Source organism: Medicago truncatula, chromosome 4, assembly GCF_003473485.1.
Source record: "Medicago truncatula cultivar Jemalong A17 chromosome 4, MtrunA17r5.0-ANR, whole genome shotgun sequence".
Lineage (NCBI taxonomy): Eukaryota > Viridiplantae > Streptophyta > Magnoliopsida > Fabales > Fabaceae > Medicago > Medicago truncatula.
The window spans coordinates 41,305,872-41,446,844 of record NC_053045.1 but is presented as its reverse complement, the minus strand read 5'-3'; the positions used below and the strand labels follow the sequence as shown (position 1 = coordinate 41,446,844).

General features: G+C 32.8%; 15 protein-coding genes, 1 long non-coding RNA gene and 1 pseudogene across 20 annotated transcripts; 10 read left to right on the top strand and 7 right to left on the bottom strand.

The window, feature by feature from the left end:
- Positions 1-1,600: 1,600 nt before the first annotated feature.
- Positions 1,601-3,374, bottom strand: LOC11445144 (transcription factor bHLH95). The gene is made up of 3 exons (XM_003607886.2): positions 2,990-3,374; positions 2,057-2,527; positions 1,601-1,788 (listed from the first exon to the last, which is right to left on the bottom strand). The coding sequence occupies exons 1-3, from the start codon at positions 3,347-3,349 to the stop codon at positions 1,705-1,707; spliced, it is 915 nt and encodes a 304-aa protein (XP_003607934.1). The 5' UTR covers positions 3,350-3,374; the 3' UTR covers positions 1,601-1,704.
- Positions 3,375-10,328: 6,954 nt separating this feature from the next.
- LOC11446940 (E3 ubiquitin-protein ligase MBR2) lies at positions 10,329-15,577 on the bottom strand. The gene is made up of 6 exons (XM_003607884.3): positions 15,386-15,577; positions 12,030-13,722; positions 11,636-11,686; positions 11,066-11,164; positions 10,844-10,987; positions 10,329-10,746 (listed from the first exon to the last, which is right to left on the bottom strand). Exons 2-6 carry the CDS (start codon positions 13,701-13,703, stop codon positions 10,615-10,617), a joined length of 2,100 nt encoding a protein of 699 aa, XP_003607932.2. The 5' UTR covers positions 13,704-13,722; positions 15,386-15,577; the 3' UTR covers positions 10,329-10,614.
- A 14,138-nt stretch (positions 15,578-29,715) lies between these two features.
- LOC112421347 (uncharacterized) lies at positions 29,716-30,895 on the bottom strand. Its single transcript, XR_005645901.1, has 2 exons — positions 30,800-30,895; positions 29,716-30,328 (listed from the first exon to the last, which is right to left on the bottom strand). It is a non-coding gene; the product is annotated as an uncharacterized lncRNA (long non-coding RNA).
- Positions 30,896-33,308: 2,413 nt separating this feature from the next.
- On the top strand, positions 33,309-34,844 carry LOC11446939 (caffeoyl-CoA O-methyltransferase). The gene is made up of 5 exons (XM_003607879.3): positions 33,309-33,505; positions 33,602-33,681; positions 33,821-33,965; positions 34,101-34,232; positions 34,351-34,844. The coding sequence occupies exons 1-5, from the start codon at positions 33,413-33,415 to the stop codon at positions 34,642-34,644; spliced, it is 744 nt and encodes a 247-aa protein (XP_003607927.1). The 5' UTR covers positions 33,309-33,412; the 3' UTR covers positions 34,645-34,844.
- A 4,046-nt stretch (positions 34,845-38,890) lies between these two features.
- LOC11445143 (40S ribosomal protein S16-1) lies at positions 38,891-39,650 on the top strand. Its single transcript, XM_003607878.4, has one exon. It carries the CDS (start codon positions 39,011-39,013, stop codon positions 39,440-39,442), a length of 432 nt encoding a protein of 143 aa, XP_003607926.1. The 5' UTR covers positions 38,891-39,010; the 3' UTR covers positions 39,443-39,650.
- Positions 39,651-42,112: 2,462 nt separating this feature from the next.
- LOC11439878 (filament-like plant protein 4) lies at positions 42,113-46,879 on the bottom strand. The gene is made up of 5 exons (XM_003607877.4): positions 46,633-46,879; positions 45,818-45,927; positions 43,241-45,615; positions 43,069-43,129; positions 42,113-42,900 (listed from the first exon to the last, which is right to left on the bottom strand). The coding sequence occupies exons 2-5, from the start codon at positions 45,914-45,916 to the stop codon at positions 42,439-42,441; spliced, it is 2,997 nt and encodes a 998-aa protein (XP_003607925.1). The 5' UTR covers positions 45,917-45,927; positions 46,633-46,879; the 3' UTR covers positions 42,113-42,438.
- Positions 46,880-55,363: 8,484 nt separating this feature from the next.
- Positions 55,364-62,402, top strand: LOC11441397 (probable E3 ubiquitin ligase SUD1). 5 transcript variants are annotated; one of them, XM_024782389.2, is made up of 10 exons: positions 55,364-55,830; positions 56,285-56,977; positions 57,709-58,476; positions 58,565-58,776; positions 58,872-59,222; positions 59,479-59,639; positions 59,722-59,885; positions 59,997-60,143; positions 60,945-61,464; positions 62,122-62,402. In XM_024782389.2, the coding sequence occupies exons 1-9, from the start codon at positions 55,492-55,494 to the stop codon at positions 61,446-61,448; spliced, it is 3,339 nt and encodes a 1,112-aa protein (XP_024638157.2). In that variant the 5' UTR covers positions 55,364-55,491; the 3' UTR covers positions 61,449-61,464; positions 62,122-62,402. The 5 variants fall into 5 exon arrangements, with proteins under 5 accessions (XP_024638157.2, XP_024638156.2, XP_024638155.2 ...); XM_024782388.2 differs by having other exon boundaries at positions 62,066-62,402; XM_024782387.2 differs by having other exon boundaries at positions 62,019-62,402.
- Positions 62,403-65,035: 2,633 nt separating this feature from the next.
- On the bottom strand, positions 65,036-70,335 carry LOC11445084 (polyadenylate-binding protein 8). Its single transcript, XM_003607874.4, has 9 exons — positions 70,074-70,335; positions 68,304-68,422; positions 67,520-68,176; positions 67,360-67,437; positions 67,182-67,271; positions 66,245-66,382; positions 65,940-66,113; positions 65,650-65,853; positions 65,036-65,529 (listed from the first exon to the last, which is right to left on the bottom strand). The coding sequence occupies exons 1-9, from the start codon at positions 70,333-70,335 to the stop codon at positions 65,287-65,289; spliced, it is 1,965 nt and encodes a 654-aa protein (XP_003607922.1). The 3' UTR covers positions 65,036-65,286.
- A 10,287-nt stretch (positions 70,336-80,622) lies between these two features.
- On the top strand, positions 80,623-84,229 carry LOC25494455 (CBS domain-containing protein CBSX1, chloroplastic). The gene is made up of 8 exons (XM_024781452.2): positions 80,623-81,172; positions 81,269-81,356; positions 81,489-81,553; positions 81,698-81,746; positions 82,058-82,104; positions 82,743-82,858; positions 83,624-83,681; positions 83,764-84,229. The coding sequence occupies exons 1-8, from the start codon at positions 81,005-81,007 to the stop codon at positions 83,836-83,838; spliced, it is 666 nt and encodes a 221-aa protein (XP_024637220.1). The 5' UTR covers positions 80,623-81,004; the 3' UTR covers positions 83,839-84,229.
- Positions 84,230-84,840: 611 nt separating this feature from the next.
- Positions 84,841-86,693, top strand: LOC112421126 (abscisate beta-glucosyltransferase). Its single transcript, XM_024781451.2, has one exon. The coding sequence runs from the start codon at positions 85,006-85,008 to the stop codon at positions 86,419-86,421; it is 1,416 nt and encodes a 471-aa protein (XP_024637219.1). The 5' UTR covers positions 84,841-85,005; the 3' UTR covers positions 86,422-86,693.
- A 3,240-nt stretch (positions 86,694-89,933) lies between these two features.
- LOC25494454 (scopoletin glucosyltransferase) lies at positions 89,934-91,815 on the top strand. The gene has a single exon (XM_013601417.3). It carries the CDS (start codon positions 90,020-90,022, stop codon positions 91,454-91,456), a length of 1,437 nt encoding a protein of 478 aa, XP_013456871.1. The 5' UTR covers positions 89,934-90,019; the 3' UTR covers positions 91,457-91,815.
- Positions 91,816-95,836: 4,021 nt separating this feature from the next.
- Positions 95,837-97,300, top strand: LOC25494453 (scopoletin glucosyltransferase). The gene has a single exon (XM_013601416.2). It carries the CDS (start codon positions 95,837-95,839, stop codon positions 97,298-97,300), a length of 1,464 nt encoding a protein of 487 aa, XP_013456870.2.
- A 911-nt stretch (positions 97,301-98,211) lies between these two features.
- LOC25494452 (probable pre-mRNA-splicing factor ATP-dependent RNA helicase DEAH2) lies at positions 98,212-100,467 on the top strand (annotated as a pseudogene).
- A 3,742-nt stretch (positions 100,468-104,209) lies between these two features.
- On the bottom strand, positions 104,210-105,956 carry LOC25494451 (scopoletin glucosyltransferase-like). Its single transcript, XM_024781838.2, is given in 3 exon segments — positions 104,210-104,602; positions 104,604-105,389; positions 105,391-105,956. Coding segments are annotated over 3 exon segments (1,488 nt in total). The 5' UTR covers positions 105,922-105,956; the 3' UTR covers positions 104,210-104,431.
- Positions 105,957-115,265: 9,309 nt separating this feature from the next.
- Positions 115,266-116,499, top strand: LOC25494450 (protein IRX15-LIKE). The gene has a single exon (XM_013601413.3). It carries the CDS (start codon positions 115,354-115,356, stop codon positions 116,284-116,286), a length of 933 nt encoding a protein of 310 aa, XP_013456867.1. The 5' UTR covers positions 115,266-115,353; the 3' UTR covers positions 116,287-116,499.
- A 2,930-nt stretch (positions 116,500-119,429) lies between these two features.
- Positions 119,430-120,648, top strand: LOC25494449 (protein IRX15-LIKE). Its single transcript, XM_013601412.3, has one exon. The coding sequence runs from the start codon at positions 119,665-119,667 to the stop codon at positions 120,574-120,576; it is 912 nt and encodes a 303-aa protein (XP_013456866.2). The 5' UTR covers positions 119,430-119,664; the 3' UTR covers positions 120,577-120,648.
- Positions 120,649-130,035: 9,387 nt separating this feature from the next.
- On the bottom strand, positions 130,036-131,697 carry LOC25494448 (uncharacterized protein At4g06744). Its single transcript, XM_013601411.3, has one exon. It carries the CDS (start codon positions 131,562-131,564, stop codon positions 130,299-130,301), a length of 1,266 nt encoding a protein of 421 aa, XP_013456865.2. The 5' UTR covers positions 131,565-131,697; the 3' UTR covers positions 130,036-130,298.
- Between the last annotated feature and the right edge of the window lie 9,276 nt (positions 131,698-140,973).

The following is a 140,973-nucleotide window of genomic DNA, read 5'->3' as shown; positions in this document are numbered from 1 at the left end:
GTTTGGATTAACTTTGACTAATATAGTTGAGGTTAACCATCAAACCGTGGACAACGATTATTTGATTGGTTTGTTGTTTTCATAGAGTTATCTACGTATCTTCCTAATTTGCTTATTTTCCTTATGCTTCCCTTTGTTATTGTTCCTTTTTTGTTATGATTACCTCTTTCTTTTCTTAATCGTTTTTGTTGTTTAGATGGCATTGGCTTAATGACTGTAATATCGGAGGTAAGGGAGTATATTAAGGATGGGAAGATCACCAAGATGATTTTGCTTCAGCTAACTGATCACATGTTGATATCTTATTTTATGAGGCATGTTAAGATTTATCTTCGTTTTGTTTATAGAAGGGAAGATCGTTTAAACTTCTGTTTGGTTTTTGTCACAAGTGGAAAATGTGAGATTGCTCTGTTTGGAGATTATGTGGATCACTTGAAACAACTCATGGCCAAAGTTGATGAAGGTTTGCATGTGCTGGATATGCAGTTCACAAAAGTGAAGATTTTCAGTGGTGTGTTTTTGGTCTATTTCTTCTAAACATTTTGAAAATTTAATGTATGAATATTCTTATAAGTTTTGTCATTGGTTGAATTTTTGTAGAGAATGGATCCCCGCAAAAAGTAGTGAATACTACCCGAATTATGATCAATCCGGATATATCAGAGGCTGCTGAATTTAAGAAAGGGTTAGTTATTTTATTTGGATTGTCGTGGTTTTTAATATATTTAATCAGATTCTGATACACATTAATTAAATATGTATGTGTTTCGTTTGTTTATGCCTCAATGTCTGCATATTGTATCAGTTTGGATGTTAATTCAATCGGAAGTAGCCCACTGTGCCGCTTATTGGTCTGAGGGGTAAACCATCGATAGATGAAGATTTCTTGCATCTCCATCCAAAGAAGTCTATTGCAGAACTAAAGGAAGTTAGGGTGAGTGATATGTTTATATTTTGTGGTACATGTTGATGGTATAGTTGAGGAATAGGAATGGTGGTACCCTTCTTTGATTGAAAAAAATTATCATTGTCATGGTGGTAAAATTACTATTTTAAACTTTAGTCCTTTGGCCGTCTGATACTAATCAATTTTTTTTTCTGAATAAATGTTTGACTTACATATTCATAGAGCTTCCAGAGGAGTTGAGTTAGGAAGTTTATACAGAGATAAATTGCACTAATAATATTGTAAGAAAGTTCAGGTTAATTATACAAAAAACATTACCAACAATTATATCTAATCAAATCTCAACTTATATAGGTGATAAGTGAAACTGTTTAGAAAGAAACTCGATGAAGTTCAAATTTATTTCTATGCCCTTTACCTGCATTGGTTCCAATTAGTTTCAACTTAATTATGATCATGTTTTTCTGGTTTCATGAACAAAGTATATCCTCTTTTCATGAATCAAGACTTGGTAGAGCTTTCATAAATATTTTGGTAAATATTTCTTTTGGAATAATTTTTTTACAAGATACGTTATTCGCACGGGTTTGTAACTAGTTTTACGATATAAATCATGACATACTTCAAACGATAAAAATGGATATTCCGTTTGTTAATTTTAAAAGTAAATTTTATGAATTCAAATAAACCTTATGCAGTTTACACCGGAAAAGCAAACACAAAAAGCATATAATTAAAACTAGTTTAAACACCATAAAAATTGCTCTTAGGACCATCAAAGTTTTATGATCAAAATTCTAAGCGATCCACATCATAATTTCTCCAGCCGCATGCTTGTATGTTTCCTTCATTGAATTTGCGTCATGTGAAGCTTGTTTTGCCTGCAAAATTAAGACAATTCAATTGAGCTATTCACACTCGTACTACTCAAGAAAATGCATTACATAATTTATTTTTTAATTTTCTTTCTTTTGGTTTGCTGAATATTCAATTCTTTTTAATGAATTAATAAGATGTTATAACATATTTGTTGTAGAATAGGCCAAATACTATTAATTTTGAAAGATAAGCAATTTATTCATCACTGAATAGTTCAAAAATGTGTTGATATAAAAATATGATAAAGAGGAGAGAAGGTTTGAAACTTACATGGGCCATAATCATGTAGAAGTTTCCATTTGCATTGCACATAATGTTGGCAGAAATAACATCAATCTTATGTTTCTCCAACACCAAAGCAATTGTGGTCAAGAGACCAGGCTTCTTAGTTGAACAAATGCAAAATTGTGCTTCACCACCACATATGTTCAACACAACATTTTGAGAAGACCATGTTTGAAAACCTACTTGTTGTGGTGGAGATATTGAAAATGCATTTGAAGGATTTGAAGTTACAATTGCATTAGACAAGTTATTATTATAACTTGAGGATCCTTGATCAGCTAAGAATGCTTCCCTTGATTCATAGGGATGCCACTGTGAGTTGATCACAGATGACTCACTCCCAAGTGGGGATACAGATTTGAGCATTTCTTGCTTCTTCTTTTCAAGCTTTTCCTTAATTTCTTCTAGATTTTTAATGTGCTTCATTGCTGCATCTACAATGGTTGATTTATCAGCCTGTAAAATATCAAATCAAATTAAACATCTTCATTAGTCTTGAGGTGGAAATAAGTTATACTTACCTCAAGTGCAAAAATACAAAAATAATATTTAATTATCAAGTGATTAATGAGTTCCACAAATGACGAATTGTTTGGGAAAACCCGATTTTCATTCCTGGGTGGAACAATTTTTGGCTAAGTTATACTTACCTCACGGCCAAACCTCGAAGGTTAACACAAGAAGAAAATTGAGTTTTAGATTAATTAGTTCAACAATCAAAGAGACTAATCATTGTAAATGATCCAAGTTTGACATTGTATTCGGGCCTGGTCCCTAACTACGGTAACAAGAAGGATCCAAGTTTAAGAACCCTAGGGGATCTAGTGCATGAAAAACTTGAGTTTTTTTTTTTTTTTTTTAAGAAACATGACATGCAAGTATTATCTTCGAACTGATTGAAGATGAAAATGAATTTACCTTAGAAGGAAGTTCAGGAAGCAAGGCATGAAGGCTATCAAACATGTTCCTCATTTTCTTTCTCCTTTCTCTTTCAGTCAAAATGTGCATTTCATGATCAAAATCACGATACTTTCTATCTTCTCCTTCATCAGTTGTAATGTTATTCTCACTTCTAATTACAACCCCACCCCGACTTCTCTTCTTCCTCACCGGAGCATCTCCTTCGTTGATTCCTTCTTTCTGGTTCAGTGGTTTTGTGTCTATTCTTTTTTTGCTACTCTCACCTAAGTTATCAGAAATTGGAAGAACACCCCATGGATGATTTTCCCAAATGAAACCTGTCTGAACACCTTGATCATGATCTACACTCATGGCCATGTTTGTTTGTGAGAAAGAAAGAGAATATAAGACACTCAGAAGAACATAGAAAGAAAAGGAGAAGAATGATGTATTTATATACAAAAGTATAGTAGATTTTAGTTGAAGTTTCTTCGAAAAATATTAAAATATGAATATTAATATTGAAATGATTAGTTTGGTTCATAAACTTCCAAAATATAATCATAATGCAGCTGTTTTTACGATAAATCTTCACAAATACGAGAAACTAATTATATTAGTATTTATTATTAAACAAATACTCATCAGATCTTAGAATTGTGTATAACATATGAAAAATGCTGGCTGTACACCCTATAGTATACACCTTGAGAGAAAGAGAAAATGAGAATGATTTGATAGATATAAGAGTAATGATATTTGTACAACCATTTTGTGATAATTTTTGGACAACTTTCTCTCTCACATGCACGTGACATTCTTAATTCCTCTCTCTTCTTTTTTCTCTCTCCATTGTTTTTGATCAATAAGAAGAGAGAAAAGTAAGGTTGTCACCAAAGTTGTCATCAATTGGATGTACAAATATCATTACTCTACATGTAATAGATAGATGATGTGATAAGAAGGAAAATAGATAAAAGTAAAATAAAATAAATGTAGATTGGTGTTGGGAAACATGAGATGTACATGTATCATTGTTGATAACAAAAAAAATGATTAATTTGATTTAGAAACTTCCAAATTATAATCATAATACAGCTGTTTTTATGATAAATTTTAACAAATACATATAAACTAATTATATTAGTATTTATCATTAAAAAAATACATATAAAAACTATGAATTGTGTATAACAAATGCAAACAATTTGGCGTATATTCTATATGGGTGTGTATACACCTTGAGAGAAAGAAAAAAAAGAGTTATGTGATAGATGTAATAGGTTATAGATGTGACAGCAAGAGAAAGATAAAGATAAAATGAGATGTTGAATAAGTGCTGAAAAATAAGATATTTAAATGTTTAATTGTTGATAATGAATACAACCGATATCTCACCAATTAGAGAACCACCACATCTATACCACTTACACTACTTCCTTATGCTTAGTACAACTTATTTAAAATTTACAAAATTAATAATTAAAATATTCAAAAGTTAAAATTAATTAATTTTATAAATATGAACTGAATTTTTAAAGAATTTGATGACATGACATCAAACTCCTACCACTAAGTTGACATTTCATGAACAAAATAGTTTGTTTACCAAAAACTTTATATAATTTATGATTAATTAAAAGAATATTTTACTTAAAAAATTTAGTTTCAAATGCTTTTTCGATTTCCATTATGGAATTTGTTTTTTTTTTCTTTTTAATCACATCAAGTCTACCTTTAACATATTTTCCTATAAAATTAATATATACTAGTACAAAGATACATAATACCCTCTCTCTAAACAAATACAAAATTGAGTCAAAAAACAAATACAAAATAAAACTTATTTAATTGTTTTCTTTACAGTTAGTTTGTAATGTATACAACAATTATTTTACAGCTGTTTTACATGAGTTATTTTGGAATATTTAAATTTTAGAAAATATAAATTCAAATTGATTTATTAGTTTATTTTTAAAATAAATTGATTAATTTACTTTTTGAAAGTAAATTAATTTTATTTTTTGAGGGAGAAATTAAATTAATTTTATAAAAAAGTGTTTATTCTGCATTACATTTCCAAGCGGTGAAATGATATATCCCATAACCATTTTTGTTTTTTTCTTCTAGTTTAAATGATGAAGGATTTTTGTTCTTTTCTACAATATACGCAAAGAGTACACTCTTAACTGTATTGTTAACAAAGGAGAAAGAATAATGCTAATGTTGTGAGTATATGAAATGATGATTTAGATGCATGTTGTCAGCATTAGTACACTACATTATATTCACCTTTATATTGATAATGATATCATCTGTTCACCGTCCATTTTTTGATTAAAATGATACAAAACTATTATCAAAAAAATATTGAACTAGAAGAATATGAATTCTACTTGCAAACTATGTTGCTTGGGTGAGAAATGTGCCACGATAAAAAGTACTCCTACATAGGACAAAAACTTTTAGAATTAAATTTCTTCATAAATACATAAAGCTATTACTGAAATGATACATTAATTGATAGTATACGCACTTAAAAGATGGAGTATGTTCCTTTTCTCTAGAAAAGAAAAAGATATTTTTATATACACCTTTCATTCAAATCATCAATGAGAGAATGGATCATAATCCTTCAAAAAGAAAAGGAGAAAAAGGTTGAAATAAAATACAAACAATACAAAATATGCATGTGAGATAAAAAAGATATATATGTACATTGAAGGTAGCTAGGCTTGCGAATATTCTATTTAATCATAAATAATATCTACTATAATAAACATGATTTGTATCAAAGTGACACAAAAAAAAAAAATTGTTTACTTAAGAGTGGCATAAAAATATATATATTTTTGTCTACTAGGATTAACTTAACACTTTTATTTGAATTCGATATTTCGCAGTTGTTTGTGTGAATTTGAGTTGATGTTTATTAGTTGTATATATAGAGAGATTCAAAAAGTAATTACTTTTTCTTTAAGGAGAAAAGTAATTACTAACAATTAGGTGATACAACTGTATACACGATAATCTACATGCTTTTTAAGATTCTATGAAACGGAAAAATTGGCGCTGCAAGCGAAGGCAAAGTGGTTTTGGTGATAGGTGGTGTATGCTACGCCCTTTGTTTTGTAGTAGTATACAACTTGAGCACACTAGAAAGAAGAAAACTACTCATTAATCGAAACGTAAATCGTAAAACGAGTCTTTTCATACTTACCCTCTAATGATTAGATTTGTTCTAATGATTAGATTTGAGTTGATGTTTATTAGTTGTATATATATATAGAGAGAGATTCAAAAAGTAATTACTTTTTTTTTGAAGGAGAAAAGTAATTACTAACAATTAGGTGATACAACTGTATACACGACAATCTACATGGTTTTTAAGATTCTATGAAACGGAAAAATTGACGCTGCAAGCGAAGGCAAAGTGGTTTTGGTGATAGGTGGTGTATGCTACGCCCTTTGTTTTGTAGTAGTATACAGCTTGAGCACACTAGAAAGAAGAAAACTACTCATTAATCGAAATGTAAATCGTAAAGCGAGTCTTTTCATACTTACCCTCTAATGATTAGATTTGTTCTAACTTACTAATCATTACTCATTAGCTGGCATTGTGTTGATTAACCAAGAAAACGTAACATGCAAATCTCCATTTTGAAACGTTTATATTAGACAAACTTACAAAATTTACAGATATTAAGAAGGAAAAAAATTTGTTTTGCAAGTATTAAGCAAACTAATTACAACATTCAATTTACTAAATGTGTTAATTTTTAAATTGATTTATTTCATGTAAGAACGAATAAAACAGTCAAATATTTACATTTTATAAATATATTTAATAACACATGTCAAATTTAAATAAAAGCTTAAGGAAAAAATATCAAAATTGTGTCTTATAAGAAAAGCGGAAAGAGTGGTTTTTCTTGCATTTGCAATGCTTTCACAAACTTTTTTAACATTTAGTTGTAGAGCAAATGATTGCTATTTTAAAGAGATGATTACCTTAAAAAGTGAACTCAATAATCATGAACATTTTGAGTACCAATTATCTACACGTCACTGTACCTAATAATGAATGTCATATTTTAAAAAAAAATATATTGTTCTAAAATGAATGTTATTTTTAATGTAATAATGGTTATTTATGCCACTCTTAAATCAACATATTTAACTTTGTTTTTGTGTCAATGGTGAACACACAAATACTTTCATTTAACAAAGTTACACAAATATTTTAATTAATTAAAATTATTATTATTATGATAATTCTTTCTTTATATTATTTTTCTAAGCTATGTCATAAGCAAATGTGTCATTCTTTGCGAGTCAAAGAAAGTCTAAAAGTAAAATATTCTTTTATACTTTTTTTTAAAGAAAGATGTTTATAGCATTTCATTAATAATAATAGATTCAATACAACGTGAGATTTCATAATAAATAATGGGACTATAAAAGAATGTGGCTTCTCTTGCTAGGGCATGAGCCACCGCATTCGTTTTTCTCCTAACAAACTCGACCATGGAGTTTGTGAAAAAGGTGGAGAATAGCTCTCAGCACGCGTCAATAATATTTCCAAACTCTGTAACATCGATCGTGCGGGAATGGAAAGCATCTCGCGTTATTTTGTATCATGCTCAAAGTCTATATTATCAAATTGCATGTCTTGCATCCACTGAAGAGCATGATATAGACCCAAAGCCACACCAACAACTATTGGATAAACTTGATCAAACTGCAGCACTTTAGCTAAAACAAAGGTCCTGAAATCATCACGAATACAGACACCAATACATGTCCTCTAATATTGTCCTGAAATGGCCGCGTCTACATTGTACTTGAATCTCCCATTGCTCGGTGGCAACCATTGATGACGAATAGAACCTGCTAGACTGTTTTGGTGCTGCACGTTGAGCTGCATGGAGCTAGTAGGTTGCAGTTGTTATGCGTCCTCTAGCAGAGACATTGTTGGTTTCGGCAGATTGGCTTCTTGCCAATCTTCAAGCATGTGTCGAGCCCTGTCAACAACCTGACACTAATCTCAGTTACATTCTCCCAAATTTTGAGGTTCTGATGCTTCCACAAACTCCAACAAATTATAGCAACACGTTGTTGAATGGTCGTAGGCATTAGGCAGATTCTGTAACATATAGAAAATAGAATTGACAGCCGAATCCGTATGCATGGCTGCATGTTGAATATCATACCAAATTCCAGCGGAATTTCAAACTTGGATGGCAAACGAACATTCAAAGAGTAGATGATTCAGGTCCTCATGATCAGAACCGCAACTTTCACAATTTTTCGGACACGAGACCCCTTTGTTGGTAAACATCCCCTACACATTTGCCATAGCAAATTTTTAACCTTCGGCGGAACCTCCAAACACCAAAAATTCTTCCAATTACCTGGACGACGAAGATGAGAAACATCAATTAACTCTTCCACACATAATTTGTATGCACTCCGTACCGTATAACAACCATTTCCTTCCGCTTTCCAAATGATACGATCATGGGTGACTTGATCATACAGGGTTGTATGCAAAATTGCATCAGCTATGTCATTACTAAAAATCTGTCGAACAAGAGGCTCGTTCCAACTCTTACCATGCTCATGTAACAAGCTTTGGACATTAAAATCGCAAACATAGAAGCCTCCAATGATGTGACCATCAATAGACTCACCATTAGACAGTCATGGTGCATCAAGAATAGGGATAGTCGCACCATTAGACAACGATGTGACTTAAGCCACACTGGATTTAACACCTACGTAAGTTAAGTCACACATGGGTATTTTGAGAAGTTTGGTTGGGAGTGAACAAATCTTGATGGGAGAGAGAAATTTTCATAGATTTTTCCTCTTAAATTTGAATATATCACTAAAATCGTCCAAATTAATCATTCACTAATTTGACCTAAATAAGTCTCTCGATCGTCTATTCTTTCTATTCTACATATTGATCCTTTGTTGTTGGGTTGCTTAAAATGAAGAAATAATTTAATTAATCGAGAGGAAAGATGAACAAGAGGTGAACTAATTTACCAAAGACTTATCTCATCCAAATTAGTCAGAATAATTTTGATCTTTTTAGTTGATAAAATTGAATTAAAAAATAAAAAATAAAAAAGATGCTTTTAAATCCATCAAAAAGGAAACACTACTCTTGAAAAACACATGCCTTCAACCTTCTATTTGAAAAGTACTGCTTGTAAATTAGGTTAACTTTTATAGTACATTATTAAGGTTTAAAGTAAAAAGTTTTTTTATAAGAAACTAAACGATGTTTGGAAAAATAGCTTTGATTGATGGATCTCACGCACTGTTGAATTGTGTTTGAACAATGGCAAGAGTGAACAGTGTATTATGTAGTTTCAGCTTTAGGATTGTTCGGAAAAAAAAATTGAAATAGAGGGCATGACTCAATCTGAAATGATTCAACTATAGAGGGCATGACATAAGTCAAACCTCACATTATCCATCCCTAACACTCGGTTTCAAAATTTGCAATTCAAACGATTGCCCTCAGAATCTCTTTTCAAATCCGACTGAACCAATAATCTGATTCAAACCAAATTTTTCAGTTTGACGCATTATCCATCACTAATAATATAGCTTACCAAGTTTGATGAAATAGGAGAGGGCTGCATGCAATAAAGCATCAACACCTTGAAGGATAGAAGAGACAAGAATCAGAAAGGTGTTTCCATTTTGGTGCAACAGTACTTTAATCTTAGCATTTGGATTTGTATTTTGTGTGTGTAAAGTTTACCTCCATGGCAAGGTCCCTTATGCAATAAGTGTGGGAAGAAAAGAATCATTCAACCAATTACAAAGCAGTCAAAGAATGAAAATATGATAACATAAAATTCAGAAGCAAAATAATTCAAGTGTGCTCAGCTACTGCAAAAAAAAGGACCTTGGAAAATGATAAGGTCCCTTTTTGAAGACTATCTTAGGCAGAAAAAAGCTGCTGCTTCAGGCAGAAGAAAAGAAAAAACAGTTGTGGGAAGGAAAAAGCAGTTCCGACAGAATACCGGTTCTAAACCGGACTGAACCGAATTGACAAAAAACCTGTTTTCAAAGGTGGCTTTATGAACCGAATCATACCATAAATTTGGTTCAATTCGATTTTGTTCATGAACCATGCACACCCCTAGCTCCTAGGATTCTTGTAGTGTCGTGCAAACTGGCATGAACTGAGACCAATAAATCAAACAGAGAAATAGACCGCCAATTCCTGCCAAGTGGGGTCGGCTACATTAAAGACATGTAATTTATACCCAAAAAATAAATAAAGACTATCTATATCACATATAACAAGCAACCAATGTACTATACTCGGCACTTCAGCGGTCAACAGTCTTAAACTTATAATGAAAATCAATAATATAATTCAAGTGCTTTTAGATATCATAAAGGACATGTAATTGTCCATTATCACAGTATAAATGTAATTCTACTATAGAGCTTAACCACCAATATTTCTTTATGTCTATTTTTTTATGTGTGTTTTCGTTCCCAATCTAAGATGAGAGGAAGTTCATTGAATAAAACAAAGTAATAGATAGAACCAACAAAAGATAAAAACTGATAAATGGAAATGATATGTGAAGAGGGAGAGATTCTCCTCGTCACGAGGCCAAGGCCGTTGTTTTGCAAATTGGGCACAGATTCTTCTGCATTAGCCACTGTGTGATGCAGTTACTGTGGAACTCGTGCCCACAATCTAGCAAACCGAGATTTTGTCCATCAACATATTCCTCCTACGATCATGGAAGAACAAGTAAAACTAAGCATCAGCAAGAGAAGAATCCAAACATATCATTGTATCATACTGGCCGAATCAGCCATTACTCATACCTGACAGATACAGCAAGGTTCGAGATCAGAAGAAGACTCTGTCATGAGAGACATGTAAAATCGCTGTTTCATCAACTTATTAATTATATCTTCACTCAGTCCAGTGCTTACGTCTCCTATACGCTCCTCCAATGCCAACAATTCCTGTAATCCAAGTTGAAGTCAGAACTATCGTAGAGCAGCATTGCTGATGGATCAGAGTACCATATATCATCTTTTTACCTCATAAGACATATTATCAACGTCAAGGCGCATTTCTCTGTGTCTGTCGTGCATTTCAGCCATGCCATGATATAGGAAAGGGTCAAAGAGCATATAATCCTGACAATGCAAACGTAGGTCAAAGGAAAATGTTGTGAAGTTAGCATTCTCAATAGTCTACAGGCCTGTGTTTGCTTCAAAGCAAATATATCTTATGTATCTTAACCAAAAGCATAAACAAGCATGCCAACATGAAAAGAATTGTGAACTAATATACGGTGAAATTTCATCTAAAAACATGCAAAGAAACAAAAGATTAACCAGAATTATTGATTACATTTTTCCTTTCGCATTCATTTTATGGGGTCTAATTGTTATAATTGCTGCATACTGGTATTAGCCTGATTCTACTGTAAGCATTTTGTAACTGTTGCATCCGAAGATGAGTATCTCCCTCAGATAAAAGAGAAATAGGGTCGTTGGAAATTCATCAAGTGTGATAAAATAATGGCAATAATACCTCGAACTGATTTCACGACACAACATATGGATGTAATTTTTCGAGATATAATTATACACTAAAGTTCGAACCTCAGCTCGTAAGTTCTCACCCCTCCGCATTGCTAGCAGGACTTGGCGAATCTGGAACATAGAATAACTACATAGTTAGTTCATGTAGGCACCATATTTAGCTAAAAATAAGCAATTTTGCTCAGAGAGAAACTGACAAATTATAAAAAAGATGAGACAGCACAAAGAAATTAGATGAATATCAAGACCGTAGGTATTACCAAGCTATACTGTTTATGGTATGAATCAGTGAAATCGCACTATTTATTCACTAATAAATATTTCCTGTTGTCTGAATTCTAAATCCAGGCTATACTGATATATTTAGTATAGAAATATCATCATACCAACACGGCATATCCTTCAAGCAGAAGTACAACATATCTTAAGAAAGTAAACCAAGTAAAAAGAATACCTCAGATATGAGCCGGCGTCTCCCCTCATTGTCAAAGGGTAATGTTCGCAATGAATGAGGAGCAGAGAGAACATCACCACCCCTTCTTTCCGTCATAAATGATGGTCTTGGATGTGGTTGATTACTACTAGAACCCTGAGAAAATGAAGGAGGGCCGGAAGTAGAGGAGGAATGACCATTATGAGTACCAGATGCTGAGCTGATTGAAGGAAAAAGGGACCAGGGACTGAACTCTGAAACTCTCTGTAGATTTTCTGTTGGGACTTCATGGTTAAATGTCCAGCTAGGATTAGGTAACGAGTGGACGTTTGAACTAGATCCAATCCAGGATGGAGGAGGTATGCCTCCAGCATTGTTCAAATTACTAGAAGATGAATACCAACCTGCAGGTTCATGTCCTGAAGATGCAGGCATGTTCATGGGATGCTCGGTACTATCTCTTGGGAAGATTCTTAAATTAAAATCATCACGTACTGCTCTTTCTCCTGAGCTATAAGAACTTGAAGATCTGGCCACTCTAGGATTAGCAGCTCTATTCCACGGAAAAGGATGCATGTGCAGGGATGGTGACTGGTTTTGCGGCACAGCAGAATTAGCAGCTGTTACTCCAGCTGCTAACCTTAAATCCAAGGATTCGTTAAATGAGAGAGAGCCGGGTATTTGATGCGGAGAAGGATAATTATGATGTCTAGCACTCCCTGTTGATGTTAAATTGAGAGGTACAGATTCCGGATGATGTAGATGGGTCATTCTCCTATCAAAGTTTCGTAGAGGCCTTTCCACATTTTCCGCAATACTTACCATTGAAGGAAACGCATTGGAAGCTTCTTGTCTCACTTCATTTCTTGTATTCTGCTGAAATGGAGGGCTAGTAACACGGAAATCCTCTAAAGGTGACAAATCACCTAAGCTTCCAGGAACATTAAGATCAACAGAATCAGTAAGCCAGTAACCATTTTCAGATTGTACAAGGGAACTCGAGCTTCCTCCAGTACACAGTTGCATAGAACTATCTTCAAGGGCCTTTCTTTTGCAGGAAGGACCCCAATTAGCTAAAGAAGAACTTGAACTGCCACTATCTCCCCATGCCATGTACCCAGAGCTTGCTGATGAAGCACCTGTTTGGTTGAATGAAGAACTGCCAATTGATGTCTTCTCTCTATCTAATCCAAAAGGATCGTTGTTATTAACACCGCTACCAGTTTCTTTACCTTTCCCGCGATCAGATGAGTTAGCAATGTGCTCCATACCAAAATTAATACCTTGGGCTGTATGATTGGAGCTGGAACCTTGCAAAAAGGAAGGATGAATTCTGGATTGGTTCCCAAGTAATTGCCTTTCCTCGGGTCTTAGACCATCCTCAGCAATAGCACTGCATGACGAAGACAACCTTTGTTCAGATTTTAGACCATCATCGTTGACTTGGTTGACCAGATTCAGTCCAGAACTGGGTTCACCGGTATTCCAGCCATTAAAGCTCACATTAGGACCAGTACCACGTAAACATGCAGTCTCACCAGAAGACCCCCTATAATCTGACAGCCGGAAATCTACTGCATTTTGCGCATGATTCAAGGAAGACTGATGATTCATATCAGTGCCGTTAGAACTAGGCCCTTGCATCATGTTAACAATTGTTGGGAAGGACCCAATAGTCCTCCTTTGACCTTGCATCAAAATCAAGTTATCCCACCTAAATTAATGAGCAGAAAACACGTGTTAGATTCTCAATCTCAAGCTATGTATAAGAGGCACAAAAGAGTCATGGATATACAAGCAAATGTGACTTGAACAATTTGCAGTGAAGCAAAAAACTGCTCCAGTAAGTAGTAACACATGAATAAGAACAAATATGCATATTATTTTCTTGGACCAATAATTTCTGATTCCGTGGTAAGGAGCTCATGCATCCTCAATCGGAGATCTAGACCGGAGAAATGAGAAGAAAGAAAACTAAAATTTTATGAGTAGATTGTCACCAGGAAAACTCACAGATTTAATATTATGTTAGTTACTGAATATTTTGATGACAATTTTACACCTCACATACCAAGCATGACAATGACATTTGTAACAAATTACAAACCCCCACTTTTGCGTGTCTAGTTTTCCACCAAGATTAGAGGAAACTAACTTCAAAAAACAAATCTCCAACTTTAAATTCATTTGCCAGCTATTGGATTATCAATACACTAAGTTAAATACGATGTGGTGCTAGTAGCCACAAAGCTATGAGATTCACGGCCAAAGCAAAAGAAGAATGTAATTTATTTAGGAGGTTGTATAGAAGGCCCAAGCACTATAAAAGGGGAAAAGGTTGCATCATGAGGGATTGAACCTCCGAAAATAAACATTACACCTAGTCTTAAAATCCCTAGGCCAAGTGAGCTACAAGTTGGGTGGTAAACAGCAATGGTTTGGACAACACATAATCTTACTGCAAGGAAATTAGTAGGAGCTCAGAAGGGTACGCAACAAATGTAGAGCGACCAAACGGAGAGAAAGAAAGAAAAAAATATATATACTTATCAAGTATCAATAAAACCAACTAGTTCATAAAACTCAACCAATTATTTTGTGCTGAAATTGGTTAACAGGCATTAACACAATGCCAAGAAGCTAGATGACTAATAATCAAAATCTCTACTCTTTTTTATTGGTCTGTAGACGAAGTGGCAAGCACCACCTAAAACTCGCACACACAAACTGCAAGGTCTCGGGTGAAGATGTCCAGCCTAGCAATATCGGCATTTCCAGTTGAGCTAGGCCTTGCAAACATCAAAATCTCTATTCGGTAAAAGTATAAGATGAGCAAGATGTCTCAATTGAAATATTTTCCTCTCCCCTTATTTCTCATCACTAAGGCACAATAATCAGGTTAAAATCAATAAACAATTAAACATCTCTAAGATCATCAAAAAAATAAAGCTTTACAATACCCAATAAACCATTCCTAACATTCCTTGAAAGTATAATAAACCAAATCCAAACAAAAATAAAAATTAAATTGAACTTAAAAATTAGAAGAAAAAGAATCAAAGACACAGCTTCAAATCAATTATATATAATTCAAACAAAAGGGTGGGGATTAAAAAATTATAAGAAAAAATAAAAAGGCAAAATTGTGCATGAAACATAATGGGTTTTCACGATCCTCCAAAAAAACACCGATAAAAATGATGCAAGAACTTTCTTACACAAAAAGAAAAACGAATTTTTCAAACATCTTTGTAACCACCTCCTAAAAAACTGAACTTTTGTAAAAAAAAAAAAAACATCATAGTAAAACACAAAAGAAGAACATAAACATGAAAGAATTGAAACTGATGTTAGAATAAAGATGAAAAAATCATTACCAGAGGAAAAGAGATCCTGAATTGAAATGGGTGGGTGAGAGTTCTGAGGATGATGATGATGAATGATGATTCTTCTCTTACAACAATTACTGTTTTTTTCTTTCTTTGTGTTCTTTTTAAAATATTAAATAATAATAAATAAATAATTGATGATTATTATTACCGAGTGAGAAAAAAAGGCAATAAGAAAAAGAAAGAGAGTAATTAAAGGAAGGATAGAGAGAGAGAGAGAGAGAGAGAGAGAGAGAGAGTATAATCTACAATATCCTAATTTAAGATTTTTTAGAGAGAGAAAGAAAAGATATGCTTATGCTTTGGTTCGTGTATCAAACCGGTGTTACTCGTGGATTGCATCATCGTGTCATAATTATTACATGTCATCCTCAGAATATTCGTCTTCTAATGCTTCTATTCTTTTTTTACCATAATCCCTTTTTTATATATATACAATCGATCAAATTAGACCTTAATATTATTTTGCTATATTAACAAATATTTATTTAATGAGATATGATATGATGCTTTATTTTTTTCTTATAAAGCTAGAAAAATGCAATAAAAGAATAAAGGAAAAAGTATAAAATTGGGGGACTAAGCCAATACTCAATTAGACAATAGAGACAGTAAAGCAGAGACACTTCCTAAGTAGCCTTAAATCACTTCTAAGGTGGGATAAGATGGAAAACACACCCTGCTATTGAGGATAGTAACAAGTTACATTAAAATAACACAAACACAGAGCAACAAACTAAAGCCTAAACCAAGGCATACACATCATGATTTATAAGCTTTAGATATGTCACTCTTAGCACGGGTTTGAATGCACTCATTTTCCGATCCTCCATTTTTGTCTGTTGGACTCTTTTGCTTCTTGGGTCTGCCTTTTTTTGTTTGCTTTACCACATCATAAGGTGAGATCAGGTACTTAGTAGCATCTGGAAACTTGACTTTATTCACTTCAGAATCAGTTTCTAGGTCAATTATGATGTCAGTAGCATCAGTGTCTTCATCTCCCCAGAACCTGCTCAAGGCTTTACCATCTTTCATACAGGCAACTGATTTATTTATAGGGCCATCAGTAATTTGCACCTTTCTCTTGTCTTGAATCTTTATGGAATAGTTATAGTCTTATAGATGATTCAAATGTAATAAATAAAAGTATGTTAGTGAAAATGAACAATAAATATTGTATTAATATTATAAAAAGACAAAAAAAATTAAGAAAAATAAAATTAAAAAGTACATCTAAATTAAAACGGATAAGTAGTATGAATCTACTCGCTAATATTTTTACCCAGCACAATGCTTATATAGCAATCTAGATCTTAAGGCTTTAATTGCGAGTTTTGAGGGGATGGGAAGGAAAAACTTATGAAGGGATGTGAAAAAAGAGGAGGGAGAAAGGATGGAAAGCATTTCCCATTGATTAAATGACATTTAAGTAATTTCCTTTTATATTATTAAAAAGAAAATTATCAAGTAGTCTAGTGCTATAAATTCACCTTTTTAAGGTGAAGAAGCGGGTGTTTAAAAGATCGAACCTCAGCTCTTGCATATATTATGTAATGTTTATATCAATTAAGCTAAGTTCACATGAATTCCTTAAATATTATTTACATTAATTAAATACAATTTTCTTTTAGGAAGGACAACCCATTTCATTTCTCGAAAAGATAGTTGAGGAAGAACAATTCCAAGGATATTAAAAAGAAGAAAAAAGAACTAGGGTTAGATTGTAATATAGACGCTCTATAGCAAGATTATGAACGACTTTATTAGCTTGCCACCAAATAAAAGCTAGACTTCAGCTAGCGCAAGAGAGTAATTAGGACCTACTACTAGACAGTAAAATGCTCAGCTCATTCTCGTACAAACAATCATTAGTCATTACATTCATATTTGTTTGACAATCACTTTCAAAAACAACCTGTTTGAACAACAATTCAAAGCAATTTGGAGAGCATGTTGTAGAACAATAGCTTCTCACACTACCACTAAGCTAACATAATAGGGGAAAACCATCGTATGAACACTTGGATAAAATGGCTCGAGTTGTCCCAAAAACATATGACAATGTCGAACCTCCCTTAAATAGAGAAAATAGCACACTCAACGTTGCCTTTTAGTCGAATGGTCTAGATATGACGCCAATCGCTATCTGTTTGAGAATTTAATTCATGAACAGTGAGGTTCATACACACCCTATATGCCATTTTGATTGTATGGGAACCATTAGAAGATGCCTTCAATATTAGTTTGTTATGAATGGCTAGAGGATGAAGAGGAATTTAACAAATATCTATTGTGTGTTGTGGCTTCATGATTGTAGCAATATGATCGTGATTCCAAGTGTAGTTAGTCAGATTGAAGAAATGAGAAACCTTCAGGTCCGAGAGGTTGCTCGAAGTAAGTATTATATGTTGCATATTATGTCTTGTAAGGATCCATGTATCAGATCAAACATTGATGTTACTTTCATCACCAACTTTTCACATATAACCAAGAGATAAGATAAGAAAAGTGCTCAAAATGCTCCCCCGTGTGTAACTTGGATTGTGTCTGATATTGGCATCCAAAAATCCACTTCTAAGAAAATATTTAACTTTGAGAACTTTATTGAGAAGAGTGAGAGTAAGAGTTTGTGAAAAGCTTATATCATTGCTTACCTAGCATGGAAAGATTAAATCCTCTAAGGTCCCAGATATTAAGACCTCCACGATCCTTGTAAATTGTCATCTTGTCCCATCTTAACTGATCGATACGTCGACCACCATTTGTCTTCGAGCCCCGATAAAAAGAATTCATCATGAGCTCAATTTCCTCTTTATAAGTAGTGGGGAGAATAAAGCTCCTATACAATATGAAGTGATAGCTTGGGCCACCGATTGGATTAGCACTTCTTTGCCGAGGGATCTAGAATTCTTATTTTGGATATTCTTTAATATGCGCTCCTTGATTAAAAAAATTGAAGATTAATTTTGTATCCCTGCCAATCATAGATGGAAGTCCATGTTATTTATCTTTCCTCGTATATTCAGCAACCCCCAAAATATTGGTGACAATATTACAACAAAACAAGTAGTGCCAGTGTTGCAACCAAAAGCTATGGAAGATTTTTGGTAGTTAATAGCTTATGATGAATCATCATATGATGTTTTTAGTTACATTTTGGAGTCTTTTTCTATGCATTTGAAGACAATATAGAGGTTTTAGTGTGAGTTGCTCATGGTTTGGGGAATGTTTTGTAACGTTTTAATTTAGTCATTGTAATTCTATTTCTTTTTTTACCAAACAAACTCCATAGGTGTTTTGAGTCTATTATGGTTTAAATCATGTAATTCAGCCAAACAAGACAACTAAATGGAAGTTGTTGTTTTTTGGATTTCCAAACTGTTGTATTTGGATTTTCAAATTCTATTATCTACTGAAGTTGTTACTAGGTTGAGTCACGACTAGGTCGTTCTCTTTAAGACGTTTTGTGGCACTGCCCAAAGTTGTGCAAGGCAGACTGTCAACCACGCCACCTCCATGATAAAACAAGCTCAGCTACAATTGTTCGATTAACTACTGCACTGTTGAATAAGGTTTGAGAATTACACCTCCAATATGGTACCAAGACCATTCTTTTAATACTGAAACCACTTTAATATGGTACTATTACAACTCTATTATGATGTTGAGACCACTCAAATTTGGTGTTACCATCATTCTAATTATTAACTTCTCCAACTATGATACTATGATCATTCAAATATGGTTTTACACCATTCTAACGTCCAACTTCTTCAAGAATCGAAGAAGAATATATTTAAGATCATTCATAATTTTGAAAGACATTATACCGAAAAGGGACTATGATCTTAAAGACATAAAAATATCGAAGGGATTATGAACTTAAGACCATTCTTAATTCTAAAGGGACATTAAACCGAAAAGGGACTATGGTCTTTAAGAACACTCTTAATTCCGAAGGAACGGAAAAAGGAGATGAAGAGAAGAAAGACTCGTCAACACAAGTCAAGAAAGGGAGAAGAGAGAAAGAGTTCCCGACAACTCAATGAAACTCTTTGGTGCGTTTTTTTGAACTGAGTGGAGTCCTCTATTTATATAAAGATTCTGTAACTGTTTTAGCAAAAATTACGACTGCAGTTACTCTAATGGATAAGACTAAAATGAAGTTTATCCATTAACCAGTTCAACAACACTTGTGGATATGATCAAAAGAAACAAATCCACAAAAGTGGAGGAAACAAACTATTGAATTTGAATGAAGGAAATATAAGAAATTCAATTAAATTCTTATTCTTATCATAACCACCATAAGCTAAATTTATGGGAAGTGATATTCTAAAAATAATAATTACTATTATTTTTATCATTATCAAGTATTTAAAATTAAATACTACAATTTAAACACTACTAATGTGTGTGTTCTATTTTATGTGGGAACCTACACTCTATTTTTTCAATTTACACAACATTAGATCAAAGTATAATTACTTGGTGTTTAATCTTTCAATTTTTCTTCCAACATCACACTAATGTTCCAACAATCCCCCACTTGAATTTAAAAAATGGTTTCAATAATAACGTTTGCATAGCGAATAATATTCCGATTTACAAGAGTTGCTTACAGCATTGAACTCTATCTCAGACATAGAACCCACACACAAATCTTTTCCTAAGGTGTATTCTAAAAGCCCGTGTGTTTATGGCCCTGCGCGTCTATCCTAGTTTTAACGAACGCTCTAGGTATTTTACCCCGAATACCATAAGAACCGGCCTTAATTTCACATTCGTATAGGTGAGTCTATCAAGAGTACTCCTGTAGCTATGTGCTCCACTCAACATAGAGTATAGATCTCATTAAGAGTTTCTATTATCTCATCCTTCTATCACTGCAGGAATCATGCTTTCTTACTTTTGTCATAGCATGTTCTATCAGTTGCGATTTGTTATTACCCATTGAACCTATTTCTTGGGATCTCCAGTCATGTAGGTCGGGTTACCTTCACTTGTGACCTTTGGGCATTAATCTCATCCTATTGGATGTGTTTAGGACTTTCTTTCTAGTAATTCCTTTCGTCAAAGGATCAACTAATTCTTCATCAGTACGTGCATGTTATACTTTAACCGTTCCTTTTAGAGCTCTCTGGTTATTCTGTGTTTGTGCCTTAATTATCGTCTCTCACCATTGTGGTAACGATTCTCAATTTTGTAATAGCTGCAGACTATCACAATAAATTAACACTTCGGACAACGTTTTCGCCCATTAAGGGTTCTAAGCTATCAAGCATCTTATCAACTTGCTTCTTCACTAGTTTTCTTTAGTGTTCTCATCCCAGATATATTCCATAGTGGACTGAGTCAATGTCATTTGTTACAACAAACTACAATGATGCTCAATGTGCAGTCACTGGTCGCTTTCATACTCATCTGAAGGATGTTCTATTTTGTATCTTGTACCATTCAAGTACCATAGGTTACTCCTCATAATTTAATCTTAGAGTCATAGTCTTCTTAAGGCACCTCATGACTATTTCAATAACATGACAATGCTTCTCATTCGTCTACTAGTAAACTTGCATAAGAGTTTCACGACATCAGTAATGTCGAGTCTAATACATTCAATGGCTTACCTAAGGACTGCCAATGATGCTCACATATTCTATTTGTTTAACTCCATCTAAAGTGTTCTTACACTTGGATCATAATATATGCTTGCAAGTTTACGCTCAAATAATAACATTTCCTTAAGATCTTCTCAACTTTGTGAGTTTCATAAAAAAGGTTGTCTTTTTTTTTTATCTAGTAATCTTGAAACCAAGAATTACTTCATCCTTGTATAGGTTTTTCTTATCAATGTTGTTGATAAACAATGATTTCACATAATTCATAACATGAATCTTTAAACCAAATATGAGCAAGTCGTCTTCATAGAGACATATGATCGTGCAAATATTATTTGTCACTTTCATTCACTTTATACTCATTCGATAGCATTATAATGTCAAATTTTGCATGTCATTTCTTAAGAGAGTTTATTTTAGACCTCACAAAGAATTCTCTAACTTACATACCTGGTTTTCTTGTCCATGAATCGCAACAAAATTCAGGTTGTTCCATATAGATTTCTTCTTCTAGTTCACCATAAAAAAAGGCAACTTCCACATCCATTTGGAGTACTATCGAGTTATGAACGGCGGCTAAAGGGACTAGTACTCTTATGGATATGATTCTAGTGATTGGTGAATGAGTATCGAAGAAGTCTATATTTTTCTCTTTTTTTAAAAAAACCTTTGACTACAAGGAGAACCTTGTATTCATCAACCGTACCATCAGGTTTTAGTTCCTTTTCCCAAAATCCAAATACAACCGATTGGTTTTGCAACTATAAGGCAAGTCAATCAAGTGTCATGTTTTGTTAGACTCTAGAAAATCCATTTCATCGTTTATTGCTTCTTGCCATAATTCAGCATCCATTAAGGATATAGCTTTTTTAAAGCTTAATGGATATTCTTCCAATGTATAAACCAAGTTCATACTCTTTAACAATTCTTGCTTTCTTACCTCTTCGAATTTCTATAACATCTCGTACGATGTTTTCATAACTATTTCTGATTATTGGAATGTGATCAGATATAGTGCCCCCACTATTTCATAATTTTTAAAAAGGAATTTATTTTTCCCCCACTAATGTCGTGCTCCCATTAGAGCCCCGACTAGTGCCCCCACTATTCTTTAGGTAAAGGGGTAAATGTTTACATAGATATCGATATCTTTTAATTCTATGATCACTTTAGCATTTAGGTCATAAAACCTATATGTTTCGCTATTTATAGCATACCCAATGAATACATATTCATAGGCTCTACTAGTGAGTTCAACTCTTTTGGGATCCAAAGTTAAAATATAGTCCAGGCAATCTCAAGTTCAAAAATAAGACAAGTTGGGTTGTCTTTTCTTCAAAAAAAAAATCTTAATTAAAACTTTTGTTCTTAGACTTGGGTACTCTATACAACATAAATTTCAATTTTCGTTAAAGAAATTGAACATATCAAGCATATCAATTTTATTTTCCAAAATTCAGAGTCATCAATAAATATGATAAAAATATTATTTTATCATTTCTAATTTATGTGCCATCAAATTTACACATATCATAATTTATTATGTTTAGAGATTCATATTCTCTAAATTCTGATTTATATGAACTTTTGGTTCATATATGTTGACTGCAATAAATAAAATTGTCTAATCATATAACTTTGGAGTTAAGTCCAAGTTACTCAAGTTTAAAATTAAACGCTTGTTCACATGATAAATTTTGATATGTCAAATATTAAAATCACACAACTTTTAAAAATATAAGGAGAAATTAATTTTGAACATAACATCAAAGACGCAGTCTTTTCCCCCAAAAATGTATGATACACAAGTCTCTTTTAAGTCTGAGTCAACTCAATCTTATTCAATAGAAATCTGAAACTCAAATTCTTTCTTATTTTTATATGAAACATTTGGAACACGTTTCTCATATAAATTCTAGGTCATCAAAAAACCTTTTCAATTTGGTCCATTCTTTGATTTTTCAATGTTCATATTTTGTACATATAAACATGGACTGTTTAGATGGTAAATTGTCCTTTTGTTCCTCGGTACATTACATCCATTAACTTTGGTTATAACTGGACCAGTAGCTACTCCAAGAGGCGACAGAAGCAAACTGCTTTATTCCCACCAAGTTAACAATCGATTGCATAATAAACAGAGAATGACGTTTAATTAATCATTCTATTAAATAAAGAGCATTATGTTATACCATACTAAGTGGAAGGGCCGAGAGACAATTTTTCTATCTACAATAACTTCACGTTTCACGATTAAAAGTGGGTGGAGTTTAGCATGGGAAAGGAAACTTGTTTCCTATGATAGGAAATTTTTTTTTTAACCATTAGATTAAAAAGGTGCACACATTTTATGATGGTTTCTCCACACCATATATTTCACACTCTCTTCTCCATGGTGGCTCACTTGTCTCGGATCCAGTTTTCTCACTCTTGTGCGACCTGATCTCAAACCCATTAATTTTTGAAAACCCATTGCTTCCTTATGTTGTTTAATGTCTTTTAAAGTTGCTTAACTCACTAGGTTTTCTCTCATCAAATTCTCATCCGTTTAATAACCATGTGTGCCAAGTGGAAGAAGAAGCATATGAGGAGGTTGAAGAGGAAGCAACGAAAGATGAGACATCGATCCAAGTAGTGTGTTTGTTCTCCAACAACATCAAGTGATATTAGTTTTGTTTTTCATTTTTCGTTTTGGTTCTGTATTAGCTCAAAGATATTGTTCTTTATGGAATCACTAGTTCTAATATTTGAATCTCGTTTTGTTGTGGTTAATTAAAAAAATGTAGCTTAATCATGCAAAGTGGAACAAATCTAAAACTACTGCATTAATGTTGAACAAATTCTTAAATTATTAAATTTTTGATGGCTTTTAGCATGATTTTCTTCTTATTCAAGAGAGGATCGAATTGAAATTTAAATAGAGGTTAAATTTAAACAAAGACCAAGATCTGAAAATTAAAGATGAATAGATTGTGATGGTGCAATTGTTTTATTTTCGTTCAAATGGAAGATGAATCAATTGTGAAGTTGCTGGTTGTTGTTGGTGAGAGAGAGATGCAAGAGAGAGAATTGTTTGGAAAGATAGTGTGAAAATAATTCAGTGTTGTGAGAACATGATAATAGTGTGCTCTTTATTTAATCAAATGGCCAAAATCAATTTTCCCATCATGGAAAACAAATTCCCTTTCCCATTCTAAACCCCACCTTAAAAGTGATATGTGAATTTCTTAGTGTTGTTTGTTATAACAACAAACACTTCATTTTTTTCAGTCAAAAATGTATTTCTAAAGCTTGATTTATCCTTGTTTTATTATGGAACAACGAAAGTTCAATAAGTAATCTCTTTGGTAGATATAACAATAGGAAACGTCTTAAAATTGTTGTTTTTTTATTTCCAAATTCTATTATCTATCGAAGTTGTTACTAGGTTGAGTCACGACCAGGTCGCTCTCTTTAAGACGTTTCGTGGCACTGTCCAAAGTTGTGCAAGGCAGATTGTCAACCCCGCCGCCTCCAGGATAAAACAAGCACAACTACAACTGTTCGATTAACTACTGCATTGTAGAAAACCGTTCGAGAATTACACCTTCAATATGGTACCAAAACCATTCTTTTAATACTGAAACCACTTTAATATTGTACTATTACAACTCTATTATGGTGTTGAGACCACTCAAATATGGTGTTACCACCATTCTAATTATTAACTTCTCCAACTATGATACTATGATCATTCAAATATGGTTTTACACCATTCAAACGTCCAACTTCTTCAAGAATCAAAGAAGAATACTATATTTTAAGATCATTCATAATTTTGAAGGGACATTATACTGAAAAGGGACTATGATCTTAAATTATTATTTATTTCGAAGGACATAAAAATATCGAAGGGATTATGAACTTAAGACTATTCTTAATTCTGAAGGGACATTAAACCGAAAAGGGACTATGGTCTTAAGAACACTCTTAATTCCGAAGGAACAGAAAAATGAGATAAAGAGAAGAAAGACTCGTCAACACAAGTCAAGAAAGGGAGAAGAGAGAAAGAGTTCTCGACAACTCAATGAAACTCTTTGGTGTGTTTTTTTGAACTGAGTGGAGTGGAGTCCTTTATTTATATAAAGATTCTATAATTGTTTTAGCAAAAATTGCGACAACAATTACTCTAATGGATAAGACTAAAATGAAGTTTATCCATTAATCAGTTCAACAACACTTGTGGATAGGATCAAAAGAAACAAATCCACAAAAGTAAAGGAAGGAAACAAATTATTGGATTTGAATGAAGGAAATATAAAAAATTCAATTAAATTATTATTCTTATCACAACCACCGTAAGCTAAATTTATGGGAAGTGATATTCTAAAAATAATAATTACTATTATTTTTATCATTATCAAGTATTTAAAATTAAACACTGCAATTTAAACACTACTAATGTGTGTCTTATTTTATTGGGACCTCCACACTCTATTTTTTCAATTCACACAACATTAGATCAAATATAATTATTTGGTGTTTAATTATTCAATTTTTCTTCGAACATTACACTAATGTTCCAACAAAAGTTATCCAAGATGAAAAACACTTCAAAAATGAAGGAAAAAAAAAAGAATCTAAATTATGCGCCCTGCGCATTTCTATGCTCATAGACAGTCGCTAAAGTGTCTGTCTATCTGCGTTCCTCCTCCTATTTGCACCCGAATTAACATATTAATGATTGTTGAGTTGTCTTTAGTATGGAAGGTCAGTTGAGATTATTTTGGCGAGGGAAACATGCTTTCCATGAGTATTGACCTTCTACTATCGTACTGGTTCTGAGGCATTGTATTCCTTCCACTCTTGAAGGAAGTCTATCATTTTCAACTTCAATGTAAAAAGTAAAAGCCTACTCCTTTCACCGTGGTGTCATACAATTTTTCTGCTACACAATGTCAACAAGAACCCTTGCAAAATGACCGAAGCAATTAGGATCTTAGTGTTGGAATATTTTATTATTTATTATATTCCAATATCTTTATGTGGGCAATTATCGTAACAATAATTATATTAGCTATTTATCAATTGTGAGCCTTAGTTGATATATGGACTTGGATGTCCGGATGACTCATTAACGGGATAATGGGAAACCCTGATGATCATCCAATATAAAAGAGGCTATGGTCCCCAATATACCGTACACGGTAAACTCTCTCTTCTCCCCATCTGAAAAGAACTTGAGGCATAAAGGTACCGGTTGAGGAAGAATCAAATCAGCCGCCGCTAACTCTATTGTGTGTTTCAGATCATCTCATCTCTTTGATTATCGTTGTTGATGAGAGGGCTGCTGCAAAAGCTTTATCCAGATATTCCTAATACCCTAATTCTTAATATCTTGATAAATCAAACATGTCGTAAATCCGACCATAATCATGTTCAATGTTTTGTTTGCTTCCACTATTGATTTACGATTGTTGAACATATAAAATATGTTTTTAATTAAGATTTAAATTTCTAACAATGGTATCAGAGCGGTCTTTGTTTTATTGAGATTATTTGTATGATGATTCATGCTTAAGTTTGTAATGGTAATTTAGTTCTTTGAATTATAAACGAACCCTTTTATTTTTGTTTCGTCGTAGTACATCAGTAAAATTGGTATTACACATGTTTGTGCTTTAACCATCGCTAATTTTTTGTTTTCTTTTTCTTGTGATCTGATAATAAGTTTTTGGGTTAATTTTGTTGTGATGCAATTGCAGTTTTATTACGTTAAATTGAATATTTTTATACGAGCATACGTTTAGCATCAATTCGATTTTTTTTTCCTGGGTTAAAATACGTATCATGTGTAACCAAAAAAAAATAAAAAAAAATACGTATCATGTGTCCATTATGATTTCTTTTATTAACATGTTAGTATTGAATTGATTAAAGCATTTGAGACTTTTTTTGTTGTTGTCTTGTTTTGTTGCATCTAGAAACGAATCATTATGTGTACCAAAAAAAAAAAAAAAAAGAAACGAATCATTATTCTCTTATTTGGGACTATTTTTGGTTTCAACAAATTGTTTTTTATTTTTACCTTGTCACCGTTAGTTATGGGACACAAAGGGAAATTCGATTCTATATTTCTTTTCATCTAGATTGATTTTGAGTTTGTAGAGCATTTATTTTCGGATCATATTTTGGATGATAACTTTTCTTTGATCTGAAAGTATATGTATAAAGTTTATTTTTTTTTTAAATTGGTAAATGCAGTTCGTTACCATTTGACAAAGATTTGAATTTCATTTTGATTTTGGTGATTTGATTCTATATTAGATCTTTTGGAAGAAAAAAAAAATTCTTTAAATATTGTTATCATGTTTTGCAACTTAATTTCTATTTAAAATTAATTTTAATTCACATAGATGTTGTACATAAAGTTTATTTTGAGATATTAGGCATATAAAGTTATATATATATATATATATATATATATATTTGGTCATCATATATCATGTGGGGAGACTTGTTTATTTTTTATTAGTGTTTAATAACACATCTCAAAGTAATTTTGAAACAATTGGATAGTACATCATAACTTATTTTAGAATGAAGATTTGATTCTTTAATTTTTTGGAAATTTGAACTCTAAAAGTGTTTATTTATTTATAAACATGTAAGTTTGTTATCTTCTTTAAGAAACAATTGAGTCTAGAGTTATTTATTATTTTATTAAAGAATTATTTGGCATATGTGAATCAATTGCGGCATGAATATTTTGATTTATATGAGATTCAATTTTCTTTTGGTTTGAAATTGAATATTTTTTTTATAGCATGATTATGATGTTATAGTTTATTGTTATTAAGTTTTCTTTAATAATATTTTGTCTTATCATGCATTTTGAATATATTTCATGCTACGTTTGTTGTTGCTTTTATGCGATATATGTAAATGTATTTTCATACACACATTGATGTAATTTGTGACTTGCATATTTTTTCAAATTCGTGAGTTTTTCTTCACACTTAAGTATTGTCATACACACACTGGTGTGATTTGTGACTTTCATCTTCTTTCAAATTCGTGAATTTGTCTTCACACTTAAGGGTTGTTGAGTGACCTTATGGTTACTTAGCAACATAATGAACTAATTCAACCTACATTATGTCGGTAGTGTCTTGTAAATTCAAGACATTTCCCATTTGCTTGTGAATTTAACACCACTCCCATTTAAAATTCATTATTGAATTGTCTAGTAATTTTGGTTGAAACAACAAGTTGCAAAAGTAACCTCTCTTGCGTAGATTTGATTCAATTGAAATTACAAAAGATGTAGTATGGAATTGTTCATGCGAGTTGTTTTAGTCGGCCAAAAGGAAGGCACAACTTGGCCGGATAATTACATACATGCGATGGTAAATATGAGGTAATTATTAAGTTTTTCATGTGGATAATGAGGATGTCAAAAGGCACCCATTATCTGACAGGAATTCTTAAGTTTTATCCATGTGGATAATGAGGATGTCAAAAGGCACCCATTTTCTGACAGGACTTATTACCGTATTTGATCATTGTATTGAGATTACCGTTGGCAATTAATTCTTAGCAGTCAAAAGATTGTGTTTTAATGGTGCTTTGGTATCTTGTTTTTGGGTTTGTTAATTTACAACTTGTGATGTTAAATATGTGGTAATTCTTATTTTTTTAATGTGGATAATGAGGATGTCAAAAGACACCCATTATCTTACAAGACTTCTTAAGTTTTTCCATGCGGGTAATGAGGATGTCAAAAGACACTAATTACCTCACATGACTTATTACCAATATTTGATCATTGCATTGAGAGTACCGCTTGCAATTAATTCTTAGCAATCAAAAGATTGTGTTTTAATGGTGTACTTGGTATCTTGTTTTTTGTCTTTTAATTTACAAATAAAGAACAATTGTGCATGTCTTATAATTAATTAATTTTGACATATTGACTAATGTTGTGTGAGTGTAAACACATTTAAGTATTTAAGAGTTTAAATCGGCACTTGTGATGGTAAACATTTGACATATTGACTAATGTTGTGTGAGTGTAAACACATTTAAGTATTTAAGAGTTTACATCCGCATCATAACATTCCTTAGTGTTGGAATATTTTATTATTTATTATATTCCAATATCCTTATGTGGGCAATTATCGTAACAATAATTATATTAACTATTTATCAATTGTGAGCCTTAGTTGATATATGGACTTGGATGTCTGGATGGCCCATTAACGAAATAATGCGAAACCCTAACGGTCATCCAATATAAAAGAGGCTATGGTCCCCAATATACCGTACACGACAAACTTTCTCTTCTCCCCATCTGAAGAGAACTTGAGGCATAAAGGTATCGGTTGAGAAAGAACCAAATCAGCCGCCGCTAACTCTATTGTGTGTTTCAGATCATCTCATCTCTTTGGTTATCGTTGTTGATGAGAGGGCTGCTAAGAAAGCTTTATCCAGGTATTCCTAATACCCTAATTCTTAATATCCTTGATAAATCAAACATGTCGTAGATCCGATCATAATCATGTTCAATATTTTGTTTGCTTCCGCTATTGATTTACGATTGTTGAACATATATTATGAAATCTGTTTTTAATTAAGACCTAAATTTCCAACACTGATGGTACCTGCAGTGCAAATAGCAGTCTAGGTTCCCAATATTTAAGAGGGAGCTCAATTAACTGATTCTAACATTGAACTTTTTTGCCTTTATTTGCTCGGATCCTCTTGGGAAGCAAAACAAAATTCATAAAAACCTTTCCCTAGTGCTAGTATCTTTCAAGAGCATAATAATTTATAAAATTTGCCTATATTGAAGATCACTCGGTTTTAGGTATATACACATCTTCTGCAGCATTGCTCTACTATGTAATTTGTTTTAGCATTTTTCCAACCTTTGATGCAAGGTTCTGGGACCAAGCTAAGAGGCACATCAACCACAATGTTTAAAGGATCAACATTCAACATTAATGACAAGATGGAGAACCCGAGGAGATGAATAAACCAGAGAGCTCCACAGTAAATTTGACGTCACAATGATGAAGGCGCGACAAGGTAGAATGCTGCGACAAGAATCAGAGACCACAACAGTGCAGAAGATGCACAAAAACAGTTGTCTCTCTAATATTTTCATCATGCGTTGATCTCATCTGTTCATCCAACAACCAATGTCATTGATCATACATAAATTTTCCCATAAATTATGAATTTCAAGAGTATAGAGTAAACCAGCACTGCTGCTCCCACTGCAATGCTTTCCCATAAATGCAATGCTTGCTATCATGTAAACCGAAAATACCTGCAGAGCCATACATAAATTTTGAACAAATAGCTTCAGAACTCTTTAGATGGCTATGAATTAATGCTATATAAATTGTGTACAGTAGAATTAATATACTGCAAACTCACATGATGAAAATAATATCATAATGCTACAATTGATAAAGGTAAAACCCAAAAATGCAAAACAAAAGCAGAAAAGTAATCTAATCAATTCTTTCTATGGAACGAAATTAGTTAAGAGATTGAAATAATGTAAAATGTAAAATAGAACTCCATATACTAACTAGACTATAATGTAAAATGTAGGTTACATAAAAAAAAACTAAAAAATGTAAAATAGGAAAGACAGAGTTGCAATTACAGAAAATTTGTACAGTATTAGTTGCAGGTTATTAATCAAATCCATTCATTGAACTAACACTAAAAACATTTATGCAGCGAATAGTCAAACCCTATATCATATAACAAGAGAAGCATATATATGAACCTTGGTAATAATAAAGTAGTGGTAGCCATTTAACAAGAGAAGCAAATTTGAAACTTGTTTTGCAGTGTATGTTTTGTCCTTTTGTTCCACAACAACTCTCCCTTCTCTTTCCCACAACAACTCCTTTTCTAATTTCACCCACTTATGTCCCTATCACTTTGACTCAACTGGACTTTTCCCTTCCATTAGTCTACACTTAACAAATAAGGAAAATAATTAGGATCTAATTATATTATAGTATTTTTGTTAACACCATTACAAAATTATTAGATTGAAGCTTGTACTGCTCTTTAATCTTAGTCTTTGGTTTTTCTTCGATATTTTAGGTGGAAATCTTGTTTAACCGATTCTCATAGTGAGTGTAGTAATTCTAGTATTGACATGGGCATATACTAATTACTAATGAAAAGAAAACATTACTTTACCAAAAGAAGACTACTAAGTCTTGCATGCATCAACATTCCATCTAAGTCAACAAAGTTCAACTCAACCACATTTCAATATTTTACTGGGCTGTTTAATTCTGCGTGTGTTCCGTTGTGTAGTGGGGAAAATTAATTTTAATAGAATTGATTCTCAAGAATTGATTTTGGTTAAAAGTAATTTTGACCAAAAGTTATTTATGTTTGAATACTTTTGTGTAAAAGTGAATTGAACTATAGATTTATGTGAAAATCAATTATAGAATCAAAAGCTACAAATCATAGTTTTAAATAGAATAAATTCTAGAGACGGAATCAATTCTAGTCGACACCAACAAAATATGTCATAATCAATTCTACACATTCAAAATCAATTATAGTCCCTCTAGAAGTGGAACCAAACATACACTCTATGATGACAAAATTTGATCTTAAATGTAATATTTATTATCGAGTGTCCCCGAGGCACTCTTTAAGCATTCTAATGCAAGAAATTATCAACTAAAAAAGTCAAATTATTTCAATTTCTAACGCATTAAAAACAATAATTCTCATAAAAAATTTACTGTTTAAATGTCTTAAAACATTTCCCATAAAATAATTATGTTTTTTTTGTCAAATTGTCTAATAGTTAGAGCTCACACATTTTAAATACAAAGAAGTGAGATGTTTCTGGGGTTCGAAACGCAACCCTTACATTTATTATGCATTTCTTCTATACAAAAAATGGGTTAAATATTTCAAGGATAAAAATTAAATGTGAAACATCTTCGAAAATCTTCGGAAACATAACTCAATTGGTAAAGATATTGCACAATATATATAAGAGTCGGAATTCAAACTCAAAACTTGTCACTTATTCATCTTAAAAAAGTGAAATTATAGCTAAAAAAAAATTGTAAAGACAAAAACTTGAAACTTTAATTTAAAGTTAAAATGAATTCTAGTCAAAATAAATTATACAATAAAGCATCAAAAACATGTCAAAACTAGCAATTCACTCTAAAATCAAAGATATGTTGTAACAAAATCTTTAATTTTCCTTTTCACAAATTTGGTAAACTGAAATCCCAAACATTAGAAGATGACCAACTCTCACATGTCTAGACACAAAGTACCCTCACTCACCTCACCAACCCCAAACCAACTTCATTTGCCATGTGTAATTTTCAACCACACCCGTGGGACCACGCCATTCAACCAACCCTTTTGTAGATCACCCACATCCAACCGTCCATCTTCGTTTGTGGATCGTGCATGTATTATGTTTACACAAATATAAAAGCAAGAAATTATTTTGAAAATAAAAAGTATCAGTTTGTGGACCTTCTATTAATGATTTAATCAACCTTTTTAAAATACGAAGGTGACCTTATTTTGCAAGTAATCTCTATGCATGAAAATGCATCATCCTTTTGAAAATGGGATTATCTGAATTCTTTAGTTACTTCAAAAATTAAATACATTTCATTTTAGAATCAATTTATTATTAAAATTCGATAAGTTTATAAGTCCTAGATTAACGGGTAAAATGTCTAAATAAATAAATTAGATGTCGTGATTGGAGTTTATATATCCCCAAACCTTTCATTTATGTGTGAATTTCAGTTATTATTTATCATTTATAAATATTTTAATAAATAAAAAATGTGAGTGTTCTTTATAAACTATCATCGACTTCGATTCTTAAACAATGTGTAATTTTTTCTTTTTCATAACATGCATACAAACTTTAGACATTGATTCTGTTTTTCTTTTGTTTTAACTTAAAAAAAAGAAGGTTATTCTTTTCAATGTGAGATTGTAAGAATTCATTAAGATGGTGTCACTCCTTCAAAAGAAAAAAATAGGTGATGTCATTTTCATAACACATTTTCTATAAATAGAGAAAATCCATAAAATGAAAAACCTCAGTCAAAAAAATAAAAGAAAAACATCAATAGTCGACTGGCCCCACACTCATTGCTTTTCTTTGCTTTAGTATAATAATATAAGAAAGCAGAAGACCTCACCAACCACGAACCGGACGCCAACCGGTTCAACCAAACATCACACCAATTTTCCTTAACCATACCGGTTTTTCCCTCCCTTATATAACCCTCTTCCTACCTCTTCTCTAACCAAGCTCCATTCAACTCTTCAACACATAGCAGAAACAGAAAAAGAAGCAAAACATTCCAAGAATTTAACAATGGCAACCAACGAAGATCAAAATCAAACTGAATCTGGAAGACACCAAGAAGTTGGTCACAAGAGTCTTCTACAAAGTGATGCTCTTTACCAGGTACACTCAATTTCATTTTTTCCCCATAATTTAATTTTTTTTTTTTTTTTTGCATGAATTTTTTTGGTTCTTAACAAATATTTTTTTTATGTACAGTATATTCTAGAGACCAGTGTCTTCCCAAGAGAACATGAAGCCATGAAAGAGTTGAGAGAGGTCACAGCAAAACACCCATGGTAATAATTCTCAATTTCATGTTAATTTAAATAATTATAATACTCGATCTACCTTATTAATTAGGTTCCATTGAACTTATAAATTGGACAAAAAAAATTCTGTTTGTGTTTGCTGATTAATTGAACAAAACAACAACAGGAACATCATGACAACCTCTGCAGATGAAGGACAATTTTTGAGCATGCTCCTTAAACTTATCAATGCTAAGAACACCATGGAAATTGGTGTCTACACTGGCTACTCCCTCCTTGCCACTGCCCTAGCCATTCCTGAAGATGGAAAGGTATTTTTTATTTTCTTTTTTGTAACTTTTTGTTAGAACTTTTTCATTCTTTTGTGTTTGGTAAAATATGTATTATTTTAATTATAAAGTAAAAACAAGGGTCTAATACTTAATTTCTGGTTGTAATTGTCACAGATTTTGGCTATGGATATTAACAAAGAAAATTACGAATTGGGTCTACCAGTAATTAAAAAAGCTGGTGTTGATCACAAAATTGATTTCAGAGAAGGTCCAGCTCTTCCAGTTCTTGATGAGATGATCAAAGACGTAAGCTTTACCATCTTTTTCTATGATGTCCCACTTGAAGAGAAAAAGATACATTTATGAGAATAATCAATGAACAATGACTAATTTGATTTTTTGTGTGCGATATTAATTTTTTTAGGAAAAGAATCATGGTAGCTACGATTTCATTTTTGTGGATGCTGACAAAGACAATTACCTCAACTACCATAAGAGGTTAATTGATCTTGTTAAAGTGGGAGGTGTGATCGGCTACGACAACACCTTATGGAATGGATCTGTGGTTGCACCCCCTGATGCTCCATTGAGGAAGTATGTTAGGTACTATAGAGATTTTGTTTTGGAGCTTAACAAGGCTTTGGCTGTGGACCCTAGGATTGAAATCTGTATGCTTCCTGTTGGTGATGGAATCACTATCTGCCGTCGGATCAAGTAATTGATTTGCATGTACTGCACTGCTCCACATTATTGATCATTATTGTGTGGGAGCTACAAATTAAGCATTTAAAAGTCTTCAAGCCTTCTTGTCTTTTCTTATTTTTCTTCAACATATTTGTGGTTGTAATTTTCTCTTGTCATTGATATTGAAACTTCGAATAATTGAAAGTTATATATATAAATCGACTTTTATTTTCACTTGATTCATTTCCATAAACATGTTTTATTTTGAAGCCAATTGCATTGGTTAGTTATGAGGATGAACTATTTTGGATCAAAAAATGAATGTTACTAAACATGGTTTTAAATTGTGGTTACATAATATGAGAAAATTTTCTCTTAAATGTTAATATTGTGGCTGCAACAAATTTACATCATTTTTGCTCATATATCCATATTCTTTTGGTAAAAAAATGGAATAGGACTGTGTACAGTCACACGTATCTCAATCATCCGATCATGTCTAAACGATTCAGATTTTAAACTCTTCTTTTATATTTAAAAGAAATCAAAATCGAAATAAATTTGGACCCTCAAGACGAGTGCAGTCACAATGCATCTAATCCAATTCCACAAAAATGAAGTGCGAACAAACGTCTACCCACTTCTCTTCTTCTCTCAATGTTGATTTGCCTCAACTTGATCCCACCCACCAAACCACACAATTTGATCCTTACAGACATCTATCTCTCAACTTCTCCTACATCACACCTGTTTTTTTTTTTTAATGAAATGTTGGATCCGAAAAATCTCAGTAAGAGAGAGGAGCTCTGTTAAGCATGGTAGCAGCATACAAGACAAACGCTTGTACTAATTTTATAGGACTTGTTTGAAACGATTCAAAAACTAAAATGACTTGTTTGGAATTTTTGAAACTTAAAGAACCACTTTGAGAAAAACGAAAAACTTTAAGGACCTTTAGATGCATTTGGCCTTTTTTTTTGTGCAAATGTAGAGACATGATAGATGTATGTTGCATGGCTATTATTATGCGCTCATGCGCAAATAAGCGGATATGTCTATAAAAAAAGCAATTTCAACATAGTTTTAACGGTGGAAAAATGTGAATCTTTGGAATCCAAAAGAGTGGACTCTTAAAAAATGGCCGCACCTTTTAGGAAGAGGGATTCATGAGGTGAAAACACATGGGAAACACATGAGAAGTGAGATTGAGGCAAATTAGAGTTTATTAAAATAAGAGATCCTTAAGAAATCAAAGGTCAGAAATTGGTTCCTTTTGCGGATAAAAACTAGGGATGTGAAACAATTTCAAACACTTGGATAGAGAAATCAAAGTGTCTTTTGGCCCCATTAGTGGGAAAATTTATGTTATCATATGTTATCATTATTTTATCTTATCGTTTGTTTGATGGTTCCTTCAACAGTGTCATGATAAAATATATATTATATTATAAATGACAAAATCATCATGTAAACAAATACATAATTTTTTTTAAAAAAAATTGAAGCAATCAAAGAAATTAGGAAAAAGTTGTAAAAAAAAAAAAAAAAAAAAAAGCAAAAGGAACAAAAACCAAGGGAAGCAAAATTAGGAAAATCGAAATAGGAAAACTAGAGAAAGAATAGAAAGAAAGAAAAAAGAAACAATAAATCAAAGAAATGTTAAAAAAAATAAAAATTGATCGTTTGAAAAATTGAAGCAACAGAATAAATGCAGAAAAAATAAATAGTATGTGGAACAAATTGTTCCAAAAATAATAGCATTTATAATAGTTTCAAAAAGTGCTGAGATGGATGGGAGTCGAAGCGCTTCCTTTAAGAATAGAAAACAAGCACTTGTGATAGTTTATCTTATCATGTTGTTAACCCATCAAAAACTAAGGATTATAATTACAAAGGATGAATAGGATAGAAGTAGTAATAGGTTTATTTTATCATATCATATTGGTGCACCAAACAACGAATTTAAGTAGGATACGATAGTTTTATCATATCATGCGCACCAAACGTGACATAGAGTATGAGTGCTCGATTAAGCACCATCTCTCTTTCACAGATCTCACATCAATTTAATATTAAAGTATTGAAATATAATGATATAGAATTATTGATATATGATATAAAGTCATTTGTAAGATCCATTTATAATTTTTTTTAGAAGTGTTGGGTTGGTACGAGTGAGTGTTTATTATATATTATCATTAAAAAATTATAATAAGAGATGTGTATAAGTACCTAAAAATGGATATCTCTATTGTGATGCTCTTTCACTTTTGTTAAAAAGATAATAATTATTTTTTTGTCGAAAAATAATAATTGTGATTTTTTAAAAATTAAATCCCAAACTTTCAAGAATTTGGATTGGGAATTCGCTCTTCTCACTTCTAACTTCGCTTTTTAATAACTCATAAACAACAAAATACCCCTAACGACTCTTAAATTGTCGTTCTACTAAACAGTTAACTGTGTTATGGTTTGCAGCGGAGTATCTACAACACCTCCCACACTACTCCAAAACACAAACCAACATCATTCCATTTGGTTAACATGTTATTTTCTCAAGACAAAAGAAACAAATGCATGCATGTAAAATAATAGAAAATCAAAGATGATAATATATAGTTTTATTCCATCTTGGTTCAAATCAAAAAATTATAGTACATAAGCATAATCAAGGAAGCCTTGCATGACATCCTCATTAAGGATGTTGTATTATTATGATGTAAACTTTTATTTAATTCATGTAAGTTTATGAAAATGTTGTCATTGAAGTGTCTTATATTGAGTGTAATGATTTGTTAGTCTCTTCGAAAACTAAAAAGAATTCAGAGAATATGTTGTCTATTCTACCTAATTAGTTGTATAGATTCTCGCATGAAACTTTTTCATATCATATTAGGTTTTCTTGTATTGTCGTAAAATGCAACTAACTTGGTGTTCATATCTATCGGATAAGTGGTCACGTTTTTTGGAGTTTGTCTAGATCTATCTAATAAGATATATATACAACATAAGAAATGAAAAACAATCAATGAAAAACTCATTCAAACATTTCAAAGTCGAAGGGGGGTGTATTGGATTGAGATTTCAATGGATTTTAAAAGACTTTTTCGTTTTAAAAAAGTCGTGTAGTATTCAATTAGGATTTTCAAGATTTTTTAATGAGTCCAATAAAATTCGGTGGTATTCAATTGAGATTTTGCACAACTTAAAAATTGTCTATTGGTATTCAAAATTCTACGGATTTTAATGGATTATTGTGAGTAATGGATTTTGTGAGACATTTTAGTGTAAAATGTATCTACTAACAATCTCACACATAGCCTCAACACTTTTCTGTCTCCCTTGAGATTTAAAAAAAATAAAATACATATCCACTTTTTTTTTGTCTGATTTGTTGTTATTTTTTAGTCCGATTCTTTCTATACCATGTTTTTTACATTCCAATTTCTCGTTTTTTTTTCCTTTCGTCCAATTTTGTTTTATTTTTACAACAATTCATTGTCATTATTTTATTTTATTTTATGATTTGTTGTTACTTTTTCTTTCCACAATTGTTTCACTGATATTATTTGGTTATATTGATTAATCATTTTCATTTTATTGATATTGTGTTGTTATTATTATTATTATTATTATTAAATAATAAGTGAGTGTTATTTTTATTATTAGGTAGTTTTTCTCTTTATTTTTATTGAATATATATTATTTGGTATATAGTCATCATACTTTTGACAATTAGGAAACAACAATTGTTTTAGTAAAAATATCTAGTTCGTTCTTTATACATATTAGTGATCAAATGAACAAGAAAACAATCGAGAGAAGGATAAAGACAAAGATAGTTATGTAGCTTGGACCATGGATGAAACTATTAGATTGTTGCACCTCCTTATGGATGCTATAAATAGGGGATTGTGTGATGCCAATAAGTCGTTAGCAAATAAAATGTAGAGATAATTTTTAAGCAATAATCACTTTTTTTATTAGGGAAAAACATGGTTTTTCTTTATTCAAATTAAAAAAAAAAAAAAAAATCTTAAAATTAGTGTTATGAATCCATTAAAATGTGTGTTATGAATCCATTAAAGTCTTTTAAATTCTCACAGAATTAAGACAATCTTATAAAAAATTTTAAAATCTCAAAGACTTCTTTTACAAAAATAACCTTTTAAAATCTTAATCCAATACATGCCCGAAAATATACATTCTCAACTCATTGTGTTATTCCATTTTTTTTTTTTAAGGTGGTTATTACTTATTACAAGTTTTAACCAACCATATTCAACTTGAACTTAGTCTAAAACCCTACCATCATATAAAATCCAATCTCTTCTCTTTCGCTTCTCTGCGCTGCGGAATTAGGGTTTTGACTGAAGCCGAATTCACAGAGCGAAGAAGAAATGGAAAAACTTGAGCAAGTGCAATGTTTCGGTAGGAAGAAGAACGCTGTGGCCGTCACCTACTGCAAACGTGGCCGTGGATTGATCAAGATCAATGGAGCCCCGATCGAGTTGGTTGAACCAGAGATCCTCCGCTTCAAAGCCTTTGAACCAATCCTCTTGTTAGGAAAGCACCGTTTTGCTGGAGTCGACATGCGCATCCGTGTGAACGGCGGAGGTCACACCGCTCAGATTTACGCCATCAGGCAGAGTATTGCAAAGGCTTTGGTTGCTTATTACCAGAAGTATGTTGATGAACAGAGCAAGAAGGAGATCAAGGATATTCTGGTGAGGTATGATAGGACTTTGCTTGTTGCTGATCCTAGGCGTTGTGAGCCTAAGAAGTTTGGTGGACGTGGTGCTCGTGCTAGGTTCCAGAAATCTTACCGTTGAAGGTGTTTGTTGGGGAGAGGAATGGAGAAAGAGGTGTCTTTTATTTTTGCTTGTTTGTTTAAGATTTTGGTTCATGTTTTATGCTGTGGAAACTTTTTATGTTGTTTCGTAGTACTGTCGTTGAGATTATGATTTGAATTGTTTTTTAGGTTTGTATGGGATTTTTGAAGTATCACATATATCTATGAATCTATATTTTTGTTTTGAATTTCTGCTTGTTTTTCTGTGTATGTTGAAATCGGCAGTGGAATTGAAATATCCTTTTAGTGAAGGTAAAATGATATTATTCTATGGGCCTGTTTGGATTTGCACATTTTTTAGCTTATGCAAAAAGCTAAGTTTTTACGTTAATTCACAAGTTTTTGGTTACGAAAATTGTTGTGTTTTTTCAATAACTACCTAGGCAGCTTATGGATGATACATACAAGTTTATTTGCATAAGCTGTTTTATGTAAGAACAAAAATAAGCCAATCCAAACGGTCCTATGTAGCACAAACACTTCTGATCAAAGGCATGTCTTGTCATCTGATAGGCGTCTGTGTCTACATGGGATTACATTGAATTTTGATGTCATTTTGTGTCGTGTTTCATAGATATTATATGAAGCTTAAAATGGGATATTTCTAGAGCTGTGAATTATAATAATTGTTGCAGGGCCATGTTCTTGCTTGCATACATTTCACAATTAAGTTCTAGGTTGTGTATGTTTAGTTACCTTTATCTGTTTTCAATCTCTCTTCCACTGTTACTGGGTAATGATATAGTTGTGGTCTGTGGATAACAATTTATGTTGGTGTAATACCAAGGATGTTAAAATGATTCTATAATGATAAGAATTTTGAAATCAAATGCTTCAAATTTTCCAGAATCATGGCTATGAGTTTGGAATTGTTGTTTATAAGATGTGGAGTTTTCATAAGTTAGAAACTAAATCAAATATGTGTTTTGGAATACCTGTCCATGGATCAAAGTAAAGTGGGTTTCTTTGAGAATGAGAGAGAGTATGTTGTTGTACCTCTATGGAGTATGTTTGTGGTATGAATTATTTTAAGCCAACATTGACAGTTTATTCAGGATGTCATCTCATGTTTGAATCCAATAAGATTTGATTATGCTGATCATCTCACCATTGTAACTCATTTGAGTTCTATAACTTCAAAAATATATAAGCGGGGCAATGAATTTTAAATATGAGCCAAATCCGTTTATTAACTTCGTTACACTGGTTCCCATCCTTTAAACGGCCAGTCAATTTCCTTGCCTGTCATGCAAGGTGTCTTTATCTGCTATAGGTACCTATGCAGAAATAATAAGAGGCTATGATTTTCAAAAAATGAAGTCTTAGATATATTACTTACATGGTATTAGACATGATGTAATTGCAATGGGATGTGGTTCATGAATGGGAGATTCTCAGAAATAACGATACTATTGTTGAAACCTGGGAGTGAAAGGGATGATTGGTAAAGTGGGTGGAAGACGTAGGTGCACGAGTCTTAATTTTTTTTTATTTTGCAGACAAGTTTTGGATTTAATTGTTTTTTATTTTAAAAGATCCATAGATTTTCCGCAATTATTGCTGAATCTGTATCTGTTTGGATTTTGAGTATTCATGGTGATTGGTGGCTCTGTACGTTAGAGTGAGAAGCTACTCTTTGGAGTTATTTGTTGAACCACATGTTCATTTCCAAGTAACAATGAGTTCAACGTTTTTCCATTTTATGAACCGCTTAATGATGTGATGAATAAGTTGAGGGAAATGTTTACTTGTGCTCTTAATGTACAAGTTAAAAACCTAAAGATAGAAGTATTTTTTGGAACATGTATGTGAATGAATTTGAGGCACAACATCGCAGTGCTTATTTGTTTTCAATTATATAAAACATCATAATGTCGATAATTTTCAATCAAGCATTGGCTAATAACTAGGCTCCTCTACTCCTCCCTTTCTATCTTAAACAACTTCCTCAAAAAATTGAATTTTACATGTTACAATTGACGGACATCCTGCTGCGTCGCTTCTACCATTTTGCTCGAAAGTCATTCTTGTTAACCATGACATGAGGAGTTTGCAAAGCACTGTTTTTTATGCTTTTGCTTTATTTTTGTCAAACACATGCACTCCTCTTGATCATCATCCTCAGCTAGCGTGTGGTTGCATAGCGAGGACTTAAATCTATATTTTTGTTTGGAATTTCTCTCCTCATGCTTGATGTTTAGTGTATGCTTGTTTTCTGAAGATGTTGGAATCCGTAATGGAATAGAAATATCCCTACAAGAGTAATGGCAAACTGATATTATTTGATGCTCAAGCAGGGTTGCTTCTAGTGTTTGTAGAAAAGGAAGTATGCTTATGAGTTGGGAATTGTTGTGTTAGCTGAGTAGTTTTCATAAGTTAAAAACTAAATCAAACTGTCCTTTGCCTTCTCTTTTTTTGATCAAAAAACCGTCCTTTATCTAAATCTTCGCTTTTATTGCTGTTGGAAAATATAAGGTGTATCGCAAGTTAGATGGAGAAGCTACTGCTTTGATATATATGGTGTGTCAGATGATCAAATTCCAAATAACCGCGAATCCAAACATGTTATTAATTTTATTTTATTTTGTGAACTGCTTATTAATCATGATGGAATAAGTAAAATTATGTAAAACTACACAGTGTAAGGGGGTGGTAATGAGACTAATTTTCTTTTGTTAGTTTTTCTTGTTATTTGTTTAGCATTACACAAAACAACTATTGCAAACCAAACTCATTACATATATCAGCGCGTTTAATCTGAAATACCAGTAAAGCAATGTCGATATATGTACACCAGCAATTTCTACAACAGAAAACCTCTCACAGGATGGCCTCAGCTCCGAACTGCAGTAATCAAAAAAGCCATTGCCACCCAAAAAACACCAAAATCTGTCGAGCACTAAAATTCAAACATGATAGAAAGAATATTAGCTGCTGAGCTTAACTTTATTTCCATTCTCAATCATGTTTTTGTTACTATCTTGTTCCTCTACTCCTCCCTTTCTTTCTTCTTAAAAACAGCTTCCTCAGAAAATCAAAGGCTCCTTGTTTTCTCCTCGGTACAATTGCTAGATGTCCTTTGGCATTGCTCCTATCATTTTGCTTTGAAGTCATATCTGTTTGCAAAACACTTCCATTTTCTGATTGAATAAGGGGTGGCTGTTGTGCATCTTCAGCAATTTTGCTTTCTTCTTTTGCGACAGATTTATGCATCCCTTCTTTAACATCATCCTCGGCTTGCATATGGTTGAGTAGTGAGGATCGTTTGATCAAGTTCTTCTTCTGAGATGGAATGGCCATAGAACTAGTCGTGGATACAACCTTTTCTAAAAGTGCTGCTTCATTAGATGAAGCAAGTGCTTTGAGTTGTTTCCCAAGGTTGGCAATACTCTCTTGGCACTCTGCTAACTTTGATGAAGCTGTTGTGATCTCCCAGCCCTGATTTTTTTTTCATTGAGATTTGTTGATTAAGTGTTTGAATCAAATGAAAATAGAAATGTAATTGATAATACAAACAATTGATATGCCATAGCAACATACAAAAAAATATAATTGATAATAGTTTGCGACATATATCTTGAGTTAAATAAGACCTAAACTTCTTACAGTTCGATATATCTTTTCGACTTCACATCTTCCATTTGTTGGAGATTCCTTCTTTGCAATGCTGTAAGCATGATTACAAAATCAGATTTATTAACCAGAAAAGCAAAAGAAAATTCAAAAAGGCTAGAAACCGAAAAGGGAGAAGGGTGAAAAAAGAATTTTTTTTGTTTACCTTTCTAGCTGAAGTTGAAGCTCAAGACATGTTGCTTCTAATTCCTCGCACGAGTTCTTTTTATCCTCTAATTCAAATTCTAACGACGAAATTTTTTGAAAGATGGCATTTAACTTTGCCTGGGCTATTGTAAGCTGTGTGTCAAGATCTTCATTTATCATCATTTGTTTTTCAATCTGCTCTTCAATAATGGCTTTGGATTCTTTCAATGTCTCTATTTCCGATTCTAAACTTCTGATGCTATTTTGTGCTTCATGACACTGTTTTTTCAAATTCTCACTCTCATTAGTTACTGACAGAAGCTTTTCTTCCAAGTCTTCCTTAGCAGATTTTGTATTCCTCAGATCATCTTTTAATTTTCCAATTTCTTCAAGGAAGTCATGCTGATTACTCTCATCAGACTTATCATCTGGATGTGCATCTGAAGGTGTGCGGAAAGATTGTTTGTCGTCAACATCTATTTGATTTTCATTTTCATTTACCGACAGAAAACTGTTAAAATGCTTCTTTATCTTATCCCTTGCAATTGACGCATTTGTGGAGTTAGCGCAGTTATTAATGCTCCAGTCCAAAGCAAATGCAACTTCCTCAGCAAAATTTTCAAAATCAGCTCTTCCTGTTAGTAAATTTTTGCAGGTGTGAACAAGTTGATGCAGAAGTGGATTCAAGTCTGAAACCTTCCATTGGAAAACATGAACAAAGTAATCTTTGGATTTAGGTGATGGAGATAAGTCTGAAACTGAATGCTGGTTCTCCTCCAAGCAATCTGGACCATTGTTGCAGATAAATGACTTCGGAGCAATTCCTTCAATGAGCTTGATAATTCTATGGACTGCTTCGGTAAAACCACTGAAACTTTTAACATGAAAAGAATCAGATTCTCCATGATCCACTGACTTTTGAGTTATCTCAGATTTGCAAGGAGCATTTGAGCGATTTATACACCCGAATGCGATTTTTATGTCATCAAATAGTTCATCGAGACTTCGTTTCGATATGCGTTTTTCCTTCAACATGGCATTCAAAACAATCTGAAGCCAATCAAATTGGTTTTGATTTGTTGTATGTTTGAATTGGATCTCCTTATTTGTCTCACCGAGGTCAAAATCTTGTTCAACTGGCACTAGCTCCCTCCCACTTACATCGGACAAGTATCCTTCTTTCGGTGTATTAACAGAAACTATAGCCCTTTTCTCCATCTCAACAAAATCATCCATGGAGTACATGTCCTGAGCTTCTATGGCTTTATTGTTCTCCTGAATTTTAGCCTCCGAAACTCGTAAATATTCAAGTTCCGAAATAAGAGCATTTGCCCAGGATCCAGAAGAGATAGCCTCATCATCACTAGAAATGTCAAAATTTGACATTGAAGGAAGTTCATTTGATGTAGGATAACACCTTGCTAGTTCCATGGACTTGTAATTTTCAGAAAATTTTCTAAGAAGAATCTCAGCCTGTGACAACCTGGATGCTGTTTCACCATACATAAATCTTGAAGAATCTAGTTCAGAGTTTTTCTCGTTTAAAATTCTTTTGAGAGCCTTGTTTTCTTCATCCATATCCTGTATATGTTTGATCATCAAGCCGATACTCTTTTGGGATACTCGTGTAGAGTTTCCAACATCATTATTTTTGTAAAGCATGTCCCTATTAGGATTTAACTTCTTTCTTACCATACCTGTCTCTTTTCTCATTGTTCCGATTTCATTCTTCCTATTCACCGAACCAGCAAGACCGGGAGATCTTTTTTGAATCACGAGGCGGAGTCTCTGACACTCGGCTTCTAACTTTGAGGCTTTCTGAGAACTCTCAAGATATTGTTTGTGTGATGCATCTGCATACTGACGGCTATAGTCCATCTCCTCCTTCCGTATCTCAAGTTCCTTCTCCAACGTGTTAAACTCATATCTTAGTAATGCATTCTCCTTTTCTGTGGAATCTAACCTTGTCATCAGAGTCTTAAACTCTTCATCTGCTTCTTGTTTACATCTTAATAGGTCCCCAATCAATTCCTCTTTGGAGAGTAAAGCATTAGATAGACAAGTATTCTTAGCAGTTAACTCATCTATCTTTTTATTTGCTTCTGTAAGTTTCTCTTCTAATTCTTTCTGAATCTTCTCATGCTCTTTTGATATATTTGGAATGACGACACACGGTGTTTGCTCTTGTTCTTCTTCAACACAACTTAAAGGCTGCAAAGGTTCCTGCAGTGTTTCATCTGAAGGAGCAACAATTTCAGCATGCACTTTTTTGTCTAAATCTTCGTCAGATTTTACTCCAACAGGAGAATCAACGAGGACTTTTGCCAACTTTTCGTTTAGACTTCTCGATGATCTTTTTGATCCACTTTCCTTATCTGTTGAAAGATCGTGTGCCTGATAAATGTAGTATTGTTAGTGTATTAATCAAATCAAACATTTCTCTAATGAATTCAGTTCTAAAAAGAGAATTATAATTGATTAACAGATTGTCAAAACTTAACCAAGAATAATGGCTCAATAAGTTTCTGGTTTCCATAAAACAAGAGTAATAAGAAAATGTGTAATTTAAAAATGTGTGAAATAAAGCACTAAGTACCTCTTTTTCAATAATTTGAGAAGGACTGACAACTTTGTCAGCTGCAAAGATTGTCTTCTCCATAGATTTTTTCCTCCAATGCCATGGCTTATGATTCATGATTTCAGATTCTATTGAAAAAAAGAGAAAACTTCATGCTATTGTACAGTAACTATTTGTGAGGATAATTTCTATTTCCTTCATTAGTTTTCTATATTTTTGGCAGTAAAAAAATTGCATTGAGCAACCAAAAAGTTAAACCAAAGAAATATGGGTTCATACTAGACAACTGTGAATTTCAAAGTCAGGTCAACTCATTTGTGGTGTCATATTCATTCTTTATAGTATTGTTACAAGTGATTTAAGAGCTCCCCTTGACCCCAACACTACCTAACATGAATAAGAGCCAAGTACAATTGTATATAACTACAGCTAACACTTAACTATATATTCACATTTGTACCATCTGGATTTTATAGAGACTACATACTATACACATGTTTCCATGCAAATTTTTAGAAGTTAATTACTATCCATCCTTTAAAAATTAGTGGGACTAACATATACATGCTTTCATATATATGCTTCTTCAATTAAGTTATGGTAATATTTGTTAGTATATTGCACACTTTCAACATAGAAACGTTGTTTTCAGTTAAAACTGCTTAGTGCTTACAGAACTCATAATCTGTCTTGATGAAAAGAAGAAGAAAAACTGTTTCAAACTGGCAAAAATGCTATGCACTGAAAATCTATAACAGCATGAATTAGAGAAAAATATAGAAGAAAATGTGCACTAAGAGGAGTAAAAGAGAGCATAATGCTGCAACTTGTACCTTGCAAAACGTAGCATGAAGAAGACTTTAACAAGTTTTGGTGTGAAAATGTAGTTGGAAGGTGAAAGTGAAAGAAATGAGAAAATGAGAATGGCTGGTAAGTTGCTAGAAAAAGTACTTTGAACGGATATTTGTCATAGGATGCTTAACATCTCCACCGACAGCTCATAATATATATAAAGTTCCAAACCTATTATTAATTATTTAGCTTAGATGTTACCATAAAGTTAAAACAAAAATAAATAACCACATTCACATTATTATTATAAACATGTGATGGAGTGAAAGAGAAGCTAGCAACAGTGTAGATAATTGGTGATATATGGTATGGTAGAGGAAAGTCATAAGGACACATTTGTAGTGGTAGTATTATATAGGTGAGACCCACCTACATTGATTTTTTTTGTCATGAAATATGGTAAAGGCTATCACTGCCACATTTTTTTGGTATCGCGCAAGACAGATAGTTATATTCGAGACACGATCAGATACTAAATATCAACACACATTTTTTAGCTAGGGTTTTAACATTAATTTTTCATGTAGTAGAAAACTAGCTCTTTTCACTAAATTCAATTATACATATGTATATATGTTATTGGTGAAATGTGATAAAATTGGACAATGCTGTTGAAAGTTTGAAACACTTTCCGTGAAACGCGGGGTCAGAATAATTGGCAATTTATCAGAGCATTATAGCCAATTAAAAATGATGATGTCTGGTATGTTTGTCTATGTAGGTTGAGCTGATTGTTGGGGGAGAAGTGTTTCACCTGATTTACAAGTTGATAATGTTTATAAGTGGTTGAAAACTTTCAATGACCACCAACATCATCAACTTTAAGTAGAAGTTCAGAGTTCTTCATTGTCTTCATACTCGTGACAGTCACAAAATCAGGTGTTATATTTTTTTTTTTTTTACAATAAATCAGGTGTTATTTGGAAAGAGAAAAAACAAAGAAAATGAATATAAATTGAGTTTTTGAGACGCAATGTAATATTTGTTAAACAGATATTGATTGAGTCATAATCATTTCGGAACAAATAATACCATAAATTTGTACTTACATGAAATGAAATTGATGGTTGTTTGAGTTTTAAACGATTTTCAAATATTAATCCAGTGTAAAGTGTATACCACATGAAACATTTTTCCATACTAAATCATTGTAGTAGTTCAAAGACTATTATAATGTTTGGAAACTGAATTTTTTCTTAAATATTTTTTTGGGTTAAATATGTTTTTGGTCCCTATAAATATGTCAATTTTTCGTTTTAGTCCCTCTAAAATTTTCCTTCAACTTTTAGTCCCTATAAAATTTTCAATCACTACTTTTAGTCCCTATTTTTAATTTAATTTTTTTATTTTTTTAATGAAATTGTGCAGAAATGTGTCAAATATTCTAAAAACAATTCCTAAAAAAAATTAGATTTTTTTAACAAAACACAAATTAAATATGAATTTTTAACCATAAACAATATAAAAATTCATATTAAATTCATGTTTTGTTAAAAAATTCTTAATTTTTTTTGGAGTCATTCTTATAATATTTTGAATTTATCTGGAAAATTTTATTAAATAATATGAATTCTACATATGAGTTTACTTTAAAAGAGGGACCAAAAGTGAAGATTGAAAACTTTATAGGGACTAAAAGTTGAAGGAAAATTTTAAAGGGACTAAAACGAAAAATTGACATATTTATAGGGACCAAAAACATATTTAACTCTTTTTTTTTTAGAATGTTCAATGTATTCCACTTCTACAATTAAATATCAAAATACTTACTTTTACTCTCTAAGATTACTTTGACATGCTTTAAAATTTGAGGGCTGTAGCTGATGAGAATAATATAATCGAAACACAGCTATCAAGATAAAATCTTTAATCATGAAAGATCTATTGATGATATACATGAATGCTTTTTCTTTTTCTTTAATTTATGGATGAGGTCCATGACTACTTGCAAGCAGCAGGGTCACTTTCACATAGCTTGAACAATAAGAAAAAATAATTAAAATAAGTAAAAAAGGAACCATCTCCAATTAGACTTTATTTGAGTTGACAATGGAACCAACCATTTCATGTTTCTTAGTTGTGCATCTATAAATTAGTTACAATAAAACACTTTATAAGATTGGTTTTTTGATTAGTCATATATATTTAAATATTTGGAGAATTCTTTGATTTATTTGGAAAATGCCCCCACATCACCTTCCACTAATAAGCTTTAACAAAAGTGGAGAGGATAATGCAAATACTTTTGACTTTGAAAACCATCAAATGCATACTTTATTTTAAAGGGGTAAGTTTTTGTTTTCATTTTGCAAAGTGGGGAAATAAAGGAAATAATTATGATACAGGAATTGTGTCTGTGTTTCCCAAACAACATGATGGGCAATACCTCATGTCATGTTGCATTGAAATTCTTCAATTAGTTAGCATAATCACTGGAATTGTCACCTTTTGTCTTCAAGACCTAATTTAATTGTTAATGTATTGTTAGGCTGAACATTTTATGTGAATTTCTGGTTCAAATCCGAAATCTTCATAATAAAAAAATGTTTTGTCCTTGCACAATTTATTAATTTCCTTTTTAGTCTATAAAAAAACTCTTGGAAATTTAGTCCTTAATATTTTATGAATCGCTTTTGTCCCTATTGTTAACTATATGCACATGTAAGTAATTAAATTTATGAATTTATGAATACCACTTGGGTTGGTCTAGTGGTATTGGCTTGGAACCTGGAAGTATGTTTCTCCTCAAAATTTCAGATTCAATTATCTCTAGTGTCAATTTGAAAGGGTTAGTTTCCCTTCTTCAAAAAAAAGTAATTAAATTTTACGTGACAAGGGTAACATAAATTACCTTATTTTACTAAGGACGGATCCATAGCTTGATAACAATGCTTGTCTCATCCTTTCAACAAAAAACAAACCAGTGATTGTCTCATGCCATGTGTATTGTGTTGAATCCATTTAAGCGGGGATATGTGCGAGGAAGAACTATGACCAAAGGCGGGATATATATTTTGAGCAATGATATTTAAACAACCATTTGGTACAACTTTTTTGATAACCTTCATTTTCTCTCTTTTTATTGGTCAAAAACAATAGAGAGAGAAAAATAAAGAGAGAGAGTAAGAATATAATGTGAGTATGAGAGAGAAAATTATCTAAAAATTGTCACAAATTGGTTTTACAAATATCATTTCTCATATACTTTATACATACTATTGGGGCCGTCCATTGTATAAACTAACTAGACATCTCTTATATTTATTTATTTTTAAGGATAGACATCTATCTATCCATAGCTAGAAAATTGCTCTTTTGACATCAAAAAATTCATAATAACACATGGAAGTTACGAATTTATCCTCAGCGGTAGTTAACTACTACTGGCTTCAGCAGCAGTTAACTGCATCTGCCTTTGCTACACTTAAGTGCAGTTTCAGTTGTGATTTTACGCGTTTCGGTCGAAAAATCAAAATAAATTGAAACTTTTTAAAATTCTACGAAACTTTATAGACACCTGTATAAAAATACATATAGATGATGTGCTAAGTTTCGTAATACATGGAAGTTACGAATTTATCCCCAGCGGTAGTTAACTACTCCTGGCTCCAGTAGCAGTTAACTGCATCTGGCTTTGCTGCACTTAAGTGCAGTTTCAGTTGTGATTTTACGCGTTTCGGTCGAAAAATCAAAATAAATTGAAACTTATTCAAAATTCTACGAAACTTTATAGACACCTGTATAAAAATACATATAGATGATGTGCTAAGTTTCGTAACATTCCGAATATGTCTCGATTTTTTTTATTTTTTCGACCGAAACACGCAAAATCGCAATTGAAAAAATAAAATAAAAATCGATACTTATTCGGAATGTTACGAAACTTTCCATATCATATATATGTATTTTTATAGAGGTGTCTATAAAGTTTCGTAGCATTTCGACTAAGTCTCAATTTATTTTGATTTTTCGACCGAACCATGCAAAATCACAATTTTTTTTTTCCAAGTGCAAGTCCGAAAAAGTGTCCTAGAGGTTGAAATTTTTCACGATTTTTTGCACTCATATTTAGAACAAAAAAATAAAATCTCCCACAAAAAATTGAATTTTTCGACAGGGGACGGATTAAATATGAATTTTTAACGCGCCTAAAATTTAAGACACGAAAACATCAACCTAAAAATTGAATTTTGAGCTTTTTTTTTTTTTTTTTTACAGACACCTCTATAAAAATACATATAGAGGATCTGCAAATTTTTGTAGTATTTTGATTAATCCTCGATTTATTTTGAATTTTTTACTAAAACGCGTAAAATTGCAATATTTTTCCAACTGGGCATCCGAAAAAGTTATATAGAGGTTGGATTTTTTCACACATATTAAGAACATAAAAAAAACATTTCCCGCAAAAAATTAAAATTTTTCGACAAAGGACGGATTAAATATGAATTTTTAACACGCCTAAAACTTAAGACACGAAAACATCAATCTAAAAATTGAATTTTGAGTTTTTTTTTTTTTTTTGCAGACACCTCTATAAAAAATACATATAGAGGATCTGCAAATTTTTGTAGTATTTCGACTAACCCTCAATTTATTTTGAATTTTTTACTGAAACGCGTAAAATCGCAATATTTTTCCAACTGAGTGTCCGAAAAGGTTATATAGAGGTTGAATTTTTTTCATTATTTTTTGCACACATATTAAGAACATAAAAAAAAAACATTTCCCGCAAAATTTAGAATTTTTCAACAACGGATGGATTAAATTTGAATTTTTAATGCGCCAATAACTCAAGAAACCAAAACATCAAAACGTCGACCTAGAAATCAAATTTTGAGCTGTTTTAATGCGCATATATATATGGAAAGTCTGTATAGTTTCGTAGAATTATTAATAAGTTTTGATTTATTTTGATTTTTCGACCGAAACGCGTAAAATCATAACTGGAACTGCATTTAAGTGCAGCAAAGCTAGAGGCAATTAACTGCTGCCGGATATGCTAGCGGTAGTTAACTACCGCTGGGGTAAATCCGTAACTTTCATATGTTATTATGAACTTTTTGATGTCAAAACAACAATTTTCCTATATGTATCAAACTCATAGATAGTTGGATCCATTAATTGATGATTAAGTTGCATTGCATTCTACGTGTTAATTGTATTGGTAGAGTCATTAGACCATGTGATCTATGCGATATCTTGGATATGTTTTTTTTAAGAGGTTAAAATGAATTATATTACCACATCAAAATGTCTTCCCTAGTATAAGGTATGCCAGGGAAAGACACCATAGTCACAAACCAAACATTTACAAAGGAAACAAAAACAACGACTAAAGAAAGCAAATAACTATTAACCTATGCCCAACAAGGTGAAAGGGTTGTACATGTGTGTCTATGCGCGTGCTATAATCATTACAAGAGCACCAGTTAGAAACACTTTATGTTTATATTTGACCCTTCTTTCTCATTGCTTAAAGTGTTTCTCAATGGTTCATTATTTGTTGGTGATTATGACTGATGCATTTTGTAACTAAGAATGAGAGCCTATATTAGTAGACTTTTTTTATGGGAAACGACACAATCCACCTCGACTAGTTTTTAATTACAACCTAATAATAAATATTATTTTATTTAAAATTTAGTGCAATATTATAAAAAGAATTTGATAGTTAATATAATAATTTATTATTTTAATTGTTGATTAAGGTTAATTCATAAATTCAACAATAAAGACATAAAAAACAATTAAATTTTGTAGATGTTGAGTATATTCAATTTTTTTAGGTATATAATGGTATAAATTTGTAATCTCCAATTTTTTTCTTAATAGTAATAATCTATTATTGTCTTCGTGAGCTTAACTCAGTTGGTTGTGGTATTGTATAATATATGTAGAGTTGAAATTTGAATCCAAACACCTCATCTATTCATCTTAAAATGTAGATTTCTAACCTCATCATTTTATTGCTCATATAATAATACTTTTTTCTACATAAGTGTGCATCCACTAATTAAAATTTATGAACGAAAATTACTCTTCCCATTTTACAAATTTGCTCAAAAACATATTCCAACAATAGTTAACTATCATTCAACTTCTCAACATGAGTTAATTGTTATTGGACCAACGGTTAAAATAACAATTTAAAAAGTGAAAAGATCAACCGTCTTCCCGAATTATATATATGATTTAGTTGCAAGGCCGGGGATTCTCTCAGTTGGGTGGTCTTCTAGGTCTGTGTGCCCCTTGATAGGGTACCAAGCTCTAAGTACGGTACATTTTTATTTTTTTTTTAATAAAATTTAAAATACAAATGATTATTTTGAGAACAAAGTAAAAAATCGCGATATTATATGTATATATAATTCATACAAAAAAAAGTAGAGTTTAATTCATGTTTTAATTTTTTTAAGAAAGTTTAATTCATGTTTGTGTACAGCTATTTTATATGTGTATTTTTTTTCAAGTAATCTAGTGGTTGAAATTCACATTTTTTAAGGTGAATAAATTGCATATAATATTACATGTCACTGCCAACTGAGCTATGCTCACGGTGACATTTTATATGTGTATCTAATATGTGTTACAATGTCAATTAACAAATATAACAACTTATATATTTTTTCCTTAAAAAAAACCTTATATTTGGCACCGCCTAAAATGTACATGGTATCATAAAAAGAACATTAATAGTAGTAGTTAGACCAATATTAGTTTTTCAAAAATTGTTCATAAAAAAGATTTTCCAAAAAGAGATTTAGGGTGTGTTTGGTAAAAGTAGACTATAAACTAGCTGATAGTTAGAAAAACTAGCTTGTAATTAACGACTGATAGCTGAAAAGTTAGCTGATTAAATTAAAGTGTTTGGTAAAATCAGTTTTTCAATTAATTAATAAATATAAAATGACATAAAAGTACATGTATGTTTAATTTGTATAAGTTATATGTATAAAGTTTTTTTTTTTCAAAAAAAATGCACAAACATTTTTGACTGATATATATATATATATATATATATATATATATATATATATATTTTCCTCTTGAAAATTATAAATATGATATATGAACTTAATTGAAATACTTTTTAACTAAAATTTGCTCAACTTTATTATCATATCTTTCTTTTTTTTTTTTTTTTGATGAAAAGTTGTATGCTTTATTTAAAATTGTAAATATGCGAAAAGCAAAAAAAAATTATGCTAATGTAATATAAATCTAAGAGAAACCGTTTCAAAAATGAAATCAACAAATAATAACGTGGGTAGTTTATCTTTTAAGTTTTTTGTTTATGAAAAAATAATAAAATAATATTAAAGGTTAAAAGTGGAAGAAAATAATAAAAGCTACTTGAATAGTTTCTCATAAAAAGCTATAATCTCGTGAGAAAAACTTGTTATCAAACACGTCACGTTTTCATTCAGCGAAATGCAAGAAACTACAAACTAACTTGTTTGTGGGCAAAGGCTACGACAGGCGACCTCTTTGGGTCTCCTACCGTAGGAGACTTGATTTTTTTTTTTTTTTGGCAAAATAGATGTTAACCATTGGATAATGAAGTTCCATGATTCTTAGCTTACACCATCAACACCGAATATTTTTTTCGTCTTATTTTCACTTTTCCATTCTCTCTCCTCTCTATCGGAATCATTCTTTCTCTTACCCAACAACAGCGCAGCAACCACAAGAACACCCAAATCTTCATCTCCTTCCCATCACAATATAAATCCAATTGCTCCTTTTGTGCTTGCATGTTGCTTGCTCCTCATGATTATATTTCACTTAAATAACTTGAGATTGTTTCTCAAACTTCATGAACACAGATCTGCTGCTATATTTAATTTCAATTTGCAGGAAAAATGCTTCAATTTCAACTTCGGATGTCCCCAAAGGGAATTATTGAACGATCAAAACAAAACAAAGCCAAATCGGTATTATTGAAAGATGAATTTGAATTCCAATTTGATTAGCATTTTAAAAGAAATTGTCAAAAAATTGATTAAATCTGCAGTTTTTTATTTTTTTTATTTTTATCTTTGATGAATATGAAAGTTTTAACATTTTATTTATTGGGCTTGTTTGAAATATTAAGAGTAGAACAATGAAGGAAAATTGATTAGCATTTGAGTACCATTCTTTTCCAAATTTATTTCAGATCTGAGCATTACTTTTTTGAACAATTAAGAGTAGAACAATGAAGGAAAAAAATAGATATTTAGATGGTTGGAAAATCTAGATCAAACCCGGTGTTCGTATTATAAGGAACAAAGAAATAGTGTAATTCATAAAGGGAAAATAAACAGAGAGGGATATAGAGAAAGGGGAAAGCTCATGAGAGTTGAGAGGGAAGAAGACAAATGAAAAGATAATTCAGTGTATTTAATCTATGGTGTGTTCAACCAATCTAACTATTAGGAAAGATCCGAAGTTCAAAAAAAAAAAAATGTCATGCACGGTAGGAGATCTATAAAGGTCTCCCACCCTAAACGCCGCCCTTCTTTGTGTTACCAAACACAACTTAAAGTGCAGGCAATGGCCATAACATAACCCACCATAACTTCATCATCCATAACATAATTTACCAACCAAACACAAATCACAACCCTCCACGTCACCATAAACCCACATGACCATATACGTCACCAACACACGTACACACGCGTAATATAAATCCCCAGCAAGGGCAATCCCGGAATAACATAAAATCCCTACGGCAACCCCTCTCCCTCTCCCTCTCTCTAATCCCACCATTTCTCTCTTTCTCTCTCTTCTCCTTTTTTTTTTAATAATTCCCATTTTCACTCTCCACCGACTCGGTCGCCGCGGACTCGGCGATGGAGATCGCTAACGAACCACCGCCTTCTCTCGACGGAACTCCAATCGCCGCCACCACACCTTCCTCCTCTTCCCCTTCCTCTTCCTCTTCGTCTCCACGCGGTTCCAAAGGAAAGGAGATCGATGCGGAAGCAGTCGCCACCGCATCAACAGCACCGCCATCTGCAAAATACGATGACGACGATGAAGATGAAGAGGATGTTTGCCGTATTTGCCGGAACCCTGGTGATGCTGATAATCCATTACGGTATCCGTGCGCGTGTAGCGGGAGTATTAAATTTGTTCATCAAGATTGTCTCCTTCAGTGGCTTAATCATAGCAACGCTCGTCAATGCGAGGTTAATCATCTTTCTCTTCGTAATTGTTCACGTTCATAGTGATCATAGGCTATTCAGCATAATTTTGCATTTTTTAATTGAATTTTTGTTGAATTTATTATTTTATTTTTCGTAAATTGAGCTATGATCAGCTGTGTTGTGATGAAATTGAATCATAAATTTCATAACTTTTTTTCAAAAAATAATAATTTGGTCCTAAGAATTTAGAAAGGTTATGCTATTGTATTGCAAATTTATGTATATGAAAGTTAGCAATTTTTAATTCACATTGAAATAAATGAAGAAAATTGAAGACATGTTTATTAACAAGACTTGCAAAATGTTTTCTTTAGAAGTTATTTAGTAGTTTTGTTTTGCATGCACACCAAATTTGTCAACAAAATTACCTCTCTAAATTGTGATAGATTTTCCTTGGTTGGGGTTATTTTGTTGACAGGCTTAACATGTGTTGCAGGTTTGCAAGCATCCGTTTTCCTTTTCACCTGTTTATGCAGAGAATGCTCCTGCTAGGTTGCCTTTTCAAGAGTTTGTGGTTGGAATGGCGATGAAAGCTTGCCATGTCTTGCAATTCTTTGTGCGTCTGAGTTTTGTGTTATCTGTGTGGCTCTTAATTATACCTTTCATAACATTCTGGATATGGAGGTTAGCTTTTGTGAGGAGTTTCGGTGAAGCCCAGAGGTTATTCTTGAATCATTTATCAACGGCGGTTATTCTGACTGATTGCCTCCATGGTTTCCTGCTTTCTGCAAGCATTGTCTTCATTTTTCTTGGGGCTACTTCTTTGAGAGATTACTTTAGGCATTTACGAGAAATTGGGGGACAGGATGCTGAGAGAGAAGATGAAGTGGACAGAAATGGTGCCCGGGTTGCCAGAAGGCCTGCTGGACAAGCTAATCGTAATGTTAATGGTGATGCAAATGGAGAAGATGCTGTTGCAGCACAAGGAGTTGCGGGGGCAGGTCAAGTAATTAGAAGGAATGCTGAAAATGTTGCTGCACGATGGGAGATGCAAGCAGCACGTCTCGAGGCGCATGTTGAACAGATGTTTGATGGTCTGGATGACGCTGATGGGGCAGAAGATGTACCCTTTGATGAACTTGTTGGCATGCAGGGTCCGGTTTTTCATTTGGTTGAAAATGCATTTACGGTATGTCTATAATTTTTTTTTCAATGTTTGCTGCTCATATATCACAAAGTCGCAATGTAGTTTGTCTTGATACTGCTTCTCTATATAGAATATGGGTAATCTGACCTAGGAAAAACCTAACTCATAGTTGCATACTACTTCCTATGTTCAGATAATCCTGGTGTTTCTGACTTGCCACCGTTTTTGTAGTTTATCCTTTTAAACACATGATTTTTTTTTTATGTTATTTACACCTTAATGTCTTCCGAACTCAAGAAACATTTTTGCACTTTTAAACATATGATTTTCTTTGTTGTTATTTACACCTTAATGTACTCAAGAAACATCTTTGCCCTGTTTAAATGAGCATGTTGATGGAGCTTTTAGCAACCAACTTCAATAGGGGCTTCTTGCTGCAGAAACCTCAATGTTCTGTTTGCTGAAAATTTATTGTCGTCGAGTTTTCATCATTATGAAAAGATTAGTTCACTTTTCTGATTTTCCCCCCTAGTTGTCATTCTATCGATGTAATTGCTTGTTTATAGTGTAAATTTTCAAATCTACTGAAGCAGTATTCTCTGGGTGATCATTTTCCAATGATAATTGGTTATTGCTTTGATACGACAACAATCTTTGTTTTGTACATTGTGACTTCTGATTAGATTTTTTCACGTTTTTCTTCCTCTAATGATATTAATTTTCTATCTACAGCATTTATTATTTGCAAGCTGAATGATTTGTTCATTATGCAGGTGCTGGCAAGCAATATGATTTTCCTTGGGGTTGTAATCTTTCTGCCCTTCTCATTGGGTCGCATAATTCTTCATTATCTATCATGGTTCTTTTCTACTGGTAGTGATGCGGTTTTATCGGTGGTAGTCCCACCTACAGACGCTTCTCTTTCCCTAGCAAATATTACATTAAAAAATGCATTAACAGCTGTTCAAAATTTATCAACTGCTACTCAAGAAAGTGGATCAATTGGTCAGATTGCAGAAATGCTAAAAGTGAATGCAAGTGAATTGAGTGAAATGTCAAACAACATAACTGCATCTGTTTCGGATGATCTCTTGAAAGGAGGGTCAATTGGAACTTCCAGGATTTCTGATGTTACTACTCTGGCAGTTGGATATATTTTCCTATCGACTCTAATTTTCTGCTACTTCGGTGTTGTTGCGTTAATTCGTTACACAAAGGGTGAACCTTTGACTGCAGGAAGATTTTATGGTATTGCTTCTATAGCAGAGACAATTCCATCTCTCTTCAGGCAGTTTTTAGCAGCAATGAGGCATTTGATGACCATGGTGAAGGTTGCTTTCCTATTAGTTATTGAATTAGGGGTATTTCCCCTGATGTGTGGGTGGTGGCTCGATGTTTGCACCATACAGATGTTTGGGAAGACGATGGTTCACAGAGCTCAGTTCTTCTCTGCTTCTCCTTTAGCTAGCTCATTGGCTCATTGGGTTGTAGGGATCGTGTACATGCTACAAATTAGCATATTTGTCAGCCTTCTTAGAGGGGTAATTTCCTGTCACATGATATAATGCTTAAAGCTTTGCTTCTTTTGTTATGCAATGTTTCATATGATATATTTCTTTCTAATGACAGGTTTTGCGGAATGGGGTTTTGTACTTCCTTCGGGATCCGGCTGATCCAAACTATAATCCATTCCGTGATCTGATAGATGATCCTGTGCACAAACATGCTCGCAGGGTTTTGTTATCTGTTGCGGTTTATGGGAGTTTGATTGTTATGCTGGTATTTTTGCCAGTTAAACTTGCAATGCGGATGGCACCTTCCATTTTTCCACTTGAAATATTGTAAGCTGGCCCCTTAAGCAATTTTAATAGTTGATGCAAAATACATAGAACTCCCTGTTACAGTTGTTAAACTTGAATATGTTTATTTTGTGCAGGCTATCTGATCCCTTCACCGAAATTCCAGCTAACATGCTTCTCTTCCAGATCTGTATACCATTTGCTATCGAGCATTTTAAACTCAGGACAACTATCAAATCCCTTCTTCGCTATTGGTTTTCAGCAGTTGGTTGGGCACTTGGTTTAACTGATTTCTTACTGCCTAGACCTGATGACAATGGTAATCAAGAAAATGGAAATGGGGAGCGAGGTAGGCAGGAAAGGCTACAGATAGTACAAGCAGGGGTACACGATCAGGGTATGGTTCCATTTGCTGGCGATGATTTGAACAGAGTCACTAATGCAGATGCTGGAGAGGATTACGACAGCGACGAACAACCTGATTCTGAGTGAGTTCCTCGCAAATTAAAATCATATAACTATGATTATGAATCATCCAATATTGCATTTGTCTATCTATTTGGTTATGTACACTTTTGTCTTTGGGGTGGAGGAACAGGGCATGATGTGGGTAGTTTTTCATGGTTTTTTTGCGTTTCCGTAATGAAATGCATGAAAAGTCTACTGAAGTCATCAGTTTCTCTGTATAAGCATGTTTTTGTATTACTTTGTCATCATCTGATTAGATATATTTAATGACTACAGCAGTTATGCCTTTGCACTTCGCATTGTTCTTCTGCTGGTCATTGCTTGGATGACTCTCCTTGTCTTCAACTCTGCCCTGGTAGTTGTACCAATATCACTGGGAAGGATACTTTTCAACTCCATTCCCCGTCTACCTATAACTCATGGCATTAAGTGCAATGGTAAGCAATTGATTGAACTGATTTCTTTTGTTGGTGTGCTTCATAACTCTGAATTGATTTGTTATCTTATTTCTTTTGTTAGATTTGTATGCCTTCATCATTGGAAGTTATGTGATCTGGACTGCTGTTGCTGGAGTTAGATACTCAATCGAGCAAATTAGAAAACGAAGGACTTCAGTTTTGTTGAACCAAATTTGGAAGTGGTGTAGCATTGTTGTCAAGAGTTCTGCCCTTTTGTCTATATGGGTAAGGACGATTCTGATTGCTGATCAGTTTACTGAACCCGACCTTTTGATAATGCATTAATTTTCATTTGTTCTTTGGTGATCAATACATTTTTTTACTTTCCGGTTTTAGATATTTGTCATCCCAGTGCTGATTGGGCTTCTCTTTGAGCTTTTGGTCATTGTACCAATGAGAGTTCCAGTGGATGAAAGTCCAGTATTCCTCCTTTATCAAGACTGGGCATTGGGCCTTATATTTCTCAAGATATGGACTAGATTGGTGAGTTTGTTTCCTTCATTATTATTATTTTCTCTGTTAATCTTTTGTTGATTGGCTTCAATTCTTGTATGAAACCTCCAACTTGTTTAAATGCTTCAAAATATAACATTAAATAAATGAATGTTATCATATTTGGCAATCTCCATTTTAATTTAGATTACATGGCCTTCTGCTCTACTCAAGTAACTAGTAAATGTATCCTGCTGCATTGGTAGCGATTAAAACATATTCCTCTATAGTGAAGAACGTTTCTTGAATTTATTCATTTTTATTCAATTGATCCATGTAATGAAGCGTGAAATAGGCACTATATTATCCTTATGGTATTCTCATTTGATGAGACATATGACTTGTTTGTTAGAATATAAAATTTATTTTGCCGTGTCTTTATTTTAGTGGGATTTTTTTTCACTGATGATGTTATGATTTTTGTGGGGAATATAATGGCAATGGTTGATGAATTATGAATGATGATTTCTGAAAGATTCATAGTTAACATAATTGGATATATGAATGAGTTTTATTAGAGGAGAAAGCCCCATTTAGATGATGAATTTCCATTCAGCTGACAAAAGAATTATCAACCAAAAGAAAGTGACAAAATGTTTTCACACCTGACTAATAATAGGGATAGTGTAATGCCTCGTTTCTTTTTCAGTCTCTCTCTCCATCATTGGTAATTTTTGTTGGATTTGTGTCACTGGCCATTTGTAGATGGGTTATCTGTATCCCCGAGGTTTGTTATAACAATCAACTGTATTCATTTATGTTCTTCTAGTATTGACTTGGTTCATTGATTAGGTTATGTTGGACCACATGATGCCTCTAATGGATGAAAGTTGGCGAGTAAAGTTTGAGAGAGTGAGAGATGATGGTTTCTCCAGGCTGCAAGGTCTTTGGGTCCTACGAGAGATTGTACTTCCAATCATAATGAAACTATTGACAGCGTTATGTGTACCTTATGTTTTGGCCAGAGGTGTGTTTCCAGCACTTGGGTACCCATTAGTGGTCAATTCTGCTGTCTATCGATTTGCATGGTTGGGATGCCTCTCTTTCAGTTTCGTGTGTTTTTGTGCCAAGAGATTTCACGTCTGGTTTACAAATCTCCACAATTCAATTCGTGATGACCGGTATCTGATTGGCCGGAGGTTGCATAACTTCGGAGAACATGTTGAGAAGGCAAATGAAGCTGCAACTTCTACAGGAGTGCAGGATGCTATTTTACTTGGTCCAAATATAAATCAACAAGATCGTGACGCAGATGTTGGACTTCGATTGAGGCACATAAATCAACAGGCGGTCTGAGTGAATTATTTGTCAGGTAGGAAGGAAGAAATCTCTAGGAAGTGTTCAGTCTCTGGCTGGCATGGCTCTTCATGAATAGCTTATGTGCCTGTATGCAATACTCTATCTATACACGTGTGATGTTAGATAGTTATAACACTTCTTGTCATGACAACTAGTACAAGTTGAGATAAACAGTTTGTGCATGTTACTTAAATAATTTAGCTAATAGTAGGATAATAAAAATGTAGATCATTTTTTAAATTTTTTTTTTTTTTTGGAAGCGAAGCAGAATGCATGCTAGATAGATGGTATTGTAATTAATTAGAAGTTTCCTGTTAATTTATGGTGCGTTGGTATACTGTGCTAATATAAGTGCATCAGATCATTCTCAATGTTTTTTAATCAACTTTTCAATGCTTGGTAAAGAATTGAGGTTGTGTTCTTAAGTTGTTTTGTGTCGGCCTACACTTCTCAAGTTAAATATGAGAAAACTCATTTTCATTCTGCTTGTGATATCATGTTTAGTTCTCTTATTTTGTTGGAGTTTCACAATTGACATCACATATTTATACTTTCCCCCTCTCCCAGCACCCTTACTCCCAATCTCCTCGTGCCAATCCCCCGTGGTAATGCAGGATGTGACCACCATTTGCCTACACCTGCCCTCAATAGCTACATAACTTGATGACAGGATGGAAGAGATTTTCTCTCATATTGATGGTTAGATAACAAGATGGGAAAAGAAGAGGTTTGCTCATTAGATGGAAGGGGTGCTACTCGCCTACCAGATTAGTGGAAGAGACAAGTTTGACGACAGAGAGGGCCTCTACTGAGGAGACTGCAACTGATCTTGGGTTTTTCTTAGTTTGATTTAATATGTAAATGCTTATTTGATTTTAAGATGTTAGATTGGGTTAAGAATGTGTGAATTTGAGTGCTGATTTCAATTTGTGAATCAATTAACATTCTTATTTTGTTCAGTTTTTTTATTGGAGTTTGAGTGTGTTGTTTTGAGTTTGCTTTTTGTCATACAATTCAATTGCATCTCTTCACTGTTGGCCTTGGAATTTCAGATTATTGGCTTATCCACCTCCAATATAGTGCAAATTAAGAGTTGGCCTGAGCTGTTCTTAAAAGTTAAAAAAATAATGCATTGAAACTACCCTAATTATTCAATCAACTGTGTCATTAAGTGTGGGTCAAGATCCTATATATTTCTCAAAGAAATGGAGAGCACAATTTATGAGATAGAAACAATGGGGATATTAGTGGGATATACTTTTTAAAATATTTTGAAAAAATAGGTCCTATCAATAATCAGCGTATTCAGCTCCCTTATAAATTGAGTTTTCTCTTTCTTTTAAGAAAGAAGAGGATCTCAATTCGTTTTTTGCACATACTACTATTAGTCATGGCAGGTGATCGTGAGCATGAGATGAGTGAATTCAGTTTTGAATAGCGCTCATTTTGTCCATGATAAATGCATTTAAGACCGTTTGAGTGTCCCAACTAAATATGAATGCGATATTTTGAGAGTTAAGACACCTAACTTATCATCCTGATTTCATTGCCAACTAAAATTCAGTGATGTAGATATATCGTGAAGATATACTTTGCGGAACTGGTTGAGGTCCTTGAGGCTAACTAGGTATTGTTGGTGGGGGGAACTTAGGATGGTGAAGTTAGTGGGTGTTCCATGGTACATATCATTAAAATACTGGTACAAAGGATTCTTATATTAAATGATGGCTTCTTCTTCTTGGGTGGGTCATCAACTATATTGTTCATGTGTGTGGTTGAATATGACTTGCGAGTTGGAGCAGGGGGTGTTTTCTGCACCAATGTAAATATGTAATATGTAAGTCTTCTACTCCAATATGAAATCTCACGTCCTTACACACAAATGAGGAGTTATTTTTGTGTGAACGTCAAAATTTAAACACTTCATCATCTGGTCACACGCTAAAGAAAAAAATAGGAAAAAAAAATAATAATTAAATAATATATATATTTCTTGAGCAAAAAATATATATATATAACGCTTTTTCCCAATCAAACCAAATAAAAACAAGATAACCCCGAGATTTTTAGTGTATTATGCGAACGATTTTGTTTAAAAATCTAAAAGTGGAGAGAATGGGAGGACTTTGAAAGAAAATACAGAGAACAGAGAAAGTAATGCGAGGATAGTTTCCATGCAAATGCATGTAATTGTCTCTAGAAGGCCCTACATTACTTTTATGGGTTTTTTAAACAATATTTTATTTTTGGGGGGACGTGAGCATGCACTTGGATTACACATTCTACCGTATCATAAGAGATGATACATGTGATTTTTATTAAGGTTGTTTCAGTTTTATCAAGCAACTCAGTTTGATCCTGAGTGGGGCCATTTGTATAGTTAGAGATTGTTAGTATTCGTTAAGGTAATTACTAGTTAGTTATAGTTAGTTTGTAGTTGGTTATATTAGTTAAGGTCATGTTAAGGCATTTGTTAATGATTTAAAATAGAAACAATTGATAAATTTAAATATAAAAAAAGTTATTTTTGATGTTTCAATGTATTGAATACACAATTTTTAAGATGAAATTTTCTCTTTAAACTTGTTAAAAAGTGTCATAAGGGCACTTGTTAACAATTTCTTATTGGTTATCATAGAATGACCGTATATAATATGCATTTTATTATACACATTGTAATCAATCAATCTATTAATTCTCTAAATTGTCTAAATCTTTCATGTTAGTACTCTCTTTGTTGATCTCTGCTATATTTCTCAACATGACATCAGAGTCATGGCATTCACCATGAATGCTTCAATGTATTTGTTTTGGAGAGATCGTTCTAAAAATTTAAAGTTTCTCAATCATAAAATCTAAATATGGGTTTTGTAGCTGAGATGGCAAGGAGTACGAATTCGTTGTCATTTTTTAAAGAGATGTGTTATTTGCACAACCATTTTATGGACAACTTATTTGATAACCATAAATTTACAAATATCATTTCTCTTTTTTAAAAGACCCGGTGTTGTGTGGCCATAAATGGCCTTCAGAGGCGACAACTCCAACTAGGATGGTATAGTTTGATGGTTATTGTTATTTTTTGAACCATGGAAGACCTATACAAGTCGTGCACCATTTACTACTCATGTTGTCGACTATTATTGTTATTGCAGACTATTCAATGTAAAACATACCATGGATAGCAAGGCACTAAGCCAACCTAGAGAAAATATCAAACACAGTAAAAGACCCAAGTCTCGACCCTTTTAAACTTCAATGGTGATCTCTAGCCTACTCAACCGTTTCAAAGCGCTCGGTCTTCTTGCTCCGGAAATACTGGCAGAACATTCTAACATACTGCCTTTCCAAATTTCTGGAAAAACTAGAGGCTGTCACCGTGAGGGAATCAAAGTCCTTTTTCTCTACATCATGGATTGCAGACAACCAGTTGCAGGATCTGTTGATGTCCTTGCAACTTTACACCTATTCTGCTTCCAACCACAATCTGGAGTCTACACAATGACACCATCCTATGCTCAAAGAGAAGCGGGGTCATTTTAATTTCACAATTCATAAAGAGTGCTAAATTCAAGTTATGCATCTATGCAAAAAACGAGATATTTTCTCCACACCCAAACGGTAAAAAAACACAAACGGACAATTTCATGGTTCTAAATTCAAGTCAATAAATAAATATCAGCAGTCAGACATGCCTTCAACCCAAGGGAGGAGATCCAAAAACCGGCAATATCTAGTCTAATGAAACAACTCAATCTGAAAAGGGGATAAAAACCAGTGCCCGAAAGATAAATAGTCAACCACCAAGGAAGTAAATCCCAACAGCATAAATATCTTAAGAAGCAAGGCTGTCATTAAGTGACAATGAAGACAACTGATCAGCAGCACCACCAGCCTGCTGCTGCGCAACATTCCTAAGGACATCCATCGCCTCTGCCACCTTTGCTTTCAGGGCCTCTGGTGACTCGAGCAAGTGCAGAACTTCAGTCTGGTCCATCTCCAGAAGCATACCAGTAACTTTGGCAGCATTGTCGGGCTCCAATTGTTCCACAAGTGGGTAAAGATTCTCACCCAGCATCTGCAAATATACAACCAACTAACAACTGTTAGTTAAGGCCACTAAAATGTAACAAATGGAGTTTAGCAAAAACTCTAGGAGTTATTAACATAGTAAACATCAGTTGAAATGACAGCCTACCGTTCTCTGCTGCTCGGGAGATGCATTAGCCAGATGAGAAGCCAAAGCACCAATAGGAATTTGCTGGGAAAGTGATGCATCGCGAATGGGCATCCCACCCACGTCATAAGGAACAGAATACATGCCTCCAGCAACTCCAGGCATGGGACCATCAGGCATGCCCCTTCCAGGAGGATAGCGATATACACGTCCCCTAGGGAGCATCTGTCAATCACAAAATTATCAAGTGAGTGATCAAAAAACGAAAGATGATCCACAAAATTATATACACGAGATGGAAATCCACCAACCTGTTGTGGCATAAGCGGAACTGGCTGCTGGGACTGCTGGACTCCACCTCCACGTCTTCCACCAGGACGCTGCCCTTGCTGTCCCTGCTGAACCATTGGCACAAAGAAGTTTGGCACAGGTGCCCCACCAGGTCTCATTCCAGGCACAAGTTGTTGTTGATACCCAAATCCAGGCTGAGAAAATTTGCAATGATGGACATAGTTTAATAAAATTACTCCATAACTTAAAAGGACAAATCAGAGGAATAATATCAAGCTCAATTCATGATTATGCTTGCTAAAGCTTAAAAGTTAAACTGGTTTACCTGGGAAGGAATGATGGCAGGAGGGCCTTGACCATAAAATATTTGTTGACCCATACCTGGACCACCAGGGGGATACATAGGCATGCGAGGAGCAACGGATGGTGGCATCGAGACAGGACGCATTTGAGCAAATTGAGCCTACAAGTCCAAAAAATTAACATTACTATGGTCACCTCAACTCAATCACCAGACATAATTAATCTTATTTGATGATAAACAAGACGCAATATCATCATAGCCCACAATCTACGAAATTGAGACTGACAGCCAAAAATAATCCTAAATATAACTGAGACCCAAAAAAATAATATTACAGCTTATATACAACACAAGTGTGTTTAGAAGGTTCCATATGATGTGACTAAAACAGCAAAAGTTTAATTATGTATTTTTATTACTCATGATTTAAAAATCAAAACAGTCATGGATTTTGTTTTTAAGTAAATAGACCATAAAATTATAAGAAATCCAGTATGAGAATATTTTATATTACCAATAAAATAACCGTATTAAATCATAAACAAGATTACCACATTTTATACATCATACAAGATAACTAAGAAGCTAAATAACAACAATTTATAAATGTGCCTAATAGCCAGGGCTTCCCTCAAAAAAAATAAGTGTGCCTAATATCCAGGGCTTGGTTATAAAAAAAATTAAAACAAAAATATAAAACAACTAACGCCTGTTTATAGTATGAGTTGCCTAGATGGATTAAAAGCAAACAAAAAAGCAGACCAGCTCAAACTGATTTACTGCCACAAAATCATCAAAAGTTTTGCTGATTTGAACCCGTACACATGTTTGCATTGGTTCTATTATCTAGTTTTTTTGTCAAACACGCAGTCAGCACAAAGGTTTTCCATTTGCCCCCACAGGTGTGATTTGTGTTTTCTAGTATGTAGAGGTAATAAACAATTGCACCTACGCATACCTGAAGCCTAGCTCTTCTATCTTCTTTCCTCTGAGCCAGAGTCACATACAGAGGTTTGCTTGCCACCATTTTGCCATTCATCTCCAAGAGCTAGCAAACAATAGAGCACAACAAAAAAATCATTTCCAAACTAAAAATCCTTCGGCCTTATTAACCAATAATATACAATATGACTTACAGCTCTAGATGCCTCCTCGGGAGTAGAGAATGCAACAAACCCAGATCCTCGACTTACGCCATTGGGGTCTCTCATTACCTTCCAAGTGAAAAGAAAGCAACATATGACTATGTACTTAGCGAATATTTAGTGAGATGTCAGTCATATCAATTATACATACCTTGCAAGAGGTAATTGTGCCATAAGAGGAGAACAGCTCCTTAAGTTTTTCATCAGCAATGCTATCGTCCAAATTTTTGACATACAAGTTTGCCCCTTGATATTTATCCGCAGCTTCTTTCATGCTCTGCTCAAACTTAATCTTCAGTTCATGCTCCCTTTCAGATTTTTTTTGAGCTTTTCCAACATACCATTCCTTGTCATCAATTTTTTTCCCATTAAGAGCCTCAACAGCTCTAGCAGCATCATCGGTACTCTCAAAGTTCACAAATCCAAAGCACTTTGATTTCCCATCCCCATCCCTCATTACTACAGCACTGGTAATTGTTCCAAATTCACCAAAAGTCTTCTTCAACTCATCGTCAGTAGTTGATTCTGAGAGATTCTTAACAAAAACATTGTTGAATTTTGCCCTGTCACCTGTGCTCTCTCTCTCTTGCTTGCGAAGGAAGGGTCCCACATAAACTTGCTTATCATTCAAAAGCATACCATTAAGCTTTTCAATAGCTTTTTGAGCAGCCTCCTCAGTATCAAATTGAACAAAGCCGTAGCCTTTTGATTGGCCAGATCCATCCACAGCTACCTTGCAAGAAAGGATATTCCCAAATGAAGAAAAGGTATCATGCAACGCCTTATGGTCAATCGCCTTGTCCAAATTCTGCAATAATCATTAAATTAGGAAGATTGAAAATGGTTAGAACAGGTCCAACCAGTACATGCAGTCCAGAAGCTTAGCAGAATTCTTTCCATTACAAGACAATGTGGAAGAACAAAGATATCAATACCTTAATAAATATATTTCCTTGACCACTTTTGCGGATACTAGGATCACGATGTGAATACATAATGCGAATGGGCCTGTTGTTGAGAGGAGTGAAGTTCAGAACATCCAATGCTCTCGCAGCTGTATCCACACAGCAAATATATTATGAACAGCGAGATACAAAACAAATGATTACCACAACAGCAACAAAATAAAAGATTATATTACTCGAGGATAAAAATGTGAAGATCTGTAAATGAAGGTAAAGTCAATCGGTTTACAAATTAGGTAGGTGAAAATCGCATCACATAAACTTTTCATGACATGAGGATAGATCATGAAAACATTCTGTTGTACAATATTCCTTGCCCACAACTCAAAAAAATATAAGATTGACTATAACGAAGTACACAACATTCAATTATTTTAATGTTTCATGTGTTGTATTAGAGATAAACTTGTCTTACTGTTAATAAATACAGTCATCAATTGACCGATTCTCATACATTATACGACATGTTTGTAATACAATAGTTTGAGAAAAAATCTAAAAGCAGATCGACATGTGCTTGAGAATAGAGGTAATACTAGAGTATTTAAGTTAAAAGATCATTAATTGCAATTATGAATCACAAAGTTACAGCGATAGAAAGAAACAAAATATAGCATTTTTATATCAAAAACCAAATATAAGTATGGAATCCATCCCTTTGCCAGCGAGCAAAGGGATGGATTCTTATTTCAGTCAAATTTCTTAATTCGATGAATTACGTTGCCTGCAAGCAAATTAGGCCTGCTTAATGTAAGCCACACACACTGTATATGCAGGCCTTCGACTGGTATGCTAAATTTGCAAGAAAAGCTCTATATGAATCTAGCTTTAAAATATTCTTATTTGCAGTCTCCATCTAAAATATTCAGTTAACCTAGCGTTTTAACAAGAGCTACCACATGATTTCTACCACCGTATTACATTAACTATTTACTTCTCACACTGTTAATTAGTGGAAAGAAGGCAAAAAATATATGTTCGGCAATATGTTAAATTAGTGGAAAGAAGGCAAAAAATATGTATCCAACCCATTCGACAAAAAGTCAACAATCTCCCAGACACAAATTAGCTTTAGACGTCGCATGCAAAGTTCATTTCCCCCAATACCACGCATGCGAGTTTGAGTGCATTCATCATTTTAAAAGTGTTGTCAGTCGCAGATTGTAGAAAATAGTGGTTTGTTAAAATTCCGCTATGCAGCAGTGTTGTACTCATTTGTGTATTACGGAACAAGGGGCATTAGTTCAAATTCCGTTACGCAACAGTGTCGTATTAAATAGCGTATTGCAAAACAATAGTTGTTAGTTCAAATTCCGCTATGCTATAGCGCCGCTATAGCCACTATTTAAAATTGGTTAAACAATTTCCATTGGCAATTATTGCACTGCAACAGACATCATCAACATGCATGAGCGATATATATCAACCATAATCCCCAACTAATTTGCTTGACAATAAGTAAAAGCCCTGTTTTGTTTTAGAAATTGAAGGTATATAATTAGTGTCATTAAATAAAGGGTGTATAAACCTCACACCAGAGAATTAACAGTAATACAATCATGAATTCAACAACAAATTAAACATGAAACCAGCATAACCCTGCTTCATAAACTAATAATTCATCAATAAAGATTAAACCTTTCTACAAACCCTTTTCTTAAATCAAAAAACCAATCCAATTCACAGTACAAATCACACAATGAATAACAAAAAGTAAACAATTAAATTAAATTAACTAACCATCTTGTGGATTGCTATAGTTAACATAACCATAACCAAGTGACCTCCTAGTAGTCAAATCCCTGCAAACCCTAACACTCACAACCTGACCCAATTGATTGAACAAATCATACAGCTGAGAATCCGTCACATTCATATCAAGATCTCCGACGTAAAGCGACGTCGTCACAAAATTTCCACCGCCACCGGCCGCCGCTGCAGCCGCCGCACCACCGTTAGGACCGGTCATCGCATTCTGAGGCTGAACCTGAACCTGGGCCATCTCAATTTCACAAAAAAATTTGATTTTTTTTTCAAAAATGTTTTTTTTTCCTAATTTTCCCCTTTTGTGATTTTTTTTTTTGAATTTTTTTTTCTCTTCCCCCTCCTCTTGTTATTGATAACAATAAAACCTAGGAAGAACAGAAAAACCTTAGATTCATGAAAATTGAAACAGAATTTTTTGATTTTTGATTTGGGGAAAACGAGGAGAGGGAAGGGAATAAAAAAAAAAACGGTGATAAATTCAAAGATAAGAAATAAAATAAAAAATAAAATTGAAAATTAGGGTAATGGAAATTGAAGAGTTGTTGAAGTAGCAGAGCAAAGCACTGCGGTGAGAAAAGAGAAGTGGAAATGGTGAAGTGAGAGAAAGTATATAGAAGAGACGTAAACCCTAGCACAATCCAACGAGGAGATCTGAACCGTTGATTTGAGAAGGGTGTGGGGCCAGGGGGATTTGGTAGATAAGGATTTGGGGAGAAAAAACCAGAAAGGGAATAGTGATGAATGAGTGAGTGAAAGTGAAAATGGTGTGTGAAGTGCTGTAAAGGTAACTGGTGAAAATTATAATGAAGGAATGCCAGTTACAGTACAGCTTTGTGTTCCTAATTTTTAATGATTTGTGTTGGTAATATACTCCTCCTACTTCGATCAGTAATTTAACTGATGTCACGGTTATTTTTCTGTGTAAAGATATTCACCGAGTAAAAAACATATGATTTGTTTGTTTTTTTTTTTTAAAAGAGAACATATGATTTTTGATTTGTTAAAATGTAAGTATCGTACCTAACATCATAACATAGATATGATAACACAACAAACTTTTAAAGTATTAAACAGTTATTTGTCAGAAGTCCTAGCTCAACTGGCAAAATACCGAAATTGTTAGACCGGATGTCATGATCAGGGTTCGAACCCTGGTACCTCCACTTGTGTGTGTGAGTTTATAATGGCTTTGCCATTTCGTCTATCTACCAAAAAAAAAAACAATTATTTGTCTTTTATAATGTTTGGTGGATAAAAATATATTTTGATATTTTAGACAACTTATATTTTAGACAAATGGTTGTTATGTGATTTAGTGAAAGACAAGTTTTATCTTGTCTCCCACTTTATCATGTCCTTGAAAGAATTTTACAACAAAAAATAGTATAGTTTAAATTGTCATGTCATGTTTATTATTTTTTAAGAGATCCAATGCATTCTAAAAGTCAAAACATGTGTTGTTAAATAGTTTTATCTTGTCTCCTAATTTATCATGTCCTTGAAAGAATTTTACAACCAAATATAGTACAATTTAAGTTGTCATGTCATGTTTATTATTTCTTAACAGATCAAACGCACTCTAAAAGTCAAAACATGCGTTGTTAATAAATTTAAGATATGCATCTTTGTATGTTCAGTTTTACGGTGAGAAACATTGTTTTTAACGAATTGATTTTGTAAAATTGAGATGAAGATAAAGTGGCTTATGTTTAGATAAATTCATCTGAAAATGAGTTGGATAATAAGATAGTAAAGTAACAAAAATTTCTTGTTGTGAAAGTGACTCAAAATTGGAGAAATTGAAATTTGCTGTCAAAATTGGAGCCCGATTTGGAGAAATCGGAGCACGATTTTTTGGAGCAGAATTGGCACTTTAATTCGTAAAAAATCGGAGCACGATTTTGCGCAGAGTCAGAAAAATAAAACGTATTTTTGGGCCTGATTTTGTTCCAATTTATGAGGGATTTTTTTACTACAAATATAGGCTTTGTATCAGAGTAAACCTTGAGATAGAGGGGGCTGAAACAAGGGTTTAGAAAGGTAACAACAAAACTAGGGTTTGTATAGAGTTTGTCTCTTGGAACAAACACTAAGGTTTGAGGGTTGATTCACCTTGGGAAACACTATTAAGATCGAGTCTCTTGGTTACGGGAAGAGATTGAGGCTTTGGGTAGAATTAGGCGGGAGACTTATTCTTGTAACCCATTGATATCTCTTTTGTAAAGTTACTCATCATATAGTGAAACGGAGGGCTGCTCTCTCCCTCAGGCTAGGTCAATTTGGACCGAACTGGGTCAATAAATTCTTTTGTGTTCTCTCTTCTTTTCTCTCGCTGTTTTCTACTTTTGGCTTGTGTTTATAATTGTCCCATACACTTTGATTTTGGTTGCTTGACTATCCCTTGCTCCACACATCAAGTTTGTTATTTGTGTGATTTCTCATCGGATTCGCAACATTTCTATTTTTAAAATAAAATCAATTTTAAAGACAAAATCAATTCTACATTAGATAAACCGAAAACGCAAAAATGAATTTTACACCTCTTAAATCAACTTTATGCTCTAAAAATGGAAGGAGACATGCACAGATGTAAAAAAGATAAAAAAAATAAAAAGTGTTTTATCACCGTAAATTTAACTCAATTGATAATGATATTGCATATATATGGATGGGGCTGGAGTTCGAACCTCGTACACTTCATTTCTTCACATTTAATTTTGTGAGTTATATCCAGCGAGCTACTTAAAAAAAAAAAAAAATTGTGCTTTAACTTTAAAAGTTAAACATACTCTCAGTTTTCTATCAACGTCAAAAAAATAGCTCATTGTTTTCATTGAATTTTACTTCTAATGTTTTTCTTTGCAATTCTGTGAATATATTTTAAAATTTTAAAACATTAAATAAAATATTTTCAACATTTTAAATTTTTTTTGACAAAAATGAAAATTTTAACTTGTTACTTCAATAACACATTAATAAAATTCAAAAGTCACTTAAAAAGGTATTATAAAAATCTCGAAGATCTTATCAACAAAGTAGTCCTAAAGATATAAATATTCTTTTTGACCAAAAATAAATACCACACCACTTTAGAAATTGTATACAACATGTATCTGTAAATTTTCTTTAAAAAAAATTATCTGCAAATTTGGATACTACTATAATAATATAGATAATATATTTGTTCTAGAAAACGTATATAAATAATATATTACCTTTAGTAAAAAAAATATATTAGTACCGCTCGTTAAAAAAATATATATCATTCTTGAGAGGAAAAAAAATGTTGACTAAATCTACCACATTTTTTTTTTTGAAAAAACTAAATCTACGACATTACAAATCAAATTGACCAAATCTACTACATTTTTTTTTCCTCAGCAATCTACTACATACATTGAACAATGGAGTTAAATAAGTTTTTATACTTTAAAATATAGCGAATTTTGATTTTAATCCCTAAAAAATAAAACTGATTGTTTTCATCCTCGCATAAAGAAAAACATTTTGTTTTTGGTCCTTAATGATCCATTTATGTTATGTTATTGACTCTATGTTTAAATGCGTTAGTGTCACGATGATTCATTATATTCAACCTTTTTATGTCCATATTATTATTAGAAAAATCCTAACAACACACATTATAGCACACACTATTAAACACATCTTATTTGATTGATTAAAATTCATATGGGACCCACCAAATTTATATAGGACCCACGTGATTTGGTGGGATCCATGTGAATTTTAACCAATCAAAGAGAGTGTGTTGAAAAGTGTGTGTTACAATGTGTTTTGTTGGCATTTCTCTTATTATTATGTTCAAGAACACGTCAAGATTATATCCGGTATTAACAAAAAATAAAACAAAAGAATATGTGAGAAGGAAAACATCTCATTTTATTTTTTAGGGACTAATATCAAAATTTACTATACTTTTAGACATGGGAGACTTATTTAACACTAGAATATACTCCCTCCGTCCCTATATATAAGACCCTTTTGCCAAAATCATGGGAATTAAGATAGTGGATATTTGTATTAAAGTTGTTTGTAATCACTATTGTTTTTACAATTTTATCTTTTAAGAAAGAAGGTTAGTTTATGTTTTCAACATGTTATTTATTGTTGATTGAAGAAAAAGATGTATAATAAATAGGGGCATGTATGTAAAGAAATAATTAATGTAGTTGGAAATAACAAAGGGATCTTATAAAAAAGGACAAAAAAATTTCTCAAAAGGGTCTTATAATTAGGGACGGAGGGAGTACTATTTTTTTAAAGAGGGATAGAATACAATTTTTTTTTACAAAAGGATACACTATGTTATTTTAAGTCAAAAAGTAATATATGTTATTTTTTTTTCTCGGATACTAAATAATGTAACCACGTTCTCGTGAATTTAGCTCAGTTGATAAGGACAATGCATAATATATTCAATGTCCGAGATTCAAACCTCGATCACCACAAAAAAAATAACGCAACCGCATTCATTATAATTTTTTTTTGTATGCATGCAAATTAATTTTTTTTTTACATGTAAACGAATTGATAACCATCCTAACAAAAAAATATAACAATTTTAACAATATAAGTATTGTCTAGATCTAACGATCCTCGTTACAAGTTCTATTCACAAATATGTGAAAGTAAGGGAAATATTTTCATTCATTATTCTATTTGTACACCCATGCCACTAAGCCACATGTCTCGTGGAAAACTTGAAAAACTCCTCCTCGTTTAGTCTAAACACATGTCACTTCTATTTTGCTTATCAACTCTCCATTCTTCTTGAAAACCTTAAAGGGGAAAACATATAAAAATGCTAAAAAAGGTCATCATAAAAGCACAATTAAAAGGAGAAAAATATGAGAAGAATGGTCGGATCCCCTAATATTGGGACACATGCATTCATCACTAACATATTTTGTATTGGGGAAAAATAATACTAATAGCCTATAACATATTCATCACATATCTGCATCCATTATTTTTCTTATAAAATACACAATTATATACATATATATATATATATATATATATATATATATATATATATATTAAGAAACAAACTTACAATCTTTCAAAAAAATAAGAAACAACCTTGTGTACATAAGGTGTTTTCTTTTGAAGTATGATATATTTTGTATAACTGTTTGTGCCTAGTGTTCATAATTTAAAGAAATTAGAACACTATATAAAAATATTTAGTAGTGATTTGTTATGTTTTATCTCTTACAATTTTTTACACTTATAATCTTAAAAAAAAAAAAAAAAAAATCAATATAGACAACAATAATTAATTTATGGTGACAAAACAAAAAATTATAGAACATTTTGAAGCAGACTTTTTTTACACTGTGAGGGCTTAATACCCTATAGTGTTGTGCATGCATTTGCCGCTGGCGTCGCACGGCCACGACATGCTTTTGTTGTGTCGTTTGACATTCATTGTTTGTTTGTCATAATTTTCAGCAAAGTTGTCCCTTTTTCTTTTATGGATCGTTGCTTTAAGTTTCCCATTTTCCTCTCACCCCCTCTCTTTCTTGGTGGATATATCTTATTTTCTTCAATGTTCTAATCATTTTCCCCTATGTTTCTCTTACACATTCTCATTTGTCGACCTTTATTTTTTCTAATATCCATTTACCCCCTCCCCACTCTAGCATGTGAGAAACCAAACATGTAACTAAGTAAGCTCACCCCTTACTTTATATTGCAAAATATTCCCCTTAAGTCACAATATAGCCTTCTCTAAGGTGCTTCTAATGTTACACAACCAAAATCATTCATAAGATGTAAAGTAGTAACTAAATTTAAGCATAAAGACATTACTATAATCAAACATTAAAAATAAAGAAAATAATCCTTACATAAGGATATGAGAGAAATGTCATAAAGCGACTTTAATGAAAAAGTTGAGTCTTTTAAACATATTTATGTTGTTTTTTTGAGATAAAATTTTCAAAGAAATGTTAAAAATAGAATGAGAACATTGTCTAAGAAGAACTTTAAATTTCAAGAAGTCAATCTCACCATAAGAAACAACTATAGTGAGACCTGGGTTGCAAAATTGAATTGTTCCTTCAAAAAGACTCCATGATCGGGTTAGCAATGAATGGTGGATTTTTTTTTTATGTATTTATATGGGAAGAGAAGATGAAAAAGGAGTTAGGTTTTGTGAGAGGATTTTCATGTATGTGAATTTTGAGATAGTAGAGTTGAATCTGCTAAAACTTTTTTAGTATACTCAAAATTCGCTACTTTCACGCACACAAGCCTTTATGTTGTGCATGTGAGGTACAAATAATACGAGATTGAAACATTATAATATTGAAAAATTGAGTTACTTCAAACTCGATGGTCCCAATTGTTATAAATAACCTCTAGTACCCTTGCAATAATTGTTGTTCCAAAGGTGAATGATGGATTGAATTTGTGCTTTAACTTCCGTAGGAGTGTCTAACTCAAAATTTTGTGTAGCCTACTTATCCAAATATTATCCCACCTTCACCTAAGCCCCATTAAAACCCTTAAAGACCTCAAAGTGTGCATTGACATTGATTTTGATCGACGTTTAGAAACTTTTCAAGCTTATGGTAATATGTAGATTGCATGTCGACTGTGTGTGAACCCTTTCATATTTTTGCGTGGAGTTGTGAATTGGTGGTTGCTAACAAGTCAAACTAGCTCATCTTTAGCTAGTAAGGTGTTGAACTTTTGGGTACTATCGTTTGATCATGTAATTGTTATTTTACTGTCGGTTGTCAATTTTGCAAGTAAATTCCTTGAGGACAAGGAATGATTCAAGTTTGGGGTTGTGATGACAGTCAGTCATTCACTATTTTTAGTGTCATTTTCATGATATTTTGAGTTCACAAGCAAGTTTAAACAACAAAGAAAACAAGAAAAATAGAAGATTTTGAAGAAAGCAAAATCGTGTCACGATTGTTGAAAACGTGTTACGATTTGAAGCACAAGGTGAGGTTCATTCGACATTGGTTAAAACGTGTCACGATGGCTATTTCGTGACACGATTTTAGGAACCCTAATTTAGAAGTGTTTACTCTTGTGGTGTGAATAACAAGAGAATTGGGCTTTAACCCTTTTGCACAACCTATGGGTGTTGACCCGAAAAGAAGAACAAGAAGAAAGTGTCATGAAAAGAAAGAAAGAAAAAAACGGCACAACATAATATAAAAAGAGAAGCCATCATGGAATAGAAGCATCATCACGTTTTGGAAACAAGTGGAGCCGCACGCATCACGAGAAAGGAAGAAGGCACATGGATAGGGAAAAAAAACACATAATCAGTAACGATTGAAAGAAGATTGAGAAGCACCGTCGAAAACGACGGAACTCTATCGGTTTATTTTTTTTACGGTGACATTTAGCATGGGAATGGATAGTTGTTTGAGAATTGCTGATTACACATGTTGTTTGGCTGAGAAACACATGTAAAATACCAAAATACCCCTCGACAATTAACTATCGAGGAAAAAATAAAATCGGCTGCAGTTAACTCCCGAGGAAAACCTCGGCAGTTAACTGCCGAAATTCAATTAAATCCATCGGCAATTGAGTGCCGTGGAATCACTCATATGAATTGAGGAGCATCTATGTAATTGAGGAAATCCTACATCTGTTTCTTTTTTCCATTTCATCTTTTCCTTTTTGTTTGTCGATGCATGCTCATACAAAATTAGAAAAAAAAAATATTGAAACCACATGCATTTTCATATCTACAAGCCTCATGCGAGAGTTCATGGAAGGTTGGTGAAAGAGTCCATGTGTGAAAAAGCCTCATACACTATTGAGACACTTAGATTCCAATTCTTCTCTTCTTCTTCAATTATTCTGGTCCTAATTTACCCAAGGTTTTGCAATGGTAGTTTGATCCACATAACAAATTTCAATTGCCTTTTTTTGTTTGATGAATTTGGGAACTACCCACAAAGAAAAAATATTAAATTTGATGGGAAAAAGAAATTTGGGTGAAGATAAAAAATTGTTTGATTGTTCAGGAACACAAAGTGATTGGGAAAAGAAAATTTGGGTGAAGATAAAAAATTGTTCATGAACACAAATTAATTGGGAAAAGAAATTTTGATGGAAAAATTGTTTGGGTGAATACAGGTACACGAAGTGATTCCACGACACTCAATTGCCGATGGATTTAATTGAATTTCGGCAGTTAACTGCCGAGGTTTTCCTCGGGAGTTAACTGCAGCCGATTTTATTTTTCCTCGACAACTGCCGAGGGGTATTTTGGTATTTTACATGTGTTTCTCAGCCAAACAACACGTGTAATCAACAATACTCTAGTTGTTTCCCACCATAGGAAAGTAAATTTTATCCATTAGATTAAAGAGGTGTATAGATTTTAACATGGTCTATGTACACTATATTTTTTTCTATTTTTCTTTCACATTTCTTCAACCTTCAGATCTGAACTTTACATCTACAGTGGAGAAGAGTTTAACCCTCCACCAACGCATCATCACCGCCGTCTCTGAGACCGACATTGAAACCTACATCTCCGACTCCATTCTCCCTTCAAGAATCTCCTTTCTCGGCCCTGCCATCAATTTCCACTCGGATGCTTATAAAATGATTCTAAGAACACAAAATTCTAAAATTAAGGATTTTCTTATGCTCGGATTTTCATGTTTTTATTTTGATTCTTGAAATCGAGTATATTTGTTCTTTTGGCTTAAAAGGAGATAATAATAAAAAAGCAGAATTTGAAGCCAACAATGTTCTTTGTTTTCTTCGATGGTGGGTTTGGTAGAAAGAATTAAAATTCCAATTTCCTCTTTGTTGAATTCTTATTTTGCATCAGAGGAAGAGAAGGTGGATGAAGGTCACAATGGAAGGTCGGATAAGATGGTGAGGCTAGGAGGAAGATGATAATAGAGGATAAGTGGTTAGGTCTAGTACTGACAGACCATGATAATATTATGTTTCTTACTTAATCCAATGCTTAAAAAAAAAACTTTTTCATGGTGGAAAATAACCTTCCATTCTCATGCTAAACCTCACCTTTCTTTACTATGTTGTTTATGTATTTAATTATATCTAGCTAATTTCCTTTACTATGTGAAACTCTATTTATTGTGAATGACAATCTAGTTTTTATTCAACTCAATTGTTCTTAATGCTTTTTATATCCTGATCAGATATAAACATGATTTAGTGAGAATGAATGATTACTGACCATAGCTGTCTACTTAGACCTAATTGAGTTGTTCAAATAAACATTGTTAGTCTAGGAATAGATAATCAGTTATTTGTGATATTAAGTTAACGTTCGTAAAACCTTCAAAGATTATTAGACCACCTAAGGAATTAGGGGTTATAGTTTGAGAAGAGGGTCCTAAGTCAAGGGATTGATTAGGGCTATTTTATTAACCATCGTGAAACTAGAAAATCATTCATAAGAATAGGTGCAGTATACCGATTAGGGGAACTTAGAGGATTCGAAAGACCTAAACTCATCACTCTCCATATATTTTCCAAAACTATCTTTATTTTATGTTTATTTAATTTTATGCAATCAAATCAAATCTACAAACAAAATAATTTATACATCCTAAATATTTACTTTATTGCTAAATTGAGATTAACACAATGATACAAACTTATTTTATTACTTCGATACATTTTTAGTACATTTGCTTAAGTCTATCAACCCACTTAAACACACAAAATGGAGTGATTTGTTGTAGATGGTCTAATGAACATAAACTTAACAAAATAAATAATTGGACATAAACCGATTTCAAAAAAAGATGCAACACAATCATTTTCATTAATTTCAATGTTTGCGGTAAGGCAAAAAATTACATTCTTTGAAATGACATTTCATTTCTACCCACGTGTTTGGTAAAAATTTAAATTTTCTAAAAATGTTTTAAAATAAATCTGCGTGAGAGTGATAATTTATAGCAAGTTGAATTTTATTCGCATAAGAATGTTAGATTCCCATCCTTTACTCCATCCGATCACATTTACAAGCAAAAAACCAATTTTTAGGAGTGATTTTTTGTTTATAAACGTGATCGGATGGAGTAAATAACCATAGAAGAAGTTATGTGTAAATAACATTATTAAAAATATAACATTCCCGTGAACAAATTTTCAAAACTTAAAAAGAAATTTTACATTTTCAATCTCACATTCTGAAAAATATGTGTTTGTCTCAATTATTATGTTTATTATCATCTTAAATTTTATTTGAAAATACTACAACATTCAATCAAATTAAATTTACCCACAACAATATAGGAGACTGCACATGAAATGAATTAATTTGCGAAGAAGAATATATATTACCTTGATGTACTCCACTAAATATGATTTGTTGTCGTCATAAAAAAAAAATTTGACTTTGAAAATATGGTATGAGTGAAATTGGTCCTAAAATTCCACAATGTACAACAGAAGAAACTTCGAAAATTAGAAACCGTTAACCAAAAGCAAAGAAAAAGGAAAATTCAATACACACATTGAACACACGCGATCTTAAACAAAACGACACCGTTGCCAGATCCCGATACCGACTCAGTGTCCACATTGATCGCATTCCACACCGCCTTCAACGGAAAAGTAAAGTACGCTCACGTCTTCTACTTTTCCTTCAACCAATTTTCCTATTTTTATTTATTTATTTCTCTCTATATATTCTCTCTCTCTCTTTCTATATTCTAATTATTATATTCATTCATTCTTATTCCACCACCGCCATCATTCAATTCAATTATTTCATCTTCTTCATATTCACCTTTCAAAACAACACCAGATCATTTTTTTTTTCTTTCTTTTCTAAGAAAGAAAATAGAATAGGAGATTTGGTCTTTGTCGATTTCGTATCTCAGAATAGAAAAAGAGAAAATATTAAAAAAATGAGTTCGATTCATTTGATTAACACTCTCCCACTTAGCACTCCACATCGGATCATTTTACCTCATTGCCATTCTTTGCTTCCTTCTTCCGTCCTACCAAAACGACACCGTTTTGCACAATCCGCTAGGTTCAGTGTTGTTTCATCCCAAACCGTTAATTCGGTTCCGGTAAGTGTTCTTTTCTTCGGATCAAGCTTTTTTATTACGCTACCGTGTTTAATCTTATTTTTTCTAATATAGGTTTTGCTTTTTTTTTTTTTTTAGCGCGCGAATGGAACTTATACAGTTTCTGATTTCATGACTAAAAAGCATAATTTGCATGTTGTTAAAACCACTACTTCCGTTGATGAAGGTAGGTTCCACTCATAATTGTATTTTTTAGTTATATTTAAATATGATTTTAGCCTCTGAAATTTAGGCCTTCTTGTTATTATGTGATCCAACGTTAATTTTACATGGTTGCAATTTTTTGTTTTTGTTATAGCTTTGGAGGCTCTTGTCAAGAACAGAATCAGTGGTCTTCCGGTGATCGATGAGGAATGGAATCTGGTACTTGATTAATATAGTTTTGTTGTGGCTATGTACAAAAATGCAAGTACACACTAAATATGTGTTGTACTGTTGTTTTAGTTATTGTTTTAGTTACTCATTGTACTTGTTGTTTCGTTTCTGTTTCTTTTTTGGGTGATGTAGGTTGGAGTTGTTTCAGATTATGACTTGTTAGCAATTGATACAATATCAGGTACATAGGACATCTTTAATATTTTGTGTATTGTACTTTAAAGTGGCAAAATTTCAACCATTCTTTCGGTTATTAAAGTAAATCATTAAATCAATTTCTTTGAAAGCTTTGAGAATGGTTATAATTGTGTATTTTGTCTTCAAATTTTGTGTTGTAGTTGCTGAAACATGGAAGATACCGATATGTTTATGTTTATTTGGATGTTAATGAGAAAGAAATAGTAGTTTCTATTTTGGGATGTGAGTGAAGAAGCTAAATATTTATCTCATACTGTTGCTAAGTTCTTACTGATTGTTTGCTTTCGCTTTTAGGTAGCAGTGATGCAAGCTTATTCCCTGATGTGGACAGTACTTGGAAAGTAAGTGGCCGTTTTATGTTTGCAACCTTGCTGTTGTCATATAAGCAATAGTTGGATTACTGTATGAATGTTTCTAAATACATTCAACCAATTTTCTGTCAAATCATGATGATTCTATAGGATGCTGATTTTGTTTTAATCTGGCTTGATATCTTTCAATTCTGATGAAGATGAATAATGATGCTCACAAGTTTTGATTTGGGATATAACCATATATTTTATGAGTCATGCTAACCAGTGCCCTGTGCCCCGAAGACACTGGTTAAGGAAGTCAAAAGCAAGTTTTAAGTTGAAAACAACACTCTTAAATTGATTACACAAGTTCCAATGCAATACTACTATATTTGTTTCCTTAACAAGTGCCCCGGGGGCACCAATTAGCATTTCCCATATTTTATTTCAATGTTTGATGAATATTTGATTGCACATTTTCCTCAATCCACTCATTTTGTCAGGTGCTACTGATACCTATTTAAATTTTCACCCATGATATGCATTTGAGAAAAACCTTAATCTAGCCTTCATAGTCACTTTTTCCCAAACAGAAGGGAAATTGTAATTGTATAGAGATAGATAACTATTATCATTCTGTTAACTGGCTACTTACGTGCAGTTCTAATTATTGTTTTGCATGGCAGACATTCAATGAGATACAAAAGCTGCTTAGTAAGACCAATGGAAAAGTTGTCGGGGACTTGATGACTCCAAGTCCACTTGTTGTTCATGAATCCACTAGTCTGGAGGATGCTGCCAGGTACTGCTTTTACACACTGATAAGAACCACTATTTCTTTTTTACGAGTAATTAGGGAAGAATCCCCTTGGCTAACGAACATAAGTGAAAAACTTCAAATGTGTGTAATCTCTCAATTTCCGAAAGGATTCTCCGATGACAAGATTAGTTCCTCCTATTAACTCCTCTTAGCTTTGATGCTTGTTGATAAAGACTGGTTTTTTGCTGCATAGACCAGTGAAGAATCCCTATGATTACATAAACCAATGCTGAACTTCGAGGGTCTGCAACCTCCTAAATGCCGGAAAGCCCAACTCTCTGAAATGACTAGATAGCTCCCCTCTCAACCCCTCTTCTTATTTATAGCCAAGTTTTATTTTCCCTATTATGGTAGTCCCTGGCACCAGCTATTAACAAACAAACTAACTAGGTAAATAACTGACCAAGGGGTTACCTATCACATTTCACATACATATTGAATGGCTTTTTTTCTCTGACTATTATGTCACTGATGTCATAATAGTTTATAATTTCTTTCTTATATACTATTAGGGCAGCAAAAATATCTGGTAATTTATTGTAACACAAGTACAACCATTTGATTTACACGCATCCATGGAATTGAATCTTTTTTGAATGAGATTTCTAAATCTTATATCCATCCTAGCATCCATGGAATTGAATCTTTTGTTAAATGAGATTCCTAATCTCACATCCATCCTATAATGATAATCTTGGTTGTGAACATTGTTCTCCTGATGCCTGACACTGTTACTTCTTGTACTAGGCTGTTGCTTGAAACAAAATATCGTCGACTACCTGTGGTAGACAAAGATGGAAAGCTGGTGAGTTATTAATCTCTTGAAAGTTAAAACTTTGTTATTACATCAATGAATTCGGCTGATTGATTTTTCACAATTTTGCTAGGTTGGACTTATTACAAGGGGGAATATTGTTAAGGCGGCTCTACTGTCAAAGCGCTCTGGTGAGAGGCTCACATAGTTTGACAAAAACAGAATTCAAGTGCTCCTGTAGTCATAGTCAGGTGGATATTTTGTCTATTAAGAATGGATGTTTCAGCCCAAAAGGGGAGCTGAAGGCAACTTGTGATGACCTTCAGAGACCTTTAAAGTGGGTGATTAATATACTTATTACCATTTAGAGGAAAGCGAGTTATCGATCTCCTTACCTGACATTGTTTCTGTGCGTTGAATTCTTTAGGCTTAAAGACAGTATATATCCAGTTAATATTTGTATAGGCTCTCTTAAATCTTGATAGGTATGGGATTGGAATAAGATTCATTTTGAGAACTGTAATATAATTTGCAAATTGGTTAGCATTATAGTTTAAACATGATGTATAATGTCCCTCGTCCTCTTTCCTATTGTATCATCTCGAACTTCCTAATCCCTTTCTGTATTTAACAGGTCCTTGTTTAATTGAATAACTAATATAGACATGCTTGTGGAATTTCTCCATGAATTAAAAAAGAGTAGTGCTATATCCCACGAAATAGCCTTGCTCTGTATCATTCTTTGTTTTCGTTAATGAACTTTTCGTAGTAACAATCATAATCCATTAAAAAATCATACTCCAATTAAATCCCATCATTCAATTGAGTGAAACAATTCACTTTTTGAAAAACAACAAAAATCCCAATTTTCAAAAGCAAATGAAACGATTCATGAAGAAATGAAACAAGAAAAAACATGTACATTTCAAAAACCAACACTAGTGTTTGAATGCAAAGTTTAAAACAATGCAACCTATACAAATTTCTATAAATTAGTTTTGGCGTACATTCAAAAACATCTAACAAAATAAGCAATGCACTCTTGCATGACATATGCATGTACCGAAAGTGAGTTTGACCAAATCATTTGCTGAAGTCACAGCTGATTCAAACATGCACCAAGTGGTCCTATAGGTTCATTTTTCTTCTATCCATACCTAGAGACTCCGTCAACATGTGAGATGTCTCAAGGTTGTAATATGTCTGTCATTCATGACGTTTTCATGTCAAACTTTTCTGATTGGCCGTACAAAAAATGATTCTATAACACAACTCTTCCATCTTCAACATAATTGGACCTGCATCTTCCTCATAACTCACAGTTTTTCACTAAGCAAGTCAAGTGAGTTGTGAGCATCATCATCTCCATTTCAACATGAACCATGAAACTGATGCAGTTAAAATATACTTCTTCCCCTTCGTAGGTGGAGGACATCAGATTCCAATGGTAGACACAGCAAGAGTGTTTGCAAAACATGGAGCCACATCAACCATCATAACTACACCATCTAACGCTCTTCAATTCCAAAATTCAATCACCAGAGACCAAAAATCCAATCATCCCATCACCATTCAGATTCTCACCACCCCTGAAAACACTGAAGTAACTGACACCGACATGTCTGCTGGTCCCATGATCGATACCTCGATTCTCCTTGAACCTCTGAAACAGTTCCTAGTCCAACACAGACCGGACGGTATAGTTGTTGACATGTTTCATCGTTGGGCTGGCGACATCATCGATGAACTCAAAATTCCAAGAATTGTCTTCAATGGTAACGGGTGTTTCCCGCGCTGTGTCATTGAAAATACGAGAAAACATGTTGTGTTAGAGAATCTGAGTTCAGACTCAGAACCTTTCATTGTTCCTGGCCTTCCTGACATAATCGAGATGACACGGTCTCAGACTCCAATTTTCATGAGAAACCCATCTCAGTTTTCTGATAGGATAAAGCAATTAGAGGAAAATAGCCTTGGTACTCTTATCAATAGTTTTTATGATTTGGAACCAGCTTATGCTGATTACGTAAGAAACAAACTGGGAAAGAAAGCATGGCTTGTAGGACCAGTTTCTCTTTGCAACAGAAGCGTAGAAGATAAGAAAGAAAGAGGGAAACAACCCACTATAGATGAACAAAGTTGTTTGAATTGGTTGAATTCTAAGAAACCCAATTCAGTTCTTTACATAAGTTTTGGGAGCGTAGCTCGCGTACCAATGAAACAGCTCAAGGAAATTGCTTATGGCTTAGAAGCTTCTGATCAATCATTCATTTGGGTGGTTGGGAAGATTCTCAACTCATCTAAAAATGAAGAAGATTGGGTTCTTGATAAATTTGAAAGGCGAATGAAGGAAATGGATAAAGGTTTGATTTTTAGAGGTTGGGCTCCTCAGCTTTTGATTTTGGAGCATGAGGCTGTTGGAGGGTTTATGACTCATTGTGGATGGAACTCAACTTTAGAAGGTGTGTGTGCTGGAGTACCTATGGCGACTTGGCCACTTTCAGCTGAGCAATTTATCAATGAGAAGTTGATAACTGATGTGTTGAGGATTGGTGTTCAAGTTGGTAGTAGAGAGTGGGGGTCTTGGGATGAAGAGAGGAAAGAGTTGGTTGGAAGAGAGAAGGTGGAGTTGGCAGTGAAGAAGTTGATGGCGGAGAGTGAAGATACAGAGGAAATGAGAAGGCGGGTTAAAAGTATTTTTGAGAATGCAAAAAGAGCTGTTGAAGAAGGTGGAAGTTCTTATGATGATATTCATGCATTGATTCAATGCAAGACAAGTTTAGATTGTTAAACAATGCAAGACAAGTGCTATTCGATCACCTCTGATGGACAATGTATGCGATTCAATAAGACTCAACTGAAATGCTATTCAATAAACACTGTATGCCAACATGAAAACTAACCATGAAAACTAAGATGTGTATTATAGTAGAGATCTTCTCCATTTCTCCAAAGAAATAAAGATGTCAATTACTAAAACTTTAGGATATAAATATATGTTACATATCACATTTTTAGAGTCTTTTTAATTAAATTTTAAGTCTATTTTTATTAGTTATTTAATTTAGAGTCAATTTGAATAAGTCAAGCAAGGAAATATTAGAATTAATGGGTTATTATCATGATTATTTGTTATGTGATCAAACAAGAGCAAAATAAGAAGTGCCAACAGCAATGATTTTAATATTCATATTAAAGATTGGGCTTGAGAAAATCAAATTAAAGAAAAGCGTAACATGCTTGTGGAGAAAGAAAGGAACTAGGTTACATTCCTATATATAAGAAAGCTAGCTATGCACAAAATTGGAATTCATGTTGGGGAAGCTAGCCGCACAGCACATCACATTTCGGAGGAAATTGGGATACAGGATCACGAAAAGGATGAGCATACATTAGCACCTATTGAGAAGAAATTGAAGAGCAACGTCGATAACGACGAGATTCTATCGATTTATTTTCTTTACTATGTTGTTTATTCTTTAATCATGTCTATCTAATTCCCTTTGATTGAACCATAATGAACCTATTATAAAATTGGAACTCTCTTTGTTATCAATATTATTCGGTCTTTATTCAGAATTATTTATGTTAATTGCTTTTCATATGATTGTTTGCTTGACTATTAACCCTAGCTTCTTGCAATCACATAAATTGATCTTAGTAATTGAATGACTACTAACCCTAACTTTTAATTCTGAAATAGTAATTTTGTTTTTGTTTAATTCAACATAGGAACCTAGGGATAGGAAATTGATGGTTATGACATGAATTAACATTCTGACATCGCTTCCGCGATTATTCAATCGGTTGAAGAGATTAAAAGGTTATAACTTAGGAAAGAGTTTTGAGTCAAGAGATTGAATAAGTGTTGAGAGTAAAGAGAGATAAGCTATTTCACATAAAGCAATAGAGGATTCACCAACTTGATCATCTGCTTTAATCCAATTATCAAACCATTTTATTTTTCTTGATCATCTGCTTTAATCCAATTATCAAACGATTTTATTTTCTGTTATTTACTTTTTATTGCACCCTAATCTACTGTCTAGGGCAACCCATAAATTTATTACATCCTTTATTTTAACGAACTTGCTAAGCAGAAATTAACAACGGTTCTCGTGGATACGAACTTTATTACTACCTCGATAGCTTTTGGTACACTTGCCAAATATCTATCAATCACTTTTAAATATGTGCATTTATATACTAAAACTTTAGTACTGAACATCTCCATTTCTCAAAAGATAATCTCCACTTGTTAACTCAGTCATAAATTCACAACTTCGCTTAATCTAATACAAAAGCCAATAAAGTGTCTGGTTGGACTTAACTCAACTCTATGACTAAAATCAAAGGTAGAAGGTTGTCTTCAAATTCAACAGTGGTGTCTCTGTCCGATATAGTGTTTAAGGGGCGGTTGATGGGATGAGCGATTTGGTGATTGTAGGCTAGATTGTAAACGACATTACAAGTTCAAGGAATGGATAGTATCGAGAAAAAGAAGTTTTGTGATGATTGAGTAGTACTATTGCAGAAGAGGTGTTGATGCTAATTATTTTGTTGAGCAGTAGCAGTGCATACTCAATTATGGGCAAAGGATGTTGGTGCAAGTAAGGCGTTGTAGGAGCAAGTTGTGTCCAAAAAATGGGAAGACTGGTTTTAGGAAAGCAGAAAGAAGACATTATGTAGAACTTTGGAACATTGACTTCAGCTAAAGGGAGTCAAGTATTTATCCAATGCAAGAAATAAGGGTGTCAAGGTTTATGGTTATTTTGTGATGATTGGATGTTATGGAATGGCCTTTGAGTACACTGGTTAACTTGAATATTATATTTGTGGAACGATGCAAGTGTTGGTGCAGAATTGAAAACCATCTTCTGCATAATTATGCATTAGATGGTTCTTATTAGTTACACAGATGTACTTTACAATGAATGTAGCCTTGGGTATATGTTGTTTTGTTTGGTTACATTTGTACCGTGTAAAGCATGTGGACTGATGTTATTTCCCTCCATTTATGCACATCTTGTGCTGTGGGAGTAAATTTAATGAAAATCCACTTTTCAAAACTAACTTATACTCTCTCCCTCTTAAATTATAAGCCATATTGATTAGTTTTGGTACAAAGTAAGCAATGTAATTAATTCTGTGTAAAAAATAGAAATTATGAATTATTTTATAAAACTATCCTTCATTTATGTCATGAGAAATATAAATTAAAAAAAAATAATAGAAAGAAGATAGTAAGAGTTAAAAGTATAATATAAGAAAAGTAACATTAATGCTTAATTGATATTGTAAAACAATTTATAGTTAGAGGTAATTTTTTAAGGTTCATGAGAATATTATAATGTTAACAAAACATATTTTTCTTTTGTTGAAAGAACCAAACATATTTTTTTTTAAATAGCAACAAAATTCACATTTTTATATTCCAAAGAATGTTATTCCTTATTCATAACCAAAAAAAAATTTGGTAAACTTAAACAAACACATTCAAAGTAGTGCAATTGAACTCACATGTCTCTTTTCCAAAGCATGTTATTCAATGCTTGCACCATCCTTATATATAAGCATTTTTTTCACTCTTAAAAAAACTTGATAACGTAGTTAACATGTCTTGTAATTATTATTGTTGTTTTTTGATCTTCACTTTTATGGCATCAGTGACATTGTAATTGGTTTTACACACCTTGTGCGGGATGATTTACCTTTGTTATTAATACATTTCATTTTAGCTTGTTCAAAAACAATGTCTATTTTATATATAAATGTACATAAAATATCATTTATATGTGTACGCAGTAAATTTTGCTTTTTCATATTCCAACACACTCAATGATTTTAATTAGGAATTTATTTAGGGACATAGCAAGTAAGTTTTTGAAAAAATAATGAATTTGAATCATAACAATTTGACAAATTACACAAGAGTATGCTTTTAGCTAGACTCAACTCCTCCTTCTTCTTTGTTTTGCAATAAAGTTTTAATACATAAAAGTTAAAATACTATAAACAACATTAGCATTCTGTTTCTTCCAAAAAAATAAAACATTAGCACTCTGCTTTAGTCAAAAAACAAAAAAAATAACAGTAGCACTCTGCTATTTTTAAAATGAGCTCGTGGACTGCGTGGTGAACAGATCTCATCCATGCATGTTGTACCATAGCCAAGTGTTAGATAAATAAATACATATAAATCAATATTCAAAAAATAATATAAATGAAAAACTTTATAAGAACAAATAATATATTAATAGCCCGTGTAAAACGCGATTGCAAAACTTTATTTTTCAATGATTAATTCATCTTTATATAAGCAACAAAACTTTAGCATAGTCTTCATCTTTTCCCTCTCATTGCAAAAATCCAGAACTCACAAATTCACCATGACTAACGAAAATCAAGAACTTCACATAATCTTCTTCCCATTTCTAGCCAATGGCCACATCATACCTTGTGTAGACCTTGCAAGAGTCTTCTCTTCAAGAGGACTCAAAGTCACCATTGTCACAACTCATCTCAATGTACCTCTCATTTCAAGAACCATTGGAAAAGCTAAAATCAACATCAAAACTATCAAATTCCCTTCACCAGAAGAAACCGGTTTACCGGAAGGTTGCGAAAATTCTGAATCAGCATTAGCACCAGACAAGTTCATCAAGTTCATGAAATCAACCCTTCTTCTAAGGGAACCACTTGAACATGTTTTGGAACAAGAAAAACCAGATTGTTTAGTTGCTGACATGTTTTTCCCTTGGTCAACTGATTCTGCAGCAAAATTCAACATTCCTAGGATTGTGTTTCATGGTTTAGGTTTCTTCCCTTTATGTGTTTTGGCTTGTACAAGACAGTACAAACCTCAAGATAAAGTCTCATCTTACACAGAACCTTTTGTTGTTCCTAATCTTCCTGGAGAAATCACACTGACGAAGATGCAGTTACCGCAACTTCCTCAGCATGATAAAGTCTTCACAAAACTATTGGAAGAGTCTAATGAATCAGAAGTGAAAAGCTTTGGTGTGATTGCAAACACTTTCTATGAACTTGAACCGGTTTATGCTGATCATTATCGAAACGAGCTTGGAAGAAAAGCTTGGCATTTAGGTCCAGTTTCTTTATGCAATAGAGACACTGAAGAAAAAGCATGTAGAGGAAGAGAAGCATCGATCGACGAACACGAGTGTTTGAAATGGCTACAATCAAAAGAACCAAATTCAGTTATTTATGTTTGTTTTGGTAGCATGACGGTTTTCAGCGACGCTCAGCTTAAGGAAATTGCAATGGGACTTGAAGCTTCTGAAGTTCCATTCATTTGGGTTGTGAGGAAAAGTGCTAAAAGTGAAGGTGAAAATTTGGAATGGCTACCAGAAGGTTTTGAGGAAAGAATTGAAGGTAGTGGTAAAGGATTGATCATAAGAGGTTGGGCACCACAAGTGATGATATTGGATCATGAATCAGTTGGAGGGTTTGTGACACATTGTGGATGGAATTCAACATTGGAAGGAGTGAGTGCAGGGTTACCAATGGTGACATGGCCAATGTATGGTGAACAATTTTACAATGCAAAGTTTTTGAGTGATATAGTTAAGATTGGTGTTGGTGTTGGGGTGCAAACTTGGATTGGAATGGGAGGTGGTGAGCCTGTGAAGAAAGATGTTATAGAGAAGGCAGTGAGAAGGATCATGGTTGGGGATGAAGCAGAGGAAATGAGAAGCAGAGCAAAGGAGTTTGGGAAAATGGCTAGAAGAGCTGTGGAGGTTGGTGGATCTTCTTACAATGATTTTAGCAATTTAATTGAGGATTTGAAGTCACGTGCATACTAATGTGTATGCAATTAGTGGCAATATGTTTGTTCACATGTTGTGTGTTTAAAGTCGATGACACATATCTTATCTTAGTATCAATAAATGTTACGAACACTCAGTTTAATCGGTGTGTTAGAGAATCATACCTAGGTCATTGAAGTTGATGGACAAATTTTCAACCAAATGATTCTAGGATAATCGAGTAAGACTCAGTTTAATTAGTGTTTAAACTACTGCATTAACTTTTTCTTTAACTTAGTTTTAAACTTGAGGTTTTCTAAGATAATTTTATTTTGTGCTTCACATATGTCAAGAGAGACGTAAACTTGAAATAATGTGAGTTTGTTGGTATGATATCATAAACATTTTTTATTGTGCAAATTCGAGTCCTGAAAATGTAACATTAAAACTTTTGAAGTAGAATTCTTGTTTGGGCTGACCTAATAGTGTTGGTTTGGAGTTTGTAGTATGCTTCTTCTTAAGGTGTCATGTTCAATTCTCTTTTGTACCAATTTAAGTGGATTGGTTTAGTTTCTCAAAAAAATCTTTTGAAGTAGAATTCTGCCGTTTATATGATCAAAGAGATCAATGAAAAAAATTCACCAAAAGCACAATTACTCTCATGATTTGGCATAAAAGTTTAAAGGATATAGCAAAATTGCTTAAGTTCCAGATTTGACAGAAAACACCTTAGATAGTGGTGTTAGATAACCAATCACAATTCACAATTAGTCACGATGTATTCGTTACAATTATGGCATTTAGCATTTTCTCTATAAATTGTAGGCTTAAATTCACTATTAGCCCATGTGGTTTTTAAATTGTACAATTTTGTTGAGCGATTTTGACCTTAAGTATACCCCATGTCTCATTTGGCAGCTCTTCATTTAATTTTGCACCAATGTGACATTTTTTGTATGATATGTCACTTATCATTATGCCACCTGAATTTTGATTAAATTAAAGGGGTTGCTAATCAGGGCCCTAAGGGCAATGGTTAATGATTCCAATAATGGAAACTTTATCTTGGAAATACAAGTCTTTACTTATTTCTTAGCAATAATTATACCACTTTTTGATGTAAACTTACTCATTTTAATACTTTAACCAATGTCCCAAAGGCAATTGTTAGCATTCTCCTAAATTAAATCATAAAAAAAACATAAATTGTATGTTCAATTAATTCTTATTAAATGAAAATTCAAAACAGCTTCACATAGTCCCACCAATTAATGTGGACATTGCTTGTAATTTGAGGAGGAACAAGTGATTGGAAAGAAATGCAAGGAAACCCTCTTTTTTCCTTCTTGCCCAACAAAATTGAAGATGAAGGAAGAAAGATGAATTTCTTGCAATGGAATTTGGCTTGTTTGAAATGGCGAGTTTTAGCATGGGGCAATTGTGAAATTGCCCCATCTTAGATCAATTTTGTTTTATTTGTTGTTACATGTACACCCTGCATTTTATATTCTAATTTATAGCTCTACTCAATTATAATTTGACTCAAATTAATTTACTTGTAAATACATTATTTTTTAATCTCCCGTTTAAAAATCTAATAAGTCCAACTCATTCTCAATAATTTTTTTAATTTGAAAACATAGACATGTTTAAATCTGGGCTAAAAAATATATGGCGTAAATATATATTTACTACATTATTTATAAAGAAATAAATTTAGTTTGTATCTAACTTTGTAATATTAATCCCATCCACAAAACTTTTTTTAATATTAATTAGGGTTAAATATATTTTTGGTGCTTATAAATATAACTAAATTTGTTTTTAGTTCTTATAAAAAATGACATATTTTTGTCTCTTTAAAATATTTTAGTCCCCATTAAATTAAAATTAAAATTGATATATTATAAATGAATATGGCTATAAATTGGAATATAAAAATGCAGGATGTACAACTAATAGCAAATAAAACAAAATTGATCTAAGATGGGGCAATTTGACAATTGCCCCATGCTAAAACTCGCCGACAACAATGGGTAGATGAAATGATTTGTGATGAACAAATTCGTTCCCCCTCCTTCTATGGTTAAGCCATGAAGAGGAGAAGGAGGGAGAGTTTTCACCTTTTGTTGATGTTGTTTTTCGTGTCGACTCTTTGACTCCTCTCATTTATCTCATTTATATACTTCAAGTCAAGTGGTTAAATGACTAATATGTCCTTAAGTTAGCTACTCCTTTCGTCCCATAATACATGACACTATTTTGAAAATACTTATCGAGACGAATCTAACGACATCTTATATGAGATTATTTATCTTCGTATATTAGTAGAAAAATATGGTCAAAGTAAGTTAGGTCAAAATTGCACATTTTTAAATGGGTCACCTATTGTGGGACGGAGGAAGTAATAATTACTAAAACGTCCTTCTAATGATTATTGTAATATTATAATTAAACACTTAATATATTTATTTTTTGAACAAGCCAAGATGAAATATAAGCTGAAATTAAACCAATCACCAACAAAATACAAAAACACGAGACATGGAGCAATAACAAATCACTAGCTAAGAAACAAGACTCAATCATTGAATATGAAGGACATTAGACGATAAGTTAACGAAACTTAATCCCAACAATAATATATCTTTGTATAACCATGGAAACGTTCAATGAGCGACATGTGAGGTTATAATTGAAATATGAGTATATAATCAATCAAGGAAGGACATTAGACAATAATTTAGCGAAACTTAATCTCAACAATATTATCTCTATGTTCTTGTTTTTCTATTTAATTGCATAGACCAATATATGTACTAACAATTCATCTTTCCATACTAAAAACAATATTAGTTGTTGAAAGACTTTGGTATATCATGGGTCCATGTGTATCTGATAATCTTGTATCCTTATCTTAGACGCCACCATAAAAACAATTCATCATTCACTAACAAGAAGTCCTATTCTAATGGAGGTCCATGTTAGCTCGACCCATTAAGCTTGAATACCCATTTTTACATCCCAAAAAGTCTCAGTCTATTCTCATGCTTCAAACCTTATGTCTAATCTTATATTTCTGGCAACCTCCCTTTGCTTTCACTTATCGGAAAATAGCCTAAGATTTTAGTAAATAATGGTGTCTAAGATCTTTCAATGAAATTTACTTCTTGATCAATGAAATTGGTCTTGAGTTCCATTTGAATGCCCTAAGTCATGGCTAGGTCAACAAGTTCTGATCCTATGGAAGATTCTAGTCCATTTTGCACCATTACTTCATACACCTTTCATCTGACCTATTTATTCAATAACAAAGAAAAGTGTAGTAAAATAAAAAATAAAACTTATATAAAAATAAAACTTTATTAAACAATTTTGTAATGGAAAATACTATAAAATATAATGTTATCAGAGAGTGACAAAGGAGATGCTTTAGGGAGATTGAGAGACACTAGAGACTGAGAGAGATTGCTGGAGACTAATAGAGTGTGATGATCGATGAATCAGTGAAGAATCAGGGAAAGATTGAGTGACTAAGAGACATACACGCACACATGGAGAGGAGGGAGTGCTAGAGAGTGTGAGTATTAAAATTTGGGGATATTTTGGTAATTTCTTATATAAAATTAATTTGTTTTTCTTTTTAAATGGGGGTGCCATGACATCTGCGGGCGCCACCAAAAAGATCCGCCCCTGGTTCCGAAAATGTGGACGCTACTTTCAAGAAAGCGAGGTTGACCATATTTATTATGTCATTAAAATTATACTATAAGCCTTTTTCAACATGTCCTTGACCGACGAAAATGTTCATTATTATTATTATTATTATTATTTTTTTATAATCTATATGCACTCATCCTATGCCCCTAAATACAAGAACATGATTCATTTTTTACTCTTATTAAAAAAAGTTGGTAGTGTAGTTATTGTGTTTATTTTATATATAAATGTATCTAAAATAATTTGTATATGTTTACCATGAATTTTGATTTTTCTTATACCAAGTGTTATTAATCAAGGGTGTATTTGAAAAAAAAAATATAACTAGTAATCTGAAACAAAACTTACAATTAAGGATAACTTTTTTGTCAAATGAATGTTTATATTTAAGAAAAACGAGAATGTAATAAGCAATATTTTTGTTACAAAATTTAGACCAAATATATTTAACTTTTGAAATATTTTTTGTTTATATTTCATTCTAGAGGAAGTATAAAGATAAAGATAGTTATTACTCCAATATGAAAAAAGTTCCCAATAAAAAAGTTAAATACTTGAATTCATATTTGACCAAAAAGATAATAGTAGTAAAAAAAAAAGCTAATACTAGTTATAAATACTATTTTTACTCACCACTTATCATTCACAGATAGGCTCATAGACATTTCAAAATCCTCTCCTTCTACCTCATTTTGTTCAAAATCACAAGTGAGAAATATGGATAGTCCACAATGCAATCCATTACACATAATTTTTTTTCCATTCATGAGTCATAACTATATGATACCCACCATTGATATGGCCAAAATATTTGCTTCAAAAGGTGTTAAGGCTACCATAGTTACCACACCCCTCAACAAACCTTTCTTTTCAAGATCCATAGAACAATTCAAAATCCATTTTAATAACATCGATATCCAAACCATCAAGTTCCCTTGTGTAGAGGGTGGTTTACCTGAAGGGTGTGAAAATGTTGATGCAATCCCTACAATTTCCCTGCTTCCTACATTCTTTACTGCTACTAAATTGCTTCAACAACCCTTTGAAGAACTATTGCTTCAACAAAAACCACATTGCATTGTTGCTGATATGTTCTTTCCATGGGCAACTGATTCTGCTACAAAATTTGGTATTCCTAGGATTGTATTCCATGCCACTGGTTTCTTTTCATTGTGTGTTTCACAATGCCTGGAACAATATGAGCCTTTTAAAAATGTTTCTTCTGAAACAGAAGAATTCTTTATTCCTAATCTTCCTGGGAATATCAAAATGACAAGGTTGCAGCTGCCAAATATATTCACAAAAAATGACGCAATAACCCAAAACATTGCAAAATTATATGCAGAAATGAGGGAATCAGAGGCGAGGAGTTATGGCGTTATTGTCAATAGCTTCTATGAGCTTGATGGTGTTTATGCTGATTATTATAGAGAGGTTCTTGGAAAAAAAGAATGGCATATAGGTCCATTCTCAGTTTACAACAGAGATATGGATACATCATACTGCAGAAAAGAACCCTCTATCAATAAACATGAGTGTCTAAAGTGGCTTGACACAAAAGATATCAACTCAATTGTTTATGTGTGCTTTGGAAGTAAAAATCACTTCCTTAACTCTCAGCTTAAAGAAATTGCTATGGGACTCGAAGCATCGGGGAAAGATTTTGTTTGGGTGGTGAAGAAAAATGCAGAAGATAGAGAAATTAAAGGTCTTCTAGAATTTGAGAAAAGAATGAAAGGAAAGGGACTAATTATAAGAGGTTGGTCTCCTCAACTTTTGATTCTTCAACATAAAGCTATTGGAGCAATTGTGACTCATTGTGGATGGAACTTAACTTTGGAAAGTGTAGCTGCTGGAGTACCTATGATTACTTGGCCTATAGCTCCTGAGCAATTTTATAATGAGAAGTTGGTAACTGATGTACTTAAAATTGGTGTACCTGTTGGAGCTAAAACATGGGATGGAAAGGTGAGTGATAAAGTTCATTGGGATGCAGTGGAGAAGGCTGTGAAGAAGGTTATGGAAGGAGAAGAAGCAAAGGAAATGAGGAACAAAGCAAAAGTGCTTGCAAAAATGGCAAAGAAGGCTGTGGAGGAAGGTGGATCATCTTACTCACAATTGAATGCCTTGATTGAGGAGCTGGGTTCACTTTGCCACCACCAACACATCTCAAAAGAATAATAATATGCATTGTCTTGTCTAGTAATAAGGTGATGAATAATCACTATAAGAAATATGAAGCAATAAATCGTCTTATAATTTGTCAAAAAAAAAAAAAAAATCGTCTTATAATTGACTTATATGTTTGTCCTAGTCAATAAAGATAATATCTTTAATTTTTTTTTAGTCCAAGGATATCTCAATCTTTATTATCAATTATTAAACAAAGAATTGGAATATTTTTTTTATTGGTTAATGATTGATGGTAGACATGTTTACATCTAAATTATTACAAAATAAAACTATAAATCGATAAAAAAAATTGCAAACCGCATGCAGTTTGCGCGAACAAATCTGCATTTTATTTGATGTGTTTGAATGTATTTTTGTGAAAATCCCTATAATCAAATTGGACTAATTTATTAAAACCTAAAACAAACCAAACTGCAGACATAAATATTAGATGATATATAACATTAACATATTATTTATTGATTTTTATTATTTTTTTAGCTTTAATTCATATAAAGAAAATATTTTTTTTAGCTTTAATTCATATTTATCTATACTATATATAAAGAAAATAGGTTGTGCCGGGCTTACATTTTCTCTTTCTAAATATCCTTAAACAAATTTGATTATAAAAATATTATTTTGTTGGTGTTATTAATTCAAAAAGATAAGAATTTATATTATATTTGTTATATTTTTGTAATGATATTATATTTTGTTATATTGTTCGTATAAATAAAATAGTTTGTTACAAAAAATTTATGTTATCTATCCCTATAAATTTATTCAACAAGTGTATAAGGAAAGTGCAAAATAGTAAGGACCGATCGGGTTATATTTTCTAGGGTTTCGGTTTCATTCATAGTTCCCTATATATTATTGTGGAATTTGAGAAAGGTACATTCGTAGTATCTCTTTGAGACGGTGCCAAAGAATTCAAGAGTATTAGGGTTTTGATGGGTACAGAGAGGAAGAGAAAGGTGAGTCTCGTTGACGTCGTCGATGACGACTCTACTGCCAAGATGGTGAAAACAAACGGTGGTTTAACCGTCAACAACTTCATTAACCGTTGGAACAGAAAACCTTACTCACAAAGGTACTATGAAATATTGGAGAAGAGGAAAACCCTTCCAGTTTGGCACCAGAAACAAGATTTTTTGCAGGTTTTGAAGGATAACCACTCAGATTCCTCAGTTTGTACTGGAAGCTGTTGATTTAGAGACTCGAGATAAACATAGGAAGATGATGGTTGCATGCACTCAACCTCGTAGAGTTGCTGCACTGTCTGTTTCACGCCGCGTGGCTGAAGAGATGGATGTAAGTATTGGGGAAGAGGTTGGTTATAGTATCAGATTTGAAGATTGTAGTAGTTCAAGGACAGTTTTGAAGTATCTAACAGATGGTATGCTTTTGAGAGAAGCGATGACGGATCCACTTTTGGAGCGATACAAAGTAATTATACTTGATGAGGCACATGAAAGGACTTTGGCTACGGATTTGTTATTTGGTCTTCTTAAGGAAATTCTTAGAAATAGAACTGATTTGAAGTTGGTAGTTATGAGTGCAACACTTGAAGCTGAAAAGTTTAAGAGCTATTTTTTTGGAGCCCCTCTTATGAAAGTTCCTGGAAGGCTACATCCAGTGGAAATTCGTTATGAGAAGGAGCCACAAAGGGAATACTTGGAAGCTGCTATTACGAAAGTGGTAGAGATTCACACGAAAGAACCTGCTGGAGACATACTTGTTTTTCTTACCGGAGAGGAAGAGATAGAAGATGCATGCCGAAAAATATCAAACAAAGTTGCAAATTTAGGGGAGAAGGTGGGCCCTGTGAAAGTGTTATCACTGTATTCTACCCTTCCCCCAGCTATGCAGCAGAAGATTTTTGAGCCAGCTCCGCCTCCAGTTAAGGAGGGAGGCCTCCCTGGAAGAAAGATTGTGGTATCAACAAACATAGCAGAAACTTCTTTGACTATTGATGGTATAGTATATGTTATTGACCCTGGATTTGCCAAGCAGAAGGTTTATAATCCCCGAACTCGTGTTGAGTCTTTGTTGGTGTCTCCAATATCAAAGGCTAGTGCACACCAGAGATCAGGTCGTGCCGGAAGAACTCAACCGGGGAAATGCTATAGACTCTATACCGAAATAAGTTTCAGTAATGATCTTCAGCCGCAGACCTATCCTGAAATTTTGAGATCTAATCTTGCAAACACGGTTCTTACATTGAAGAAATTGGGTATAGATGATTTAGTTCATTTTGACTTCATGGACCCTCCTGCTCCTGAAACCTTAATGCGTGCTTTGGAAGTGTTGAATTACTTAGGTGCAATTGATGATGAAGGTAACTTAACAAAGCTGGGTGAGATTATGAGTGAGTTTCCATTGGACCCTCAGATGTCAAAGATGCTTATTGTTAGTCCAGAGTTCAACTGTTCAAACGAGATTCTTTCAATTTCTGCGATGGTAGCGGTACCCAATTGCTTTATTCGGCCTAGGGATGCACAAGAAGCTGCAGATGAAGCAAAAGCTAGGTTTGCACACATTGATGGAGATCATCTCACACTATTGAACGTATACCATGCCTACAAGCAAAACAATGAGGATCCATCTTGGTGCTATGAAAACTTTGTTAATCACAGGGCGCTGAAATCAGCTGATAATGTTCGACAACAGCTAGTGCGAATCATGGCTCGGTTTAACCTGAAGTTATGCAGCACTTACTTCAATAGTCGCGACTACTATGTCAACATTAAAAAGGCAATGCTAGCAGGATACTTCATGCAGGTGGCTCATCTTGAGCGGACAGGACACTACTTGACAGTGAAAGATAACCAGATGGTACAATTGCATCCATCAAATTGCCTGGACCCCAAGCCCGAGTGGGTTATCTATAATGAATATGTTTTTACGAGTGACAATTTCATACGTACTGTGACAGATATACGTGGTGACTGGTTAGTTGATATAGCACCAAATTACTATGATTTGTCTAATTTCCCACGGTGTGAAGCGAAGCAAGTTCTTGACAGGCTTTACAAGAAAAGAGAGAAGGAAAAGGATGAAGCCCGGAATCGCAAATGAAGCCTTACCTTACCTTTTCTGCTTTTGGATTGGAATTTGATGTTTCATCATTCATGGGAATGTTCACTAATACTACCTCGTTATAACTTTGAAGGACATGATGATTGTAAGTAATTCCACCGAAAGAATTGGCAGAGTTCCTTGTACTATTTATTAGAGCATAACATCTTTTTTTTTTTGTTAACTTAGAATTAGAATCTTCTTTCTCTTGAAAATTTTACATTATTAGTTATTACTGAAGAACATTGACCGATTGAGTTTGGATTCGGTTCATATTAACATTTTATTTTGAAGTTATGAATTTTTTCATTCTAATTTTTATTTGAGTAAGAGAACTATATTATTGTTGTGCATATTCATTATTTTGATGTTCTTATTCCTTATCATGTCAATTATATTATTTAAGATTTTATTTTTCATCTCTTCAATTATATGATAGTACTAAAAATTGCACGTTCTTTTCCGTCTCTTCAAATATATGATAGTACATACAAAAAGTGTAGATCTTCCAGTTTTCGCCAAAATGTTCACATGGTTTTATGCATCAGGGTCGGCAATGAGCAGAATCAATAGGTTCCTTTTGTCTGAAGGAGCAATTGAGAAATGGAGGGTTTTGGCGAAACTTGAGAATTAAAGAGAGCACATTTGCTAAAAAAAAAATCCAGAATCAAGTTGATTGTTGAAGGTGACTTGAAATATAAGGTTCTTTCATAATTGTTTGAAAACAAATTGGCTTGGTAGTTGGTAGAAGGTGTTCAGAATGCGAAACAGGAAGTTTTATCTTACTTTGAGAACTAGTTCAAGAAGAAGCTTTTAACAGACCGGTAAATGATGGCTTGGACTTTACTAAACAATTATCAAATGCAGATTAATAGCCTCATTTTCAATGGAAGAGATCAAAGAAGCTATATGAATGTGTGGCAAGAATAAAAGTCTGGGACCGGGGATGATTACAAGGTTTGCTTTCTAAAGGCGAGTTGGGACTTGTTGAAAGAAGAAATTCTACAATTATTTATGCATGAATTTTACTTCAACGCAAAACTACCAAAGGCTCTAACATCATCCTTTATTGCATTAATCCCTAAGAAGAATAATCCACAGTCCTTATCGGAATACCACCCTATCTCTCTAATTCTTAGTGGAGATGGAGGTTTCTTCTTGACACAAATATCATATGGCATCCTTTTTTGCATTGCAGATATGGAAGTCTTAGCGAGGTTGTCATTATAGGTGATGGTGAAAGTATTGACAACAAGTATCCTTTATGGTGGAGAGATATAATATCTATGGGATCATTAGCCAATAATAACTCAAACCGGTTTGTGGGCGGTGTAAAATTAAGGTCGGGAGGTGGCGACAATATCAAGTTATGGAGAGAAAAATGGTTGTGCACAGAACCTCTTATGCATGTCTTCCACATACTTTATTCTGTTGCTGCCAATAAGCATGCTTCAGTAACTGAATGTGGCAGTGGAAATTGGAGTGGCGCAGACCTCTATTTGTATGCGAGGGTTTTATTTTTGCATATCTGCTTAATCTAATTGCAGGAATCGCTCCTCCACAAGGGGAAAGCAACATGGAGATTCAAATCAAAAGCATGCATATTCAGTCAAATATGGTTATATGTTAATGCAGCAGGATTTGCATCAATCAGGCAGCGATAACAATTTTGGTGTCGTTATCAAGAACGTTGGCGTAGTGTTGCACCTTCGATTAGAGCATTCACGTGGAGGTTATTGCATGACAGATTAGCTACTAAAGACACACTGATTCGAAGAGGTCTGCTGGATCAAGTGTGTGACATGCTCTGTGTTTTCTGCTTCAGACATGAAGAAATTTGCCAACATCTTTTTTTCGAGTGCCCTTTCTTGTATGTACTCGATCTGGTGTGGTATTTTGGACTGGTTGGCAACGCACGGACCGCTTAATAGGAACATCTGTGGGCATTTTGTGCAATTTGGACCATTGAAAAAAGGTATATCATATGGTTAGCTGCAATATGGTGTATTTGGCTGCGGCGGAACAAAATTATTTTTGAAGGAACTTTGGCAAATTATTCTGTAAAACAGGTTTTCCGCCTGGCTTAATAACTCACAAGGTTGCTTCGGTTGTATTGCTTATACTCTATGATTTTGGTAATGTTGAAAATTTGGTCCTAACTTATCCTTACAAAACTGGGTTGTAATGTCTCCACTTTTATAAAGTCTTATCAAGAGTTCTATCTCTCCGATGTGGGACTAAATTCACTCCCTGAAAGCCAACACAAAGCAACTCAAATGTCGCAATTAGGTGACTAGGGATGGACCGCAATAAAGGCGGAATATCCAACAGGTACTACTTGCTTCTTTGATGTTGGAAGGTCTTTTGGTCTATTGTGGGAGAAGTAGGAGCGATATGGTGGCTTTTATGGTGATCCAATGCTCTCTTGTGCATGCTGCTGAAGTTTCATGTTATATATTAGTTGATCATTATTTGGTACAATTGTATGTTGGTTTTTGGTCTGTTGTATTTTTGCACTAGTGTAACAATTATTACTGCTAATATGCTATGCAGAGCTGATATGTGCAAATGTACAATCATTCTACTAAAAATGGCTTATGTTAGTTTCTAGATGTTGTGATTCAAATCACAATTGTAGGTGTGATATGTTGATTCGAATCATGCATATTTTTCTATAAAAATATAGTCGCAAAATCAGTTATGTAGAGAGCCAAAAATGAGAGAACACATAAAGGAGATTATGAGTTCGTGTTGAGAGCATTTTGGTGAGCAATTTGGGTTGAAAAATACATTGTAAACACCTTAGGTTATTATGAATCATTAAGGAAGGGATTCGTGCTTTTCTCAATTGAATCCTAGAGTGAAAATCATTGAAGAATGAAAAAATGAATCATTAAGGAAAGGAAAATAAATCAATAAATGAATAAACATTTGATATTACACGCTCTAATTTGCAAAGGGTATTGGGATATACTAATCAGTTAGAAGATGAATTAGTTACATTTTCAATTTACCAAGAACACATAGGAAGATTATGACTTCGTGTTGAGAGCATTTTGGTGAGCAATTTACCGTAGAAGTTTGTTTTCGGCTAGGCTACTTTCAATTTTTTATTTTATTTTCCTTTCCGTCGAATTAGAGATGGTTCCAAATATTGTTCTAAATAGAGATGGTTCCAAGTGATCTTATCAATAAATTGATCTTACTAACTTTTTGAGTTAATTCATCTCTATTTAGAACAACACTTGTTTGGTCACAACAACAAAATAATTTGAATTAAAACTATCATCAAAACCTACACCTAAATCTAAACAATTCTAACAATTCTACAACAATTCATCAAAACCTAAACCTAACAATTCAATAAAACTTCTCTAACAATTCTAACCTAAACTATCCTAACATATCATAAAATCAATAAAACCTATATAATCGAAATTTAACAAAAAAAAACAAACAATTCGACCACAAAACAACAATGCAATAAGATTCAAAAAACTTACTTGTTTTTGTGATTGAAATTGGCTTGGAATGACTTGAAATTGCTCAAAATCGCACCTAGGAGATCAAAAAACATAACAATGGAGTTTTGGAAACTCCTATGTCTATTCTCTTCTTATAACAAAATTTCGGCAGTTAACTTCCGAGGTTTTCCTCGGCAGTTAACTGCAGTCGGTTTTTAAAATCCTCGACAATTAACTACCGAGAAGGCAAAAATGTATTTTACTTGTGTGCCTAAACCTTATGAAATGTGTCAATAGCAATTTACCCTACACAATTAAGAATTTCAATGTTGTAAGTTAATGATAAGGGCTAGGTGAGAATTTATCCAAGTTCCTGAAAAATAAAGAGAGAGTAACAATAATGGTGGACCAACATTAATGCTTCCATCACTACTTGAGGCAAATGATGATGGTTTGCACAGTTGTGATATACTTGAATTAACTATTTGTTTTTAGCTCAAATCACTGAAATTATTGAGATAACAAATCAACTTCATAACAGAAGATACACACAATATATATATGCATAGAAATAACATTGTTGTGTGGTATTTCAATGCCTAAGCAAACCCAACTCCTCTATTAAAGCACTCAAATCTGAGTAAGATGATCCTTCTTCTTCCACAGACCTCTTAGCTAACTTTGACAACAATTTCACTCTTTTCCTCATTTCCTCTACTTCTTCATCTTCCATAATCCTCTTCACAGCTTTTTCCAGTGCATCCCATTGAACACTTATCTCCCTCCAATCCAACCCATTTTTTAACTCCAACAGGTACACCAATTTTAAGTACCTCATTCACCAACTTCTCATTGTAAAATTGTTCAGCAGCAACAGGCCAAGTAACGATAGGTACCCCAGCAACCACACCTTCTAAAACTGAATTCCATCCACAATGAGTCACAAATGCTCCAATTGCTTCGTGTTCAAGAATCAACGTTTGCGGCGACCAACCTCTTATAATTAGTCCCTTTCCTTCCATTCTTTTCTCAAATCCTTCTGGTAGCCAATCTTCTCCATCTTCTTTGCTTCTCCTCACCACCCAAATAAAAAATTGCCCGGATGCTTCAAGTCCCGTAGCAATTTCTTTAAGCTGAGAGTTTAAGAAATTCGCCATACTTCCAAAGCATATATAAACAACTGAATTAGGTTTCTTCATGTCAAGCCATTTTAGGCACTCATGGTGATGAATAGAATCTTCTCTTCCTCTATTTGCTTTTTCCTCTATATCCTTATTGCAAAGAGATAAAGGACCAATATGCCAAGCTTTTCTTCCAAGTACTTTCCTGTAATACTCTGCATAAACATTTTCAAGTTCATAGAAGCTGTTTACAACCACTCCAAAACTCTTCAGTTCTGCTTTCTTTGCTTCCTGTAGTAACCTAGACATTCCTTCAAATTCCTTTGATATCTCAAAAGGCGGCATCTGCAGCCTTGTCATTTTAATCTCACCGGGAAGATTAGAAATAACAAAGGGTTCTGAATCAAAAGAAACATTCTTGAAAGGTTCAGAGTCTCATACACTCTACAGCACACAAGGAGAAGAAACAAGTACCATGAAACACAAGTCTAGGAATTCCAAATTTAGCAGCTGAATCAGTTGTCCATGCGAAAAACGTGTCAGAAACAACACAATCTGGATGTTGCTCAAGTAGTAGTTGCTCAAGTGGCTCTTGTAACAACTTTGTGGCCATACAAAACTTAGGAAAGAATTGTGGTGAAGGGATTGAGTCCATATTTTCACACCCATCTGGTAAACCAGCCTCTGAGCTAGGAAACTTTATGGTTTGGATATGAATATTGTGGCCACTAAGTTTGGATTTTTCTATAGATTTGGAGATACAAGGTTTATTGAGGGGTGTAGTAATAATTGTGGCTTTGACACCTTTTGCAGCAAATAATTTGGCCATGTCAACCATTGGTATCACATGACCTCGAGCAAGAAAAGGAAAGAAAAAAATGTGTGAAGTGTGATATTCACTACCCATCTTTTGAAGGGAAAGTGCGGGAAGGGAGATGAAGTTCGGTTTATTATATAACATCTAACAAGCTATTAGTTTTTTCTTTTTGCTGTCAATTAATAAGTGTAAATGTAATAAAAGTTAAAAGGGAAGAAAAATAAAAATGACATGATGGAGTAAAAACACAAAAATGTACAAGAGAACAACCGGTTAACAAGGTATGATCATAGCAGCATTAATGCATTGAATCTCGTTAAAACTCACAATTAAGCTTGCTTTGCAAGAATAGTACTAGGATGTACGACCTCCTCAGAAGTCGTTGTGTTGCACATCTCCTCTATTTAACTAAGTGATTGAACTCAAGTGATTAATGAACTACATCAAAAGACAAATTTTTCAAGAGAATCCGAGTTTGATTTCTGATTGAAACAATATTTTATCAGACTTTACTTGTGTCGTAGCCGAATTCCGAATTACTATCGTCTCCTTCCCCTAACTAACGAATTGACACGCAATTGTGTAAATCTTAGAGAGCAAAACTGAATATTGAGTTATACCAAAGGTCCATCCAAAATTTGCATTAAAAATAGTGATATTTTACCATGGTATAACAACTTTCTTCTATCTTTCTTAATTATCCAAGATCTTTTTTCTATTAATATTTCCGACAGGGAGACAAAGTTCAATTATTGGTATATAAAATATCTATTCTAGAGTGAAACATTTATAGCAGACAAATCCATTTTCCCTATCTAAAGTACAAGGTATTAGCTATTTTAATCAATTCATTTTTTCTTAACAGACAAGACATGTGAAAATATTGATATCCTTTGCGAGCAATGGTCGAATTTCCGATGATAAAGCATACGTGGAACATATACACACACATATAGCTTACATTTAAGTTTTTCATTATTACATGGCAAGAGAGTGGAGAATATAAGCGTAATAAAAGATATTTTTTTACAAAAAAAATAAATTATTTTGTACTATATATCATATATGTGAGGGGTAAAAAATGACATGATAGAAAACTTCCTCTAAAAAAAGGCTAGACAATAGAAGCACAAAATTATAAGACTAAGTACACAAATCAAAATGTTAAAATTCAGAGTTTGAAATAAAAGCTAATACTAATCCAATAGAGAAAGAGGCTAATATCAAACTTGTTAAACGGAGTGTCCATTAAATAAAGAGAATCTATACTTCATTGGATAACAGTTTTATGATTAAGATTATTTTGTGTGGAAAATCGTGGGGTGGGTAGCACTTGGATGACATTGTGGTTGGTGATATTTGTGACATTTGTCAACCATAATGTCATAAGTGGCTTTCTTCTCTCTCTCTTTTACAATTTTTTTTTTTGTTTTGTTTTGTTGTACACTTGTTACATTGTGGTTGACCAATATCACCAACCACAATGTCATCTAAGTATTTTCCAAAAGAGTGGTGATAGGTAGCCCACCTTATATGGCAATCCCACTCTTATACATCTCTTATGTGACACAATTTAATTTAAAATAATAAAATATCATTCCCTCCTGCTTGTTTATGTCCTACCATCTCTCCAATTTTCAATCTAACGGCTGAGAGACAAAAGAGAAAACGTGAGTGAACCGACAACAAACTGAGTCACTCAACCGAGTCACTCACTCAGTAACCCACAACCTCATCCATCAAAACTCACTCACTCACTCTGGTGGATTCCGGCGACGACGAAGATGACGACCACCACAACCATATCCATCAAAACTCAACAAAATGTCGATCTCCTCCTTCCATCACTGCCACAACATTCAACATCGAAGCGATTCCGACCTCCCACACATTCAACATCGACGCGATTCTCAGGAGTCAATTTCATAATCTCCTTATTTCTTGCACCTGACTAGTTCTTATCTTCTTTCTGTTCTTCTAAAATCATAATCATGTTTCTTATGCCAACAAACAACTCTCTCTTTCAAACCAAAGTCATCACTCATCACGGTTGACATCTTTAACTCGTATCGTTACATGGTTATACAACCATCAATTCTCTCTGGTCATCGCTGGTGACGAGCACAGGCGGCGAAGGATCGCTGATGCGTTGGAAGATTTACTGCAAAATTGATTGTTGAGAATTATGAATTTTGGAGATAAAAGTTGGTGCTGGTTCGGTTCCTCTCTCATCTAAGTTTTATTTTTTAATTATTTTACAAAGAGAATGAAATGTGAATGAATAAAAAAAAAAAAAGAGTTTGATAAATTTACTTAAATATCCCTGCCACATATGGTGGTACAAAGAGTGGTACAAAGAAGGGGTGTTTACCAATATTTTCCCTTTCCAAAAATCGTAAGTTCTGAATGGATGCTAATACCAAACTTCTCAAGACTATCTACAACCATGGTTAGCTTCCCGATGCACATGACATGAATCAGATGATTCGTCACGGTTTTTATAAATTTTTTGTTGATCTAGGGGAGGAACGTTTTGAATAACAATGTTGCCTCCTAACTCCTACTCCCTCCGTTCCTAAATATAAACAAATTTCACTTTTTAGGTTCATTCAATTAATGATGTGGTAAAAAGTAAAATTTGCTTATATTTAAAAATGAGGGAGTATATTAGAAATATGATCAACAAAAGATGAATTGACAATAGCTTTAGAATCTTCTCTTTGTCACCCTTTGCGGTAGCATGATAATAACATGCAACATTTGGATTTTTGTTGGGAGGATTTTTCTTTTTGTTTCCCTATAAACTTGTACGTGTCTGCTTGAGTGTCACACGTGCTTAAGAAAATTTATTTGTGTATTTGGATTTCTTTAAAGTTTTTCGAAATGTTTGTGAGTGAAGGCAAAATATATTGAAAAGAATCGTGTTTGTTTGTACTGTGGATCGGTAAGACTTAAAATCGTCTACAATGTTATACTATCACCTTCAATTAAATTTTCAACTATAAAAATAAGAGCCAACAAAATGTTTCCATTGTAAAATACCAAGTTAACACCTTCTCTATTTTATTGGTTTGGGAGAAATAAAATCAAGTTACCATTTTTGAATTGTAAGGTAATGGTCAAAAGTCATTCATGAACCCTCTCCATGACATTGTGTTTATCAGTAGGTACTGTTGGAACAAAATATGTTTTCCATAAACCTTAATAAGTTTTGATGATAACAAGGTATTAAAAATTGTCAATTGAATATTGCTAATATTTGTTCAAGTGTACAGGACCACAGACAAAGTTGATCAAATTTAATAGGTCTTGGAAGAACAAAAGAGAGCAAAGGAATCAACAAAAAGAGAAACCTAAAGCATCTAAAGAAATCTGCCTCTGAAGTTGAAAGTGCTCCTGAAGCCAAAATGTATCTGATGACGTCATCAGAAGTGAGATTATCAGAAGCAAGTTCAATAGCAAGTCCTTCAGAAGCCATTTGATCAGAAGCTGTATATCACCAGAAACTGAAGTTCATCAGAAGATGCAACCTGAAGTTTCAAATAGCTGTCTATTGGATTCAACCTCGTCTAAGAAAGCGAAAGACTAAAGGAAAGGTGGCAACGATTCATTTGAAAGGCATTGGATGCTTGTCCTTCAAAGAGAGTTGACAAAGTACAAAGTGTACAACCACTACCTCCACTACTCTGTTTTTGTCTACGCTACAAGACAAGAAAAACAGTTCTACCTGCAGAAATGTTCCTTCAAGATAGGAATGGATTTGAACGTGATTCTTCATAGGACAACATCCAAATCAGGCAAAAGATCATTGGTGATTGATCAAAGTTTCACAACGACTCTATTGATGTGCTTAAAGATCTCAACGACTCTTTCACACCTCTATATAAAGGAGTGAAGACTTAAAGATCAGTGATACGAGACAACAAGTAAAAAGCGCTCAAACTCTGCCAATTTTGTTTCACATAAAAGCACTTAGAATTTCTGTGTTCATTTGATATATCTTAGAAATTCTTAAGTCTAGAGAGTCTTTCATTTGCATTGTATTGTGAACACCACTGATTGTATATCAAGTGTTCAAACTCAAACAATTTTCTGCGTAATTCTATTTGAATAGAAGTCTCTTGCTTTAGTGCTTGAGCATAGGAAGTCTCTTGCTTTAGTGCTTGAGCAAAGGAAGTCTCTTGCCTGCGTGCTTGAGCAATTTGAAGTCTCATACTAGGTGTAGTATTGAGAAGTTGTAATCAGTTGTGATTAAACTTAGTGAAACTCTCCTTGGAAGTGTAATGGGGACTGGACTACTTCCGGTTTGTGGAAGGAACCAGTATAATTGCCTGTGTCTTTCTCTCTTCTATCTTACTCTGTTTTACTCCGCTGCATATCCAATTCTGAACTGCACATCAGAAGCAAATCAATTGCCTCTGAAGTGTCATCACATCAGAAGCGTTTTCAAACAGCTTCTGAAGTGATCTCAGAAGAAGAATTTATCTTGAGAAAAAGAAAACACAATTCAACCCCCCTTCTTGTGTTTTTCTCACCTTCAGGTACACCCTCCGACCACTATTATAAGTAAAATTTTGCATTTTAGATTCATTCAATTAATGATGTATATAATCTTTAGGCTTAATACATCATTTGGTCCCTTAACTTATTTTTGATTTTCAATTTGGTCCCCTAACTATAAAGTGTCTCAATTTGGTCCCATAAATCTTCTGCCGTTTACTATTTTGGTCCTCTCCGTTAGTATTTTACAAAATCTGTTAACTCCTTTCCACGTGTCGTTTAAGATTGGTGATCAACGGTTGGATTTAAAAAGCACACATGGCATACCGTGGACTCACAACATATGATAATTCTTATTATAATTCTTATTAATATTATTATTATTATTATTATTTCACGAGAAAGAAAAAAAAAAACACAACTATTTCCTCTTTCTTTCTTCTCTCATACGCCCTTCTCCCTCTTGAACCACCGCTTAATCTCTGTCGGCGACCTCCATTCACGACCCCATTCTTCTTCTCAGAAATCTTTTATAAAACATATTAAATTTAAGGGTTTTCTGGCTTTGTGTTGATGAAGATGATATTAAACTTGTGACTTCTACTGATTATTGTTTGTTGTGTTGCTTAGAGAAGCATTCAGATAGTAAAATCTATTTGATTGAACATTTTGGTAAAGTAAAATTATGGTAGAATGGACTTGTTTTTTAGGGTCTTTGACTGCTTGGTTTCGTGCTTACAGGAAATTGTTTGGATGAGAATAAAATTTGGAATTTTGTGATTTGCGACAAATAAGTCCTTTCTCCCCTTTGGTTTTGACGACTTTGTCATTTTGTCTTTTTCTATGGTGCTGCAACTTGGGTTGTCATCATGAATCCACAAAAATCTTTCCCTTATAATCTTTACTTCTTTATCTGTGAAGGGTATGCTTCGATGAAGAAGGAGTAAAAAGTTTCTACTTTTGTAGAGATTTTCATGAATTTGATAAATGGGTTTGATTGTAAGTTAGATGATGGTGGTGGTGTTTATTCCAGATTTAAGGATTTGATTATATGGATTTTGATGAAGTTGAAAGATGAATTTTTGAAAGTAAAAAAATTGGATTTTTTTTATGAAGGTTATACGAAGATGTAGAGGGAAGAAGATGACAATAGAAGTCATCCTATGTTGTGAGTCCATTGTATTTTATGTGTGCTTTTCAAAACCCAACCATTGATCCCTAATTCTAAATGACACTAGGAAATGAGCTAACGGATTTTTCAAAAAATTAACGGAGAGGACTAAAATAGTAAACGACAGAAGATTTATGGGACCAAATTGAGACACTTTATAATTAGGGCACTAAATTGAAAACCAAAAATAAGTTAAGAGACCAAATGATGTATTAAGCCTAATTTTTATTATAAAAGACATATATAATTTAATGAATGAATCTAAAATGCAAAGTTTTGCTTATAATAGTGATCGGAGAGTGTATGTGAAATTGTACGTGAAATTGAAGAAACCAAATATATTGTAACTATGAGTCTTAACTCTTGAAGAATTGCAAAGTACTTTAAGGCGCGTGAAAAACTTTGTGATCAAGCTTTGCTGGCACAAAGTCACAAGAAACGAGGAGTGTTAAGAGAGTAATATATTCAATTTCAATAGTGTTAGTTGATATTTAGTGGTAGTTAGAGGTTAAATTTGTTAGTTAGCTGTGTTAGTGAGTGATATCAAATGAGAATTAGCATTAGTATAAATGCATGTGCTTGATTTGTATTCAATAATCAATTCAATAATACACAGTTTATGCAATTTCCTTTCTTTGTGTGTTTATCAAAATGTGAGTGTGAGTCTATTATGATAATCCTAATTCCATATTAAAATTTTAATCCCAACACAACTTTACCATCAATAGTCTCACCCCGTTTTATTATGTACATAATCAACCAACCATATATGCAAAACCATAGCTTTGATGGAATAGATTCATTGGCAAAGCAAGAAAAAGAAGGGAAGTGATTAAGAAGCAAATGTTGTTCAGGAGGAACATTATGAAGATTCAGATTCATATACAATTTTGATGATTGCTACCATCAACGAGGATTTTTCAAATGGTGTGAATTTATTTGATTAAAACCAAAGGTGAAGGAAGCACTTGAAATTTTTTAGAACTTCAAAGTGAAAGTTGATAAGCAAAGTAACAAATCCATCAAAGTGTTGAGGGCAAATGGAGGAGGGGAGTATACCTCAAAAGAGTTTGAGGATTTGTGTAAAAAATGGAATTGAGACTGAAGTTACAACTCTATATACTCAAAAAGCATAATGTCCTCGCTGAGAGAAGAAATATAATTGTGTTATATATGACAAAAAGCATGGTGAAAGAAAAAACTTTGCCACATTCATTTTGGGAAGTTGTTTCCACAACAATGTAAATTTTTAACAGAGTGTCCTACAAAGACGCTAAAATGGTATAGAGAAAAGGCGTAGACTGGAAATAAATCTGCATCGAGTCATTTGAAGGTGTTTGGATCATTATGCTATAAGCATCCACTAGATCAACAAAGAAGGAAACTACATGACAAGAGTGAAGTCATGATTTTGGTTAGTCATCATCCTATTAGGCTAGGACATATAGATTATCTGATCCAGTAAAAAGAAGAAGAAAAATTAACAGCAGAGATGTGATCATTGCTGAAAATGAAAAATGGAAATGGAATTAAATAAGTGTTGTGGGGTCCAAAGAGCGCCGGAAGCTGCAATGAGCTAAACATCTAGGACCCGTTGAGGATCAAAATGTAGGCAAGTATCTAGTAGACTTGATGGCTTTGAAGTGTTTGATGATAATGAAGTACTAAGTTTAGAAAGTGGTGATACAGTAACATTCTAAGGTGGCATACCACCATTGTACCACCTCCATGTGGCAATTTTTATTAATTATTATGAGGACAATTTTGTCCATTTAAAAAACTAAGGGGTAATTTGGTCCAACTGGGTCACATTTTTCCCACCCTCTTTACTTTCTTTCTTCTACCTCCCCAGCCGCCATCGCCACCGGAACAGTACCACCACTCCACCAACAACAAAACAACACCACCACTACCAATCAATGTCTCTCTCTCTCTTATCAACAACGGCCTCTGATGCCGGGAAACGCCCTTCGGAGACGGCGACTGCGTCGAAAAACCAAGAAATCGTGCCAAAAACAGGACCGCTGATTGAAAAGGCAGCCGACTGTGACGATGAGGACTGTGGCAGTGATTTTAGATCTAGCTGTCGTCGGTGTGGATCCAGCTGTCGTCGGAGGTGACTTCCTCGAAGTCCAATTGGAGTTCTGCAAACTTCTTTGGTTTGTGATGACAAAAGTAGTTGTGATCATTTGTAAGAACACTTGCTCAACGTTGAGATTCTTCAAAGCAGAGGTTTCCATAAAACACAACCTTTTGCCTCTGCAAACCCTTTTGCTTCATCTTCCTGAGCTTCTTTTGATTCTCTAAATCACATTTGTTTCCAACTAGAATAACTACCATCTCTTCGCCACCAAACTCCCTTAGCTCCATTAACCATCTGCCTACACTCTCATAACTTGAACCAGATTCGAAAATGATGGTGATGAGGGAATGACGTGAATGGAGCCGGATAGAAACTAAAGACAGATGAAAAAGAGGAGACGGGGATAGAAGAGGTAGTGGTTAAGACGGATTAGGATGAGGAGAGAGGTATGTGGGAAAAGAAAAGAAAAGAAATCTGACAAAAGAAAGAAAAGAAAAATAAATAAATAAATGCCACATGGAGGATGTTTATTGGAGGTGTACAAAGTGTGTACAATATGAAGTGGTCGATCTATAATTTTTCAAGTTTAGAAGAAGGCGTGAACAAGAAAAAGCTTAGGAGTATGACAGAGTTAACGACGGAAAAATAAAATTGATGTTTTGGAAATCAGGGGATCAATTAGGTGACATCATTTCAAAACCATTAAATATAGAAATGTTCGAAGTGTTGAGAATATTTTGAAGTGTAATTTCATTAGTGAAAAGATTGAATTAAAGAGGTGTTGAATGAATAAATCGATCCAGTTTAGTCAGTAATTGTTAGAGATAGTTACACATGTAACATGTTAGTTAAATTTGTGTTTAACATCGTGCTATCCTTTTTTTTTTTTGGTGAAAACAAAAATTTGTACTAGTATAAATACTAATCAAGTACTAGTATCTCTAGAATTTGAACCCAAAAAAAAAAGAAATAGATAAGCAATATCTTATCGCCAATAGAAGGTAGGGAGAAGTTACATGTTCATACAATAAACATATAGTCTAAAGAAAGAATTTATGAAAAATCTTCCACGGTCAGATAAAGATACGCTTTTTTCATTTGACAGAGACATTACATAATTTATACAGGGATTGGAGTTCGAATTTCGGATACCGAATTCTCTACATTTAAACGTGTGAGCTCCAGTCACTAGACTACTGGACAAAAAAAAATAAAAAAAATACGCCTTTGCCATTTGCCAACAACTTTTGATGCACTTCCAAACCCTATCAATTATTTAATGACTTCAATTAATTAATGACAAACCTAAACCTACATTATAGAACTAGTAGCACTAAATAAAAACAATTAGTACGATAAATGAATGATTATAAAATGAAGTAAATATACTTAATGTTGTATATTTTATCAAACCTAGTTTTGGACCCACATTTTTTGTATACGTGTAGCATTCTTAATGGACCTACAAACGTGGTCCATATATTTACAGTAGCCACGACCTTTGCCTGGATACGTGACCCCTTCTTCTCAATCTGCTCCGCAATTCCTCTGTCGGTCTTTCCTAACTTCGATACATCATCTGGCCCCTCTTCCCTTACTAGCAGTAATACTACTAGTCCTACCACTACCACCTTCAACTTGATGATTAATATAGATTCGGTTAAAAAGTTTTACATCAGATAAATAAAAGATCACATGAGTACGTATTTATTTATAAACAGAGACACTCCGAAACCCTACTCTGACAGAACACATAAAGATAAAAGAGTACTATTATTATAGTCCTAGTAACCCCTCTCTCTCTCTCTCTAGTCTCAAAAAAATGAAGAACAATTCAAATCCTAAGCTTATACTTCTCCATCATTCTCTTCACAAACAAGCTCCAACAACACCCTTTCACTCTCACCGTCTTTGGCTTTTCTTCTTCCTTCTAACATTCTTCACTATAGTCTTCACTCTCACTCTCATCACCACCATCACCTCTTCCACCTCCTCGGCCACATCCTCCACCGCCTCTCCTCTTCCACCCTCCGTAACCAAAGCCCTCCTCCACTATGCCTCCTCCTTAAACACCACCACCAAATCCATGTCCTTTGAAGAAATCAACGCTATAACAACCACTCTTCACCTTACACCACACCCCAACTTCCTCATCTTTGGTCTCACCCATGAGTCACTTCTCTGGTCTGCACTAAACCAAAATGGCCGCACTGTTTTCATCGACGAAAACGAATACATGATCTCAAAATTTGAACAGTCCAACCCAGGAATAGAAGCTTATGATGTTCAGTTCACAACCAAAGTTAGTGAGTATCCTAAGCTTCTTTCTCATGCAAAAGCAAAGTCTAAACACGATTGTAAACCTGTGCAGAATTTGTTATTCTCAGAGTGTAAACTCGGAATCAACGATTTGCCGAATCACATTTACCAAGTCTCTTGGGATGTGATTCTTGTTGATGGGCCAAGAGGGTACTTTCCGGCAGCTCCGGGGAGAATGTCGGCGATCTTTACAGCAGCAGTGTTGGCTAGGAGCAAGAAAATGGGAAAAACTCACATATTTGTTCATGATTTTGGAAGAGAAGTGGAGAAGATTTTCAGCTATGAGTTTCTTTGTGAAGAGAATTTGGTTAACAATGTAGATCAGTTAGGGCATTTTGTGGTGAAGAGTGAAACCGACAGTGGTGAAAGTTCTGAGTTTTGCAGAAGTTCTAACTCTCCGTTGTTGTCTGTGTCGGTGTCAAAGGATGTTGACTGAGGAATTAAAGTAAACTTTTGTTTCTTGAAACAATGTGTAAAATTGTGTGTATTTTGTTTTTTAGCTTTTTCTTTTTTATGAATATATGTATTTTTAATAGAAAAAGAAGTGTAATTTAATTTTGCTTTACAATATTGGACTGCTTTTTCACCTGAAAAAAGGGGTGAGAACGTGATAATGGAGCTTAGCTTTACAGATTTATTTTGTATTATCTCTGGGCTTGTAGCTATGATTATTTTTCTTTTTCTTTATTTTAGGATAAATTGAAACTTTTGAGACTTGTGAATTTGCAAGTGGAGTCAATAAAATGGGAGTATATTCGGATTCATTTTATAAAATGAAAATGACAGCGTTTCTACGAATTAATGTAAAAGATATACTTTAAATTTTAAAAAGAATCACAATACCATGTTTCAAATAAATAAAATCACAATTTCTTACAAGCAAATTGATCTGCCTTCCATTTGTCCCATAATTAAGAAAAAGTGATAAATAAAAGTAAGAGAATGAAAGTGGTATATACTCATTACGATAAATAAATTTAGAACGGCAAAAAATAATCCTAAGCTAACAGCCAAAACAGTAGCAGTCGTGTATTCATTTCTTTGTCGTGTTGAATATGCTCTCCTTTTTATTTTGACATGAGTTGAACATGCCTCTTTGTTTTGAAGGTGGGGTTTAGCATGGGAAAGGATACTTGTTTCCCACCATGGGAAAGTTAATGTTAGCCATTAGATCAAGTAGAGAATTATACACCCTCAACACTAGATTATTGTCACTATCTTCCACTACCATCTCTCCTCCATACCAACCAACCCACCACCAGCAACACCATCAAAATGGTTGTCCCAACTCTCCTTCCCTTCACATCAAAATCAAATCCAAATCCAGTTAAAACCGTGTTACGAACATGTTATGAACAACCATCTCTTTAATTGTTTTCACCCTAATTGACAGATGAAAAATACCAAACTCTTTTCTACAATTCTTAATTCCTTAATTATCTTATTATTCTTCATTCACTCTCTTTGTAACAAAACCCCATTCTATATTTTACCACTTTTGTTTCTAATAATCTAATCTTCTTATTATTTTATCTTTAATTTAATTTTATTCTTTTCACTTGAATCTCACAATAAAAGAAGGTAAAATAAGGTAATTTGATTTGTTATGGGAGTTGAAGAAATTGAATGTGTGGGAAATTTGGAGTGATGATGAGTTTGAAAGGATTTTGAGGAATATGCTTTATGTGATGTGATGATGAATGTTGTTGTTGTTTCATGATTGAAAATTATCTGCATTCTTCTCTCTCATTATTTTTCATTTTCCAGATTAAAAAAATAAATAAAAATTTGGATCTCCTAGGCTAGTTCAATGCAGGAAAAAGAATTTTTTAAGTTGTTTGATTTTCATTTGATAAGTTCAACGCATGAAAATGTATTTTTCATTGGAAGAATTTTTTTTGTTAAGTTGTTTTATTTTTATTTGATTTCTGGATTATTAAGTTTTAATTTCTGAAAATGTTTCCCAAAAAAAAATTCTGAAAATGTTGAGAGAGATGAAGGTGGAAGATGGTTACAAAATAATCTAGTGTTGAGGGTGTATAGTTCTCTACCTGATCTAATGGCTAACATTAACTTTCCCATGGTGGGAAACAAATATCATTTCCCATGCTAAATCCCACCTGTTTTGAGTATACATAATTTAAAAGCAGTACTTTTGTATCATATAAAATAGGTAAAATTACACAATTAGTCTCTTAACTATATTTTAGGTAACACTTTCGTCCTTTATCTTTTTTTTGTCACGATTTAGTCCTTTATGTTATAAAATAACAACATAGTTATCATTTTTTATGAAAAAAATAATCAAAAACTCCAAAAAAAAATCATCAAACTCATAGGCAAACGTAAATCTTCATCATACAAGCCTAGAAAATCAAATTTCTTTGAAAAAAATCTCATAAAAAAATGATAAGATATTGTCATTTTATAACATAAATGACTAAATCGTGACAAAAAAAAAAGAAAAAGGACGAAAGTGTTACCTAAAATAAAGTTAAGGGACTAATTGTGTAATTTTGCCTATAAAATATATACAACTCCTTATATTTTGTACTATAAATTTAAGATATTTAAATCATGTAATTTGTGGTATGATATGATCTCTAACTTTTACATCTAAAATAAAAATATTTCGTCTTCTAAAATTACATTTCATATACTCTATTTTGCTTCTCTCACGAGAAAGCCTATATATAGGATTATTTCATATGCAAAAAGTATACATATTGATGCTAGGATGCGTTTGTAAGTATATTCAAAACTAAAGTAAAAAATAAGATCTAGGGTTGAACTTTGGTGCACTCATATTGTTTGGAAAAAATTGATGATGTCTCCATTATATGTCTTCACACTAATCGAGACTCCTCCTATATATCTTTTATAACTTGAATATATATATATATAAACCTAACCACTTTCTTAAGTTTTTTTTTTTCACTCTAGCAACTCTATCATGCATCTTTTCCAAATCAATGAAAACTAAGTGCAAGTCTTTTTTATCCAACGATATTGTTACTCGCAAATGTCGACAAAGTTAGATGTTGGTTGTCCAGACCTAACACAATTCTCTTCTTTTATTCGAGATTGTGAAGCATAGCAAGGCTAACATAGGAGGGATTCCCTTGTTACTCGCAAATGTCGACAAAGTTAGATGTTGGTTGTCCAGACCTAACACAATTCTCTTCTTTTATTCGAGATTGTGAAGCATAGCAAGGCTAACATACGAGGGATTCCCATGGTAACAAAAAATAAAAAACTAAACAACTATTTTGTATGCAAAATAAAATCTAAATAACTATTTTGTATGCAAAATAAAATCTAAACAACAATTTTATTATTTTTATTTGTCATAATATTTGACTTTTGACTTAGTCAAATTATTTTGGTCATATCAAAACTTTTACTTTCTCTTTTTGTCAATTTTTTATTTGACTTTCTCTAATCTTACTACCCATTTTCTCTCTCTTTACATAACTATCTTTCCTATTTATATATAAGACACGAAGACCATTGTATAACGTGAAAAAACCTTTTTTTTTTTTTTTTTACTCTGCGAGGGTTTTTCATCTTCTATATAAAAAATTTACTCGGTTCTGTCTATTAAATTTTCAATAGTGAGCAAATTACACTGAAAATCCTTGAGAGCATTGTCATCAAATCTCACACTATTTCACCATTTATTTGTTTTGTAAGTCTATGTGCATACGATCAGATACTCAAATACAAAAGAAGCATTATTCAAAAATACATGTACTTATCTCATTCTTGATAGAGTGATAATACTATTTGTTCTCTCTATTCCCCAAAAAGAAAAATGAAGAACAATTCAAATCCAAAACTCATACTCCTACACCCTTCTCCTCATCACAAGCAATCATCAACAACAGTACCCTTTCTCTCTAACCATCTTTTTATCTTCATCATCACTTTCTTCACTATAGTCTTCACTCTTACTCTAATCACAACCATGATCTCCTCTTCCACCTCCTCCGCCCCATCCTCCTCCACCTCTCCTCTTCCACCCTCCATAACTAAAGCTCTCGTTCACTACGCCTCCTCCTCGAACTCCACCACCAAATCCATGTCCTTTTCAGAAATCAACGCCATAACAACCACTCTTCACCTTACACCAAACCCCAACTTCCTTATCTTTGGTCTCACCCAAGAGTCCCTTCTCTGGTCTGCACTGAATAACAATGGTCGCACTGTTTTCATCGATGAAAACGAATATATTATCTCAAAATTCGAACAGTCCAACCCAGGTATCGAAGCTTACGATGTTCAGTTCACAAGCAAAGTTAGTGAGTATCCAAAGTTGCTTTCTCATGCAAAAGAAGAGTCCAAACGTGATTGTAAGCCGGTACAAAATTTGTTATTCTCAGAATGTAAACTCGGAATCAATGATATGCCGAACCACATTTACCAAGTCTCTTGGGACGTGATTCTAGTTGATGGGCCAAGAGGGTACTTTCCGGCAGCTCCAGGGAGAATGTCGGCAATATTTACTGCGGCAGTGTTAGCTCGTAGCAAGAAAGTGGGAAAAACTCACGTTTTTGTTCATGATTTTTGGAGAGAAGTGGAGAAGATTTTCAGCTATGAGTTTCTTTGTGAAGAGAATTTGGTTAACAATGTAGATCAGTTAAGGCATTTTGTGATAAAGAGTGAAACCGAAAATGGTGAGAGTTTTGAGTTTTGCAAAAGTTCAAGCCCCAGTAAAATTGTGTAGGAGTACTATTTTAAGTTTTTCCTTTTTTATATCTCTTAAATTCTTAATAATAGAACAAAAGTGTTAATTTTCTTTTCCAATCCACCTTATAACTCTGCATGGGTTAGAAAACATGTTCACGAATCACGAGTATCCTGTTGCATAAATTGAATTTCACATTTAAATGCCTCCAGGGAATGATTGAAGGAATTAAATTGGTAGGGCCCTTAGAAAAACCAGATAATTAAATCCACTTTTTTCCTGTCTTGATTTGAATTTGAGTTTCAAGCTATTTACTCCTATGCTAACTGCCAAAACAGTAGATTCATTTAGAGCCTATAATATATGCATGGAGTGATAAAATTTTTAATGTTTAGCCATGGATCACTAGATACAAATTATAGCATATCATCAGTAGTAACAAAGAAGGAATAAGAAATTGTGAACCTTGTATGTTTAGATTCATGAAGGATAACTGTTGTCAGAAGGATGAGAGGGATGACTACCTTCATTCCATGTAGCACCAGAAGAATTCACAATAATAATTTAACCGATGGGATGACGTTTAAATAGCTAAACGGCTGAGGGCAGGGACCTCTCATTGGGCTTAGCTAAATGGTCCAACCCATCACGATCCATTTAGAAAGAATAACCCAATCATACATATTCATCAACTAATAATGAGTGCTTAATACAATAGACCATACTATAAATTATAACATTAATTTATAATAATTGATTATTGTCAATCCATAATTGATTAATTAAATAATTAATCCAACAATCTCCCACTTGGATGACAATATTCAATAACTAAAGAATATAAAGTTTTAACTTTAAAATATATGTATGGTCAAAGCACTAATTCGAAAGAGAAGTAAACTTTAATACTGCAGAAATTGAATCCGATAGGGAAAACAAATCATACAGGTCAAAGACTCCCTTTTCTAACAAATGATGAATTTATAGTGACACTTGAATTAAAAGAATTTGTCAATAAAGAATGGCCCAAGCATTTTAAAAAATGCTATAACAAACACCCACTAACCCAAAATATCATAGACTTAATCAAATCATTATGAGTTACAATACTCATTTATATAAGTCTGTGGTTAGTGGTTCTGCCAATGAGTTTTCAATTCTATAAAAGTCATATATCCACAAAGGTATAAGAATAGTAATTACTTATAGGGATAACCTATAAAGAGAGAGTAATTACATTTAGTCTAAATCGATAAATGTTCCACGACATTCAATTAATCCACGTTTTAGAAAAATGTGACTATGAAAATCCATAAAGAAATAGGAAATTCAAGAATCTCCAAAATGGATTAACATAGACACTTAGTTTAAAAAAAGGATGTGGATTAATGTGGTCACTAAAATGTCAATAATGAATGAACATTTATGATTATCTCAAATTATAAGTACTACAAGAACACAATATCATACTCGATAGGAGTATTGATATTATACATCGTACTTATTATTTATAACCTCATAAAATGTGGAATGTTGGTAAACGAGAAGCACAATATATATTTGCATGCTGAGAGGTTATTGTGCATATTCCAACAAAATTGACTTTAGCATTCAATTATGATGCTTATTGAGATATTAAAAGAATTTTAATATATATCTCAATATAATAGAATGAGACTAAAGTTTAAAGTCTCTTAGGCTATGCCATATTTTATAGTGTGCACAAGAGTATGACAACGATGAGAATAATATTGTGTACACATTTCTCTTGATCTCACATATGTATAAACAAGAGTGAGATTTCTCATTTGAGCTCATAATACATAGTGTTGTGTATACACTCCCACTGATCCCACATATATACAAACAAGAGTAAGTGGGATTCTCATTAGTGATCACTGATATAAAAATATTATAATAATGTAATATTCAACAGTGGGATACTTGATTACTAGTGCAAGATTATTAACATAAGTGGTTACATAATTTTAACTAATATAGTTTCATGAACTCAACCACATATTTTGCACATGAGCATAGCAGAATTATTAACACAAGTGGTAACTCAAGGATAGTATGAAACCCCCATAAATACATATTTTATCAATGGCAGATATTATCAAGAACTGGGTTTCGTAGTTAACCACATATTCTGCATTTAGAATTAAGGAGAATTTAAATTTTCATTTAAGAATTTTATAACACAAGATCTCCTTTTCACAATTAAAATTTCAAAGAATTTTATAAATATAGTAACCTTAATATGACAGAGCATGATGATTATGTAAAAGGTTTATCATCATATGAGTGAGATAAGTCTCTAGTATTATAAAATAGGATATGAGACTATATTCACAATTTAGTGACTCACTCAAAACTCAAATGTTACAATTATAATTACACACATCTGAGAAAAGATTAGGTTACACGCAGCGGAAATACACGAGACTTATAATTATTATTATTGAAGATATAAGAGACAATAGTCATAAGCTTCCATAAGTATTAAAGAATAGCAATAATATAAGATATGTCTAAATACACCATTTATAATTATTTAGAATAGTGGTATAAATAAAATTTTCTTAACAAAGTTGTTAAGAATTTTAGGATTTTGACATATTGCTTTTTACAAAATGAGTTTACAATAATATAAACGGATATGAAAGTGTGTAATAATTTATGAGAATAATAATTTATGAGAAAATCAAGACTATAATTAATATCTTCAATATAAGTCTCTACAATAATTTTATATCTAGAGTTATGAAACAAATAATATATTTGTTTATAAGATATAGTTAATTGACATGTAGAATTTTTCTCGCTTGTTGAAGAAATATATGTTCTCCACTTGATGAGAATAATAGTTAAACTAATAAGGTATTTTTCTTACCCATAAAAGGATAATTATGTTGAGTAATGTGTATATCCATCACGTTACATAATACATAGCAAGGATTCTCCCACTCGATAGAGAATAGATAATGATAGTTGAATTAAAAAGTTTGAAAGATATTTAAATAAAATATTCAACTATTTCTCTATCACAGAATGATATGTTACGTAACGTCACACCGATAGGGTATGTCCGTCACTCACATAATAAAGGGATAATAGCAATCCAAAATATTTATATATATACAAAAAGAACATTTAATTAGAAATTTAATTCAAAAATTAGAATAATATTGGATTGCAAAATTTATATAGTTTGCTACATGTCTTTTAATAGAGTAACTTACTTATTGTAATGTCATTCGAGATCTTAAGGATAATAAGTAAGAACTATATCATCACAATGTACAATTCTTATGTCTCAAATTAAATATTGATAGGGTACTCTAATTATATTTGACATAATTATAAAAAATAAGGTACATTGAATAATAACAATTATATTAATAACAACACACCGATAGGGTATGACTGTCACCAATATAATGCTAATCTGTTTAACAAAATTTGCATAATTGTATCCACGATAGGTGAGATTATAATTATACAAATCAATAATGTTTATGCTTCAAAGAATGTGATAAATAATATCATGAATAAACAATTGTATTTAAGTTACTCAACTTCGGTCATATTCAAATAATAGAATGTCATGCTTAACAATATTTTAAATTAACATATCATAAATATGACTTTAGAATTTATTTATATGAAATAGTATAATAACAAGAGATATTGTTTAGAATACAAGTGTGCCAATTGATTTTCTATTTTATCCAGAGTTGAACTCTTAGAATAAATTTTTCAATACTCCCATTATAAATTGGAATTAGAATATAAATACAACATGGAGTATTATAGTAATAATATATAAGAATTATAGAGTTCTATTTAAAATATTATGGTAAAAGGATTTCACGTCTATACATGATATCATAATTGCACAACAAAAGAGAAGAATCAATAAATATTTTCATATGTGCAATAATATATACGATAAGTCACAAGAGGATAAAAATAATTAAATAACGACTTACCTCGTAGTGTGTGACATTCATCCTTATGCTTAGAGCCAATGACTTTTGATGATTTAACAAGAATATCTTATAATATAATCATCTCAAAATAATCATGAATAGAGAATAAGTCATTATAACTAAACATATATGAGACTCTAATTATAAATCATTATGATTTACAAAAGTGTTCAGTTGTAAGGATGATTTAAAATTGCATGAATTCTTAATACGTTGTTTTGATAAATTTAACTGATAAACAATAAAGAGGTCTGCAAATTTAATTCATAAATAGAATTTTAGCATAAAAATGCAACAATGCATCATCCAATATATATAAAATATTTAGCATTGTATTATTGTGATCCAAGTACTTAATTTCGACAAGACATGTTAATAGTATTTATCACAAAATTTAGAGTAGTAAATTACGGGTCTAGATTAGTAATTCTCAAAATATATTAGTTTATACAAGATATATGAGACAAGAATATAAGAATGAGTCTTAAGATTCTTCAGAATACTAACACTTTAAAAGAAAAATTTACATAAGTGTTATATTTTAGACTCAAATTTAAAGAATGCATGATATAAAAGAACGTATGATTCTCATAAACTAATTTAAATCCCAAATAAAAATATTATATAGGTTATGAATGTGTATAATATTTATGCTTAATAGGGTATAGTAAGCTTATATCATGCATAAATATATCTAGATAAAATTAGGCCAGATCAGCAAGAAAAATAAGGCTACGCCCATTTAAAACAAAAAACAGAAAAGATTGGACCCGGATTAGTGCAAAAGTTGGATCCGGTAGGATAATTAAGGGAATCTGACCCGACACCTATTTTCCCCTTGTAATTCGCACCATGTTGTCACGAGCTAGATGCGTGAGTGGGTAGTTTTTATTTTATTTTTTTATTAGCAGTTTCTTCTTCGCCCGGATAGCTGAAACGGGTGGTTATCGACCCGCGGGAGACCCGACTGTTTATGGCGATTTAAGCAGTGAAATGCGACGATTGTGGTATGGATCTTATCGATATTGAGAGAAGAAAAGAATCCATGTATTAATTTTGAGAATTATCGAATTAATTGACAGATGTAACGAATTAGGGTTCATCCCAAAATTCGAAACTAGGACTGGTTTAGAGTGCCTATCGATTTGTTTTAATTTGTAAGTAGCGCAATTCATACCTTTTATGAGGAAAATCTTTTGTAAATTTTTTAGAATAGTTGATCCGTTTCAACGAATTTACATGTCGAATATAAAATAGGGTTTATGTGAATTTCAATTCGGTATCACACATGTTGTTTGGCGAAATAGATTTCTGAAAATAATTCATCCGCATGCTTTATGAACTAACTATGCAAATTAGGATACCATCGGATTCACAAAAAATTAGAAAACCCATATGGGAAAAGACAACAAATTCGAGCATGTATGCATCAGTTTTGGCATTCAGAGAATAATAGCACTAGAATTCATTTAAATCGCAACAGCCAAAACCGAAAGATTCAATTTTAACAATAGCCTACCAATTGATAAAAGTTTAAATGTTTAGCCATCGATCACTAGATACAAATTATAGCATATCATCATGAGTAACAAAGAAGGAATAAGAATAAGAAATTGTGTACTTTGTATGTTTAGGTTCATGAAGGATAACTGTTGTCAGAAGGATGAGAGGGATGACTACCCTCATTCCGTGTAGCACCAAGAATTCACAATAAGCTAAACGGCTGAGGTTAGGGACCTCTCATTAGACTTAGCTAAATGGTCCAACCCATCACGGTCCATTTAGAAAGAATAACCCAATCATACATATTTATCAACTAATGAGTGCTTAATACAATAGGTCATACTATAAATTATAACATTAATTTATAATAATTGATTATTGTCAATCCATAATTGATTAATTAAATAATTAATCCAACATGGACATATTTGACCTTATCTACTCATGTAAAAGACAATTTTGATATGAAAATAACTTTTATATATATATATATATATATATATAAATAATTTAATATTATTTTATCTTTTGTTATAAAAATAACTTCTCCAAACTTATATATAAACACGTTGTTATGATAAATGATTGTGCTATAAGATGCAAATAAACTGGTTATCCAACAAGCCGGTTATCCAACAAGCCCTTCCTTGTCTTTGTTGAATATGCTCTCTTTTTTATTTTTACATGAGGTGAATATGCTTTCTTTGTTTGAGTATAAAGTAATGAAAAAGATAGATTTTTTTATATAAAGTTGAAGTATATTTTAAAGAGTAATAGTTATTTTAGTCCATGATTATGTAACGAGTAGTTATAATAGTCTTTCAATGCACTGAAATTTCACAATGGTTCCTGATTGTGTATTTTATTAGTCAAAATAGTCTCTGATATTAAAATAGTTCCTTATTGTTGATATTAAATCTTTTCATAAAGAGACTGATATGATAATAAGTAAGTACTTACATGACTAAATATGACAATAAGTAAGTACGTTAAATGACTAATATGACAATATTAATGCAATATTTTAACGTAAGAGACAATTTTTACTAACATAGTGCATAATCAAAGACTATTTTGAAATTTTGTTATACTGAAGGACTATTGTGATTACTTCTTACACATTGAGATTAAAATGACTATTTTTTCCATATTTTAATGAAGAGAATATGTTCTTGTGAGTTTAGTTCAGTTGGTAGAAACATTACCATATGCAAGAGTCAGAGTTCGAACCATGGACACTCTAATAATTTACTTTAAAAAGTGAATTTTTAACGACTAATCTCCTTAACCAAAATGAAGAAAATACGTCACCTTAAGTTTAAAATCCGAATTTCTCACATTTATAGTATGTGACTCTTGCCATTAAATTACTTAACAAAATAAAAGAAATATGTTTATCAAAAAGAAGTAAAGAAAGCATTATTTAAAAGAGATGGTAAGTCCTTAAAAAAATAATTAAAAAAGGGATGATAAGTGTTATTTTCAGCTCAATCGAGGTTGTGATTTGTGTTACGGGTGTCGGTGGCGTTCTTGTGTACTGGTAGTTTGTACGACAAAAGTGCAGCGATGAAAAAAATAATTTGTTTTGAGCATAAAAATTATTGCAATTTTGTTTTTGTTATAAATATTAAGAGTGAATGTACAAATAGCAAATGTGTTAGTTGACTATACTATTAAGTTATTGAGTTTAGTTTATAAGCTACTCTATTTTCTTATAAATAGAGCTCATTCGTAACATTGAGATATGCATAAGTGAATAAAAATGCTTCTCCCTATTCTCTCTTCTTCAACTTCTCTCTATTATTATCATCTCTATTTATTTGTATTCATAACAGTTATCAGCATCTATACTTATTTTATAGTCAACTAGGCACTAGCGGCAAAATTTCGATTACAATTTATAAGTATTAATAAAAACTATTCGTACATCGATTTATCATTTTATTTTAAGGAAATTTATCTACATATTATTGTTAAAACATAAAACGGATTTATTTATCAACTCGACGTATTTTTTTTTTGTTAAGTAGCCTAGTGGCTAGAATTCACCTTTTTCAAGGTGAATAAGTGGGGTGTCCAGGGTTCGAACCTCGACCCTTGCATATAACAATGAATGTCCATGTCAACTGAGCTATGCTCACGGGGACAGCTGGACGTATTTTAGTTTGCTAGTATATAAAATAAAATAAAATAACGATGATTTATTGTTTATTCAAAAAATAATTAGTTAAATGATAATATAAATGTATAAATGATTTATTTCGTAAAGGAAAAATCATATGATTGTGATAAAAGAATATCTTTAAAAACTATATTTTTTGTAAAGTCTTCGTCTTCTCCTTATAATTCTTTGATGAAAACTTTTGTTGAATTTTGAGAAACTCCTATTGATAAAGCTACATATAATTTGATCATGGCTAAAAATATGTCATGAAAGATAGATTTCAACATTGAGAATGGTATGCATTTGTGACTAGAGAAACTCCTTTTTTTTTTTTAGGATTTAATCATTATAGTGATTGAGAGAACATGAATCAATGAAAATAAAAACAAATTTTTTTTTTGACAACTTGATTCCATAATCAATTATCCAAGAATGACTCGTATATGATAAGAGTCACTATTTTACTCTTTAATTGCTTCTTTAAAAATATTTTATCTCAGTGTATCAAATGATAATTTTTTTTTTTAATTGATTATATTTATAGTGTGATATCTGATTAGCTGATCTAGTTTCCTTCCCCTCTCACACTACACCTTTCCATTTCTAATTTTCCGAATAGGCCCAAATCATTTTAACCGCATCGCATCAGCTAGTCAATTATATACTGCAGTGGTTAATGATTGTGTTATTGTAAACAATTACTAGTTTCAACCTTTTGTTATGATTCTTTCACTGTCTGGAATATATGAACCTTGGAATAGCAATAGTAAAAATATACTTCAAAGTCATCAATTTTGTCCATATCTTCATAGATACATCTTTTTCTATATTTTCCATGTTCCAACTTATACCAAGAACTTTGAAAATTAATGTGGTTGTAATTATTAGTCCAATGTCAACAGAATTTAATTTTGCTAAGTATGACAGGAGTAGAAGGAAGTATAGAAGTCAAATTATAAATTAGAAATTGGAACAATAACTCAAAGCATTCAAATTCTGTTGAAGCATAGTTGTGTTCCAGAATTTGGAACAACAACCCAAAGCACACAAATCACGCACCTTGAAAACGTGTAACACAAGTAAAAGGGTTAAGGAAAAATTCAAAATTTGGACTCCAGAGACACACTTAACTATCGTTAGAGGTTTTTTCAATTTCTTTTTGCTGCAGTTAACCGTCGATTAGGTCAATCAAGTAATTTCAGGATGTTAGAGAGCAATCTTAGAAGTGAAAAAGCAAAATCCGAACAATTGTTAGGCATCCCAATCATTAATCTTTCATTTATCGTGTAATAATTGTAACATTTTGCAACAAATGTTGTGTTCGACTATGTGAAAGAGAGTATTGTGAGGACTGAGAATTGTTATAACATTTTCTACATGCTCTGAGAAACATGAGAAATTATGAGTCATTTCATAATTATGAGACATGTCACATTTTCTACATATGTTTTACGTTAAAAACTCATCTCACATATTCTATTCTAGGATCATGCTAACACGTGCCATTAAGATACATATTACCATTTTCCTTTATTCAATGGTGAGATTGAGATATCAAATGAGAAATATGAGAGAGAAAAAAAACTTGAGAGGATTCATTCCCATAGACTCTCAACTACCACCAACCATTATAAGTTTTAATTTCCTTTCATGATAACATAAAACACTTATACATGACTAACTACTCAAAAAAAATTTACATAAAAACTTGAGTGGATTCATTCCTTGCTTTTTGTTGGCATTGCTTTTTTAAAGCTAACACAAGCATGCGAGTTTTGGTTAAGTGTTAATCAACTTACAACACATACCTTGCCAACTAGTATAATAGATAATAGATATGCAACAAATTAATATGATCATTAGGGTTGACATTAGTAAATGTTCAGGTCACAAATCTTTAAAACGTGTCGCATATTTGGAAGCTCTCTATGAAGTACTCCTATTTTATCACTACCAACTATACATACCAATTTTTATTCAATTGTTTAACCAAAATAGTATCAAGTTAGTTAGTATTGAGCAATGATCAAGATTTTGCTATGCACAATACACCACAAGTCCACAATTGGATTAAGCTAAAATGTTTAATCTAAAGTGAGTTACAAATCAACTCTTTTTCTCTCAAGAGCAGAATATGACAACAAACGTCTTTTATTACCCCCTCTAGGTTTCATTGGAAGCTGACATGGTATAACCGTAAACGACCCAGAACCCAAACAAGTTCTTGGAACCGCATAAAACTTCACACAATCCTCCATAGGTCTCTGATCAGGAAGATCAAAAATACAATTCTTCTTCACATCAAGCACACCACTTTTTATAAGCTTCCTACACAACGGTCCAACTCTATTAAAATAGTTATAAGACAACGTTAAATTCTCCAAATTCCCCAACGAACAAACCACTTCCGGAACCTGACCGTACAACATGTTCCTAGCAAAGTTTAACTGTTCCACCTTCTTCAAACACCCTAAAGAAAACGGTAATGGACCTGTTAAAAGGTTGTTACCTGCGTCGAAAAGTTGGAGGTTTTTAAGGAACCCTATTTCATATGGAAGACAACCTGTTAATTGGTTGTTTAGTAATAAAACTTCGAGTAATGTTGATGAGGCTTTTCCTATGGTACTAGGAATTGAACCGGTGAATTTGTTGTTAGCGAAAGTTAGATAAGAAGCTGTTGTTTCGCCTATGTTGTTGGGAAGTGTTAGAAGAAAGTTGTTGTTGTTGAGGAAAATTGCACTCAATTCTTTTATGAAGATTTGTTGAGGTACTGTTCCAGTGAAGAGGTTGTACCTAATGTCTAAAAATGAAAGTGTTGGCATGTTTAGGATCGAAGATGGAAATGTTCCTGAGAGAAGATTGTTACTAAGATCAAGTTCGTATAGGTATTTGAGTGATGCTATTTTTGGTGAAATGGTACCTGAGAAATTGTTGGAGTTTGCATGGAAAAGAGCTAAGTCGGGGAGTTGATCGATGAAATCGTCAAGAGAAGGGGCGGAGAGTTGGAAGCCGTTGAAATCTATGGAGGCGACGGTGGTGGCCGAGAGATTATCCGGCGGGTTGTCGCAGTAGAAGCCTTTGTAGTTGCATATATTTGGACCAACCCATGTTAAGGTTATTCCTAATGGGTCAGATGTTATTGTGTTTTTGAAGGCTTGAATGATTGGGAAAACTATAGCAAGTCTTTGATCTAAAAAATTTAAGAGGTCAGGGACTAATGGGGATAATATTGGAGGGAGTATTGGGGATAATATTGGACCAAGGATTTGAGAATTTACCAAGTTGAAACAAAGAAGGAAGGTGATTGAAAATGAAACTAGATGTTCTTTTGATAAAACCATGGTTTCAAAGGGAATTGTGGACATGGATGGATCATAAATTTTGGTTAATGATTTATATAGTAGTATGGTATTTTAATAGTAGCGTAATGAAGTGATACACGTAATTTTTTCCTTCTTTTTTTGGTATAGTGGTGGACTATTAAGAATGATTTCAATAATGTTCCACATATCGCACTCATAAGTCATAAGTATGAATATAAGGTGCTACCCACCATGACTTGTCTTGGAGATCTGGTAAGCTAGCATTATGCGCACACCACTGACTTTAAAAGCTCAAATGTGAACACATATAACATATTGCGGCGAACTATGATTAAGGGGGAGCATAAGTACATGTACATATAGACATACTGATATGTACGCATAAAATGTACTTCTGGATAATTAGGATGGATCGTTGTAATTCTGACACATCCATCATGTAATATCAAATATACACTAAACCACTTAACAAAAGCACCGTTGTTATCTGCTTCAAACTTCAAATTAAAGGATGTCTTAATTGGTGCTATAGTTGCTAACAGCCAAATGTACATGATTTTTTATACATTAAAGCAACTTTCAGCTATTCTTTCTCACAAATCAATCCATTATTGTAAGTGGTAACCAATTTACCACATACTTTAACCACTGCTTTTTGGGTAAGAACTACTATTTTTTTATTTGTATATCAATTGATTAAAATCATTTATCTAAGCGTCATTCATAATCACTCTTCCCACCTTCTATGAATTTCTATGAAGGGTTGAAGAGGAGACTCAATTACACGGTCAAGCTAAATACATAATCAACACATTAATGTTCATATACAATAATGCTTTAAATCAAGATCATCACACGAAGTTACATGCAAAAACATTAATATATTGCACGTAAATTAAAATAAGCAACCATAATACACCACTATTTTATTCACAAATTTTTGCCCAAATGTATTTTCTCTGTTTCCCATCTCATATTTCTGGTTAAATAATGTATTCTTTTTGTCTATCCATGATCGGGTTTTCATTTGTGTGCAACATCATATTTAGGCTACGTTTGACAAGTTCAAATCGCTGGTTTATAGCGAATTGCTTATAGCATAAGCCCGCACTATTTGATAACGATCTTTCTCTCACAAGCTTATCGTATTTTGTTTTACAATCTTCTTACATTTTTAGGTGCTTATTCAAGTAGTGTTGGAGTTTATATTGCATCATGTTTTTCTCATTTGTACTCTTATTGTCTCAATTAGAAAGTTTAAAATATTTAACATGTCCTTTTTATATTTATGAGTTAGTTCAGCTACTAATTTTACTTAACATTCAAATTTAATTTGTTAGCATAATCCACTACATTTTACCGAACATATCCTTAAAGTGAGCAAGTTAAGTGTTTATTAATGAGCCCATGAGCCATTAATTTGGGCTCTTTTGCTTATCTTAGTTTGTAGGGAGGTACCCCTCCATCAATTCTAAAAGAGTAATGCTCAACTTCTCGAATATTTGTATTATGAGATGTTCACAATAGACATGTCATTATTTTTTGCGATATACTCCGTATTCCATTGCACTATAAGTGTTTTTCTAAAAAAAAACTTTGTATGGATGCACCGCATAGAGGACAAAAGCCATCAATTTTTCTACCTCTCAAAATGGATTTGGATTGAATGCAGTCAAAACTGCATGCGGTCAGAAGAGATATTGTCGTCCGATCATGATCAATAACTTTTCTATATCTAAGTACATGCAATCCTAATCCCTCTCAAACAAACAATGCATCCAGAGAAAACAATTTTTTTTTGTCAGTTTGGAAGCAGCTATCTATTTTGTAAGCTAACTCAGCAATGAGCTTTTTGTCCAAACCCACATACCATTTATCTCAAGTGTATGTTTCTCAACGTATAGGCCGTAAAAGTTTTTGTTGCAAAATATTTAGGTTTAAATGCAACTTTGTCCCACCTAATTTTTCAATTGTGCGCTTTTGACCTCTGTAATATTAAATGTGCAATTTTCACCCCAATTTTACTCGTTTGTTGACTAATCAGGGGCGGAGCTACCACAGGGGCCAGTGTAGGTCGTGGCCCCTCAAAGATTTAAAAAACAAAGTTTCATTTAATATAAACAAGGCTGGGGAGGCACATCCACTTTTGAATGAGCAAAATTTTGTTATACATTTATCAATAATCAATCATATATGTCATGTGGTTTTTTATATAATTATTTTTATTTAGCAATGTTACAAAAAATTTGTATATACTCTCATTAAAATAAAAATTATTAGCTTATTTTAAGATTAAATCAAATAAATCTTTTAATTTTTACTTCCATGGATTAATATACTTTAATGCATCATCATTGAATTGAAAATCTATGTCTATAATATTCATTTTTCAACTAAATTTAATCGAAAGGTTTTGTACTTTTCTAGAGATTTTTATGCGGTGTAATTTGTTTTACATTATCAACGCATTACAATCAATCATGTGTATGATCTTATAAGTGATTATGACAAAAATTAAATGTTTTTAATATTCTGACGATGTATATCAAATAAATATAATTTTTTAAGTTGAAAGTTAGTTAGAGAAAAAGCAGTTCATTCACTTAATTTATTTACACTACCAAAAAAAAATTCACTTAATTTATTTATAAATTCTTAATATCTCTTGTATATGTTGAGTACTTCGAAATATATTTTTTCTTTGCTAAATTACATTTTTTAGACTTGATGATCTCCCTGGCGTGTAATTCCTGGCTCCACCCTGGGTTGATTTCATGTCTCTTAGTCAAGTGTTTACCAAGTGGAGCTGATATGATTTTTTATTATTTTTTTTTACGAGAAATTGATTTCAAAATTAAAAAATACAATAACCCCTATCTTCGATACCAATAATCATTCAAAAAATTCTCTTTATTCTCCCGATGGATATAAACTGAGTAACCAACCCTTCTCTTCTCCCTCTTTATAACGTGAGCCTTCATGCTTGTTCCCTAACCATCTATTCTCAATTCTCCAGGTTGTGAATTCGAACAAAATTCACACCGATACTTTGATGTAGAGAGCAAAATTAGAAGCAACCAAAGATAAAAAGATCACAGACAATAAAATAAGATAAATGAGAAGAACACGATGATATTTATTCACTTAGTTCGGTCCGAATTTGATCTACATGTGGAGGAGAGGTCTTTCTCCAGTTCATTAGCAAAGAATTTTTTACAAAGAGATACAAGAATTACAGGAAATTAGTCTTCAATGATAAACCATAATTTCTACAATTTTCCCAAATCTCTTACAGAGACCAAGATAAACGATGATTTATCCTAAGGTGTTTTCCAACCCTAGTTTCTATCCCAAAAGAAACCAACCCTTATCCTTTGATTTCTTATGGATCCCCCTCTTTTGGCAACCCTAGTTTGCCTCACTTTCACTTCTTTCTTAATATATATATATATATAACATATATAGTGAGAATGACTTTCTTATATGAGAATGTGAGAATATATTAACAGTCATTTAGATTAAAATGAAAGGTTTAGATTTAATGTTCCAATAAAAGCATCACGTGGACCATCACACCATCACCTTCTTTTCTTTCTCTCGTTAATTCCTCTTCTTCTTCATTCAAAATTTGCTCTTTCTTCTTCCCCTCATCATCGTTGATTTTTTCCGGCGACCCAACCCTCTCCGTCTCTGAAGCTCACCGACTTCACCTTCCACCACCGGTTCACAGTCAGAAACACACCGTTGTCACTTTCGTGCACACGTTCGCCGTCGGAAATCCCGTAAAAGAAACCGTTCTAGATATAATTTCAAGCTAATGTCTTTGTTCTTCACAATCTCTCTCGATCTTATCTCAACCCATGACAATTTTAACAATCGAATAATTGAGAATTATAACATTTGAAAATCAACTGCCAAAAATTTCAATAAAAAATGAATTGGGTTTTTCGCCGGAACTGGTGGTGGTTGTGGGTTTCGCCGGAATTGATGGTAGAAGCGATGAAGCAGGAAGAGGAAGATCTGGAAAACGCTAAGAGGGAAACAAAAGTTACGTTCATCATGAAATCTCATTCTTTACCAAATTCATTTGTGCTTTCTAAGGAGAGATGTAGTGGGTACATGGAAATGGTGGGTTTGGGAAGACGAAACAATGGCTGTTGATGACCTGAAGAGAACCGATGGATATGTTAGGTAGATCCACATGTGTTGCTAAAATGGAATTTTTTAATCTAAGCCATCTATCTTTAATCTAAAGGTTAATAATCGTTCTTATCATTCTCATATAAGATAAGCATATATATATATATATAGAGGACATATCAAGTGAGATGAGTTGTTATAGTGAGAGATGAGAGGAGTAATTAATAACCATCCGATTAAATCCAACGGTTAAGATGCTTTCAGCTTTAAAATATAATAAAACCATGTGATTAATTCCCTTATTTTTCTTCTTCGTACTGTTTGGAATTCTTTTGCTGGTTCCTATGAATTTCCTCTTCAAACCCATTACTTGGATGTCCACAAATTTCCTCCTCCTCTTCTTCTTCAGATTTCCAGATTGGAAACTTTTTGATTCTACCTTTGGATTCTAATTTTTCAACCTACTTTTTAAGGAATTAAATTAATTTATGAAATTACAAAGAAAAAAAAATTATGGAAGGAGAGTATTTAATTTTATTTCAAATAAGAGAACAGTTCGATTGAAATTAAAACATGAATAGCAAGCCTCCATTGTTGAATATCTAAGCTTTGTGTTGATTTTTTTTAAAAAAAGTTTATGTCTTTAATTTGATTTTTGTTTGGGAAGAGATTGACAACAACAACAACGATTCTTATTCCTCTAAAAAAACAACGATTCATATAGCTGCATAAATGGTACAAGGGGAAGTCACGTTTGAGAAGAAGGGAGAAGGAAAGATGCAGTTTTTGTTTTGCAACTGGACAAGAAAGAGAAGCCACGCTTAAGAAGAAGGGGAAATTAATCATATGGTTTTAGTATATTTTAAAGTTGAAAGCATCTTAGCCGTTGGATTTAATCGGATGGTTGTTAATTACTCCTCTCATCTCTCACTATAACAACTCCTCTCATTTGATATGCCCTCTATATATATATATATATATATATATATATATATATATATATATATATATATATATATATATATATATATATATATATATATATATAGACTTGGCCTCCATATTTTCTTTTTAGTTTTAAGTCACGTGACTTCTTAAATATGTATATTTTCAACCAACACTAGCAATCTACACCTTGATTGGAAATGATACACTTACTTCCGTTGTCATACTCCACCTTACCTCTAAATCGATGATGGTGTCATTTTAACCATCAACCACCTTATTGTTTGACCTTGATCCAACTACACTTTATAGTCCCACAGGATTCCACCTTTACCTCTTTAAATCTCATAACATCTTTCTCTCTCTTGAAGATCCTTGGACCCAACTACACTATTCTTTTTAGGTAGTTTTTTTAAGTTTTCGCCATAACCTCTTCAACCATAGAGTGATCAAATTTCATCCTCATGAAGATTCACTTGCCTTTAATTACCCTTAGCTTTTGAGATAATCTCAAAAGTTGCACCATACCTTATTCAACGCCAAGTTCACATCACTATTCACTTGAAGAATTCCTTGCCCTTAACTATAGAATAACACATAATGACTCCATAATTGAACCTTTATGGTGCCACCATTTATCTTCACCTAGTTTCACTAGTAGAATACTCCACTTCAAGCCGAGTTTTCTCCACCTCAACTTTTAAATATGTACATTCACTATGTCTTTCACCTTGTCATCTCCACCTCCCACACTGATCATGAGTATTCTTTGCCTCTCCATTCGACCTTGAAAATTCTTAGCATCGCCATAACAATGGTTTATTGTGTTAATATGTATAAATTACAAAAAGTGATTTTTATGAATTTTTGTTTTTCCTCTTAATAAATTATATTTTAATTTTGATTAAAAGTATAGATACAAATATTTTACACTTTTTAATTGTAACAAACTATACTTATTTTTTTAATGATACAACAATAAAAAAATATAAATTTTTATCTTTTTAATGACACATACAATACAATATAACATTCTTAGAACATATTTGTTTAAGGATATAATTAAAAGTGAAAAATTCACTAAAATCATGTATTTTTTTAATATACAATATAGATACAGAGAGAGACTTGGCCTCCGTATCTTTTTTTCAATTAACACTAGGAAAAATGAGTAATTAGGTGTTGGCTATATATCTCAATTCAAATATCAAAATAAATAATTAAGCAGGGGAAGCACACTGTTTCTTTCCCCCGTGTGCCTCACCAGGAACATAACTAAAACTCTCTCTCTTATGATATCGATAAATAAATCTAAGTAATTATAAAAAAGTTACACACATTTTGTCAAAATTGAATAATAAAAGTAACTTCTTTAATACCCATAAATTTTGCAAAGCTAAGGGTCTTATAACATAAAATTAGGGTGGGAACATGTCGGATTGTTCGCAGGAATTTACGGTTTAGTCTATTTAAAGTCTAATTCAGCCCAACTTATTTAATAAAAAGGTCAGGCTCAAGCTTCTTATAAAGCTTATTTAATTAAATATGCAAAACTAATGCTTACAAAAAAAATTTATTAAGTTCGTCGGACCGACCTATTAAGTTTTTTATATAATATATCTTTCATTATTGATATTATTGAAGTATTTTTTTCATAAATTCGTCTTCGTATGATTTGGTTATTTAGTAGAAGATATATTGGTGTGATTAGACTTTTATAAGATTTTGTTATTTATTAGCAGACATATTTGTATGTTTTAGGCCGTTATAAGTTTTGACATATTTAGTAGCTAGCATATAGGTGTTATTATATATTAGTGTACAATAAACTTTCAAAGAAAGTCTATTTTATTGATATTAAAAAATGACATTAAAATGGGATACTTTTTGTTGCCAAAATGATTTATAAATACGAAGTCGACAAGAAAGGAGTACCAGTTTATTTTTTTATCCAACAATCGCATTATCTTAATTGGTTTTTAATGGCAAAGAAGGAGCCCGGCCCCATAAAAAAGAAAACAACTATAAATCACATGATGAAGATAAGAAACTGTGGAAAAAAGGGAAAATAATAAACCATGCCAGTTGGGTGTTTTATTTTTTGTAAGCTACCAATTAACTCCTGTGTCTTGTCCCGTTTGTCGTTTGCACTAATTATTGACTTGCAAAGAAATTAAACCCTTGTCTTTTTTGTTTGATAGAGAATTTTTTTTCCGTTAACCATCCAATTTTTAAGAAAAATGATTTTTTTTTATAATTTGGAGTTCGGTTACTAGATATTCAAAATTTGATGAAGAATTATTCTCATCAAAAATCGAATTTATATTCTTTCAAATGATCCATCCTAAAATAAATCTATTAACCATTTAATTTAATCACTTGATTAGAGAACCTATTTTTTGTTTATGAGAGAAAAATATACGCCTATAATTGTTGATTGGTTATAGGATAAACTTGTGATCCTACATATGCATATGTGGAGTATTTTGTGAATGTTTAAATCAATCTCTAAAATAAAAGGAAGGAAATGTAATCAAGCCTCTGAACTAATATTTTTCTTTTTATAATTAGATTTCTTTTCATTACATTTTGTTAGTCAATTATCAGTCAAATTTCAATAGATGATATGATTACAAAATAAATAAAGTTCAAAGATCTCATTATAATATTTTAGCTTAAGAACCTATTTACAAATTCTCAAATAGTTTAGAGACTTTATATTTTTAGCTTAATATTTTTTCCTCACTATTTTAGGAGAGAAATTAGATAGAGGGGTTAATGGGTAGAAATAAATGAGAGAATAAATAAAAAGAGATGGGAGAGTTGAGAGATTTTATTGTGCATTTTTCTCCTCTCTCTCCCCGTCTCTTTTCTATCCTCTCTATTAGCGGTGTTCTAAATACACTTTGGATGAGATAAAAACTCATCTCATTCTAAGCTAAAATTTCTTGTGAATCAATTTTGTTTTGCATGATCAATTTTAAAATTTTGAAGGGGTCCAATTTAAAGCAGTTTAATTTAGATCAATTTTTGAATATCTAAATTATAAATTGTAATTTTTGTTACTAATATTATAATAACATGGTAAAATAATAGACTCAATGCGAACTATAATGTATTAAAACATAATATTACATAATGACAATAGTCAATTATGTTTGAAACATATGAAATAGTAAAAGAATAGATTAAATTAAACTAATAAGTAATACTAAAAAAAAGTAAAACTAACAAATAATAGATTGTTATTTCTTTCACACACACAAAAAAAATAACAAATAATAGATTATTACAATATATTGCACTAGTAAAAAATGAATATAAGTATCTTATAAGTTATATGGACATGATTTGGTTTAGTTTAAAAAAATTAATCCAAAATCTGATCCAAGCGATTCTTACAAAAGAACATTTCAAATAATATAACAATGTTTGATTTTGTGTAGTTTTTGATTTTTTTTTTTATCGGTTTGGGATTTTAATTTGGATCGGTTTGGATGTGAATATTCATACTTACTGCAGTCTCTTCTTATGGTCACTCTTCACTACATTATATGATCTCCCTCATCTTTTTTTCTCTTCTCACTACCATATCTTATCTCTTTCTCCCCTGTAACTTCTAATTTCTATCTCTTTCTCTCATCTCCTTTTGCTATATTCTCTTCTCCCCTACTCTCTCTTTGTCATAGGTTCTCTCTATCCTCTCTCTGTCGTCTTTCATCTCTCTATTCTTTCTCTCTTTGCTGGAGGAGAGAATATATTGAAGAGACAAAGTAGAGAGAATCAGATGAGAGATGTTAGATAAGATAAAAAGAAAAGAAATGGTGGGGATATCTGAGAGAGATAATATTTATCATATATCTCTCTCACATATCTCCTTCTCAAAGAGAGGGTGAAATATAACCAGGAGATAGGAGAAGAAAGGGTAGACATGAGAGAGAGGATAGAGGGGAGAAAGAATAGATGAAATCGAGATAGGAGAAATATACAAGGCATATATTCTCTATGTATCAACATCTATGTCTCCTCTCTAAATGCTCTCACTCTCAATTGTTATTGTCTCTCTTCTTTTTCTTAAATGTTTGATTCCATTTCTAGGAGGGTCAAATTGGTTTTGAAGGTGAAAATTTGATTATGACATATTTGGTGGCTTTTGAGTATAAGTAATTTTGCCTCTAGAATTAATTCTACTTGAAGGTAGGATTTGTAATTTTTTATTCGATAATTAATTTTTGCACACAAATATATAGTTCAATTCACTTTTACATGATTGTATTCAAACAAAAATTATTTTCATTTATCCAAACTCAATTATAAATTAACTTGTATAAAACAGTCAACTAAGTCAATTTTAAAACACAGAAAG

What these genes read in the sequence shown, in the direction of transcription:
- LOC25494455 (XM_024781452.2), top strand. Translation starts at nt 81,005, where the DNA reads ATGAGTTCGATTCATTTGATTAACACTCTCCCACTTAGCACTCCACAT. An exon ending in AAACCGTTAATTCGGTTCCG is followed by an intron (nt 81,173 to 81,268) that starts GTAAGTGTTCTT and finishes TTTTTTTTTTAG; the next exon opens with CGCGCGAATGGAACTTATAC. An exon ending in ATGTGGACAGTACTTGGAAA is followed by an intron (nt 82,105 to 82,742) that starts GTAAGTGGCCGT and finishes TTTGCATGGCAG; the next exon opens with ACATTCAATGAGATACAAAA.
- LOC25494448 (XM_013601411.3), bottom strand. Translation starts at nt 131,564, where the DNA reads ATGTCCACAATTCCCTTTGAAACCATGGTTTTATCAAAAGAACATCTA.
- LOC11445084 (XM_003607874.4), bottom strand. Translation starts at nt 70,335, where the DNA reads ATGGCCCAGGTTCAGGTTCAGCCTCAGAATGCGATGACCGGTCCTAAC. An exon ending in GCACAATTACCTCTTGCAAG is followed by an intron (nt 67,438 to 67,519) that starts GTATGTATAATT and finishes TTCACTTGGAAG; the next exon opens with GTAATGAGAGACCCCAATGG. An exon ending in CTGCCATCATTCCTTCCCAG is followed by an intron (nt 66,114 to 66,244) that starts GTAAACCAGTTT and finishes AAATTTTCTCAG; the next exon opens with CCTGGATTTGGGTATCAACA.
- LOC11446939 (XM_003607879.3), top strand. Translation starts at nt 33,413, where the DNA reads ATGGCAACCAACGAAGATCAAAATCAAACTGAATCTGGAAGACACCAA. An exon ending in AAAGTGATGCTCTTTACCAG is followed by an intron (nt 33,506 to 33,601) that starts GTACACTCAATT and finishes TTTTATGTACAG; the next exon opens with TATATTCTAGAGACCAGTGT. An exon ending in GTCACAGCAAAACACCCATG is followed by an intron (nt 33,682 to 33,820) that starts GTAATAATTCTC and finishes AAACAACAACAG; the next exon opens with GAACATCATGACAACCTCTG.
- LOC25494454 (XM_013601417.3), top strand. Translation starts at nt 90,020, where the DNA reads ATGACTAACGAAAATCAAGAACTTCACATAATCTTCTTCCCATTTCTA.
- LOC11446940 (XM_003607884.3), bottom strand. Translation starts at nt 13,703, where the DNA reads ATGCAAGGTCAAAGGAGGACTATTGGGTCCTTCCCAACAATTGTTAAC. An exon ending in TTGATAATATGTCTTATGAG is followed by an intron (nt 10,988 to 11,065) that starts GTAAAAAGATGA and finishes CTTGGATTACAG; the next exon opens with GAATTGTTGGCATTGGAGGA. An exon ending in AACCTTGCTGTATCTGTCAG is followed by an intron (nt 10,747 to 10,843) that starts GTATGAGTAATG and finishes CCATGATCGTAG; the next exon opens with GAGGAATATGTTGATGGACA.
- LOC11441397 (XM_024782389.2), top strand. Translation starts at nt 55,492, where the DNA reads ATGGAGATCGCTAACGAACCACCGCCTTCTCTCGACGGAACTCCAATC. An exon ending in TGGTTGAAAATGCATTTACG is followed by an intron (nt 56,978 to 57,708) that starts GTATGTCTATAA and finishes TTCATTATGCAG; the next exon opens with GTGCTGGCAAGCAATATGAT. An exon ending in GACGAACAACCTGATTCTGA is followed by an intron (nt 59,223 to 59,478) that starts GTGAGTTCCTCG and finishes TAATGACTACAG; the next exon opens with CAGTTATGCCTTTGCACTTC.
- LOC25494453 (XM_013601416.2), top strand. Translation starts at nt 95,837, where the DNA reads ATGGATAGTCCACAATGCAATCCATTACACATAATTTTTTTTCCATTC.
- LOC11445144 (XM_003607886.2), bottom strand. Translation starts at nt 3,349, where the DNA reads ATGGCCATGAGTGTAGATCATGATCAAGGTGTTCAGACAGGTTTCATT. An exon ending in TTCCTGAACTTCCTTCTAAG is followed by an intron (nt 2,528 to 2,989) that starts GTAAATTCATTT and finishes GATATTTTACAG; the next exon opens with GCTGATAAATCAACCATTGT. An exon ending in TCTACATGATTATGGCCCAT is followed by an intron (nt 1,789 to 2,056) that starts GTAAGTTTCAAA and finishes TTAATTTTGCAG; the next exon opens with GCAAAACAAGCTTCACATGA.
- LOC25494450 (XM_013601413.3), top strand. Translation starts at nt 115,354, where the DNA reads ATGAAGAACAATTCAAATCCTAAGCTTATACTTCTCCATCATTCTCTT.
- LOC11439878 (XM_003607877.4), bottom strand. Translation starts at nt 45,916, where the DNA reads ATGAATCATAAGCCATGGCATTGGAGGAAAAAATCTATGGAGAAGACA. An exon ending in CTCAAATTATTGAAAAAGAG is followed by an intron (nt 45,616 to 45,817) that starts GTACTTAGTGCT and finishes TACATTTATCAG; the next exon opens with GCACACGATCTTTCAACAGA. An exon ending in CTTCAACTTCAGCTAGAAAG is followed by an intron (nt 43,130 to 43,240) that starts GTAAACAAAAAA and finishes TCATGCTTACAG; the next exon opens with CATTGCAAAGAAGGAATCTC.
- LOC25494449 (XM_013601412.3), top strand. Translation starts at nt 119,665, where the DNA reads ATGAAGAACAATTCAAATCCAAAACTCATACTCCTACACCCTTCTCCT.
- LOC11445143 (XM_003607878.4), top strand. Translation starts at nt 39,011, where the DNA reads ATGGAAAAACTTGAGCAAGTGCAATGTTTCGGTAGGAAGAAGAACGCT.
- LOC112421126 (XM_024781451.2), top strand. Translation starts at nt 85,006, where the DNA reads ATGAACCATGAAACTGATGCAGTTAAAATATACTTCTTCCCCTTCGTA.